Raw genomic sequence first — 119,841 nt, 5'->3', positions numbered from 1 at the left:
AACAAGTTATAAGGAGGGGTGACTCAATCAGAAACATTAACTCTGGTTTCTCTCCACAGGTGCTCCCAGACTTGCTGAGCTTTTCCAGCAATTTCTATTTTTGCATCTGCAGTTCTTTCAGTTTTTAGTAAGTATTTAACTCACTGCCACTTCTCTTCTAGGCATGCCCACCTTGAAGAAGTTCTATTCCTCTCTCCGACAGAATTTCCATTCTAATCTATTTTCTTGTCCACCAACATTAATGTCCCTGTTGCTGCTGGTGTTTGACCAGGTATTTGCGAAAACTTGTTTCCACAGCCATATCACATTCCTCAGTGAGTGCCTCCGGCCCACACTGACCCCATGTGGTTTCCAATTCAAGTTTCATCCTTCATCCTTTGAATCCACCCAGGACCATGTGTATCTTCATGATGTTTAACATTTCACAGACATCTGCTCTTGCTGCATCCTGAGATCCACCCTCAGTAGTATGCGTTGTCATATTCACATTCTTGACCTCCCTCTTCAAAGCACTGTATCATGCTAGCTCAGGGCTGCACCATTCCTCACTTCCACTTTATCCTCCAGCTCACTCAACGCACTAACAGGAAACTTTTCCTTTTGGGCATTGAAGCACACAAGATGCAACAACTAAGGGATACACATAGTTCCCTGGAATCCCTGTCTCCTCTGATTCCAACCACTCTCTTTCTCTCTCTCTCTCTCTCTCTCTCTCTCTCTGTCCCCACCTTAATGAATTTTGGGCACGACATTGGGAACTTTCTTCTATTGCCTTCAGTCCATGCCCACTTCTCTGGACAAGAGTCCTCTCCCCATCGCACAGACCCTTTCACCCAGCTCCAACACTCTTCCTCCACCTGGACCCGCCCTGCACCCCCCTTTTACTTACACTGGATCTGTTCATTCAGAACGGTCAATGTGACATTGGTCGCCTCCATTTCTCTGCCCTTATTACCCAATCCAACCTATCATCCTGGGAACTGACTGCATTCCATGATCGCAGATCCAACCATGACTTGGTAATTAAGTGAGATCTGAGGAAGGGTCACTCAACCCAAAATGTTAACTCTGATTTCTCTCCAGAGATGGTGCCAGACCTGTTGAGCTTTTCCAGCAGTTTCTATTTTTGTTAGTGAACAAGATGAGTTATTCTGACAATCATTTCATGGTCATCATTTGTCTTTTAATTCCAGATTTTTATTGAATTCAAATCTACCAGCTACTATGGCAGGATTTGAACCCAGGTCCCCAGAACTTTAGCTGGGGCTTTAATCCCACTGAGCCATTGGGAACATAATGTAGGATGAGACTTCAGTGCAGTACTAAGGGAGCAGTGCTTCACTGTCAGGTCAGATGTGCCATTTTCTTGATATTCAACTGAGGTAGTATCTGCTTGTTTAAGGGTACATAGAAGATTTCACTGACAACAGTTAAAACAAAGAGTTGTTATGGCCAATATTGATCTTTTAACAAAAGTATGACATCTGATCATTTATGAAGTGAATTAAAATTATTTTATATCCAATAAAATCAAAATTGTGATAAATCAAAACTTGACTTGTTCATTATGTCAGAATTATCTGATCTGGACTTCATTATTCTACATAACAATATGGACATCCTCTGCAATAGCTTAGTTATATAGACATAGATTTGGTACAAACTGGAAACAGACCTTTCAGTCCAATTCATCCATGCCAACCAGATATCCTAAATTAATCTAGTCCCATTTGCCAGCATTTGGCCCATATCCTCTTATTCATATGGCATGCCTTCCTATTCATACACCGATACAGATGCCTTTTAAATGTTGTTATTGTACCAGCTCTCCTCCACTTACTCTGGCAGCTTGTTTCATATATGCACCACCCTCTGCATGAAAAAGTTGCCCCTTAGGTTGTCTTTAAATCTTTCTCCTCTCACACTGAACCCATGCCCTCTAGCTCTGCACTACCCCACCCCAGGGAAAAGACGTTGGCAATTCACCCTCTCCATGCCACTCCTGATTTTTATAAACCTCTATAAGGTCACCCCTCAGCTTCCGATGCTCCAAGGAAAATAACCCCAGCCTATTCAGCCTCTCCCTATAGGTAAAACCCTCCAACCCTGGCAACATGCTTGTAAATCCCTTTCAAATTGTTTTTCTCCATTCGTGGGACATAGTTGTCACTGACTAGACCAGCATTTATTGCCCATTCCTAGTTGCCTTTGGGAAGATGATTCAAATGAGTACTTAAAGCATAATAAAAATAAAAGCAGTTAGACCACCTGGCATGACTTGGGATTTTGACATGATAAAGATACACCTGGACCTTTCTGTCAATTTAATGTAATCATAACCATAAGTATCTGCCAATATGCCATACTCCATCACTCTCCCTGTATATGTCCTCTCCTACCAGCAATCAGATATAGCAGAGGTCATAACACTGCTTCACTAACATGGAGTAGCCCTGAAGGTTCTTAACATTGATCCCATGCTGATGAAGTCTCAACATAGGCAAGAAAAGTCACACCTGATTATGACTGACAGCTTTCTCTCATATTTATGTTGTAAAAAGGATGGAAGCTAGTAACAGTAAGAATGCACTCTAGGTTGGGGACTACATTACACAATGGTTTTTCAATGAGAGGCATCTAAGTCTTTGTTTAGTTGAAGTGTGCTATCTAATAATCCTGTGACATGACTGAATCTTCCATTTTTAAAAAAATTGTTTTAATTATACAGCTGTGAGCTCTTACCTCCGATGAAGTGACTACTCCAAAAATCAAAATGGTCCTGGTGCATGTACACCTGGGGCTGATGACTGAAGCCAGCCACAATAGACCTCAGGATCAGCTGCACTTATGCAGTTGAGTCATCACCTCATCACCTCATGCGTTTTGAACTGGAGATGCCGGTGTTGGACTAGGGTGTACACAGTTAAAAATCACACAATACCAGGTTATAGTCCAACAGGTTTAATTGGAAGCACACTAGCTTTCGGAGCGTCGCTCCGAAAGCTAGTGTGCTTCCAATTAAACCTGTTGGACTATACCTGATGTTGTGTGATTTTTAACTGTGCATTTTGAAAGTATGGCTGACACATTCAATATGCTGCTGCAGTTCTAAAGAAGCAGCCATTAACTCAGCTAACTATAGAAATGCAGTAGAGACAGTGGTGTGAATAAGGATGCTTCATAAACATGTAGTAGTGGCCTCAGGCCCCAAATTAGAAATCTGGTGCCAAGTTAAACTGAATAGCGCAGTTGCTACTATCGCTTACAAATGGCATCAGCTTTGTATTTGTGTATTGCACATTCCTTGCACCACCTACAGGCTTTTATACAATTTGCAGACTGCCTTTTAATGCTGGAACAGGAGACAAACAACTCCAGACTCAACTAAAACCAGTATCCAGTCTTGACCTCTCTCAAAACCTTATTTCTAAAAAGAATCCTGTATTTCAGCTGCAAAGTAAAGTAACCACCAGTGCATAAGAATCATATTCTGAACCGTTCAATTGTGTCTGTGTTCCCACAAAACCAGATTCTGTCAGACCAGCTAACTGCAAGAATTTTCACTGGACTCAGATTCACATGCCTATTAATGAATTAATGTCTTTGTTTGAAGTTATTTAATGTCTTTGTTTGAAGTTATTCATAGCTGTAACATCCGTTCTTTGATCCTTGTACACTTGTGTTGGCAAAACGTATCACCCCTGGTTTTGAACGTTTGAATAAATCATCCCTTGTGAGTTGAAAACACAACCAGATATAAATTTAGAAGATAAAGTATATAAAATAAGAGAAGTCTCCTCCACACTGATGAGACAAAACACAGGTTGGGTGACCACTTTGCAGAACATTTACGTCTGTCTGCAAAAATGACCTCCAGCTTCCAGTTACATACAATCCCACACTGCACTAACAGATACCATGTTGCCATGCCAACATTTCTGTCACAGGCCTGCAGCAGTTTTCAAGTTCTGCTCAGAGAACCAAATCTCATTTTCCACTTCTGGGCCCTGTAACATGAACCCCACACTGAGACCTGGTATGACAGATTGCTTTCAGCAGTCACCCATTCTCACGTACCATGAGGCCCACTGTCATATGTGTTACATTCACCCCAGCTCACCCAACTGCTCCCTCTGAGCCTGCTATCCTTAACCTCTTACCTCTTCCATATCTCTCTGGACTCCATCGCTACCTATCCACTCATTCCTTCCTGTCCCCCATACTTCAGCTTCAGCATAAACACCAGTTTTTCTGAGGTATGCCTACAGTACTGAAAAGGAGTCACGACTCAAAATGTTAACTCTGTTTTCTTCCCACAGATGCTGCCAGATGTGTTAAGTTTCTCCAGCAATTTTTTTTGTAAAATAAAAATCATTTTTGTATGCTCATAAAATAACTCGATTCAGTTCTCCCTCTTGGTCATGACAGGATCCATCTACACTCCTGCAGAGTGCCGACCCCAAATAGTTTCTTAACAGATTGCTACGTCGTCTCTTTACTGAGAACTCAGTACTTGCATATTAAAATCTTGCTTTGCTGGTTTGTAAGGCTATGGCAATAGGAGGTGAAGTACAGAATAAACTGGAAGCTGAATTAAGCTCTGCTGCTCCTTTCACGGTAGTTCTAGGTGCAGCCTATGAGTTGACATTACCTGTTAAGATATTACAACTGCAGAAAAAAGATGTAAAACAAATAAAACACTGTAAATAGATGTTTCCACTAGATTTCAGTGCAATTCCTCACACAAATTAATCAATCCAACAAATTGGATCAAAGAATACCAAGCACAAATTTTATTCTGTATCAATTGATTTTCCACGAAAATTCATGCTCATTTAAAAAGAAAATTGCCCTCCAAGTTAGACCCACATGTAAAACTGAGTATGCAATAACCTCATATTTATTCACATTAATCTTCATTTGCCATGCATTTGCCTATTCACTCAGCTTGTCCAAATCACAGTGAAGCATCCCTGCATCCACATCACAGTTTACCCAGCTACTTAGCTTTTGTCATCTACATAATCTGAAGATATTACATTTAGCTCCCTCAACTAAATCACTCATATATATTGTAAAGACCCAGGGTTCAATCACTAAAACTTGGGATACTCCTCTAGTCACTGGCTGCCACTATAAAAATACCTAGGCAAAAGTGAGGACTGCAGATGCTGGAAACCAGAGTTTAGATCAGAGTGGTGCTGGAAAAGCACAGCAGGTCAGGCAGCATCCAAGGAGCAGAAAAATTGACGTTTCGGGCAAAAGCCCTTCATCAGGAATAGAGGCAGGGAGTCTCCAGGGTGAGAAATAAATGGGGGGAGGGGGGAAGGTAGGAAAGGGTACAATAGGTGAATGGGGGTGAGGATGGAGGTGATAGGTCAGAGGGGAGGGTGGAGCGGATAGATGGGAAGGGAGATTGGCAGGTAGGACAGATCACAAGGACAGCGCTGAGCTGGAAGGTTGTAACTGGGGGTAAGGTGGTGGGAGGGGAAATGAGGAAACTGGTGAAGTCCACATTGATGCCCTGGGGTTGAAGTGTTCTGAGGCGGAAGATGAGGCGTTCTTCCTCCAGGTGTCGGGTGATGAGGGGCCCAAGACCTCCATGTCCTTGGCAGAATGGGAGGGGGAGTTGAAATGTTGGGCCACAGGGCGGTATGGTTGATTGGTGCAGGTGTCCCAGAGATGTTCTCTAAAGTGCTCTGCAAGGAGGCATCCAGTCTCCCCAATGTAGAGGAGACCGCATCGGGAGCAACGGATACAATAAATGATATTGGTGGTTGTGCAGGTGAAACTTTGATGGATGTGGAAGGCTCCTTTGGGGCCTTGGATGGTAGTGAGAGAGGAGGTGTGGATGCAGGTTTTGCAATTCCTGCGGTGGCATGGGAGGGTGCCAGGAGGGGAGGGTGGGTTGTTGGTGGGGGGGGGGGGTGGTGGTGGTGTGGTGTGGACCTGACCAGATAGTCACAGAGGGAATGGTCTTTGCAGATAGCGGAAATGGGTGGGGAGGGAAATATATCTCTGGTGATGGGATCCTTTTGGAGGTGGCGGAAATGTTGGCGGATGATGCAGTTAATGCGAAGGCTGGTAGGGTGGAAAGTGAGGACCGGGGGGTTCTGTCCTTGTTACGGTTGGAGTGGGGTTTGAGGGCAGTGGTGCGGGATGTGGATGAGATGTGCTGGAGGGCATCTTCAACCACGTGAGAAGGGAAATTGTGATCTCTAAAGAAGGAGGCCATTTGGTGTGTTCTGTGGTGAAACTGGTCCTCCTGGGAGCAGATACGGCAGAGGTGGAGGAATTGGGAATACCTGTTCATTCCTACTGTTTATTTCCTGTCTGCCAAGCAGTTCCTTATCCATATCAGTACACTAACCCTCGATTCCCATATGCTAAACTCTAATGTGGGATCTTTTTGAAACCCTTCTGGAAGTCCAAGCAAATCACAGACGATGGCTCCCCTCATCACATCCTTGAAACATTCATGTAGACTTTTCAATGATTTCCCTTTTGTAAATTTATTCTGACTCTATCCAATGTTGTCACTGTTTTCCAAGCGCTTTGCTGTTTAATTTTAAATAATGGATCCTATTCAACTGTCTGTGATGATAAGATAATGTCAGCCAAAGAATTGAGCTCCAAGATATAATTGCCGGCATCAAAATACTGGAATTCCCTTCCTAACAGCTAGAGACCTGGGTTCAATTCCCGCCTCAGGTGACTGACTGTGTGGAGTTTGCACATTCTCCACGTGTCTGTGTGGGTTTCCTCCGGGTGCTCTGGTTTCCTCCCACAGTCCAAAGATGTGCAGGTCAGGTGAACTGGCCATGCTAAATTGCCCGTAGTGTTAGGTAAGGGGTAAATGTAGGGGTATGGGTGGGTTGTGGTTTGGTGTGGACATGTTGGGCCAAAGGGCCTGTTTCCACACTGTAATGTAATCTGAACTTAATACCTCCTTCTGTGGTTTTGTTTTTTTTCCCCTCTTCCCTTGGAGCATCTTGTTATATTTCATTGTGTTAAAGTTACAACACAAATTGTCTTCATTTTTCTCAGGCTACTTATTGTGCTCAAAAATAGTCTGTATGTATTTCACCTTTATGCCCTAAATGTATTTATCCTATAGTGATTTGAATTTAATTCGAATTTTCATTAAATTTTCTATTTAGTGCCAGTATAGGCTAGCTTGTGTCAGTGTTTTAAAAAAACTTAATGAGTGCTGTGTTTATGTATTTTCTCATCGGCTATTTAAGACAGGGTACATTTCATCTGAATAAAAAATGATCATTCTTAAAATGTTAAAGGTTAACTGTATTTGAAAAGTCAGCTGAGTACAAAGATTAGTTTTAGTGAGAATAACCAGGACAAGAGAATTTAAAAGTTTTATTTATTTTACTGTATTCTGTGTTTAAATACGGTAAGGCACAGAACATAGGCAGAAGATAGTCATGTGATTCATTAAGCTTTCATTCAACATGATCATTGCTGATCCTCTATTTCAGCACAATACACTCGCTCCCTTCTCCATATCCCTTGAGCTCTTTAGCCTCTAGAAATAGAGTCATACAGCAGATAGGAGGCTCTTCAGCCCATTGAGATGCATTGACAATTTACACTAATCCTACTTTTCAGCCCTTGGCACATTGCTTTGAATGCATAATGAGAGCTTATGGAAAGAGGGAATAGATAGATAAGGATTCCTTAGTTTAATGTAACCTACAAGCTTTATTCTCTGTACATACTGTAAATAATTCCTTGTTTATTCTTAATCCCCCTTTCTGTTTGTAATAGCCTGATGCCAGTGGAATAAAGAATGCCTGCTTCATGGTCTCTGGGCTGTCCATGTGTTCAAATCTCATGTTACATTTCTGGTGTACATGGCAAAATTCCACTGCAAGGACATCAAGTTACGGCAGGTGAAGTAGAAAGGCATTTGGTCAAGATGGAGTGAATGGTGCAGGAGTATAAACTGGCAATGTCCATGATGGAGGGCAAAGTCACTGCAAGATCATTGAAGGCTCAGGTTTGGATGTAGAGAATTGGATCTTTTAGCCAAACCCAAGTAAATACTGTCTGTGTGTGTTCCCTTGACAAAATACAGGAAGGAAGCAGTAGTCCAGGATAATATTCTACTTGTTAATGAGTAGGAAGCTGTATGGATTTGGGGGAAGACTAGAAACATCCAATGATTTCACAGTTGAAGACTGGATTGAGAACATACAGCTGGTGTTACTGTTCTATCGTCTCAAATTGAGACTGCAGGCACCATTTGTGGCCAGAAAGCCTGTTGGAAAATAATGGGAAGAGATGTTAATGTTCAGAGATGTCTGTAGCAGATTTTTGAAGTTCTAACAAATGTTTCTGGGGACAGCAGAGTCCTTAAAAGACCCTTCACTGTTCATTTCTGATGCGAATAAGGTTCACTGGATGCAAAATGTTGACTCCACTTTCTCTCCACAAATGCTGTCAGACCTGTTGAGTGTCTCCAACAACGTCTGTTTAAATTTCAGATTTCCAGCATGCATATTTCTTGTTTTAATTTTACAGGGCATTGAAGATCTACCCAGCAGAAACAGTGAAAGAGGGATAGAATTGAGGAGGCTTAACAATGACAAATCGTAGTGATCTTTCTTTCAAGCATGAGATCACATCATCCAGGGCATAGGGCAAGATTGGACTTTTATGACCAGGAAAGAGGCTACCATCAGGGAGGTGCCTTTCGTAGAGATATTTATGTGATGCTGGTGACCTGGAGTGGAGTGGCTGAGGCCTGGAGCAGAGGGGATTGGAGGCATGAAGGCACTGGGTGGTGCAGAGTGGGCTGGAGACTCAGAGGGAAGTGGACTTGGGGCATGGAGTGGAGCAGGGACAATTGTTGGGTGATTTGGTGGTAGGAGAAAAAGTTTTCTGGATAGGGAAAAAAACACAGTAACTTCAAATAAAATGCTAAATTGCAGGCAGTCTTAGATTTTACATAGGATTAACTCTTAAAATTTCAAAGTTTTGTTCCCCCATTTTACCAATTCAAAGACCACAACTTTGTCCCTACTTTAAGTTGCACTGCAAAACTTGTCCCATTTTAAAATTATTTATTCTTCTGGACAGTTTTTGTTTTCACATGATTCCTGTGAATAGTTGGCATGGAGCTACGTGTCCACAGTGTCAGATTTGTGCATCTCCTCTTCACCATTGGCAGAACAAAAAAAGCAATGCTGCTATTGGATGGTTCGTCCACATTCAGTCTTTCAGTCAGGCTGGCTTCAGTCGTGGATGTTGCCTTACTCCCTACCTCTTCAAAGGTGCTCTTGATTTACTCTTTCCACTTCCTGGTAAAACAAACTCACTGAGCAACTGAAGTGATACTCTTAGGGATTGGAGCAGAAATTTCTGATGATTTGAGACTAAGGAATCAAGACAGACTCACAGAGAATCATGGGGCAAAATTTGATATGGAATGTAATTCCAGTTTACACATTTATTAATAGAAACATAGAAAATAGGTGCAGGAGTAGTCCATTTGGCCCTGCAGGTCTAAACCATCATTCAAAACAATCATGACTGATCATGCAATTCCTGAATCCCACTCCTACATTCTCTCCATACTCCTTGATCTCTTTAACCACAAGGGCCACATCCAGCTCCCATCAACTGAATTGGACACAAAAGTGTTCTGTGGGAGAGAATTCCACAGATTCACAACTCTCCGAGTGAAGAAATTCTTCCTCATCTCAATCCTAAATGGTTTACTCCTTATTCTTAGACTGTGACCCCCAGTTCTGGGTTTCCGCAAAATCAGTAATATTTTTTCCACATCTAGCCTGCCTAGTCCCATCAGGATTTTACATGTTTCTGTGAGATTACCACCACCCCTCCATTCTTTTAAATTTCAGTGAGTACAAGTCCAGTTGACCCAATGTTTCATCATATTTCAGTCCTGCCATCCTAGGAATCAGCCTGGTAAACCTTCGCTGGACTCCTTCAATAGCAAGAATGTCCTTCCTCAGACATGGAAACCAAAACTGCACACCATACTCAAGGTTTGGCCTCACCAATGCCCTGTATGACTGCAGCAAGACATCGTTACTTTGATACTCAAATCTTTTTAATATGAAGGCCAGCATGCCATTAGCTTTCCTCACCACCTGCTGCATCTACATGCCAACCTTCAGAAACTGTTCCACCATGACACCCAGGTCTTGTTGCACCTCACCATTTCTTAAACTGCTACCATTTAGATAATAATCTGCCTTCCTGTTTTTGTGATTGAAGTGGATAACCTCACATTTATCCACATTATATTGCATTTGCCAAGTATTTGCCCACTTAGCAAGTCTGTCCAAGTAACCCTGCAGTCTCTTAGCATCCTCCTCACAGCACACACTGCCATCCAGCATGCCATCATTTGTAAGTTTGAAGATGTTGTGTTCAATTACTTCATCCAAATCGTCAATATTTATTGTGAACAGCTGGGGTCCCAGCAGTGAACCCTACAGCATCCCACTTGTCACTGCCTCCTACTCTGCAAAAGACTCGTTTATTCCAACTCTACTTCCTGTCTGCCAATCAGTTCTCTGACCATGTCAGTACATTATCTCCCATACCATGAGCTTTAATTCATATGACATTATGGGATAATTCATTAAATATTGTTTTATCCAGAGCTACACCTCTGAAGAACGCAACTTTGATGTTAAGCAAGGAGTTACTCTGCTAAATGTAATTGATTTAGAGAGCAAAATGATAAAGTAAAAACTGAAAATACTGCAAGTACTGAGCATATCAAATTAACGTCAATGGAGAGAAACATCGAGTTAAGCTTTCAGGTTGATGACCTTTATGATGAAGTTTGCTGATGACACAAAGGTAAAGTGTTTGGTAAACGAGGTGAATTACAGAAGTATAGGCAAATATCAAGTCCCAGTGATCTGTGTGAGAGCATATTGGGAGGATAATGGAGCTATGTAGATATGCTGAATCGTGTGGGTGAACGAAGAGATTGAAGTGATTCAAAATAACTCTACGCAAGCCACTCAGAAGGCAATGTATGTTATTAATGTATACATTGTACAACTTAGCGCATCCAATTATAGAAATAGCATTAAAGGCATGGATAGGAGGCATAAAGTGCAAATTGTGAATTTAGGTTAGATTACTTACAGGACTGAATTTGAGGTAAATGTTGCCGAAGAGGGGAATTCTCCAGAGGTAGGTTAAAGCACTGGGATTTCTTTGAAAAGAAAACGTAATGCTGTGCATAAGGGAGCTTAGTGCAGTGAGATAAAATATGGTAATGTCTACAAAAAAAGGAAATGAACAATTGCAAGTACGTTATAAATTTCGATTGAATTTAAATTTTCTCAAATTAGGAATAGATTTAAATCTGGAACAATCTGCGTTTCTCTGTCTTCGGAGATTTAGAGACGGTCCCTCTTTATTGCACATGAACGATGGCTGATGCCGGAAGGGGTGGGTGAGCAGAAGCAGGGGAGGTAAAGCAGACTAGGGCCGGCTGTGAGTGAATAGGAACCCGGAGAAGAGAAGCAGACGGGAGCTGGACTCTCGGTGAGATATCTCCCTGGATTAAATGATTCTCTCCCCGAGTTACAACCTGGTACTGGATCTTTAGTGTCCTGTTGTGTTAGAGGTGATTTGCGGCTGCCTCATTCTCTGAGCTGTGAAGGATTTCTAGTTGAAGGCCATTCTGAACTTCCCCACTGCTGCTCCTCCTCTGCTTTATTCTCAAAGGTCTGTTTGTCCTCGATGGGGATGAAGGAGTAAAAATTGATCGAAGATCCCCGGGCCCTTCCAGACCGCTTCTGTCATTGTCCCATGCGCATCGCACCCATTTTACTGAGATATTTCCTGAGAGGTGAATGACCTTGGGCTCCTACCAGAGCTCTGCAGAAGGCCAGGTTAAAACCGAATTGAGATGTCCCTACAGCCATTTGGTAAATTTGTATTCAAAGAATTAAGTTACATTTATGTAACAATTTTCGGGAAAAAGAAAAGTTATGTTTAACATGTATACATTTTATATTGTTTAATGGAACGCGAGTAATGTTGACAACGTCGCAGAGTTGCCCTTTAGAAAGTAATGGTAGATACGTTAATTTGTTGCAGTCCCCGTGGTGTAGACACTACACAGGGCGTTGGTTGGACTCTCGGGTGTTGCATTCATCCATACAAGTGAGAGTTATGCTCCTGATTTGTGCCTTGTAGTTGAAACACAGGTTTTAAGGACAGGGTGAGCTAATCCTTAACTCCTTTTGTAGCTATACTTTCATCTGACTGTTCCAGTTCAGTTTCTGATCAATTTTAACCTCTAGGATGTTGGCAGTGCAAGATTCTGCAAAGAGACTACCATTGAATAGTATGGGGAGATGGTTAAATTCTCTCTTGTTAGATGGTCATTGGCGATTATGAGGTATGAGTGTTAGCTACCACATTTTAGCTTGAGGCTGAATGTTATCCAGCATAAGGACACCTAGTTCTGAGGAGTCACAAATGATGCTTAAAATATGCTGGAGGAAAGGTCATTGATGACAAAACTGTTGATGGTTTGGCCTGTGACACAGATACAAGAACTGCAGTAATGTTTTGTGGCTGCGGTGATGGCTGTCCAAAATCCACAGCCACCTTCCTCTGTTGCCACCACATGCCTTAAGTTCTTACTGCTGTCTGTACATCTCTAGGTTGTGACCCCTTGAGGCTGCTTACAGCATGGTGTGGCATCAGTAAGTGGGGAGTTTCATTGATTCTCAATTACATAAATTTTGCAAAGGCCTATTTGCTGTGTGAAAAATATCATGATGTCAAGGATTGTCACATTTGTCTCAACTCTAGAATTCAGCTGTTTTGACGATAATTCGACCAGGGATGTAATGAGGTCAGGAGCCAGGTTGGTTTGGTAGAACCCAAACCTTGAGCATTAGCGAGCATGTTATTGCTAAGTAAGTATTCCTTCATAAAACTGTTGATCATCGGTTTGTTGATGATCAACAGTAGACTTATGCAGCAGTAAAAAGCCAGATTCAGTTTTTTTTACCGGGGTGTATTAGTCAATTTTCCACATTGCTAGGTAGATGCTCATGTTGTGGCAGCAGTAGAACAGATTGGTTAGGAGTGCAGCTAGTGCTGAAACGTAAATTATACTATTACTTCGTGTATGTTGCCAGGGTCCACATTTTTACAGTATTCAGTATTTGTAAACATTTCTTGGCATCAAATGGAGTGAATCAAATTGGCTGACACTGGCATAAGAATATGAAAAATTGGAGCAGGAGTAGACCAGTTGAGCTATAGGCCTACTCTGCCACTTGTAATGGTCATGGCTATTCTTGAGTTTCAACTCCAGTTTGCCACCCATTTCCAATATCCCTTGATTCTCTGAGAGATTAAAAGTTTGTCTATCACAGTCTTTAATATAGAGAATGATGGAGCGTTCATAACCCTCTGGGATAGAGAATTCCCAAGTTTCTCAACCCTTGGAGTGAAGTAATGTTTCCTTATCTCTGTCAGATTCCTTATCTTAAGTCTGCTTCCATGTTCTTTATACCTCGTCTGTTGTAAACAACTTCTTAGTGTCTACCTGATCAAGCCCTTCTATTTAAACTAAATCCCAAATCATTCACCTAAATGCCAGAGAATCTAGGTCCATGTTAGCCAGTTTTTCATCATAGGAACACCCTTTAATTACAGGGACCAATGCAATGAACCTTTGTTCTATTCTTTCAGTGTAAATATATCCTTCCTTAGTGAGTTTTGAGAAGATTTGTAGCTCAGGTTAAGGTTCTGGATATAGGTTAGCTCGCTGAGCTGGAAGGTTCGTTTTCAGACATTTTGTCACCATACTAGGTAGCATCTTCAATGAGCCTCTGAATGAAGCACTGGTGGTGTAGCCCACTTTCTATTTATATGTTTGAGTTTCCTCAGGTTGGTAATGTCATTTCCTGTGTTAACATCATTTCTAGTGGTGATGTCATTTTCTGTTCTTTTTCTCAGGGGTGGTAAATGGGATCCAAGTCAATCTCCTTGTTGATAAAAGTTCTGGTTGCTTCTCGGAATTCTCGTGCGTGTCTCTATTTGGCTTGTCCTAGGATGGATGTGTTGTCCCGGTCAAAGTGGTATCCTTCCTCATTCGTATGTAAGGGTACGAGTGAGAGTGTGGTTGAAAATGGGTTGCTGGTTAAAGCACAGCAGGTCAGGCAGCATCCAAGGAATAGGAAATTCGACGTTTCGGGCATAAGCCCTACCAGTGAGAGTGGTCTCGTTATGATTGTCCACCATGTTTCAGGATGCAGATGTAGTCAGACTTCAGAACCTTCACCTAGTTTATTGCCTGTGTGATTGTGAAGCCATATCACATGCTGCTTCTGCTATGTGACTTGCATGTAGTCCTCTGTCGCTTTACCAGGCTGACAGTTCATTGTTTGAAATGCTTAATATTACTTGTGGCATGCTATATGGTATTTATCCTTGAACAAGAGCTCCACTTCCCCCAAAAATGTGTTGGTCTTCATTGCTCCATTTTTTGTATTTTTTTTGACAGGATTCTGAAAATAAAATTATCAAATGAAGAAAGTGCATTAAATATCCTGATGCTCATGATTTGTTCTCTAATTGCAGAAAGACTCGTTACTGAATTTTTCTTTCTGGAGAGAAACTTGTAATTTTTTTTAATGGAACAGTTAATTAGGTTTGATTTAGCTAGGCATGAAATGTAAAAGCTGTGTATTAATTATTTCTAAAGAAAGAAAAACTGAATTGCTAAAGTAGAATTGCTAAAGTAAGTATGAATGTTTTGCAGGAGTGCATGCAAGTTCATGACATACTTAAGAAATAGGAACAGGAGTCGGCCATTCGGCCCATCGAGCATACTCTGCCATTCAATAAAATGGATTCGGTCCAGTTACCTGTCTGCTCACTATAACCCTTAATTCCTTTACTGTTCAAAAATCTATCTGTCTTTGCCTTAAAACATTCAACGAGGCAGTCTCAGCTGCTTCACTGAGCAGAGAATTCCACAGATTCACAACCCTTTGGGTGAACAAGTTCCTCCTCAACTCAGTCCTAAATCAGCTCCTCTTTATCTTGAGGCTATGCCCCCTAGTTTTAATTCCACCCACCAGTGGAAATAACCTCCCTGCTTTTATCTTATCTGTTCCCTTTGTAACTTTATATAAGATTCTAAAAGATTTCCCCCCTCATTCTTCTGAATTTCAATGAGTATAGTCCCAACCTATTCAATCTCTCCTCATTAGCTAACTCACTCAATTCCAGAATCAACCTAGTGAACGGCCCCTGCAGCGCAAGTACATCCAGTACTTCAGCCTGTAACCCAATCTAATATATACACAACATACTGTAGACTTGTGACTATAAACATTAGTGAAATATTTCAGTGCAAAATCTAGTGCAGAATTCCCTGAAATGAGTTTACACAGCACCTATAAAGCCATTAGTCCATTTACAAATGTTGCTGCATCTGAATTTGAGTGATGCACTTATCTACTAGAAATGGATAGTAAAACCAACAAAATAATGCTTATGCTGCTCTCATATCTTTTGATGGGTGTCTCTGGTTTATGTACAATTTCACCAACTTAGACAAACAAATAGTCATCGAAATTGCAAACTGCATCAAGTATTTAGCTATGTCCTGTTTATACAAGAAATGTAACCAGTTTAGACCTTATCTGCATCATGCCTTTGCAAATGTCACTGTGTACTTTGCAAGTATTAAATATTCATCAAAAATCCTTTCTGCTATACAATAGCAGTCTTTGTGGAAAGAAATGGTATGTATGAGATGGGTCAACTGAACAATTTCCCTGAAACACAACAGCTTATACAAGTTTTACACAAAGAATATGAGAAGAGATTATAATGATTTTCAACAAGCTAACAAATGTTAAAATGTTTTGTTTTTCTCCATTAACACTCTGTTGGAATACTAAACATTGTGTCAGAAAAGGATTTCTATTTCTTAAAGATAGGAGCCACACATGAGCCTTTAATAAGCTGCAGGTAATAAATTGCATACCCAGATTACGGTCAAGTCTTTGGAAAGATACCTGAACCTATTCGTACATTACCTGTACAACAAGGACATGCCTACTGTACCTACAACTGAAGGTTTAATGCACAGTTTGCAAGCGTGACAACTATTCTTTTCTCTAAGTTGTTGAGGTTAAATCAGAGTCGACTTGCCAGCATGCTCATATTCTGTGACAGAATGAAAAATACAATTGGCACCGTTTTCTCCTGTAGACTCCATTTTTGTAATTGTTCAAAATTTGTCATTCCTTTCATTGTCCTGATGAGTATAACATGAAAAGCTTTGGCAATGTCTTTCTTTTCAGCAATGAAAATATTGGTCATGAGAGGTGATTAGTTTTTACAACTCTTTTCCTCAAAATGCAGTGGAAGTGGAGTCCTTAACATTTTGAAGGCAGAAGAAGATTATTGACAATCTTGCACCTTTTGCTTATTAGGGACAGGCAGTAACATGGGATAATTGGATCGGGTATGATCTTATTACATGGAGAATCAGGCTTGAGGGGCTGTTTCTCCAACTTCTCTTCCTAATGTTTATTTTCATGTAAAATGATTGATAGCAGTTGATGGATCTTTCAGTTTTGTGATTTGCTGTAGTATTTAAATTGCTTTTGATTTCTGTTTACATTTATCAGTTGGAGTACAGTAGGCTGTCATCAAGTAGTGCAGAATCCAGTGCCGGTCAGACTAAATTATGTGCAACTTCAAAATACAGAAATGAAAACTTGGTCAGTGGATCTTGTTTCTGTTATCTTGCAGTGCAGGAAATATTATTACTCAATACAAAAGCAAATGTGGATGTTATTAATGTAGCTTGCAACACAAAGTACAGTGGTTAACTTCATAAGTAGTAAAATTACACAGTTTAATATTGTGCAATATGGGTGAAAAAGAATCCACTAAAACCTTAATTGTACTCTGAGTGCATTACCAAAAACCTTTAAGATCGATTACTATTGTGTGCAGTGGTTAATTTTAGTTTTGATTCTACTGAAATTTTATTTAATTTGTTTTTGCATTTTCTAACAGGTTAGTTAAAATCTCTCATTTCTAAGCTCAGAATGAGTCTGAGCCTGTGACCGTGACTGGTCTTACATGATGATAAAGAACATGATTTGCTTGAGCTGTATGATTGTATAGAACAGATTAATTATTTCAAATTATGAAATTGTTTACGCAGGGATACATGGTTAAAAGATGGCAAACAAGTGTGCAGCATCAGATCCATGGCAAGATTGTATGGAAGTTGCAGTTACTATTGCCCGAAAAGCTGGGGCTGTAAGTAAATTATGGAATTTAAATTCTGAACATTTTCTAAGATCAGTAACACTTGTCCATAAATCCTAAATTGTCCAGAGAAATAAAATACTAGTTTTAAACATTCAACTGGATAAATAGTGTAATAAAATAGCTTTTAAGCTTATGCTTTTGTTTTGTCCATAATATTAGTACAGAATGAAAACATCATCTTCATAAATTGTATCAAACATCCAATTGAGGCCTTTAGTCAAAGTAAACATTCCTTGACTGTCTTGTTCTATGAGTGTAGATTTGTGCTTCCAAGGAACTGTTCTATCATAGAGAAGTTAGATTTTATTTCTTCCCTTGCCGGAAAAGGTAGGTTTAATTTTGGTCTTTCAATGTAATAATCTGGGAGTTTACAGTCTGCTGTGGGGCCAGAGGGCAAACTGATGATGAAGGGGAATGCTGTCACCTTCAGTCTAGCTGCGAGGCAGCTGAGTCCTTTTTAGTAGTCTTTTCACATTCAAGGTATGTGGTGGAGAGACTGAATGGGAGTCTTCTTGTCAGGAAAATATTTTAAGGCTTTTATGTCATTTTTTTCCAGCTCAGGTATTGTCCTTTTTACCTTGAGTTTTGGACGTAGCTATATATGATTTTGAAGTTTGGGACCACGTGAATGGTGTCAATGTTTGCAGATGACACTAAGATGAGTGGCAGAGGAAAGTGTGCAGAGGAACACAAATATTTTAAGTGAGTGGGCAAAGGGCTGACAGATGGAATACATTGTTAATAAATGTGAAGTCATGAACTATGGTAGGAGTAACAGTAAAAAGGATTATTAGTTGAATGGTCAAACATTGCAGCATGCTGCTGTGCAGAGGGACCTGAGAGTCCTGGGTGTCCTTGAGTGTGAATCACAGATGGTTGGTCATAGAGTCACAGAGAAGTACAACACGGAAACAGACCCTTTGGTCCAACTTGTCCATCTCAACCAGATATCCCAACCCAAACTAGTTCCACCTGCCAGCAATTGGACCATATCCCTCTAAACCCTTTCTGTTCATATACCCATCCAGATGATTTTTAAATGTTGCAATTGTACCAGCCTCTACGAATTCCTCTGGCAGCTCATTCCATACATGTACCACCTTCTGCATGAAAACGTTGCCCCTTAGGTCTCTTTTATATCTTTCCCCTCTCACCCTAAACCTATGTCCTCTAGTTCTATTTTGAGTACAGGGAGAGGCTGAATGCTCTGGGGCTATTTTCCCCGGAGCGTTGGAGGCTGAACGGTAACCTTATAGAGGTTTATAAAATTAAGAAGTGTATGGATAGGATGAATAGACAAGGTCTTTTTCCCAGAGTGAAGAGTCCAAAAATGGGAGGTTGGGGGATTAGGTTTAAGGTAAGAGGGGAAACATTTAAAAGGAACCTAAGGTGCATTTTTTTTTCATTCAGGGGATGGTGCGTGTATGGAGTGAGCTGCTGGAGAAAGTGGTGGAGACTGGTACAATTACAGCATTTAAAAGGCATCTGGATGGGTAAATGAATAGGAAGGGTTTAGAGGCAAATGGGAAAAATGCTGGCAAATGGGACTAGATTAGTTTAAAATATCTGCTTGGCCTGGACAAGTTGGACCGAAGTGTGATTTTAAAGGATCAACCATTACACTGACAATATGGTGTTACTGCTTTACACTAGAAATCCAGTCCAATTTTCTTTTAGCACCCATTACATGCAATATTTGAGCAAAAATAATTTTAACATATGTAAAGGAGGTTGACAACTGCACAACTCTAAGGGAGAGCAGCCTCTTTCCATATTGAACTGCCAAAACTTTACATGGTGTGATTCATATATTTGGAAACTGTGAAAATTGGCTATGTATTTTAATAGGTCTGCTGTTAATGTATAAATGTGCAGGAGTACCCACACACGTAATGTTGAAGAACTATGCAAAGAAGGCACCACCATTTTTATCATTTGGTTGGTGCACTGTGTCAGTTATGATGTTTTTGATGCAGCAGTGCACACACATTTTGTTTAGCTTTTGTTTTGTTGCGATTTCTTACCAACAACAAGGAAGCATGAACATATGCTTTTTGAATTTTTAACAAAATGGTAGTTTGTAATTTGAGCATGTGTTCACTCAAATGACTTTGCTAAATTGCACAAGGTTTAGTTGAGCACTTTTCTTTAATTAATCCAAATGTTTAACTTGCCAAGCTTTTAGAAAGTGCCAAGTTGACACAAAAGTATTAAAATGAGGGGGAGAAAAGAACTTACAGGTTAGAAGAAAAAGAGAAAGTATTTTATTCTCAAGAGTTAATGGTAGTTGTTTTTTTTTCCCTGGGATGGGAAATTTCAAGACTAGGAAACACAAATTTAAGGTGAGAAGAGAGATTTAAAAAAAACATATGGGGCAAATTTTTTACACAGTGGGTGGATTGTTTGTGGAATGAACTTCTAAAGGAAGTGGTGGATGCACATACAAAAATTACAACGTATAAAAGACATTTGGATAAGTACATCAGTAGGAAAGATTTGGAAGGATATGGACATGGATGCAGGCAGGTGGGCCTTGTTCAGTTTGGGATGATGGTTAGCATGGACTGGTTGGACTGAAGGGTTTTGTTTCCATGCTGTATGTCTCTATTGCTATAAGTTGAAATGCAAATTCTGTTCCTATAGGAAACTGCAATGTTGAATAACAAGAATGAAAATGAGAGAATTTCATAGGATTCAATTCACTGCTTTTCATTAAATCACTTTTTTTAGGTTATTTGTGATGCTTTGAGAAAAGAACAGACTGTTCAGATTAAAAGTTCTCCTGCAGACTTGGTGACTGAAACCGATCAAAATGTTGAAAAAATGATTATCGGCACGCTAAAGGAAAAGTTTCCTTCTCACAGGTAAAAAATATTGTAATAATCTGAGTACGAGGTGAAATACTAATCATAACTGCACTCAATTAATGTAATACAAAAATATGCTCATTTCTACATTTCTAAATGAAATTTTGTGCATATGCAGTAGTTTGAGATGAGATGCCTTATTACCAATATTAATGGATATTTTCTGTGCCCTGAAGAAACTTTTTCAGTTTCATGGAGATGTTTTGAAAAGACTATAGCAAATTTCTTTTCTTAATAAAAATTGCTGACATAAACTCACATTATTGTTTTTTAGTGAAAATTGCATGTCCTAGTTTGATTATGAAGCATTGAATACTCTTGAGAACTTGCTTTCAAGACCTTAATATGATAATGTGAAGAAAGTACTTGTTGGTGATACGTGAAAATTCTGCACAATTGAAATAAACTATGGCATGTTTAAAAGTTTAATATCTTGCTGTAACTTTATTTCAGTTTTATTGGTGAAGAGTCTGTTGCAGATGGAGCAGCAAGTGTGTTAACAGATAATCCAACATGGATAATTGATCCCATTGATGGTACCACTAATTTTGTCCACAGGTATGACATTTGGCTGGTAAGTCTTTGTGCTTTAGGGCAAATGTGCAGTTTAGAACTGTGTAGATTTGGTAACTGAAATTGATTTTCCACAATATGCTTGAAGAATGTTGTCTGAACATGGTTCTTTATTTCTAAGTATCATCGATGAACCTTTAAAACACTTTACTTGGAAACTTTAAGATGATTGAGAAACTAGCAAGAGTAGATATTGATCATTGAACTGAAGTAATTCTGTTTTTTTTCAGGTTTCCCTTTGTAGCGGTATCTATTGGCTTTTCTGTGAACAAACAGGTTACACATTTTTCTTGTATTCATTTAAATTTTTTCTGTTCTGAATATATTCTGTAGCATTAAATCATTCAATATTGGGAAGCAATTGGGATAATACTAAATAGTGAGAAAGTTTTAATGTATGTAATGTGGCACATGTTTCACACATCTTGAGATTAACTGTATCTTGTCTACATTGGCATCATGTCCAACAGCAACTTGAATTTAAAATTCTCTTTTTCTGTATTCAAAATCTCCTTGGCTTGGAATCATAATATCTTTAGAACATAGAACAGTATAGCACAGTACAGGCCCTTTAGCCCTCGATATTGTGCCGGCCTTCTGTCCTACTTTAAGATCAGACTAACCTACATACTCTTCTTTGTACTAACTTCCATGTGCCTATCCAAGAGTCGCTTAAGTGTCTCTATCTTTAAGATTGTGATTTTTTTTTGAATTCTCTATCCAAAAGTGTTATGGATGTCGCATTACTGAGTATATTTAATATTGAGTTTTGATGTCACAAGGTATTGAAAGATTTGGGGCTATCAGTGGGGAAGTGAAATAGTGATAATATCAGCATTGGGCCATATTGAATGATGGAGGATGCTTGAGAAGTTGAATGGTCTACATGCCCTCTTTTCATCTGTTTATGTCCTCTCCTCATGTTCTGCATCCCTCCATGAACTCTGCATTCCTCTAACTCAAGCCTGTTGTGCATTCCCATTCATCTTACCCTGCCATTGATAGCTATGTCTACAATCATCCAAACTCTAAGGTCTGGAGTTCCCTCAATGAACTGTTATATCATTTTATGTTGCTCCTTGGTAAAACACTTGGCTATTGGCTGTAATGAGCTTTGTTTTGATTGGTATCAGATCTTAGCTAATTAATTTAATGCGAAGCAGCTTTGTGTTTGTTACTGTGTTAAAATAACTTTATAAATCTAAGTTATTATTGAATTGTGTCTCCACATGGTAATTTTAACAAATTAAGCAAATAAATTTCCTAATGTACTGAGTATCTCATTTCCTATTGATTGATTGCATGTAGAGTGAAATTGGCATTGTATATAGCTGTATGGAAGACAAGATGTACACAGCTCAAAGAGGGCAAGGTGCATTCTGCAATGGGCAACAATTGAAAGTGTCTGGACAAGAAGGTGAGTTGGTTAGTATCTTTGGATTGCTTCTGGTTGTGGGGATGGTCAATTACCATGGCATCTCTGGTAAGTAATTATGAAGAGTTAAGTTTGAGACTCCCTCATGTTGAGGCTTCAAAAATGAAATTGGGTCATCAAAGATACAGGTACCCAAATGTGATATTGAGATAGGTCGAAGAAAAGAGGAAATAGGGTGGAGTTATGAACAGTGCTCACAATTATGTCAAAATGGCAGATTTTAATTTCAACCTTCATGATTGCTGATTAGATTACATTAGATTCCCTATAGCATGGAAACAGGCCTTTCGGCCCAACAAGACCACACCGACCGAAGAGCAACCCACCCAGACCCATTCACCCCGACTAATGCACCTAACACTGTGGACAATGTAGCATGGCCAATTCACCTAACCTGCACATCTTTGAATTGTGGAAGGAAACCAGAGCACCCGGAGGAAACCCACACAGGCACTTGTGTGGAGTTTGCACAGTCACCCAAGGTGGGAATTCAACCCGGATCCCTGGCGCTGTGAGGCAGCAGTGCTAACCATTGAGCCACAATGCTGACCACAAATTACAATAATAATAATCTTTTAATTTAAATAAAATGCTTATTAAAATTGTTGTGTTGGTTTTGAAGTGGCATCCTGAATTTGCTTGTTTTTTGCTCGGCGACATTAAATTTAACAGAAACATACCCAGTCTTTGTCATCAAAAAAGATGTTTCTCCCATTTTTGGGGATTCAAAAGAATGTTTTAATTTAAAAATTGTTGGCCATCGCCTAGACAACATAGAGAGTTTGTAACTACCTCTCTGAGCAGTTGTAAATTGTCACAGGCAGAAATTTGGTGGAATATGTTTTTTTCTTTTTTCGGTAGTGCAGGATCTGGAGTATTTTGCAGAGTGGGAATTTATGTACTGTAGTTGTATGTCAGTCAATAATCTGTCATAGATTTACATGCGCCTTTTTTTAATTTCAGGTTTCTTTTGTGGGCAGGTGTGTTGATTTACATTCATCTGTGCAGATGCAAATATTCTCTCCAGTGACTCTATGACTAAATAATGACACTGTTAAGACTTGACCTTATGGTTAGAGTTCAGTTTCAATTTCTAATCATTTTAAGTTAGCATACCTTGCATCCCAAATGGAAACTTATTTCAGATGGACTGCTGCTCCTTTATGTAGCACATATTCTCAGGACGTCCAGGAGAATTTCTCAGCCAATGAATCACTTTCTTGAAATATATTTCATTTGGAAATTCTACATCTGACAAGCCAACTGTGTTAACACTATCATCTCAGGGACTGCAGAGGCAGAAAGCAAGCAGAAATATTGCTTTGATTAAGCCAAAGAGTTGAGCAATAGATTTGGCTGTATCTGGGGGATATGATTTAAACTGGTCCCTATTATGTCGGTTAACACTGCCTCCAAATTGCATACAGTAAACTCCCACAAATGAGGCATATCAGTATGAGATTTTATTTATTTATAGCTCTCACGTCATTTTATAGTATAAATTTTCTTTTCACCCTTTAATGATCTTCATCCAAAAACTGACAAACTAATCACCTCGTTTTTATTTAGAGTATTAGTAGATTTTGTTGTTTGTTGAGATCCACATTTTATTGAATTTACTTGTGGGATGTGGATATGAGATTTATTGCCCTTGAGCAGATGGTGGTGAGCGGCCATCTTGAATCTCTGCAGTCCATATGCTATAGGTAGAGTCACAATGTTATTAGGGAAGAAATTCCTAAATTTTCACCAAACAACAATGAAGGAAGAATATTTCCAAGTCAGAATAATGGCTTGGAGGAGAACTTGCAGGTGGTGGTGTTCCTATATATCTGCTGTCTTTGTCCTTCTAGACCGAAGTGATAACTGGTTTGGAAGGTACTGTTGAAGAATCTTTAGTGATTTTCTATAGTGTATCTTGCTGATGGTGCACACTTGTGCGACTGACGTCGATGGTGGAGGGAGTAGATGTTTCTGGATGTAGTCCACAAGTCGGCTGCTTTGTCCTAGAGGGTGTCAACCACTGAAAAAATAAACCAAAGATGCACCGATCATAATAATCCACAAAGGAATTAGGAGGTGTGAATACGCCTTGTGCTCTTTTCTTATAAGTCAGGTTAATGCTGATGCAACATCTATAAGTTGCTGAGTAGCTGCCTGTATACATGCCCAGGAGTAGATATTCATCATGCCACACTTTTAGTTGAATAATTGATTTTTTTTTGCCTTTTAAATTTGTAGACATCAGCAAAGCTCTTATAGTAACTGAGCTTGGGTCAAATCGCACACCCGAAGTCTTGAAGACAGTTCTTTCAAACATGGAAAAACTAATCTCAATTCCAAGCCATGGGTAGGTGTCCTAACTTCTTATGTCATTTGTGAAAGTTAACTTCTATGTTTGTGAACTGTGGTTTATTCAGCTAATGCTTTACCTAGAACAGATGAAACATTTACAGCTTTCTTTGCTAGAAACTCCTAGAATGAATTAAGGTTACACTTCTGAGACTAGTTTTAGTCCAGTCTAGACTTGTGGGGTGAATGTCCATTATTTGTGGAACGTTGAGGTCCTTTTGGAAATGTGTTTTTGTTGTCTCAAAATCGACATTGAGGTATGCATTAAAAGTAAGAGGGTGGAGACTATTGGTACAGGAGGAAACATCGGACAGGTGTCTCCAAACTTGAATTTTAAAAACCTTATGATGTTCAAAAGCCAGTCATTTTGACTTCGGGAAAAATGAAGTTGGGAAGAGGGTGAAGTCATTGTTATGATTAGATTAGATTAGATTACTTACAGTGTGGAAGCAGTCCCTTCGGCCCAACAAGTCCACACCAACCCGCCGAAGCACACCCACCCAGACCCATTCCCCTACATTTTACCCCTGCACCTAACACTACAGGTAATTTAGTATGGCCAATTCACCGTTATGAATCAAATATGTGAGAGAATGCAGTTTTGAGCTGGTAGATAAGTACAAGAGGATCTACCATGGAAAATAAATGTATTTCTGATATCAATATTGACAATACATGTGGGGAGGAAGGTGTTTTTAGAACTTGAGAGACCCATATGGAGAATTGTAGAATCCCTACAGTATGGAAGCAGTCTATTCAGCCCGCAAAGATCCTTTGAAGAGCGTTCACCTCCCCTACATGACCCCTGCAGTTTCCATGACTAAACCATTCGAGCCTGCATATCCCTGCATGTTATAGGCAATTTAGCATGGCCAATCCACCTAACCTGCACATCTTTAGACTGTTGGGAAAAAACTGGAGTACCTGGAGGAAACCAACACAGACTATGGAATAACATGCAAACTCCACGCAGTCAGTCTCCTGAGGTTAGAATTGAATCTGGGTCCCTGGTGCTGTGAGGCAGCAGTGCTAACCACTGGGCCACAGTGCTGCCCCAGTGACTAGGTGGAGCCAGGAGAAAAGGGAAGAGAGTTTTGATAGTCGAGGTAAATTTAAGATGTGAGCTGACTTTTTTGTAAGTACTATCCAGAAAAGTGCCAGATGTGTTTGATGAGTGAATCTCTATGCAGAGGAGCAGTGTTTAAAGCTAGAACACACTCTGCCTTTTCGAGGCAGATTTAACGATATAGTTCATGTGAGAGTTTAAGTTGAGTTCAGTTGTTATTGAGGTCAAAGGTGTCCAGGGTTTTTTCAATAATCATTCATTAGGATTTTGGTATAATTATCTGGGCCAGCATTTATTGTCACTCTTGAATGCTTGATGCTGCAGTCCATTTGCTGTAAATAGTCAAGGAGGGTGGGAGGTCCAGTGACATTAAAGGAATGGCAATATATTTCCAAGTGAGGATGTTGAGTGGCTTGGAGGGGAACATGTAAGTGGGGTGTTGTCATGTATCTGCTGTTCTGTCCTCCCAAATGGATGTGGTGGTTTTGGAAGGTGATGTCTAAGGAGCCTTGGTGAATTTCTACAGTGCAGCTTCTGGATGGTACACACTCCTGCTGCTGGGCATCAGTGGTGATGATTGAATGTTTGCAGTTGTGGTACCAGTCAAGCACTGCTCTGTCATGGATGGTGTCAAAAGTCTTGGGTATTTCTGGAGTTACACTCTTTCCAGCAGGAGCAGAGTATTCCATCGCACTCCTGACTTGTATCCTGTAGACAGATGGCTTTGGGAATTAAAGAGCTGAGTTATTCACTGTGGGATTAGTAGCCTCTGACCCGCTTTTGTAGTCATTTTAGTTATATGGATAATTCAGTTTCGGGTCAATGGTAATGCCCAGAATGTTATTAAGTGGAGATTCAGTGATGATAACGTCATTGAATGTAAAGGGACACTGGTTAGGTTCTGCTCTTTTGGAGATGGTCAGTGCCTGGCACTTGTTTGCCACAACTGTTACTTGCCACTTGTCCACCCAAATCTAGACGTTGTCCAGATCTTGATGCATTTGGCCACAGTCTGCTTCAGTATCTAAGGAGTCACGAATGGTGCATTGTACTATCATCCGTGAACATGCAATTTTCACCTTACAAAAGCTGAAGATGTTTGGAACAGGACATGACGCTGAGAGTTCCTGCAGAGATGTGCTGGAGTTGAGATGACTGACCTCCAACAATCACAACTATCTTTCTTTGTGTCAGTTATTGCTCCAACTTGTGGAGAGGTTTGACCTGATTCCCATCGATTCCAGTTTTGTTCGGGCAGCACGCTTGGTCAAATGTGGCCTGAATATCAAAGGCAGTCACTCTCTCCTTTCTGGAATTCAGCACTTCTGTCCATGTTTGAAATGAGGCTGTAATGAGGTCAGGAGTCCAGTGGCCCTGCAGAGCCAAACTGGAGCACAAGTCTATTCTGGATTCTTGTCAGACTCCATCTTACAGTATCCAGTTCCACCAACATTTCTGGGTGTCACATGGAGTGAATTTGCATTGGCTGAAGAATTTCAAAAATAACTGACCTAAGCATGGATTTGCCAAAGGAAGGAAGTGGCAAGTTTTGTTTGAGCTTGCAAGACATCAATAAATCGTACTTGAAGAATGGATTGAAGATGTTTTGTTGCTGCTTCTAGTATGGATGACATTAGAATAGTATGTATGGAGTGGGTCGTGAGAGGAAGTGGTGGAAGCTGGTACAATTACAACACTTTTTTTTTAAAAGGCTTCTGGATAAGTATGTGATTAAGAAAGATTTAGAGGGATATGGCCAAATGCTGGCTAATTGGACTAGATCAGTTTAGTGTATCTGGTCAATTATGGAAGGGTTGGACTGAAGGACCTGTTTCCCTGCTGTGTAAGTCTGACTCATCTATGCACAGGCAGTAAGTTGGTGAAAACAGAAGTTTGATTCTAAGTTGAGCCCCACTGTCTTTACGTCAAATACCTTTCACACTAGTTTTTCCCACCAAACAAGATAACACATTTCATTGATAAGGGTGAAATTCGATCACTTTCACAGCTTTACAAGCCATCAAAAGAAACTTATTTGGATTTAACAAGTCATGACCTCATCCTTAACCCTATCATATAATTTGTCACTGTCACTATCCAAAGGAGAAAGTGAGGACTGCAGATGCTGGAGGTCAGAGCTGAAAAATGTGTTGCTGGATTCTCCTGCTCCTTTGATGCTGCCCAACTTGCTGCGCTTTTCCAGCAACACGTTTTTCAGCACTGTCACTATCCAGGCTATTTATTAAGCAGTGGAGCTGCAATTCTTTATTTTTGTGAATTAACACTAACCACGTTTTATAACCTCTCATATGGGTGTGTTTAACATATAATAAGAATTACCTGAAAGAGTATTAATTGTTATGGAATCATGCTTTGTTTTGGTTCTTCCTAAACTGTAAACTTTGGGTTGGTTGTTACTCGATGTCTCTCATCCTTTGAAGGGTATTCTTTATCAAACTGTCTCTGTACAAAGATATGCAGCTGTGTGTTTGTGATAGGACTCTTTGTGTATTAATTGTCAGGCTTTTTTTGAGTATCTTAATCTTGTTCCTTTTGAATTTAACCTATTCACAAAAATTGCCCTGATTTATGATCTCCCTTTTTAGTACTAAACAGCTATTGCTTCATCTAAAAGAAACCTTCTACGTTATCTTCATGTCAACTAAACATCCACGGATGGCCATTTTGTGTCCACCTTCAGCCATGGGCTGCCCAAACACATCCTCAGCAGTTAGCTTTCCACCATTCATGAATTATCTGCAAACTTTGCTATTGTATGCTCATTTTGCTCATTCAAGTTATTAACATATTGTAACTATTTGTGGCCCCAGCACTGATACCTGTGGCCCTTCACTAGTTACAGGTTGTCATCCTGAAAGTGCCCTGTTATGACTTTGCTCCTCCATATTTTTGTAATCTCTTCCAGTCCCATAACTCTGAGGCACCTGCACCAATATAACTCTGGCTTCTTGAGCATCTTGGATTTAAATCATTACACAATTGGTGCCCGTGCAAGGCCCCATGCTCTGGAATTTCCTCTCTGCCCACTTTTCTGTCCTCTGTTAAGACACACTCCTTAAAATCACAACCTTTGACCAAGCTTTAACCATCTAATCTAATATTCTCATATGCTTAATGTTGTAAAGCTCTTGTAAAGTGCATTTGAATGCCTTCTACTGTTAGATGTGCTGTAAAACTATTTCAAACCTTGCTGGTAATGAATGCCATTTATTCAGAGAGCTCTCATATTAGATGACTTCATCATTTTATACACTTTCTGAATGTGTTTTAGAGTTCGAGCTCTGGGAACTGCAGCTGTAAACATGTGCATGGTGGCAACTGGTGGTGCAGACGCCTACTATGAGATGGGTATTCACTGCTGGGACATGGCAGCAGCCACACTAATCGTTTCTGAGGCTGGTGGTGTTGTGCTGGATATATCAGGTAGTTTTGGGACAGTGGTTCACAATTATGCACATAATTTCAACTTGTAAGTTTGGATTTTGCCAAGATATGAATGGATTCAAATTATTTTTTGAGAAAGGAAAAAAATACTTTCAGATTTAGCGTATTTGAACCAAAGTGTCTTGTGAGGTAATACTCAAGAGTAGGTAAGAGTCAACCACATTTTTTTTATGGCTCTGGAGTCATACATAGGCCAGACCAGGTAAGGGTAGTAGATTTCCTTACCTGAAAGTAAATTAGTGAACCCATTACTCTTAATAGATTTCAATTCCAGATTAATTTATCAAATTTGAATTCCTCCCGTGTTGACATGAGATTTGAACTCTCATCCCTGACCATTAGTCTGGATCTCTGGGTTGCTAGTCCAGTACTTTATTTATCCATACCTTTGCCAACTACAGCCTTGTCTATTCCAATGTCTGCTAGAAGGCTTCCAATCCACTGTAAGCTTCACTTAATCAGAAACCTTGCTGCTCTGGTATCATAATGTTTTGCTCAACATCGCTCACATCCTCCTAGAGTTATAACAGTTCCAGGGCTTCCAGTGCCTCAAATTTAAAATTCTCATCCTTGTGCTGAGCTCCTCCCTGAGAAAGTCACTGGTCATTGCTAAAATCTGATGGTGACTCAACAACTATTTTTCTGATGATGTGCATAAGGATAGCTTTCTTTATAATAGTGCTATATAATTGGAAATTGTCTTCCTCATTTAATGCGTTCAACATGGTATAAAATAGCAAGTACGTTAACAATTTTTGGAACAAGATCCATTATCTATTGCAATATATGCATTGTCGATAGAACTACATTTATAGATAATTTTAATTCTATTCACAATTTTTTTATGTCTTTAAAGATTACTTTGAGTCATATTTAAAGATGAACTACATCTATGAAACACAATGTTATATCCTTCTTCATTTCATGACATTTATTTTATTTTAGGAGGACCATTTGATCTGATGTCACGCAGAGTGATTGTTGCAAGTAGCAGAGCTATTGCAGAGAGAATAGCAAAAGAAGTACAGATAATCCCCTTTCAGAGAGATGATCAGACGGAATGAGAATATATTACTCTATAGAATGTTTTTAATATTTTTACTCTGACTTTAAATAGATTTTCACTTTCATTTGCAAACGTTATAGGAATATCTCTGAACTCGTCAAGTGAAATTGATAAACTGCTCAAGTCAATTTCAGTTGCTGATGTACCTGGTGCTGCAACACAATATTTGTCAATATTTTACAGTAAAAGATTTTCCAGTTTCTGTGGAAGCTGATCAGAAACTGATGGATTTAAATGCAACTAGAATTTGAATTATTGCTACCAGTAGTCTACATGAACATTTCCTTGCTTGCTATCTGTTGAAGTACGTGAACACATTCCTTGATTGTTTTGATAATGAATGTTAAAGAGAGCATAAATTGAATGCAACCAATATATTATTTTGGGGTAGAGTTTCTGCTTTGGACACAGTGCAGAATTGCACTAATTCAAATAAAGTGCAGGTAATAATCCAGCTAATTGACATAAGTATTGCCTAAAATTGCATCTATTTTAATAATTATTTTCTTTAGTTTTTACTCAAACTTATTTGTATATTGACAAGTCCAAATTTTATCATGAAGCAACAAAATTGGACTGTTGTGATTGTAATATTTTTAAATAAATTTTTTTAGAAGGTATTTGTTGTATTTGAATTCTAACCTTATGCAGTTTGATTGTTTATCACAATAAACAAGCACTTTAATCGGTGTCCAGTCAAGATGTGAATAAGCTGAGTTTTTAGGATAATGGAAATGAGTTCCCAAAAGTGTAAAGGATAATTTGTTTGTGCAAGGGAATGTTGCCTCCTTATATAACGTATGAACATTGATAGAGAGGTAAAGGAGCTAGGATTCATCTGGCCTTTTTTTCACACCCCTGTGATACAGGTACTTGCAATACAGTGATTTTTTGGGTGTTATGTTAATTTTGGGTGAATTGGGTGGGGAAAACCTGACGTGTGCACACAAATGGAAACTCTACCCCTCTATATAATAACAAATGATTTGACATTTGCATCTATTCCATTTAAGTACATGGCAACGTCTAGGTATTTTGAAACTCGTGACAAATGCTTTAAGCTGAATTCTTAATTTCATCCACACCTCTTTGCAAGTTGGAGAGTTTTGTTGTCACTATCTGTGTGAAGTTTGCTTGTTCTCTCCATGTCTATGTGGATTTCGTCTGGGTGCTCCAGTTTCCTCCCACAGTCCAGAAATGTGCAGGTTAGGTGGATTTCTGTGGGAAGTGCAGGGTTGTGGATAGACTGAGGAGTCTGGGTGAGATGCTCTTTGAAGAGTCAGTGTGGACTTGCTGGACTATTTCCACACTGTAGGGATTCTATAGAAATAAAAATTAGCCCCATTCCTTTAAGTTTAGAATCTGACTTCTAAACTGAACTTTTGTCTTTCGTCAATTTAACTTGTACTGAGTACTCTGCCTGAACCAGCATGCTTGTTTTACCAGTGCTACCCAGTTTACTCTTGTACACCCAGGCTATATAGAATTGAATGCAGTGGTTTGTATGCTTTTCAAATTGCATGCATAAATTCAGCCTTCAACTAACCACTCTTGCCTCTGCAGAACTGAGGGGTCTAGGGAAATCTGAGTATTCTGGTATGTGAAGCAAAAATGTTATTATGCAGATACAGCACGTGATTAGGTAGCATTGTGTTCCCAGTTATTACAAGAGGAATGGATTATAACAATAAAGATGTTTTGATTCTGTTGTGCTGGGCAATCATGAGACTTCAGCTGGAATACAGAATACATATTTTGGATTTTTGTTTAAGACAGGACATAAATGCATTAGAAAAAATTCACTCAAATGATGACAACATCCTTGCAATCCCAGGTTATCTTAAGAAGAAAGGTCAGATAGACTCGACCTGTATAAGAGTTTGGAAGAATGGCAAGTAATCTTATTGTAACATAGATGATCCTGAGGGAACTTGGGTTAGATGTCTGAATGGGTGTTTTCTCTACAGAATCATAGAATCCCTAGAGTGTGGAAGTAGGCCCTTCAGGTCCATGCTGATCGTCTGAAGTGCATCCTACCAAAACCCCCATGTCTGTACCCTTCATTTCCTGTTGCCAATCCACCTAGCCTGCACTTCTTTGGAATGTAGGAGGAAACCAGAACATTCAGAGGTAACCCACACTGACACTGGGAGAATGTCAAACTCCCCACAGCCAGTCAGCTGAAGCTGGAATCAAACCCAGGCAGCAGTGCTAACCACTGAGCTCGTAAAAACAATCCAACAATAAATATCAATAATGACACAGAGTATCCTCTTTCATATTGGAAGTAGTATGATATACAAAACAATCTAACCTGGAGCTAATGGGTCAATTTACCTCCTAACTGATGCTGTGGTATTGGCTGGATCTTTGTGTTAGTTTGGGGTCATTAAGCTTTTGAGACATGTTTCTTTCAAGATTCTCAAAGAAAGAAAATCTGCTTGTGGTAGCCATAAGTAAAATTTGAGTGCTAGCAATAGCACAATTGCTGCAGTGCCCATCAGGGGTGGGAACCACATTAAAAGACATGTGTTTCAAAACGTCTGCATCAAGTTTCATTGAAGATGTTGAATTTAAGTACTTGGGAATTCATTTGGATGGAGAAGAAATGGCTGAAGCCCAAGATCTCTCCACTTCCCTTCATTCCTTTCCATCAATATCCCAGAAACAACTGCCAAACTTCACCTGCCTGTTCTGGGAGGTGGGTGGAGAGACGGGGGAAAAATAGCCCTGAAATGCAAAATCCAACTTTGTGAGCAGGAGTGGCAGGTGAGAGAGAAAAAGAGAGATCAGAGATGAGGAATGCCTAGAATAAAAATGTTGAGGTAAAACAAAGCATCATTACATTTTTTTCCACAATTTCTTTGAGTTACAAAACAACCTTAAGTGAGGAAGAAGGCTGATAATCAGGAATCATGCATTCAGGCAAAGTCTTTTTGCCATGGGAGAGAGCATTTTGGATGTCCAGTGCCATGAGTATGGGCTGGAATAACTGGAGATTGGAGGTCATGTGATGAAACCTCCAGGAATGTATCCAAGCGGTTATAAACAATAGGATGGAATAATGATGTGGCCCTTTTTTTCATGTTCCTATCCTACCAATATTCAGATAAAATTCAGCATTAATTATCATTTGGAGAAGTGAATATTCCTAGTGCACCTTCCATGAGAAAAATCATTTTACATAAATAATAACAGGACAGACAGTACTAATCCTAGAGATGTTAATTTTACAGAAAACTATCCAGGTCTTTAATAATATAAAAATATACTGATATCAAACCAGAGGGCACAGCAAAAGGAATACCCCATGTTCTCCTGAGTTATGCTAACCACTACCTCACGTGTAGAAATATAACAACTGGCATATATTAAACAGCTTTAATGTGTTAATGCATGTTGTGTTTCACAGGAATATTACCTGGCGAAATTTGACATTGAATCAGAAAGATCTAGAAGGACAGTTGACAAAAAGCTGGTCAAAAAGATTTTTTTTTGTTTAGAAGGTCTTAAAGTAGTCCAAGGTTTTAGGAAGGGAATTCCAAAGCTTGGGCCTGAAGGTGAAATGAATATTGAATGAAGTAAATTGCAATGCACAAAAATCAGGAATTGTTGGAATGCAGAGTCCTTGATGTGTCGTAGGACTGGAGGAAGGTTTTAGGGACTTAAGGTTTTCAAAACATTTGACCACAAAGATGAGAAATTTTTGTTTAAGATGTTACTGAATTAGGAGCCAAAGTGGGTTTTCCACATTCTGCACAGAACTACGTACAATTGGGCTGTTAACGGAAACTCATGTTAAGGATGAGGATGTAAATGTAGATTATTGTTACACTATTATGTACAACTTCCATAAAATATTAAATTATAATACTGTTGCACTGTAACTGTTAAAGGTTTGCCTGAATGTGTAAATTTGTAAACTTAAAATATGGAGTGGGATGTGGGATTGCTGGTTACACTGTAGATTATAGTAGTGACATCAACACTGCACTCAGCTTCTCCGTAATGTTTAATTTATATTGTGTTTGGGGTGGGGGGGTATGGGGTCTGGCAGGAAATTGTTTGCTTTTATCCAGGTAGGACACTTTCCTATAATTGGGGTTTTGTTCACAACTCGTCAATTATCAGATTACTTAGCGTGGAAAAAGGCCCTTCGGCCCAACAAGTCCACATTGACCTGTTCCCCTACATTTACCCCTTCACCTAACACTACAGGTAATTTAGCATAGCCAATTCACCTAACCTGCACATTTTTGGATTGTGGGAGGAAACCGGAGCACCCGGAGGAAACCCACGCAGACACGGGAAGAATGTGCAAACTCCACACAGCCAGTTGCCTGAGGATGGAATTGAACCCGGGTCTCTGGTGCTGTGAGGCAGCAGTGCTAACCACTATGTCACTGCGCCGCCCACAAAATTTGAAAAATTCTCAAACATTTTGGCTCTGACCATTTAAAAAGATGAAATACTGTACCGTAAATGAGTCAAAATTCCATTTTAACACTTTCGTTAGTAGTCCCAATAGAAGGTATGTTCCTGGTATTTATAAACGAGTAACTAAGCACAGAGGCTTTTGTTCAGCCTCACTTTAGATTAGTGTAGGAGTCATTCCTTAATGTGAGCCAAATGAATGAGATGGGATGTTGGCTAATGAAATTAATCATATCACAATTATTATTAAAATGTTCGGTACTAGGGCTCGATTATTATAGGTCCTTTCACCTCTTTGTTTATTGGTCTGGATTGGTAATACAGCAAGGGATACCCTTTTTGGTATCATGGGCTTCAAATAAACTTCAGTTATTAAATCTTGCGCTAGATCAACAGACCTCGATCTTTAAATAAGTCTAATCACCAGCCCCACTGACAATTTAAAAATAAAAAAATTAAATCATTACAATTTGGAGGCTGCTATCAACATTGTGAATTGACAACAGCTCTACACTGTAGTAATTAACAGGAATAAAAAATTCAAGATTTTATTTTTAAGATTGAAGTTACAATCAATCAATCACAAAACTTAAAATCTATACTACAACATAAAATGATTCCAACATACAATAATATCAGAAAGTGCTGAAGAAACTCAGCAAAAGAAAAAAAAAACAGAATTAATACTTTAACTCCAATATGACTTTTTCAGAACCCAGTGTTTTCTGTTTTTACTTAAGATCTCCAGCAATCAAAGTGCTTTTAATATGAAAACATGTAAACTGTAGCTAATTAGAATAATGAATCTTTTAAGTCACAGAGAAAGGGATAATGTGCAAAGTCATTTGGGCTGCAAGCTTCAACATTTCTCACGTAGCATGTGGCCACATTCCAACTATAAAATTTATAAATAAAAGAATATAATTTTGACTGGCCTCAATGCTAAACTTATCACAGAATTCCTAAAGTGTGAAAACAAGTTCTTCAGCCCAACCAGTCCACACCGACCCTCCAAAGAGTAACCCACCCAGGTCCATTCCCACTACTCTATATTTACCCCTGACTAATGAACCTAATATTATGGGCAATTTAGCACCCTTAAATATTATGGGCAATTTAGCACAGCCAATTCACCTAATCTGCACAACTTCAGACTGTGGGAGGAAACTAGCGCACCCGGAGGAAACCCATGCAGACACGGGATAATGGAAAAAAAAGAGCAAAAACTTAATTATTGCTGGGCTCTGCCGTACATGACTCCCAGGTGAAGAATCTACAGAGTTGCCATGTCCTCTCCAATAGAAGCACGTGCTTGGTGAAATTTTGCAACGACATCAATTTCTGTCCTTACTACAAAAATTGTTCTCATAACTTTTTCTGTAATGCAGACAAATAGTTCTTTGCTCTTTTAAAATTATATCTTAACATTACATAAATTTTCCCAGCGTTTCTTAAAAATATTGAAGGCTACTTTGATGTGTTACATTTTGAGCTTCTTTCTTTCAGGTAGAGCTATTATATTTTTGTTGAAAAGGCATCCCAGGAGCCAATCACTGGCCTGATGCTGTAATATATTCGCACAGCACACCCCAAGCTCTGTGCCTGTACCTGATGTGTAGGTCATTGCCACACATCAAGTTCAGCTACATGCTAAGTTTCAATCTTTCCCCTCACGCACACAGCCCCAAAGTGATTTGACCCAAACCTCTTTCCCAAGAAAAAGCAGTTGGATTTTCATCTAAAGATTGGCGAGAGTGGTATGCACCATCTGCAGTGGATCTGAGAGGCAGAAATAGTATTCACATCTAAAACAAAAACTTGGAAAATGCATTCAAAATGCTGAAACCCAGAAGACCAATGACCAGATACTGGGAATCTTTTTCAGCTACCAAGGACAAACAGTTTCCTTCTGTGTCACAAATTTTTCCATGTTTCAAATAAATATTTGATTCTGAGCAATGCTACATGCAATTAACTAGTGATTAAAAAAAGAACAAGTGATATCTAAAACTAAAGTATTGTGTCCCGATACAACATCTTGCTGGTGAAGCATTTTCATGGTAGGCTGCTGGCTCAGGAACTGGCCAAATGGCCTTCTCCTGTGCTGTAAATGTTCTATAAGTTCATGTTTAGAGTCTTGTGTTTACTTGGATGCAGGTACAACTCATTGGACATCTGACCGATGGAAGCAAATCATCCTGTGTTCTTATCAAAAACTTTTTGTGGATTGTCCAGCTTTAATTCATTCAATATTTTCTGTTTTTAAAAAAAAAACATTATTTTCACATTATGAAATTGTATGTATCATTTCCTAGTCGATACAACAAGCAAGTCGACTGAAAGATTTATCATTGAATACTTTCCTCTGATACCTAAGGACTAAAGTATTTTGTCCTGGAAATCACATCCAGGATCCAATAAATTCATTCCTCCCTGGTGAAAGATTCACTTAAAATACAACCAAATTCAATGAATTCACAAAATGATGTCTAACTAGTATGGTTTATTTCATTTTTTATTTGGTGTTAGGTTTTGCAGTTTCACTTTTCTAAAACATTAGAAGTCAGTGATTCAAAGGATATAGTGCTACTGGATGATTGTTTAAATTGGTAAATTTAAATCTGAAAGAGAAGAATAGAATTAAATAGGAACAATTGTTCACCCTCTCCGAACCGAGGTATAAATTAAAATTAATAGTCGGAGCCCTATAGCCACAGTTGTTGTCAATCAGCTGGTGGGGGTCATGTTGTGCATGATATGGTTATATCAGTTTCACTTTTAAGAATATCTCAATACCGCGGTTTCGCTGCTATGGTACAACCCCTTTGACAGGGGAAGATCATCAAATCAAGCATTTAACAAAGCAAGGCACTTAAATAAGTGATCCTCAAAGATTCAATCTACTTTATGATGAGGGCAAATTCAAACGTGCTGCTTGTTAAGAGACTTTGGATCTGAAAACTTGCACCCAGAGCTCTTGTGCTGCAGTGGTAATGTCTCTATCTCTGAAGAAGACCTAGGTTCCATCCTACCTGCTCCAGAGGTGTGTAATAACATCTCTGAACAGGCTGATTAGAAAACATTTCTATTGACAGCCTGACACTGGAATTTCTCAGATCAGGAAGTTTGGAAACTCAAAGATCAATGTCAATGAGTGCATTGTCAGTAACCACGAGAAGGCAGCATAATAAAACATCCTCCTAGAAAGTAACGTTCAGTGCAAAGTCATCAGGCCTACTTACAAGCTCTGTTGTGATCCAGCAGCCCTCTTTAAATGAACACTGATTTCAATACAAGTGTTCTCAACTTTCCAATGTCCAGATTAAAACAATAGAATTTGTTTTTATCAATTTGGCCAGCATTTTGTACAGTTAATGTACAAGGAAGTGTGCAGGACAGGAAATGTAGTTGGTGATGCCATCCACCCTTCATCCAACATACTCTGATCACCCAGGCCTCTGGGAGAACGTTCTGTTAATGGCCTTTCCACAAGCATCCAGCATTGGCAAGTCTTGAATTCGCATTAGAATCCCTACAGTGAGAACAGGCCCTTCGCCCCAACAAGTCCACATCAGCCCTCCGAAGAGTAACCCAGCCAGACACATTCCCCAACACTATATTTACCCCTGACTAATGCACCTAACTTACACATCCCTGAACACTATGGGCAACTTAGCATGGTCAATTCACCTGACCTGCACATCTTCGGATTGTGGGTGAAAGCCGGAGCACCCGGTGGAAACCCACGCAGACCCAGGAAGAATGTACATACTCCACACACACACACAGCCGCCCGTGGCTGGATTAGAACCTGGGTCCCTGGTGCTGTGAGGCAGCAGTGCTAACCACTGAGCCAATGTGCCACCCTCATCTAGTAAGTTTCTCTCTCAATCTGCATCCTGGACATAAGAGAATCTGAGATTCTTAAAATTAGTACATTGTTGGACCAATTTTCCAAATGCAGTTAAAAAGACATTGAAAAGTTCTCTTTAAACTTCTGTGCTTATCAAAAGCAGGGAAGTTGATGCTGGGGAGTGGATCGTTAGCTGTTCATGCATCAAGCACTTCAACTCCGATATTTGACAGATGCTCAATTAAGCTCTTTCTGCACTTTATCAATAATATGCTGTGGGCCGAAAGCTGACAAACTGCATTTTGGGTGAAGAGAATGAATTGGTTAAAACCTGTTTAAAGACAAATTACATAAAGAGTTTTGTTCAAGACACCCCAAAGTTTAAAGAACTAAGACTACCAAGTTTCATATTAATGCTCTTGTACTGCAGAACAAAATAATTTATGCAATTCTGAAACTAAACTGGAAGAATCAAAGGAGTAACTAATCACAGAGTTTGAGTTGTGCCCAGAAAAACAAAAATTGCAAAACTGATAGAGATGGAAAACAGAGGGCAGTGAAGCAAGGAGACAGGAAAAAAAAAACAAAGGGATTTCCAAGCAAAGGAATTCTAGAAAATGGAAAGTGAAAGTGAAAGGGAGTTTAAATTGAAACAGCAGGAATTACTAAGGAGGCTGAAGGCAACTTTGGTGAGAAAATCACACCCAATTCCAACTTAAGATCTGGAGCATTCGTAAGATCAAAAGATACATGGCTCAAGCAGCTCACAGTGGGCAAGGTCATTAAAACTGAGGACACCGACCCAAACGTTTAAGAGGCAATTCTCAAGAAATTCAAAACCTCAGCACTGATTTGCATGCAGAGAAACAGAGGCTGACAACTCCAACAAATTTGGTTTAACACACAAACACAAAATCAGTGAAACTAGGACCTGGTAGATGTCACAGACTAGAGAAAGATAAGCTTGAGGTAATTACCATGACAACACAGGGAAGACTAGTGGAAAGTCAGGCAGCAAAAACAGAGTGGTCCTCAACTGTCAAAAGCAGATATCAGGATGGGAGACATGAAAAATCACATCAAGTGCTCCCACACCAAGATACCTGCGCACACAGCAGAAAATTGTTGGTTCTGGTATTCCACAAAAATACAGGCTGCAAAAACAGCATCATTAACATTGGCAGAATGATCAACCAGCAAAGTGGTCATGATTCCATGTCCAAAAGGAACAGCAACTTTAAACTGCAAGAGAGAGAAACAGCATTCTCAATACCCCAGGATCCTGCTAGTGGGGAAAATAAATGATTTTCTATCTGGAAGCAAATTAAATTCCAACATACCGATAAAAGGGCTCATGACAAATCATATAGAGTTGCCACTGGTTAGAGTTTATTTAGAGAGTGAACTTGTGATGGGTAAAAAGTGTAAAGACAAGGGATTGACCTGAGCTTGCCAATGCCAGGGAAGGATGTCACGTAGCAAAACATACCCTGACAACAAGAAAGGTCAGCTGAGAGAGAATAGAAAGGTTGAAGAAACTTTGGAGCAAGTGGTGGCAAGATAAGGCAGTAAAAGAGGTTTGGAAACCCCACAAAGGGCAGTAAAACCAATGAGGTTTGGAGAGCCTCAGGAAGGGTCACCTGAAATTAAACCTGGCTGAGGATAAACCAGTAGACATAAAAGCAAGCAAGAAAGGGTGGCAAAAAAAAACTGACAGGATAGAGATATGTTTAATAGATACCTTTGCACCAAAATTAAAGAATGACCAATGTACTTCTCAGACAGGTCAAGACAAAGGGAAGGTGAAGCCTCCTTTAGGAGGTAGGGTTGCAGGGGAGTATGGTAGAAGCTGAATATTCTCCTGATGATTGTAGTGTTGCAGGGAAAGTGGAACAAGTTAGAGAAAAACCCATTCTCATAGCAAAACATGTCCTAAAGCAGAAACTGCTGGTAGAAGTCACTAGGTGTTTATCAGTGAGTTAAACACAGAATTAACCTGTGGGAGATCAGAGGCACAGAACCAAGTTTCAAGCCTCAACAAGTGCAATGAGGTTGGTTTTAAAGTTAAATGAAAGTGAGGAGCAATTTTAGACACCCTACAGAAGATAAATCTCAGTTTACAACTGATCTCCTAATGATCAAACTGGTAAAGATTCCTAAATCCAGTAATGGGTAGCAAATATTTAAAGCTTGGCAAGATGTCACAATTGGGGGAATAAAAGCCACCCTGTGAACCGTGGTTAGAATGGAGAGAGTAAATGCAGAAGGTGTGTTGTTGCAGCTTTTGTATTGGTATTTCATATTGGAATGAATATTCACTGTAAACAAAATAGAGAAATAAGGTTTGTGTTCTTCTTGTGTTGTGGAGGGATGACAAATGTCATACTATCTAACTTTAACTTCTCATTTAAATCATGAGCTCTTTCATGGTTTAAAATGGTTTCTCAAAAGGAAAAAGCACAAACCTAAAATATCTGCAAGCCAAATTTCCGAAGATCCATTTAAGAAATAAAGCTGGCTACAAGGAATGATCATTTTTATTCGAAGACATGAGACCAGGCAACTGAATTATGGTCAAGAAATTTATATCTCTTGTTTAATTCACACATGGATGTTGATTTCACGTATTCTGAGAAAAAGACTCACCAACTAGTTTGTCAGCTTGGAAAGACAATGGAGTTAGGCTCCAGAATATACATTGAACTACACTCCAACAGTCACTTTCATGCAGAACAGAGAGAAGAAAAAATGAACTTGCGACAATAAGACCTGAACTTTCTCTCTCCTTGCCTATTCCTCTCATTATCTCAGAAAACAAATTGAGGAAACACCCATTTACCGAAAATTCAAAGACCTATAGATTCTACTCTGACTGAAGATTTAAAATACATTAGAGTAAAAAAAAATCAAGAAGATGTAGACTGTAGGGAAATAGATGGTAACATCTTGCAAAATGTCCATATTACAGAGGAAGTAGTGCTGGATGTCTTGAAACGGTTAAAAGGTGGATAAACCCCCAGGACCTGACCAGGTGTACCCGAGAACTCTGTGGGAAGCTAGAGAAGTGATTGATGAGCCTCTTGCTGAGATATTTGTATCATCGATAGTCACAGGTGAGGTGCCGGAAGACTGGAGGTTGGCAAACGTGGTGCCACTGATTAAGAAGGGCGGTAAAGACAACCCAGGGAACTACAGATCAGTGAGCCTGACCTCAGTGGTGGGCAAGTTGTTGGACGGAATCCTGAGGGACAGGATGTATATATATTTGGAAAGGCAAGGACTGATTAGGGATAGTCAACATGGCTTTGTGTGTGGGAAATCATGTCTCATAAACTTGATTGAGTTTTTTGAAGAGGTAACAAAGAAGATTGATGAGGGCAGTGCAGTAGATGTGATCTATAGGGACTTCAGTAAGGCGTTCGAATAGGTTCCCCAAGGAAGACTGATTAGTAAGGTTAGATCTCATGGAATACAAAACTAGCTCAAAGGTAGAAGACAGAGGGTGGTGGTGGAGGGTTGTTTTTTAGACTGGAAGCCTGCGACCAGTGGAGTGCCACAAGGATCAGTGCTGGGTCCTCTACTTTTTGTCATTTACATAAATGATTTGGATGCAAGCATAAGAGGTACAGTTAGTAAGTTTGCAGGTGACACCAAATTTGGAGGTATAGTGGACAGCGAAGAGGGTTACCTCAGATTACAACAGGATCTGGACCAGATGGGCCAATGGGCTGAGAAGTGGCAGATGGAGTTTAATTCAGATAAATGCGAGGTGCTGCATTTTGGGAAAGCAAATCTTAGCAGGACTTGTACATTTAATAGTAAGATCCTAGGGAGTGTTGCTGAACAAAGAGACCTTGGAGTGTAGGTTCATAGCTCCTTGAAAGTGGAGTCGCAGGTAGATAGGATAGTGAAGGAGGCGTTTGGTATGCTTTCCTTTATTGGTCAGAGTATTGAATACAGGAGTTGGGAGGTCATGTTGTGGCCGTACAGGACTTTGGTTAGGCCACTGTTGGAATATTGCATGCAATTCTGATTTCCTTCATATCGGAAAGATGTTGTGAAACTTGAAAGGGTTCAGAAAAGATTTATAAGAATGTTGCCAGGGTTGGAGGATTTGATCTATAGGGAGAGGCTGAACAGGCTGGGGCTGTTTTCCCTGGAGCATCGGAGGCTGAGGGGTGACCTTATAGAGGTTTACAAAATTATGAGGGGCATAGATAGGATAAATAGACAAAGTATTTTTTCTGGGGTCGGGGAGTCCAGAACCAGATGGCATAGGTTTAGGGTGAGAGGGGAAAGATATAAAAGAGACCTAAGGGACAACTTTTTCACGCAGAGTGTGGCACATGAATGGAATGAGCTGCCAGAGGATGTGGTGGAGGCTGGTACAATTGCAACATTTAAGAGGCATTTGGTTGGGTTTATGAGTAGGAAGGGTTTGGAGGGATATGGGCCGGGTGCTGGCAGGTGGGACTAGATTGGGTTGGGATATCTGGTCGGCATGGACAGGTTGGACTGAAGGGTCTGTTTCCATGCTGTACATCTCTATGACTAGGTTATAGTCCAACAGGTTTACTTGGAAGTACTAACTTTCAGAGTGCTACTCCTTCATCAGGTGTATTTGGGAGCACAGCACTCTGAAAACTCGTGCTTCCAAATAAACCTATTGGATTATAAAGTGGTGCTGCGTGATTTTGTAAAACTTTATACACCCCAGTCCAACACCGGCATCTCCAAATCATGACTACATTAAAGTACAAGATGCTTGACATCAAACCAAAAAGAAACTTTACGAAGGACTGCTTAATTATGTGACCTTTATTTTTGCAGTCTGTATCAAGCAGTCTCCCCTTTTAACATATCACTTGTTTGATGTGGTGTTTTATTATTTTTTTCTGGAATTGACTGGCAAGTAATAAAATTCTTCACTCGTTCAATCAAGGAAACTTTCATAATTGACTACTTCATTTGCTAGCAAACCACTGAAGAGTGATAACTGCATTCCAAAAGGATTTTGAAACATTTGCTGTGCCTGATTCTGAAGAGGGTTTCTTCCCTCTCCTCACCTGGTTATAAAAAAAAGTAACACAAAAGGTGAGCCAGCAAAAAATACAGATGAGCAAGAACATAGAGATGCAGCCATGTTCAAAACTGATAATCATCACTAGTACGGAACTGTCAGCTCAATTTTAATGATGTAATAAATTAATAACACTTTGATAGCCAAATGAATTCCATTGTACCCATAAGTTAATTTCATTCTTTGAGAACTTACAACTCTTAGTCTTTGCGTAAATTGTTTGTCTTCTTCATTCACATGTTGGATCGGGATTGCTACACCCCAGCGCTGTAGTTCAATTAACATTTCCTCCTTATTGTATAGTAGGACTGGGTCCAAAGAATTTTTATTAATGAGTTCCACCAAAAACTCGACAAAATGCATTCTGAAATTAAAAAAAGATGAGATAGTAGTGTCAAAATGTTTTAGACCTTTTATTTGACTTTATTTTAATTCCCCCCACTTAAAGGGTAATTTTAAACTTATTTTTTATATTAATAATGTATTGTGTTAAAATTTCTCTCTTGAAGACTGCAATGAAAAACTTAGTCAGTTATTTGCCAGTTAGATATCAGCTTAAGGGGGTAAATTCTGTTTACTTGAAATAAAATATACTTAACTGTAACTCCCAAATGTTTGCAAGAATAGTTTGAACTTTAAAAACTTGGTATGTTGAAACAATGACTGCAACAGCAGCAATATAAAAACATTCATGCTATACAAGGTCAGGCATTGTGTCTGGGCCTGAGCAAAATTATTCAGGAGGAAACCAAATAATCAGTTGAGACGATGGTTTAAGTTTTTTTAAAAATTGGGAATAGAATTGCAGATAAATTAATGATGTTTATAAAGTATTTCTGAATAAAAGGATATAATGGATGAAAGACATCGCATCATTTGTTTACTTATTGGATTGATAAGCTGAGAGAGATTAGATGAGCAGGGGAGAGATCATGGAAGGCTTTGAAAGCAAGGGTTGAAATAATGCTTAACTGGGAGACAATACATGTCAGTAAACACAGATGATAGATGAATAGGAATTGGTTTGAACAGGGACATTGGCAGGTCGAATGTGAGAGATCTGTCAGAAAAACACTGGAATAATCTAGAGGTAACAGACATCTATGAGGATTTTCACAGCAGATAAATTCATACAGTCATACAGCATGGAAACAGACCCTTCGATCGAACCAGTCCATGCCGACCATAACACTAAACTAAACTAACTTGCCTGTGCTTCACCCACATACTTTCAAACATTTCTTATTCATGTATTTATCCAAACGTCTTTAAATGTTGTAACCATATCAACATCCACCACTTCCTCTGGAAGTTCATTCTACACACAAATGACTGTGTGAAGTAGTTGCCCCTCATGTCCTTTTTAAACCTCTTTCCTCCATCTTAAAAATATGGCCCCTACCAAATCCCCTACTCTCAGGCAAAGACATTTGCTATTCACCTTCTCTATATCCCTCACGATGTTATAAATCTCTATAAGGTCACCCCTCAGTGAGTAAGTTATTCCTTTGGATGTGTTGCTTGATAGCAAAGACCACTTTCGTTACTTTGATGATGATTGACAGTTGACTGAAGGATGATAATTGGCAGTGTTAGATTGTTCCTGCTATCAGTAGAAAGGACATACCTGGGCAATCTTCCACAATTCCGTTTCATAAATCCATAATGACACTGATTAATCATACTATGATTCTCTGAGTGTTCGTTACCATATTCTTTTATTTTTCCTACTTTTGACATGGAAGGGATGATAAAGTGAGTCAAGAAGCGTACATTGATAAAATTTGATAAGTGGAAGGTACCATTAAATACAAACGTAATAAAATGGAGTAAGAAGTTCCCAGACTTCAGAAAGATTAAGAACATTGTGCCTACCCAGTATTAGTTTAGCCTGAGCAGCGAGCCTTATTCTTAGTGCTGGAAAGAAATAGCTTAAGTTTGTTGACAAAGTGGCACCCTCAAGATTGTGTACAATGGGAAGTTGGGAGGGATGGGAACAGACTTGAACTTCACATTGTCCGTGGACAGGAAAAGTCAAGTGTTATCAGTAAAAAGGTGAAAGCTGACTTTGTGTTTGAGAGTGATCTCACTGAAGCACTGCTTCTAACTGTAAAACTGGAGGGGACCAAGGGTAAAATTCTGGGCACTCAGGTGGAGAATTAAGAAAAAAAAACATTGCTGCTTTGGGGTGATCTTAGGAATGGCAAGAAAATTAACTGTCCTTATCAAAATTCAACATTAAGCTGCAGGGTAAGGCACAGAGATGAACCTTAATTTTCAATGACACTCAAACCTGGGCAAATATAAATAAAGAGAAATCAGCTCAGTGGCAGTCTCTTACCTCTGAATGGGTTTCAAGTCTACTCTGGAGATAAACACATATTAGCTATCTTTGAGAAGATTTGTAGCTCAGCTTGATGATATGTACGTAAGTTAGCTCGCTGAGCTGGAAGGTTTGTTTTCAGATATTTCGTCACCATGACTAGGTAACAATCAGTGAGAGTCTCCGCTGAGGTGCTGGTGGTATGTCCCACCTCTCTATTTATAGTTCTTCATTTCATAAGATGGTGATGTCATTTCAGTTTTTTTTTCCAAGGGGAGGTAGATGGGGTCTAGATTAATGTGTTTATCGATGGAGTTCCAGTTAGAATGCCAGGCCTCTAGGAATTCTCGTGTATGTCTTTTTTTTAAACCTGCCCTAGGATGTATGGGTTGTCCCAGTCAAAGTGATGTCCTTCTTTGTCTGGATATATGGAAACTAGTGATAGTGGGTTATGTCTTTTGGTGGCTTGTTGGTGTTCATGTATCCTGATGGGAAACAGTGAGATCTGCAGATGCTGGAGATCAAGAGTTGAGTGTGTGTTGCTGGAAAAGCACAGCAGCTCAGGCAGCATCCGAGGAGCAGGAAAAATCGATGTTCTGCGCAAAAGCCCTTCATCAGGAAGAGAGGCAGGAAGCCTCCAGGGTGGAGAGATAAATGTGGGGGGGGGGGGGCACAGCTGGGGAGAGGGTAGAAAAGAATACAATAGATGAGTGGGGCTGGGGATGGAGGTGATAGGTCGGGGGAGGATGGAGCGGATAGATGGGAAGATGGCAGGTAGGATAGGTTATGAGGACAGTGCTAAGCTGGAAGGTTGGAACTGAGGTAAGGTGGGGGGAGGGGAAATGTGAGAACTGGTGAAGTCCACATTGATGCCCTGGGGTTGAAGTGTTCCGAGATGGAAGATGAGGCGTTCTTCCTCCAGGTGTCGGGTGATGAGGGAGTGGCAGTGGAGGAGGCCCAGGACCTGCATGTCCTCGAAAGAGTGGGAGGGGGAGTTGAAATGTTGGTGATGGGGTTGAATGGTGCGGGTGTGCCAGAGATTTTCCCTGAAGCACTCTGCAAGGAGGCGTCCAATCTCCCCAATGTAGAGGAGATCGCATTGGGAGCAGCGGATACAATGAATGACATTGGTGGATGTGCAGGTGAAATGTTGATGAAGGTGGAAGGCTTCTTTGGGGCCTTGGATGGTGGTGAGGGGGGTGTGGGCGCAGGTTTTACAATTCTGGTGGTGGCAGGGGAAGGTGCCAGGACGGGAGGGTGGGTTGTTGGGGACCTGACTAGTTAGTCACGGAGGGAACGGGCTTTGTGGAAAGCAGAAAGGGATGGGGAGGGAAATATATCCCTGGTGGTGGGGTCTGTTTGGAGGTGGCGGAAATGTCAGCGGATGATATGATTAATGCGAAGATTGGGAGGGTGGAAAGTGAGGAGCAGGGGTGGGGAGTGGTGCCGGTGTAACTACGGAAGATGGACTGTTCTACATAGCCGACAAAGAGACAGGCATAGCTGGGCCCCATGGCTACCCCTTTGGTCTGGAGGAAGTGGGAGGATTCGAAGGAGAAATTTTTAAGGGGGAGGACCAGTTCAGCCAAACAAATGAGTGTGTCAGTGGAAGAGTACTGTTGGGGACGTCAGGAGAGGAAGAAATGGAGGGCGTGGAGGCCCTGGTCATGGCGATTCGAGGTGTAGAGGGATTGGATGTCCATGGTGAAGGTGAGGCGTTGGGGGCCGAGAAAATGGAAGTCTTGGAGGAGGTGGAAGGCATGGGTGGTGTCTCAAATGTATGTGGGGAGTTCCTGGACGGGGGAATAAGACAGTATCGAGGTAGGTGGAGAGGAGTTCGGTGGGGCAGGAGCATGTTGAGACAATGGGTCAGCCAGGGTGGTCAGGCTTGTAGATCTTGGGAAGGAGGTAGAATTGGGCGGTGCGGGGTTCCCAGACTACGAGGTTAGAAGCTGTAGGTGGGAGATCTCCTGAGGTGATGAGGTTCTGTATGGTCTGGGAGATGATGGTTTGGTGATGGGGGGTGGGGTCATGGTCGAGGGGGCAGTAGGAGGAGGTCTTCGAGTTGGCGTCTGGCTTCAGCGGTGTAGAGGTCAGTGCGCCAAACTACCACTGCAGCCCCTTAATCTGCTGGCTTGATGGTGAGGTTGGGATTGGAGCAAAAGGAGTGGAGGGCAGCACATTGTGAGGGTGAGAGGTTGGAGTGGGGGAGGGGAGTAGACAGGTTGAGGCAGTTAATGTCTCAATGACAGTTGGAAATGAAGAGGTCGAGGGTGGGTAATAGGCCAGTGCAGGGTGTCCAGGTGGATGGAGGATGTTGGAGGCGAGTGAAAGGGTCCTCAGAAGGTGGGCGGGAATCCTGATTGTTAAAGTAAGCTTGGAGGTGGAGGAAGAAGTGTTCGATGTCACGATGCGTATTAAACTCATTGATGCGTGGAAAGAGGGAGACAGAGGTAAGGCCTTTGCTGAGGACCGTCCATTCGTCCTCAGTGAGGGGAAGGGCTTGGGTGGGGGGGGAAGATGGTGAAAACTCAGCAGGGCTGGGAGTTGGGATCTGGTGTAGGTGCGGTCCTGGGAGTGGGGGTGGAGCCTGTAACTGAAGTGGGTGTGATGGGGGGTAATGGGGGTGGAGTCATGAACAGGGGGTGGTGTTCCCCTAAGGGTTCTAGGGGGCAGGGATGGTGACAGTGGGATCTGTGGAGGGGCGTGTCATCAGAATGCAGGTGAGTGGCGATGGGGGCAGAAGTGGTGGTGGTGGTGGTGGTGGTGGGGGGGGGGCAAAGTCGCTGAATGCGTGACTTCAGCGATGACATGGGGGGCAAAAGTGATGTCACATGTGGTGCATGAGGAATCGTGAGGGGCGGAAATGGCTGTGGAAGTAGCCATGATGGGGGCAGAACTGATGTCATCGATCACCGTGGAGATGGTAGCAGTACCAACCACATGGCTAATGGCATCTGAGCAGTTGCAGAGGCCGGGGGAGTCTTCTGGAATGTTTGAGGAGCATTGGTTATGGAGGTGGGTGTGTAAAAGTTTGTTGTACTTATAGTTTTTGATGTTTGAGATGGTGTTGAAATACTGTTTGTTGAGAGTATGAATCCTTCTTAGAATATAGTACAAAGTGGGTCCTTTGCAGTTCTGAGAGAGTGTGACTCTCAGCTAAGGCAGGGCTGACTGTAGAGAGGTTAGGTGCCGGCACATTGCGGCGAGTGTGGAGCGGAGGATCTGAAAGGAGAAGAGTTTCTAGTAGTTTTAAATCTGTAGTCTGTATTGGTTGTCCTGTTCGGTTCCGAACTGTGCTGGGTGGAATGTCGTCCGGAGTCTATGTGGGATATAACAGTCATGCAACCCTGGTTTGCAGGTAGAATAATGATGTTTTTGTCTTTTTTTTTTAAGTCTTTCTAAGGCTTTATTTTCTTTTGCATTGAGTGTATTTCCTTCCTTTTCTCGGTCTAATATTGATGCAGTTTTTTGTCTTATGGTCTGCTATGATTCCTCTGAGAGACCATTATTTTTTAATGTAGATTCAAATGCTCAGTGGAAGTCCTTTTTACTCGTGTCTTTGTAATTGTAGTTTAACTCTCTGACTAGGACTGCTTTTTCTGTATTAGTAAGTGGACATTTTGAAAGGTTTTTATCCAAACATCAGTGTTATTTGAAATGTACTTTTGTGTGAGTTTATCTAACTTACCTTGAAGAGTGAGTTTTCTTTTTGTTTTTTGGCGCAAAATAAAAGGCATATCAGAAATGACTTCCAGACTACTCAGACCCCTTGGCATCATGGCAGCCCACAAACTTATCAACACACTTAAACAGCGACTAATGAACCCAAAGGATCCATTAGATACTACGAGCAAACTAATGTCATTTACAAAATACCATGCAAGAACAATAATAAAAGCAGGAAATTTGGCACCAGGACACAACGACCCACCAAAAGACATTTCCCACAATCACTAGTTTCCATACATCTAGACAAAAGACACCACACACATCCTAGGAGAGGTGAAACAAATACACTCAGGAGAATTCTTCGAGGCCTGGCATTCTAATTGGAACTCCATCAATATATACCCATCAATTTAGACACCATCTACCTTCCCTGAAAAAAGAACCAGGAATGACATTACCCACCTTAAGGAACCAAGACCTATAAATGGAGAGGCAGGACATACCATCAGCGCTTCACAGGAGAGACTCACTGATGATGTTACCTAGTCATGGTGACAAACGTCTGAAAACAAACTTTCCAGCTCAGCGAGCTAACTTACATTTATAAACACTTATTCTTAAGATGTCATCTCAATTCAACACTGAAGGAGAGCTGCACTGACAAAAAAAAAATTATTTGGATGTGAAATTAAACTGAGTTCTCATCCATCTTGTCAGATGGAAACAACAGATCTCAGGAACTACAGCTTCAGGATTCACAAAACAATTCTTACCCTTCTGCCAACATCAGAAAACCTGATTACTCTAATTGCTATGGATCTTTGTTAGCACTGTTAGAAACAAATTTAATAAAATTTAGATGAGACCACTAAAACTGGAAACAAGACAATTTATTCTACGATCTTGCAAGAAAGGGCATCAAATGCAGAAGCAAATGAGCAATGAACATTCAAACTAGTACGCAGTTATACTTTTGAGCTGCATGAGGTCAACTCTTCTGATTCCTACATTACCCAATCAACTTTATTCTCTGACTAACTTGCGTTCCACTCTTATTATTTTCCCCCATTCTCCAAGTTGGCGACCCTTCCCTCTAAGTGCTGACATCAGGAAGATTTTGCTAAACTTGGATCTTGATGTTCCTTTCACTTTATCTGTTTGTTTGGAACATCTTTCTTTGTTCACAGGTACATTCCATTCCTGAATATACATTTTAACAATGTGTGTTTTCTTGCCTAGTTTATGTGTTTCAGCTGTCTCAGCTATTTTGCTGAGACTAAATTATTTAAACTATCATGATGAAAGAAATTATTTACTAGAATAATTATGCACTAAAGTTAGTCCCCAATTATACATTTCCCTAGTGCTTGCTGATTTAATCATTGTCTGCTGCTGTCCTTTACACTCGATTTATCAGCACTATACTTAAGCTTATTATCACTACCTTTTTGCGAAAACAACACACTTCCCCATTTCTTACAGCACCATGTATTGTCAGTTTTCTCCACAGCAGGGCTCAATAATACAGCAACTTTGATACATATTAAACATTTTACATAGAAATAAAAAGGTTTATCACCTTTGGGACTAACTTGGTGATGTCCAAATATTAGAATCACCAGGAATGAAGTCAGGATGACCTAACCTTTCAAGTTTTAACTAAGTTGTATAACTACAGTTGCCTCAACGACATGCCATCCTTAACATTCTCAAACTCAGGACAACGATAATCAAGATTGTTAGTTCACTTACTTGCAGAAGCCCAAGTAGCCTTTCACTGATGGGTGTCCACACTGTTCATCTTTCAAACCTTGTGATGTATCTCTTTGCTCTGTAACTTTACATTTACCTAAAGCAGCACAATTTACATGATAGTGAAGAGAACTTTGCAATCCACTACTGAAGATTACCTTTTCCAATATTTAAAGTTTATTTATTAAACTGGATAAAATTCTATTTAACATTCTCATCAGATGCAGCTTAAAATCAAAAAGGGTATTTAATTTCACACAACATTAATTTGGTATTACAACTGGTTCACATAAATCCGCAAAATTATTGAGTCATTGCTTATATGTAAATTAAAATGATTACAGTGATCTTTAGGGCAACAACAATCAGCAAAGAGTCATTTGGCAGTATAGAATTGGCGTGAAAGACAAAAACAAAACTCCAAACAATGTGTCTTCTTTCAGCAACACTCATCTGTATATTTGTATTCAAGCAAATGTCAAGGGGAATGAGAATGACACTTTATGAGAAGTTGCAACTTCACAAAAAAGGTAACAGCCATATTCTGGTTCATTCCTGTACCAGTCAGGGTTGACCTGCCCGATTTAAATTTAAACAATGCTGGCAGTTAACTCTTAGTCATCAATAACTGGGGCATTATTCATGGAATACTTCTACCAATCAGAGTCCATTTGCCAACCAAACAGCATCTCTACTCAAACAGTATATAATATGTCCTTCCACTTTACATTGGTGTTCTCACTTTATGCCCTGATAGAAGTGGATTGCAAGACAAAAAAACTTCAAGAAAATGTGCCTTTTTTCAGGAATATCTATACAGCAGGGTCAATCTGCTCATTTATTGAGGTGTAATTTCACAATATTTAAGAAATGAATTTTCCTTTCTCTACAGTCCTGCAGTTTGTAAAAATCCTGCCTGAGGCATTACTGAAGTTGGAAACAGTGATACAAATTAATCAGTTCACTTCTGTCAACTGTACAGTTAAGTAATGTATGGATACATGTCAAGATGATCTATGCTAAAACTACATGTAAACAGAACTGTAACTGAGCTACTCAATGCCAAAGAACAACTAAGATTAAGAAAGCACAAATATTCGCACAAACTATATTTTATGCAATCTATTACCCCCATTATTGAACAATAATAATTATTACCTTCCATCTGTTTTAGACTGTTATCTGTTACAATGCCAGTCAAGGAAATACTCGCACTCTGTACAAAAAAAATACATAAATGAAGTGCTGAAACATAAAGCCAATTGATTTTACATTCCATACATAAGATTCTGCAGAGCGTTTTGATGGTAAACGGTCATTTGTTCATTGTCAAAGTTTGTCGGAAACTGGCTGCAATGTCAAGGTTTAATATAAGATTAACACTTTAATCTTGAAGTTGCAATCTGTTGTTCATTGTTTCACCACAGGCTACTTGTGAAACTACCACATCCAGATTCAGCAATCGTTGCATTTAACTGAAATGGTGAGAAGGTTGCTTGCACCCTTTTAAAACGGTCTTGGAAACCCCATTAAAATGTTACATATTAGCCCATAAAAATACAGTGCATTATTGACTCCATTGTAATAAAGGACTCTACTTTCAAAGCCTAATTTTAAAGGTTTCTTTCGTGCTAATTCAGTTTTTACTTCATCCCAATCTTTATTTTGATCCATGTAAATGGTTTCTTTTAAATGACTTAATTTTAATTTCTTGGTTGCTGTCTGATGAATTCTATTGAAGGTTGTATTGCATCACTGCAGCTCTATAATATGGATCCCCAATAGATTATATAACAATTCACTGGCTGCACAGTGAGGTAATGTTCTTGCTGCAGAAAATGCTACTTCTCTCAACAAAGCTTTTTTTCCACCAAGGTCAGTGACGAGTAACCTTGCTCACCAGCGTGACTCAAGTACAATATAATTGTGGATGAGCAGCCTTCACCATAAAAAAAGTGTTGACAAACTCAAACATTGCCCTGTGAAATAACTTCTTCCCTAAAACAAATCTTCTGACTAAGTGTTGCTGTGACGTACTGACATATCATGGCTTTGTGATCAAGCTCGCCTGCAAGAGGTACAAAAGAAAATTCCTGAACCAGCAAAATAGACACCATTCTTGAGCTAATTTCAGTTTAGGGTTTTCCTGGAGTTCGCTACCATAAACAAGAGTGGGGGAGTTCTGAACTGCTGTGAGGCTTAGAAACCAATGAACAGGTTGCATTAGAACCCTTCCATCTGCACTGATACGCCTTCTTCTTGAATTATTTGAGATGCTTTTAATAAAGTATTCTGGGAAGAGCAGAAATCAAGATATTAGGCATGACTCACATTCAATAGCTGCTGCAGCCGTTCCACACTCCAATCTCTGAGGTGATAGAAACAGTCCCGGGGATGATGCGCATGTAAACCCTTAGTGTGGCAGTCACTCATGAATCCACAAGCCTGTTATAATCAATACATTTGACATAATGTTTGCATAATTATATGAAGCAACCTGTTATTATTATCTAGCCTGGGTTATCAGTGAATTACAGAGGAATAAAGCACATACTCACGATGAAACTACAAGAAACCCTTTGAGCCTATTCTCGCATTCAATGACTGATCTATAATTATGTCTTGTTTAAGTAGATAAGATTCTTAGGGGGCTTGACAGGGTAGATGTGGAAAGTTTGTTTCCCTTTGTAGGAGAGTCTACGATGATAGGACATAATCTCAGAGTAAGGGATCATCCATTTTAGACAAAGATGAATTAGTTACTTTTCTCAGAAGGGAGTCAATCCCCGGAACTCATGATCATAGATTGCTATAGACGCGGAGTCATTAAGTATGTTGAAGGATAGACAGACAGATTTTTAAACCGTAAAGAAATCAACGATTATGGGGATAAGGAAGGGAAATGGAATTGAACAGATTTAGGACCCATGGGCAGGATGACCCACAGGGCAGTGGGAACCAGAGTGTAGAATTCAATCTGTTTTCTTTGATTCTCTGCTGCTATTGTGCTTCATCATTAGAGATTTTTGGACTTTAAGCATAATGCATCTCAATGGACAGACTGTTGCCATCTTGAACAATGTGTGGGAGGTTTATTCTCGTCATCACTGTCACTGCTGCCATATTTCAGTGGCAGTTCGGTTCTATAGATATTCAGACAAAATCATGCAAAATAAATGATAGAGAGGAAAGACGGTTTTCAGATAGCTGAAAAATGGTTTTATCACCAAGTCCTATTTTCACAACTCTCAAAAGTATATCAGGTAAGTTAAACACTACTCTGGCTACACAGGTCTATGGGAAGAGAAAATTAGCCCAACTCCAGTAATGTTACATGCTAACCAGCTTATCCGGAGGAGGAAAACAGTGTACTCCATAAAGTAATAGGAAGATAGGGATAATTAACTGCATAACATCAAATCTATCAAACCTGAAAAGGAAAGTACTTTTGAGATCATGTCATATGACTCAGCCAAGATACAGGTAACAGAAGTTGCAGGAAAGGGGTTTATACATAGAGACAGGAACATCTATCATTTATAGTCCTTTCTTGATATGAGCCCCAGAGAAAACTAGCAATATTAGAGAAGCTTTGTTCCTGTGAGAATAATTTATTTAAACATAGAGAGTTGAATTTTCTTTAAAAAGGACAACTGAGTATTCATCAAGAAACCTCAAGGAAAATGAAAGTCAAAAGGAGTCAGGGGAACAACCTTGCATTGGGTGCAGTTATTCCTGGCATAATGTAAGATAGTCATAGTTGTCAAAGATTAATCAATCCCTTGTACCCAGCATGTGGCTGAAATTCCTCAAATAAACACTCTGCACCCAATTACTTTTAGCTGTTGCACCAATGACCTTGCTTGCATCAATATGAGGAGCAGTATAGCTGTTAGCTGACAATTTCATGTTATTTCATTTGCAATTGCTATGATAACAAATCAGTCAGTGCTAACCTAAAAGCAGGAGTTATAGGGTCATAGATTCAACCTGGCAAAAAGCAGGTTTCATAAAAACTGTAAAAATGCATGGTACTAACTATCTCAAACATCTTAAAGTTCAATGATCTCTCTTGAATCCTTAAATCACTGTCAAGCTCCCCACCATCAACACAGCAAAACAATGGAAGGGTACCAGATCATCTCCAATGAAGGATGCGCAAGATGACTTTCAGGAAAAAAAAGAAAAAATGAAGAAACATATTATCGTGGGGAAACATGAGTTGTGCAGTTTGAAATGTTCTTGAATAAACATACACTTTACATATGAATGTACAATTCAATATCACACCTTCCACTATTCTCATAAAACGATTTTGGTCCTGAAAAAACTTGCCTTATAATAGGGACGCAAATCTAAAGCTCAATGAAAACATGTCATTTGTGAATGAAAGAGCATTCATGAATCTGGGAACAACTTACCGATCCTAATTTAAAGGGTTGCTTACAGCCACCACAGAACTGATAATGGCATTCTGTGCATCTAAAATGAATACAACCTCCTCTTGACAGATCAAATCGAACTCTGCAATTAGGGCACTCTAGAGTGGTCACAGAACATACAATTAAAGAAAATAATGACTCACAAAACAGGCCAACATATTTGGAAATACCATCATATCAATTAGATATTATGTAATGAACTCAAGAACACAGGTATCACCCATCACACAAAGGGAAAATTCTTGCCGTTTGTTATTTATATTACAGAAAGAAACACACGCATTGATATCAAGATAAATGGGGAACAAAGAGTCACTATAATGGGCAACATTCACAACTAATTTATTCCGGCTAGGAAACTCAAAACTATTCACCTCAAAAATAATTTTATTACTTTGGCGTTTCATCAGTAATTTTAGCCCTTAACTCAGCAATGGTACGAGAACATTTCTGACTTCATTGCCAATGTTCCTATAAAAATTTAGGCCACATATGAACAAGACTGAAATGATGCAATTACCAAAATAAATGCACTTAAATGTCTCAAATCATTTTATGCTCTAAACAGAAATAAATTGTTATAAATTAAATTATAAAAAGTGCACACTATCTTTTCCCTTTTCTGTCACAGTTTAACTAATCTTTTTTCTAGTATACTCTATTCCAACATAATCCCTAATTTAAAAACAAAAGTACATTAGTCTTGCATCTTGCAATTCCTGCTCTAAGCTTTCAATTGTTACAGATATTGGCCAACTTAATAAAATCACAACTTATTTGAGTGAAAAGTATTTCTAAAACTGAATCTTCTAAGATAATTGAACAGCAGACATTGAGCCACCATTAGATGACAGGTGCATCCCTAACATACATTTCCTTATGTCAAAACAATAAAATTCTGCAGGAAGTGCAATTTTGGGTCAGTAGTCAATTGACTTAAGGTAATTGAGCATGATAACTGCCTGGAACATGCTTACAAAGTTAATTTATAATCTTAGTTGCTGTCAAATGTAATTGATTACCTATTCCATTTTTGGTGAGGTAGACATCCAGTTTGCTTGCCTGATATTCAGGGTTATTCTGCTGTTTCCATAACTTAAACTTTTCACAGCTGATTCCCTCATGCTGTTGCTCCCACTGGGGAAACAAACGAAGTATCAGTATTAGTACCATTGGGGTAGAGGGATGAGAAACTGCATATAAGGAGGATGAGAAGTAAGAATATTAATGAACATGGAAACAAAAAGCAGAAAAAAGACAGTTTGGCAGTGCATAAAGGGATAAATCTCAATGCAAGGAGTTTTGTGAAGAAGGCAGGTGAGCTGACAAACAGTAAAGTAGTATGATATCATGCAGTATAAAACTTAAAGGAGGGCATGAAAGGCAACTCAACATTGCTAATTTGGAAATCACGAGTTGAAAGGTCCATGGGGGCAGAAACTTTCATCTCGTTTAATAAAGAATTTTTTAATGCATTTAAAGTGCTGAAACATTCAAAGCTACTGACCAAATATTGGAAATGTGATTTAGACTGGCTTGGGGATTCTGAAAAAGTCATACCAGATTCAAAATCTCCACTGATGCTGCCAGATCTGTGGAGTTAATCAAGCCCTTTGTTTCTATTTTATATCCCCAGCATTCACACTTTTTACTTCAATTGGCAGCTTGAATAGCTTTCTCTACATCACAAATATCAGTTATCGGTCACAATTCTGTGAAACTGTGACAACGACTGGAAGGCATATGAACGAAATACAAAGCTGTACACAGAACAATGGATTACTTACTGGAATTTTGCATTGGAAGCATGTGCTTTTCTTACAAGAAGGACAATCCATTCTCAGTCGATCTACTTCATGTAACAGTCCGAAGGAACACTGAAAGAAACAATATAACATTTGATTATTGCTTGCAAAAAGATACATTTTATTGTCTTGTGCTGATCTGAGCAAGTCATGAGAATATCAGCTTAAAGGGAAAACTAACATTTATACTGTATGAGAATGCTGTTTGGTGGCAAGTAGACTCATTTGTAGAAACATTGCGATGGAGAATACACTGGTTAATAATGATTTTTCAAGCTTTGTTTAAATTTTAAACTAGACAGGTTGATTCTGACTAGTCAATGGATTGCACCAAGAAGTGAACCAGTGATTTGTTGATTTGAATCGGGGCACTGCATGGGCATGCATGCTCGCTAAAAGCAAGGTACTGACCATAGTCAACCAGCCAGCACTCGCAAATACCGCAAGCATTCAACAGTATTGCATGCAAGGAGTTTTGTGAAGAAGGCAGGTGAGCTGACAAAAAGTAGTATGATATCATAAATAAAAAAATTAAAAGGAGGACATGAAAAGCAGCTCAACATTACCAATTGGGCAATCAGCTAGTTGAAAGGTCCGTAGGAGCAGAAACTTTCATCTCATTCAATAAAGTACTTTTTTAAATGCATTTAAAGTGCTGAATCATTCAAAGCTACTGACCAAGTATCGGAAAATGTGACTTAGGTTGGCTTGGGGATTCTGAAGAAGTCATACCAGATTCAAAATGTTAACTCTATTCTGATTAGATTAGATTACTTACAGTGTGGAAACAGGCCCCTCGGCCCAACAAGTCCACACCGAGCTGCAGAAGCGTAACCCACCCAGACCCAGACCCATTCTCTTACCATGGATAATACTTACTGGGTAATTGGGAGTGTGCACAAATTTAGACAACTAATTTAGGATTGCCAGTCAGATCCTCAGTGTGGCACATTTGTGTGTAAAGGAAGCTACATACATTCATACACAGGACCCTGTTCTTTGCAGATACATGTACATACACTATACTTGTTTCAACTCCACAACAAACGTTACAATCATTGCTGGTTCATTTTTCTATGCAATTTCTTGACCAGAGTCAATTTGCCTTTTTTTGTTTAAAAGCCTTGCAGTTAACTATTAAACATCATTAGCTGGCACATTCTCCAGGGCAATGCCTCGAACAATCAAAGTTCACTTGCTAAATAATCAGCATGTTCCGGTCATACAGTATAAATGTTGCTTTCCCCCTTAAATTGACATTCTTGTGAATTTTTCTCATTTATGCAAGAAGAAATGTTTGACAAAATGTGTTTTTCTTCAGCAATAAGAAACTGGACTGGGACAACTGCAAGACATTCTTACATGTGCACACCATCTAAAGTTTGGCATTTCCATCAAAGTTCGGTCTCGAAGCTTTCTTTGGAACAACTCATGAAGCCCTTCGTCAAGATAATAGCGAATCTACACATAAAATATATGCAGATATATTGGTTCATCCAATTTAATGTATTTCATTTAAAAGTCAATGGAGACATAGATTGTGACTTAATTATTAAAAGAACTAAACTACCCAAACATTTGCACTCATATTTATCAGAAGTTACACATGAACAAATATATTTATTAATTCCAGTACTATAACTTTGACTTTAAGTATTTTACTGTCCTGTATTGTTTCCCAGAATGCTTCCATTAAGATAATTACCCACATTATTTCCTGAACTAAGCTTCTGATACTGTGCACTGTGCTTCAGTTCTGTGCACTGAATTTTTCTCAGCAGATTCTAAAAGTCTAACCTGAATATCCAAGAAGTTGAAGTATTCTGTGACATCCTCTTGGAGGTTGGGACTTTTCAGATCTGGTGCACTGCATTTTGGGCAAACCATATTAACTATACTTTTCTCCTTTATAACTGATGAAAAATATTGCCTAAAACAGTCTTTACAGAATGAACAGTTACAGTATGTCATTGTCACAACCTGCAAAAATAAAAAAAAATTCTAATCAATTTGTCACAAACAGTAAACTAGAATAATGTTTCTAGTTTAACACAAGTCATTTGAATAAACTTTAATCTACAAACAGACAAGACTCATTATACAGATCACAAAAATAAATCCACATTTAAGGGTTGCATAATGAGCCGATAAGACATATTAGATTAAGTAAGATTAGCAGTGGTGACAGTTTGACATTATACAAACATAACTGACTGTAAGTGATTATTGGTCAGGCAGGAGGCTGGAAGAACACAGCAAGCCAAGCAGCATCAGGAGGTGCAGAAGTCAATGTTTCGCGTGTAACCCTTCTTCAGGTCTGGGAGTGGGTGTGGGGGGAAGCTGCAGATAGAGGGGAAGGCAGAGGCAGGGGCAGTGTGGTGAAGTGGGGATAGGTGAAGGCAGGTAGAGGGTACGACTTGGTTGGTCAGTGGGAGGAGTGAATCTGAGTTGGTGGCAGAAAGGGGAAGGGCGGGGGGGAAAAAAGTGAGGTTATTTGAAATTGGAGAACTCAATGTTGAGTCCTCTGGACTGTAAGCTGCCTAGGTTGAAGATGAAGTGTTGTCCTTCCTACTTGTACTGTGGTTTTTTTGGCAATGGAGGAGACCAAGGATGGTTATGTCGGAAAAGGAGTGGTTGGACGAATTGAAATAGGCAGTTACGGGAAGGTCCGGTCGGCACCTGCGGATGCAGCTGAAATGCTTGGCAAACCGTTTCCTACGTTTATGTTTGGTCTCCCCGATGTACAGAAGGCCACATCGGGAGCATCTGATGCAGTAAAGGCAGGTTGGAAAAGAGGTACGTGAACTTCTGTCTCGCCTAGAAGGACTGTTTGGGCCCTGGATGGAGGTAAGGGGGTGGTGTACTGGAAGGGGTTTTTTGTCGCTAAGCAATTATTGGCCAGAAGTTAACACGGGATTTAAAGTGTGCTTGAAAGCTGCTACAGCTCTCATTGAATTTTCTTATTTCAATTGCTCTAAGTGCATACTTTTCAAATACTTGGAAGACAACAAAATATTTTTAAATAATAACATAATACAATCCTTGCATCACAGTGAGAAAGAAAGTTTACAAACAGATTAATTAGGATTCTATATATGAATAAGCACTGTTCTCCCAGAAAGGTTTTGAAGAAAATTTACTGAAATTCCCGAAGTACTTTATTAAACACTTAAATCATCTGATTGTTTTTTTAAATTGTTAAGCAGGGCAACTGCTTTCATAGCAATTATTACCCATATCAAACAATTACTGACTGGGTACAGAATGTTAGATGAAGAATCTAGTTTGCTGTATGGTGCTTCAACAATTTACTTCATGGCCTTAAAACATCACCCTCATGCACTAGTCTATATTCCACATAAACGTTCCTAATGGCCTTGCTGAATAGAATAGCTGGGACTGGTCGTGTGCTATATGACCTTGGTATGTTTTTGGCAATCCAATGTTTTCATACTAAACGTACAATTTGTCAAATAAATACATGATAATTCTACTTTGGCACTCGGTATCAAGGCAGCTGGTGAGCCATGTGGAACTTGCGTGGTTGGCAGCATTACAGCATTGTCAAGGTGCGGAGTGGTTGGCTGTGAGCCTGGGCAGGACTCTGGTGATGGGCAGTGAGATAGCAGTGCAGAGAAGATCGAGCCCAGCAGGAGTGAGAGAATGTGTCCTTGTGGGGAAAGCCCAGCGTGAAGCGTCTGCAGGCCCACGGCTGAAGGAGGATTGTAATGCCTACCATTTAACTTTATCTCTTTATTTTTCTACTTAGTACCTAAGATTTTGTACCTAGGTACCTTTGTACCCAAGATGGCACTAGGAATGGCAACATTGTACATGATTCGCTGTATCGCTGTATCCTTGTAATTGAGTACATAGTCATGGAGATGTACAGCATGGAAACAGACCTTTCGGTCCAATACATCCATGCTGATCAGATATCCTAACCTAATCTAGTCCCATTTACCAGCACTTAGCCCGCATCCCTCTAAACCCTTCCTACTCATACACCCATCCAGGTGCCTTTTAAATGCTGTGATTGCATCAGCCTCCACCACATCCTCTGGCACCACATCCTCTGGCAGTACCACCCTCTGCGTGAAACAGCTGCCCCTTTAGGTCCCTTTTATATCTTCCCCCTCTTACCCTAAACCTATGCCCTCCAGTTCTGGACTCTCCCACCCCAAGGAAAGACCTTGTCTATTTACCCTATCCATGACCGCATGATTTTGTAAACCTCTGTAAGGTCACCCTCAGCCTGCAGCACTCCAGGGAAAACACCCCCAGCTGATTCCGCCTCTTCCAAGAGCTCAAATCCTCCAAACCTGGCAACATCCTTGTAAATCTTTTCTGAACCCTTTCCAGTTTCACAACATCCTTCTGATAGGAAGGAGACCAGAATTGCACAGAATATTCCAAATGTGGCCGAACTCCATGTGACAATAATTTCTAATACTAATAATCTGAAACCTTCAGTAATTATGTCACCACTACCAAGAAAGCACAACTAAACCATAAGAAGAAAATTCGAATCTGTGCCTGACAAAACAATTAATTTTCCAAGCCATTATTTCAATATTAATGCATTGTTAACAACTCAATCAGTTATAGCAGAGCATGTGCTCGACCATCTTATCACTTGAATATTAAAAGTGGTATTTACTGACACTAGGGGACTTTTGTAAATCAATCATTTTAATAAGAATGTTTGATCAAAGCACATTGCAACATGGGAAGCTTCACAACACCATGACACAGAATCATATTAGGGCTCGTGTCCTGTAATGTGGCAATTTAAAAGGGGAAAGTGGATCAAAATAAATTGAATTGCCAAAAGGATCATAAGAAAAAGTTTTTAAATGGAGTAGTTTTCTAATGGGGACAGCTGGCAGCTTGAAGAGAACTTCAGCCGGAAGGTTGATGAACTGGCGATATGTGTTTTTCCTGGTCAGTGCACAGGAATTAAATCAACTGCTTAATGTGTGAAAGAACACATGGGAATGATTTTTTTTGCTGTGTCTTTCTTACATAAATACAACACACAAAGTCAAAAATGTGAAGTACTTCAGATTTGAAAATAGTAAATCTGAGCTGCCTGGGTTATATATTCTGTAAAAGAAGTGAGTGGATTTACAGCTCTCTACCTCACATTACAGCCAAAATTCTATATATTAAACCATACCTTGCTAAAAGTTACATGCTCTCCACAAATAGGACACTCATGAGAAAGATACCGCAAAGCTGATTCGAAGTTTAAACCAGACTGCACTGCTTCCATCACATCCTCAGCAGTGAAATTATTGTCCTGAATGCTCATTAAACTCTGGAAAATTTCTGATTTTTCCTTTGGCAAATCAACAGGAATCGATGATGACTCCACCTGTGAATTGACAAAACAAAATCTTGCTGTTCTGTAAAATTGTATTTGCCAAAGAAATAGTTTTATCTCACAATAATATACCTTTCCATTCTACACGCTGTCTGTTGTCAAATTAAGTGGAAAGACATTAAAATACCACAAACTAAGGGAGAAACCATAGTTCTAGCTCACTAGCACCAATACAACAGTATGTAAACAGAAATTGCTGAAAATGTTCAGTAGGCCAGGCCACATCTACAAAGAGAAATAGTTAACTAGTTATGATGCTGCTTCAGGTCTCTGATCTTTTAAAATACACTTTTTAGCAAAACACTGGATGCTGGAAATCTGAAACAAGATTGGCAGCATCTATGATGAGAGAAACATAATTAATGTTTGGAACTTTTATTCCAATCTGAAGCATTAATTCTGTTTCGCTCCACAGATGTTGCTTGACCTGCTGAGAATTTTCAGATTCTGTTATTTTTATTTCAGATTTACAGCATTAGCTGTATCCATCTTTTCTGCTGATATTTAGAGTAACCTACTCAAGTTTGGTAAATACTCACCGTAACCATAGGGCAAATTTCAGTTCCAATGACATCTTTACCCAACATACCATCTTTCTCATCGTACAACTTCACTTGTATGGGAAATTTTTTATTATTAATGGTGATCAAGCGATGTTCTTGTTTGACAACTCTTTCCGCAACTACATAGAAAACAAGCACGTTTAGCATATTTTTGGGCCAGCAGACATAACATAATTTTTCACAACAGTACAATTAAGGAAGCTACTTTGCACCTATATTTTTGTTTAATGAATTGTGTATTAAGTATTATGCATGTTTTTCTGAGACTGGAAGCGAAGACAATTGAACCTTTTGCCCTACAGGTCACATTGTTTACAAAGGCTATTAGAATAATTTCCATATTTCAAGACAGATTTCCATTTTGTAATTAGATGTCATTCCAATTTGCATTTCAATACTAACTTACATGATTATAAAATTTCAGACAAAAATTGCAGCATCTTCCAAGAAAATATCCAAAATACCTTACCAATAATTTTAATGATCATCTTACAAAGTCAACCACATATTTCATTTAAAGCAGTAACCATACCATCAGGATCCTTTTAATATAACACTACAATAAAGCATTTGAGAAGGTTTTCTTTTTCTATTGCTTAAACAGAATATAATGCTGACTGTACTTTGATAACCACTTTTGAGGAGTTATTGAACTGAGTAAAATAAATTTTCATAAATACTGAAAATACCCAAGATGGATTGTGTTCTTTGTTTGATAGATGTTAAATTCAATCTTTCAAGTCGAGAGAATTATGGTGCTCTCTTATATATGTGGGTCCTTGAAAAAATATATCTGTAGCATCACTTGGATTTCCAGAAGGGATTTGACAAGGTGCCACTTAAAACGTCATTGCTCTAAGTAGGAACTCATGGCATAGGCTATAGCAAATTTACATGGATAGAAGATTAGCTGACTAGTAGAAAACATTTTTTTCTTCTGATTGGCAGTGATGTCCTGCAAGTGTGTGTCACTCAACTTTTACAATTTATTTCAATGATCTTGATAAGGGGAATGAAGGTATGGCAGCTAAATTTGCAGATGTCACAAAAATAGATAGGAAAGTTTGGAACGGGACACAAGGGAGATGCAGACAAATATAGATGTAAGGCTGTAAGTAAGGATGTGCGTACTTTGGAGACAATTCAAGGATTTACTCAACTGATTCTGGAATGCATTCCTTGTCTTATTGGAAAGATTGGACAGTCTGGTCTTGTTTAAACTGGAGTTGAGAAGAGTACAAGGTGACTGGATTGAAGTACAGATAATCCTGAATGGTTTCAAAAAGGTAGACATGGATAGGATGTTGGGGTGAGTTCAGGACTAGGAGGCTGTATTTTAAAATTCAGGCCACCTTTTTAGAACAGGGATGAGAATAATGTTTTTCACTTGGAGGCCATGCAACTTTGGAAATCCGGCTTAAAAGGCAATGGAGATGATGTCAATGAATATCTTGAAGGTGGAGGTAGACATATTATTATTAGGTAGCGCATCAAAGGTTATCAACAACTGACAGGAATATGGAATTCAGAACAAAGACAGCTCAGTCACGACCTTATCAAATGGCAGAGCAGGTTTGAGGGCCTAAATGGCTACATTTGCTCCTAATTGTACGTTTGTATAGGACACAAACATAAGCTCTGTGCACAAAAAAACATGTTTTGAGTAAAATTCTGCATTATTGTTAAGAAACATTTTGAAAAGCTACATCTTACTTTTGGCATCACAAAATGTAATAACAGCAGATCCTGGAATTCTAGTCGGATACTGAAAGTTGACTATTTCTCCACCACCGTTGACAGCACGCTGAAAAATTATGGTAAGCTTATCTTTCATCCTGTGCGCTGGAAACTCAGCAGGGATGTTAAGTACATGCACTCTCCGTTCATCCTTGTGAGAGCTTGAATTTTGAGCATCGTGTAAACTCAAAGGTTTTGCATTTTCAGATTCAATTCGATCAGAAGAAAGGGTATCATCAGCTACACCTTCAAGAAACAAAGCAGGTTATTCTCAAATCTGCATGATACAGTGTTACTAGATTTGATAATGGTAAATTCATGAAGAAAATTTGCACTCCTCTATCTAAAGAGAGAATCTCCAAAGATTAACACAAAGTTAGTCCCCGTCTGACTGAAGTGCACATTATAGGAGGCAGCATTACACATGTTTTGGGTTGCAGGAGATGCAGTCTCACCCCAAGCTGATACGATACAATGTTTTAGAATTCCACACAATCATTTAACCAACTGAACACTTTCATAGATTTTTCATTTACAAAATTATGAAATCACTATATTATAAGGTTGTTATACGATTTTGTAATGACAATAACAAAACAAACTAGTACTCCACTCCACAAATCACTGGAGGAGAGAGGGGAAAGAACACCTACAAAAACCACAATTCAATAAATAACTAAGAGAAAAAAAAATTAAACTAAGTGAAACCAACGTAAATTAAGTTATATTCAGTTAAGTTACTGTACTCAGCTCCCCACCACTGGGAGCATTAGTAAGCAAACCCGTATTTGTTTGGAATTCTTCCCCCCCAGGGCCTCCCAACCGCCAGACATAGTCCTCACGACTACACAAAGGCCCTGATCAATATAGCTGACAAGTCGGCACCTACATCATTCAGAAAGAGCCGCCATGTTCTATAAAATGGTACCATTTTCTGCACCATACTCATAAGTCCGGAGGGATGCGCTCCATAACTACTTTACACCAGCCTGAAAGTCCCAGGGGATTGTCCCACACCCAGCTCATTAGAATGTTCTTCCTCGCACAGAATTAAAGAATATTAAATAGTTTCTTCCCATGCACATCCAAAGCAGGGAAATTTAGCAAAGAGGAGGGACACCGGATCCAACTTACCTCAGATCCCAAGATCCCTTCCAAAACACTCGCTATATCTACGAAGCTTGCGGCATGATCACAAGCAATGAGTAAGTGTGCCAACATCTGTTTTACATTTGGGGCACAGTGGGGGTGCTCCTGTCTTAAATTTCGCAAGCTTCTCCGGTGCCAAATGAGCCCTGTGGAGTACCTTCAATCGTACAGCCTGTGTTCTGTTACAAATTAAAATCTTCCTTACGTTCTCTGAAATATCCTCCCACACCTCTGACGAGATTTCCACCCCCAATTGCCAAGTCCAGATTCCACATAGCCACTCAATATCCTTCAAAACATTCCTTCCTAACAAGTGACAGAGGGTGCTGACCAAGAGAGCACCCTCATCTCCATATCTGACTTATAATGGGGACTAACCATCACCAAAGTCTTCTTCCATACAAAGTCCCTAACCTGAAAGTAGCGAAAGAAGTCCCTCCTGGATGGCTCATATTTCTGACTCAGCTGCTAGAAAGACATCATGACTTCCCCGCCAAGTTAGTCTCCCAAACAGGAGACTCCTCTAGACTCCCAGAGCTTAAAGCCAGAATCCATCGACCCTGGACGGAATCCTAACATTCCCACTATGGGAGTGAAAGGGAAAGTTTTTTTTTGTAAGTTGCCCTCACCATGCCGCATCATTTTCCAAACTTTAACTGGGCAATTGGATTTCTGCAATGGTCCATAACAGTCCTCATCTTGTCCATAAGTAGCAAATTGATGAGGGGGTGTTTTGCCTGGGAGGCCTCAAAGTCCAACCAAATTGATCACGGATCCTGGCAGGCCCAGTCAGCCACATAGGATAGAAAAGAATTCAATTGATATTTCTTAAAGTCCAGGAAATCCAAACATCCCATCTCCTGCGGAAGCTGCAATTTGTTCAGCTTAATAAGAGGCCATCAATGACACCAGATGAAAGATCCAAGCTAACTGTAAAGTCTCCGTAGTGCTTGCCTAGGCTGCATCAAAGGGAGCATTCACATAGAATATAATAAACGAGGAAGAACGTTCATTTTGACCAGAGCTATTCACACAAACATGCAGTCATGCAGCAGGAGCAGTTATGTCACCAGTTTCACACTGCAATCTACAGATACGAGGCTTAACTGTCAATGACAGGCAGTTCCTAAATAGTTAAATGCACTCAGTAATCTATTCTTAAATAAAACACCCTGAGAACTACTTCAAATATTAAGAGAAACTGGACTGAACCTGAACTGTCAAAAATGATTGGGTTAGGATAGTGTCAGGGACGGAAATGCAAACAATTTATAACAGGAGCTGAAAATGTGTTGCTGGTTAAAGCACAGCAGGTCAGGCAGCATCCAAGGAACAGGAAATTCGACGTTTCGGGCCAGAGCCCCTTCATCAGGAATGAGGAGAGGGTGCCAGGCAGGCTAAGATAAAAGGTAGGGAGGGGGGATTTGGGGGAGGGGCGATGGAGATGTGATAGGTGGAAAGAGGTCAGAGGTCAAGGTGAGGGTGATAGGCCGGAGTGGGGTGGGGGTGGAGAGGTCAGGAAGAGGATTGCAGGTTAGGAGGGCGGTGCTGAGTTCAAGGGAATCGACTGAGACAAGGTGGAGGGAGGGGAAATGAGGAAACTGGAAAAATCTGAGTTCATCCCTTGTGGTTGGAGGGTTCCCAGGCGGAAGATGAGGCGCTCTTCCTCCAACCGTCATGTTGTTATGTTCTGGCGATGGAGGAGTCCAAGGACCTGCATGTCTTCGGTGGAGTGGGAGGGAGAGTTAAAGTGTTGAGCCACGGGGTGGTTGCGTTGGTTGGTTCGGGCGTCCCAGAGGTGTTCCCTGAAGCATTCAGCAAGTAGACGGCCCGTCTCCACCGGGTGCAGCGGATGCAATAGATGATGTGTGTGGAGGTGCAGGTGAATTTGTGGCGGATATGGAAGGATCCCTTGGGGCCTTGGAGAGAGGTAAGGGAGGAGGTGTGGGCGCAAGTTTTGCATTTCCTGCGGTTGCAGGGGAAGGTGCCGGGAGTGGAGGTTGGGTTGGTGGGGGGTGTGGACCTGACGAGGGAGTCACGAAGGCAGTGGTCTTTGCGGAACGCTGATAGGAGAGGGGAGGGAAATATATCCCTGGTGGTGGGGTCCGCCAACTCCAAACAGACCCCACCACCAGGGATATATTTCCCTCCCCTCCCCTATCAGCGTTCTGCAAAGACCACTCCCTTCGTGACTCCCTCGTCAGGTCCACACCCCCCACCAACCCAACCTCCACTCCCGGCACCTTCCCCTGCAACCGCAGGAAATGCAAAACTTGTGCCCACACCTCCTCCCTTACCTCTCTCCAAGGCCCCAAGGGATCCTTCCATATCCGCCACAAATTCACCTGCACCTCCACACACATCATCTATTGCATCCGCTGCACCCGATGTGGCCTCCTCTAGATTGGGGAGACGGGCCGCCTACTTGCTGAACGCTTCAGGGAACACCTCTGGGACGCCCGAACCAACCAACCCAACCACCCTGTGGCTCAACACTTTAACTCTCCCTCCCACTCCACCGAAGACATGCAGGTCCTTGGACTCCTCCATCGCCAGAACATAACACAACGGTTGGAGGAAGAGCGCCTTATCTTCCGCCTGGGAACCCTCCAACCACAAGGGATGAACTCAGATTTTTCCAGTTTCCTCATTTCCCCTCCCCCCACCTTGTCTCAGTCGATTCCCTTGAACTCAGCACCGCCCTCCTAACCTGCAATCCTCTTCCTGACCTCTCCGCCCCCACCCCACTCCGGCCTATCACCCTCACCTTGACCTCCTTCCACCTATCACATCTCCATCGCCCCTCCCCCAAATCCCCCCTCCCTACCTTTTATCTTAGCCTGCCTGGCACCCTCTCCTCATTCCTGATGAAGGGCTCTGGCCCGAAATGTCGAATTTCCTGTTCCTTGGATGCTGCCTAACCTGCTGTGCTTTAACCAGCAACACATTTTCAGCTCTGATCTCCAGCATCTGCAGACCTCACTTTTTACTCGAAGAATTTATAACAGGCCCCAAACCCATTTATCTCTGGTTTTAATGGAGGTGGAATAATTGAGTTATGACTAAACAGCTTCAGGAAGCAGACCAGTTAGTCAATTGTAATGAAACTCGCTACCTTCTTTAACATTCTGTCTATTTTTAACCATTGTCCAGGCCTCAGGAAAACCCAGCAGCCTATCAGAGGTAAGAAGGGATGAATCCATGAGATTAGTGAGTTCACAGGACTGTTAGTAGGCCAAAAACAATAGAAGTATTTCCTGAAGCCACAACAAGCTAACCAGTCAAACATACTCACCCCAACACATCATTTAACATTTTCTATCCTTTTCCTTGCATTTCGAATTCCTCCACATTCCCTCTCTCCCTCCATTCCACTATCCAATATGGATTATAAGTCAAGCTATACATCACTCCTCCTGCAACTTAAACCACTGATTAATATTGGCTCTCTGACCCAATCATCAATTATCTCTCTTACTCCTCAAAGCTTTGACCTTATGAAGCAGGCTTCCAACTAAAAGGTCAGTCCAACCTAAATACCCAGTCGACCAGGCATCCTGTAGACACCAAGACAGAAGAAAAAAAAATAGAAGTATTTCTGTAATTAAATTCTGCAGAACTAATCAGGAAATCACCTTCTTCTCAATTTCACAACAGCTTGAGGCTAAACTCTAAGTCATTAATTCTACAACAATATCTTGCACAGCACTTTATTTTTTTCGATGAAAACAAGGTAGTTATTCAATTTATGTACTTCAAATTTCAGGTGGATTGTTGTAATGTACAAATGCTACCTTGTTTGTTTTTCAAAGATGTCGCCAAGTCAAAAGCATTTAGTACTTTGTCCAAATGCAAGTCTTCAAAAAGGTCTGCAGTTTGTTCTACAGAATCCATTTTCTTCTTCAATGGTTGATCTATTAAACAAAAGGAACCAATAACAAAACATATCAAGCAACTGATTCAAAACATACAAAGAGTAACTACACACATACTGACAATTTCATATTCAAAATTAAAGATCTCTTCAGGCAGCCTGGTAACAGAAACGATAGGATGGTACATTTCTGTGCTTATTTATCTGTAATATTTCTTCCATTCACAATAATGTATGGAATATTACTGATCAGCAAGCAAAAAACACTGAAAACCCTAGCCATTTGGCTGCTGCACTGTACTGAGGAGTAAGGTGCAAGTTACATACCAGATTCAAAATTTGGTTTTAATTGTCAACAAACCGATTCAGTGAAGATGCTTCCACATTGGAATGAAAGAATAATACAACAAATAAGGACATTGTTAACCTCATGTCCTTTCTCACACCTCTATTCAGCAAAATCAGGCCTAGAGCATGACAGACTTCCCGTATTCTGTGGTCTTGCAAGTCGCATGGAAATGCAGTGGAAGATGACATCATCAATATGTTGAAAAAGGAAGATACCTTACTGCCCCACTCCCCAGGGAAACCATGATCCTGTAGATTATTAGAACAAGAAAAATACCTGACAAATAACAGGAAGATTGAGCAATCCTGAAATAAAAACAAAAAGCTTGAGGAACAGGTCAGACAGCATTTGGAGGAAACAGTCTGGCAATTCTTCTCATAATAGATGAGCAAGACAGACAAAATGAAACGGAGTAAGTGTCGGTAGTGTGATGCAACAGATCAGTAGGAAGTCTGAAACAAGTTAAATAAGTTTCAATGTCCAATCAGTTTAAAGAATAAAGACAAACCAAAAGTGAAAGTATAACAGATATGGCAATGTTAAGGAAATGAAAGAAGTGGAAAACAGCCTGATGATTACATTTGACATTAAAACACAAAATGCTAGCAAAGAACAACAAGTTGATTGGCTCTGAAAAGTGAAGATGTTAACAGTGTTAGGTTCTGAAAAGGAGTCACCACAACCAAAACAATTCTTCCTCCCCGAATACTAAAAGCTGCAATATAGCTTGCTGTAAAAATAAATGATGCGTACAGCCACGTTTGTTTCCTTGCTATGCTACTTTACAGAACAGAAATGCATTTGTGATGATGTACACACACACATATTTTTATGAATAAAGTATATTTTGAAATTTTAAAAACTGAAACCTCTCCGCCTCGGGGTAGCATTCTGGCTCAGTGGTTAGCACTTCTATCACACAGCACCATGGAACCAGGATCAATTCCAATCACGGGTGATTGTGTGGAGTTTGCACATTCTCCCCACGTCTGTGTGGGTTTCCTCTGGGTGCACTGGTTTCCCCCACAGTCCAATGATGTGCAGGTTAGATGGACTGACCATGCTAAATTGCCCATAGTATCCAGGGATGTGTGGCTGAGTATATTGGCCATGGGAAATGCAGGGTTACAAGGTTGGGGCGGGGTAGGGAGGATCTGGGTGGGATGCTGTTCTGAGGGTAGCTGTGGCAAATGTAGGGATTCTATGATTCTAATTTATCTTCCACTAATTAGTGCTACAGAATATTCAGTATTTGATCTGCTCATAACCAAAGTGTTCAAATAGCTGGTAAACTTCAGTTTCAGGTCAATGGTAAACCCCACGATGTTAATAGTGGTTTGTGATGGAATTGCCATTGAACATCAAGGGGTGGTGGCTGGATTCTCAATTGTTAGAGATGCCCATTGTCTGGTATTTGTCTGGCATCAATGTTATTATTGCAAGCCTGAATGCTGTCCAGTTCTTACAACTGTAAATGGACTGCAAGAGTATGTGAGGTGTCATGAATGGTGCTGAACACAGCAATCATCAGCAACATCCCCACTTCTGACCTTATGATGGATGGAAGGCTGAAGATGGTTGGGCATAGGACACTACCCCAAGGAACTCCTGTCGTGATGTACTGTGGCTGACAGACTGGCCAACAACCAGAACCATCTTCCTTTGTGCTTGGTATGACTCCAAACCGTGGAGAATTCAGCCCCTGCTTCCCAGTGACTACACCACGCTTCATCAAATGCTATTTGATGTCAAGGACAGTTATCCTGAATTCCCCTCAGGAGTTCAGATCTTTTTGGTTATGTTTGGACCAATTAGGTGATGATTAGATTGGACCAGGCACAAACCAAATTGGGCACCTGTAGGCTATCTGGTACAGGACCCTGATCTCATTGTGTGAACACACTTGAGTTAAACAACAGAACCAACATGAATATACACGGTCAGTCATCAGGCTTGAGAGAGAATGCAGCTTGATGCTTAAGCATCATTTTTAGTTGCTGTACCCAAGGAGCATTAGACCTGAATTAGATGCAGTGCAAAAAGGATTCAGTGGATTGATTCCCGTGTTATGAAAGTAGCTCCTTTGTGGACAGTTTGAGTAGAATGGGCCAATACTCTGGGTAGAATGAAAAGTGACCTTGTCAAAACATTTAGGATTCTGATGGCTTGACAAGAGTGAACGCTGACTGTTGATTATCCTGCCCAGAGAGCCTACAACCAGCAGTCATTCTGGACTGAGAAGAAAAGACACATATACAGTGTTGAGAATCTTTGGATTTCTTTCTCAGGCCATAGATACTCAATGAAGGTCTCAGGCTTGGATACAATCAGGTTTTTTTGAATCTGAAGGAATCAAGTTACTTGGGAACTGCATGAGGAAAGTTAATTCAGAATGAAGATCAGCCTATGTCTTGCTGGCTGGCAGCAAAAGCTCAAGGGACTGTTTGGCCTATACCCACTTCTGCTTCTTCAATTTATTTACGCATAGCAACATAATTCACTGATGTGGGAAGACAGAATATGTTCATGATGTTCACATTGTTGCACACAATAAAACTTCTAAGTTGCATTGTAAATTAAGTGTAATTGACAATAGCAATTGCTGGATTATATAATGTTACTACATACCAGATTTTCTCTCAACAGTTTCATGCAAAGGTCTGGAAGATGATGAACTAGAATGAAATAAGAAACATTCAGTGAAATAGCTTCAAATCCATCACAAATGACACCAACAATTTTAATAACTTGCAAACTAGAAGTGAATATAAGACTGAGCAGAAAAAGATTCTCTGCATTTAATCCAGAAAACCAAATTTGACGAAGTGGCCTGAATCACTTGCAGATTTAACTTTATTGATTTAATTGTCAGGTCCTTTGTTGAACATTGATTTCAGCATCCTTTTTCGTCCAAGTGCTGATATTAATCTTTTGAAAATCATCAAATTACATTTTGTTTCATGGAAATGACAGTCATGAGAAATAGCTGAAAATGTGTTGCTGGAAAAGCGCAGCAGGTCAGGCAGCATTCAAGGAGCAGGAGAATCGACGTTTCGGGCATGAGTCCTTCTTCAGGAAAGAGATGCTGCCTGACCTGCTGCGCTTTTCCAGCAACACATTTTCAGCTCTGATCTCCAGCATCTGCAGTCATGAGAAATAGCATCAACACTTACACTGTGACATCCTAAATTATTGGAAAGGATTTGAAGATATATCTAAATTTTTGCATTGCAAAATAAAGCCACAATATAAAAAAGAACTTTCTGCAGAGTCAAAAACAATATAACACGGTAGCTGGAAGTCTGAAATAAAAAAGAAAATGGTGAAAAAAGCTGGTTACACAGCAGCTGTGGAAGGAGAAACAGCACCAACATTTCAGACTGATGGCCTTTCAATTGATCGAAAATGTTGGTCTTGATATTAACAGGCCTAGGTTATGAAGGTTAGGGGAGATGGGCAGGCCTTGTTCAGAATGGGAAACCTGACATTCCTGGTGTCCCAGTGTATTGTGGAATTTTAACTCATTGCATTTTTTTTGGTCACTCAAGTTTTTTTTAAAACCCCACTCAGTGATCAGCTTCATTGAAAGACTTGACTTTCTCCTGGGAAGCTGGATCAGGCCACAGAATCAGGTCGAGCAAATTTCCACCCATGGGGTTGAAGTGCATCAATCATGAGAGGACTCTGAGCATTAGCTTCAGGATAGGACAAATTTAGGTGGCCATGAGGAGGCACTTGAGCTCCTCTCCCCTAAGCAGTGCTATAGAGGAGTTTAAACACATCCCACTACCTCGGTTTCTCTCTGCACCAACACTGTTTGACGTGAGTATTTCCACGAGCTTGTGCTTTTATTTTTCTAACATACTCAATGTGAATCATATGATTCTGCGCAATACAATAAATTACAGGGGATATTCCAATGCACTTCTGTTTCTCCTCTAATGTAGCTTCAGTATATTGGGAAGAATCTTTAATCCCTTTAAACAATATTCAGACTTCATAACCACTTCTGGATGTTGACCCTGAATGGATAAGAGGTGGGTCATCAGGTGGAATTTTCTGGGAGGTGGCCAAATTGTTTCCTGGTACCGGAAATTCCCCAGGATGGCCTGTAACAATGACTGGCCAATAGCTCCAATGGAAAAGGTGGGTCCTGCTGAGGCAGCTAGGAAAGCTATAGGGTGGGGGAAAAGGGCACCTTTGGAAAATTACTGGAAATGTATATGCCAAAAAGAGGCACAGCTTTCATGATGATTTTACAAAATCTCTGTGTAACTGGTCACCTATAGCTTTTGGATACATCTGGTTCAATAATGGGGCTAGGTCAAATAGGGAACTACTAGTTCATCAGGAGGCTGTCTCCTGAATTGGGGGAGGTGGATCAACAACAGGAAAATTGACAGAACGCGTGCACTTTGGGCCCAAGGGGGTCTTTAGTTCATCTTAACTGGTCATACACTGCTGTCAGACAAGTATACGTTACGGTGCTGTCCCCATACACGACTTTCAAATTATTCTCCCAACCCCATTTCCAAAGCCGCCTCCGATTGGAAATGTCTTCCCACATAATTTGTTCCCTTTAACTCAAGATCTATTTACCTTGGAAAAGCATCAAAATAGCCAATAATCAAATTCTGCAACTTAAATTATATTTGGGATAGTCTATGCCGAACCTGAATTTGATTTAAAATATAGTAAGATAATGATTAGTTCTGATGATTACCTTGGTGAAATTCCTACAGGTGTCACAGGATAAGCACTGCCTTGATATTGGTAACCAAGAGCTGTAAAATTTGAATTGAAAAAATGAAATATATTTAACATGCAATACTCTTAACACTATGCACTGCCAAAAAGTTACAATATATACTTTTATATTTAGAAAGTAAGCACTCTCAGAAGATGAAGGTTTTAAGTGCCCTATGTGGTTTATCACAAAGCTATATGGAGTTGAGCTGGTAAATAATCCAACTGGAATTTCACTTTAGGTACAATTGAAATCCTGACATTAGGATCTTATTGAATTCCATGCGATTTTGGGGAAAAGAATATACATATTTGGGAGGTACTGGTATCTCAGTCCATCATTGAGGAACTTTGTAAACATTCGGCACTCAGATCACACACATATAGAATTGTGATTTGTAAAAACTAGTGTAACATTTCTGAAACCAACCTAATGATATGCTTGGGTTCATCATCCATTCAGGAGAGAAACCACAAGAGAAAGGATAATAAATCTCTCAAAGTGAAACGGCTCCAAGTTTCTGAATTGTTTTCCCAGTGCAGTCCTATTCATTCTGCTTATTTATTTGACAGTTTGAGCCCTCACCCTTCTTTCCCAAACCTAACAAACTCAAGTATTAAATGTACTATTTGTATCACATGAAGTCTGGCTTTAGCTTATACAAGTCCCATTTTACAACATAAACATCCATCTCTGTGTAATAATACAAAACAGTTAGAGATAGGATACTTTTGATGAGATGTTAAAATGAAGCCTAAATGCTTTTTCTGATAAACATCGTAAAGATCAGAATGCCATTTGAAGTGCAAGGGATTCTAGCAATGACCTGATCAGCTTTCTTTCCCTCGAACATAAGACTATGAGAAACAGAAGTAACTCATGTAGCCCCTCAAGCCTATTCAGCCTTTAATACGGTCCTGGCTGATGTGACCTTACTTTCCTGCCAAGGTCCCATCTCTCAATACCCTTATAAGCAGATAACTACTGATATCAGCCTTGAATATACTCAATGATTGATCAGCCACAAATATCTGCATTCAGTAATCAAAGTGGTTTGTGTAATGATTTGAAAATATTTATCTTCATCTTGCTCTAAAATGGCATTTCTTGGTTCAACTTTTTTTTGTTTTCTATTGTGGTGATAGATACAAAATATTTGTTAAAGATGCGTCATTTCTAAATTTCTGATTCTAATTTCGGAAGCTCCAGAACCCACATTTAATTTTGCAACTCTCTTACAAATTGAGTGAAGTTCCTTTTTTCATAACTCATTCTAGATTGCTACAATATTCTAACCTCATCCTTTCTCCATTTTCTTGATCATCCTTTGCATAAAAACCTCAAAATCTCCCAATCCTCGTTTGCTCCTCCTCCTGAAAATCCTGTAAGCCTCCTCTTTTAATCTAATATAAACCTTAACCCCTTTAGTCAGTTAAGAATGGACTCTATTCCCAAAAGGTTTTGAATTTCCCAATGGAAGGTAGATTAGTTGAGAAGTCTGAAATATTTCTTTAAATACTTTCTATTGCTAACCTCAGATCATAACTTTCAACCAAATTTTCAATTTACCTTAGTCAATTTGTCCCTCTCATCTATGTAACAGGCTTTAAAAAAAAAGTAAATTAGTGTTTCCCCCTTAAGCACATCTTAAACTCCTATCTTATTTTCCATTTTGTGATCACTTTTTCCCACTTAAACCTTACTATGAAATTAATTAACCCTGATTCATTCACAGAATATTTAAAATGACTTATTCATCAGCTGGATCCTAATTATTGCTTAAATTCCTCAAAGACATCTTCTAAGTTATCTTTTGCAGATTTGATTTGTGCAACTTTAGAAGAAGATTGAAGTGTTTCACGATTATTGTATTGCCTTTGTAACAAACTCCTGCTACTTCTTGATTAATGCTCTAAGACATCAGACTCATTGGTCATTCATCTTACTGTTAATTGCTGGGGACCCACTATCAGCAAAATAGCAAACAAATTCATGTACTTAATTATAACTGAATCCCAAGGCTAACTTGTGAGAGAGAAGCAGTTTGACTTATCTGAGACATCTAAACAATTGATGGTGTTCAGCTGAAGAAAATAAAGTTATAATGAGACAGAAATGTTTTGCACATTTCAATAAATGTTATATATTTTTTCCTGAACAAATACGTCTGCAAGTGTTTCAGCATTAACATTATCTGGGAAGTGCCTTAGGAACAGTATAAAAGATCACTTAGAGTCATAGAGATGTACATTGTGAACCAACCTGCCCATGCTGACCAGATATCCCAACCCAATCTAGTCACACCTGCCAGCACCTGGCCCATATCCCTCCAAACCACTCCTATTCATACATCCATCCAAATGCCTCTTAAATGTCGCAATTGTACCAGCCTCCATCACTTCCTCTGGCAGCTCATTCCATGCATGTACCACCTCTGTGTGAAAAAGTTGCCCCTTAGGTCTCTTTTATATCTTTCCCCTCTCACCCTAAATCTATGCCCTTGTGTCCTTTAAACACGACTTTGATGAGCACTTGAAGTATCACAACATTAAAGGCTATGGGCCTAGTGTGGATAATTAAGATTAGTATAAGTAGCGCATTTTTGGCAGGAGAGACTTGATGTGCTGAAGGACCTATTCTGTACTGCATGATTCTATGAATATTACCTTTCATTTGCCTTCTTGAGATGCTAGGAACACATAGATGTGAAAGCTTTGTGCAAATCTCTATACCCTGTGGCTCTTTCAGTCGTGAGAATTCTGGTTTTCTTCCCCTCAGAGAGTTGAGGTCAGCACTGTGACCCTCGTTATAAAAATATTCATTAAGTGCTTTCCAGTGAAGGTTAGGACCCCAGTTGGTTGAGATTAAAAATTTGAGTTGACTGTTTTTTTTGTTATTTATCTGCTGTTTAAATTTGAATTGCAGTTCCCCTTGTCATGCCATACTGTTTTACAATTTGTGTAGTGATGCTCTTCATATTGGCTTGTTTACAAAATGTGGAGTGTTTCAAACCTCTAATGATATTCACCTATTAGAGAGAAGGAAATGGAGGGCCATATTGGCAGATTTAGAGGAGGAAAAAAGGAGGCTATATACTGGAGCTGAATGGTCTTTTCCATGCTATTGTTGAATAATGATTCAATTATCTTAACCTGCTGACTTACACCATATATTTGAATAGAAAGGCTGGAAACAGCCAGAATTCAAAGGTTGAGGAATGTTCTTGAAACTTGAATAATTATTCCCAATGGAAGGTACAGTGCTGCAATGAAAAAAAATGTACAGTTAGCAGATTTTATCTTTTTGAGATGACACAGACAGACATCAGTGTTGCAAAACCTTTAATTTTCAGTCAATGACAGAGCTAGGAAAGATGTATCGCTGTATATTACGACACCACAAATGAGCTGTACTTTTCAAATAAAGTCATGATTTGGAGGTGCCAGAGTTGGACTGGGATGTACAATGTTTAAAAAAAAATCACAAAACACCAGGTTATAGTCCAGCATGTTTATTTGGAAGCACTAGCTTTTGGAGCGTTGCTTCTTTATCAGGTGGCTGTGGAGTGTAAGATTGTAAGACAGAGATTCTATGTCTTACGATGAAGGAGCAGCACTCCAAAGAGCTAACGCTTCCAAATAAACCTATTGGACTATAATCTGGCGTTGAGAGATTTTAAACTTTCAAATAAAAGTTGTCATGTACAAAAACGACTAAGATAAAAAATTGCAATGTCACTGACACATTCAGATTTTAATGGTATGTATTGTTGCAACTTATGTAGTTAGTGCAGTCCAGTGTACAACTAATAGAACATGGAACATTACAGCGCAGTTATCTATCCTATTCCATTTTCATTTGTATCTTTATCCAATGACTGTTTAAATGATCTTAATGCTGGCTAGTCTACTACTGCTGCAGGCAGTGCGTTCTATGCCCCTACTGCATCGAGTAAAGAAACTACCACTGACATCTGTTCTATATCTATCACCACTCAATTTAAACTTTTGTCCCCTCATGCTAGCCATCACCATGCAAGGAAAAAAGGCTCTCATTGTCCACCCTATCTACCCCTCTGATAATCAATTAAGCCACCTCTCAAATTTCTTCTCTCTAATGAAAAGTCCCTCAGCCTTTCCTCATAAGAACTTCCCTCCATACCAGGCAACATCCTAGTAAATCTCCTCTGCACCCTTTTCAAAGCTTCCACATTCTTCCTATAATGCGATGACCAGAACTGTTCACAAAATTCCAAGTGCACCAGAGTTTTGTACAGCTACACCATGATCTCATGGCTCCAAAACTCAATCCCTCTACCAATAAACGCTAGCACATCGTATGCGTTCTTAACAACCCTGTCAACCTGGGTGGCAACTTTCAAGGATTTATGTACCCGGACACCAAGATCTCTCTGCTCATCTACACTACCAAGAATCTTACCATTAGCCCAGTAATCTTTATTCCTGTTGCTACTTCCAAAATGAATCACCTCATACTTTTCCGCATTAAACTCCATTTGCCACCTCTCAAACCAGCTCTACAGCTTATCTGTATCCCTCTGTAACCTGCAACATCCTTCTGCACTATCCCCAACTCCATAGTTCTTAGTATCATCTGCAAATTTACTAACCCATCCTTCTACGCTCTCATTCAGGTCTTTATAAAACAGATCCTTGCGGTTCACAAACTCTTATAACCTTTCCCAATACTTTACCCACAACCAAAGTAAAGCTGACTGGTTTTTAATTACCAGGGTAGTCTCTGCTCTTCTTCTTGAAGGGACATTTGCTATCCTCTGATCTTCTGACACCATTCCTGTAGACAATGACGACATAAAGATTAAAGCCAAAGGGTCTGCAATCTCCTCCTTAGCTTCCCTGAGAATCCTAAGATAAATCCCATCCAGCCCAGGAGAATTATTTATTTTCACACTTTCCAGAACTGCTAACACATCTTCCTTGTGAATCTCAATCCCATCTAGTATAGTAGCCTGTATCTTAGTATTCTCCTCAACATTATTTTTCATCAGTATTCACATGGAAAAAGACATTCATTTAGCGCTTCCCCTATCTCCTCAGACTCCATGCACAACTTCACACTAATATCCTTGAATGGCCCTAATCTTTCCCTAGTCATTTTTTTATTCCTGATATACCTATAGAAAGCTTTAGGGTTTTCCTTGATCCTATTTGCCAACGACTTCCCCTCCTGGCTCTTCTTAGCTCTCTCTTTAGGTCTTTCTTGATTAACTTGTAACTCTTAAGTGTCCTAACTGAGCCTTCATGTCTTACCCTAACATAAGCATTCTTTTTCCTCTTGACAAGAGATTCAACTTCTTTAGTAAACCACGGCTCCCACGCTTGACCACTTCCTCCCTGCCTGACAGGTACATACTTATCAAGGACACGCAGTATCGGTTCCTTGAATAAGCTCCACATTTCAATTGTGATCTAACATCTACAGTAATACTCAGTTTTGCCTGTGTTTTGGATTTAGAAATTTAAGGGACATGTCTACTAGTTAACTTAGTGTGGCATGTAAAGAGAATGCAAAGGACGTGGGTGTTCACACACAGCTAGAATGGTGGAGGGCAGAAACACTGGAAAGTAATGGGAGCTCAACACAAGTTATCTTAGCTGTTTCACCTGAGGGATGTGATGGGATGTGTGGAGTGGATGAGATGGTTAAGAGTACCAAAACAGCAGGGAGATTTATTTATTCAATATTTCATACTAAAAAATAATATACTCTAGATTTGAATGTGAAAGTTTGAATCAAAACAGTTTAGTGAACTAAACAAATGTATTATTATTTATTCCACAAATGAAGATGGTGATAACAGTTTATTATCCTTTCGAGGTTCTATCCAGTCTGACCTGAATGATTGAAAATGTCACCACACAAAACTTAGAATCAAGCAAGTAATAGTTATTATGTTGCTACAAAACATGATTCCTAAATAAGAACAGCATAAAGGAGCAAGATTGACATACTGGAAGCTTCTTTTTGACACCAAAATTCTAAGAGTATATTTCAAGGTAATGGTGATTATTCCTGGAATAATATTAAACCATCAGATGTAAAACCTACTTACAACTTAGGAAAGTAGTTCCCAATTAGACTTGGATATTCACTGATTATAAATAATTGACAATGCCAAATTCTTAGCCTGCATTCACACATGGATAACTTCACTTAGATATTGCATTTTTCATTCTGCAGAAAAAAAGTTAAAAAATCTCTGTAAAGTAGTGCTTCCAATTAAAACTGTTGGACTATAACCTGGTGTTGTATGATTTTTAAACTTTGTACACCCCAGTCCAACATCGGCATCTCTAAACCATAAAGTTACTAGTTCAACTGAAAGTATTTTGTGGGTCTCTGCTTGTTTTCAAAATTTTGCTGTCACTTGATAGAAGTATGCTCTGGCTGTATAAATGCATCCTGACTGTGTAGTAATGATAGGTCAAGTCACAGAGATGTCACAGCATATCTAACTTTGAATCATTCGTGGTATAGTGGCAATCAACAACAGAAACTCACCTTGGCCAAGGAGGCAGAACGAGAGAGGTGGGAGAGTGCTGTTCTAAAAAGAGACAATTCAAAGAAAAATAATAAAAACCTATTCTCCTAAAGTTCTATTTGCAAACATCACTTAAAATTCCCTTCTACTGCATATACGTTTTAAAACAAACAGTAAAATAAAAGCTTTGCAAATATTTTCCTCAATGAAATGAAATTGCAAATTAACTAAATTCAACAGAATGCACAGGAAGCTATTACCAGGCTTTATCAAATAAATAGAACTTGCTCAGCAAAGCTTTATTTCAAAATCGAATCACCTTTTCTTATGCAACATACCTATTTGAAAAACTTGTATCTGCATGCACTCGCCAAGAAGTGTTACTGGCTGTTGTTAAGAGTTTATAGTTAAAATAATTATGCCCACAAATAATGGAAACACTCAATCTAAACTCGCCATAATTGCACCTTTCCCATAGTACTGCTCATCCTGCAGACTGCTATTATAAATGTGGACAGAAGAATTTGTAATGGAAGCACAAAAATAAATGTATAACATTAAAATAGATCCTTTCTCCCCAATTATCCCTAACATTCTCTAACCTTGCTTCACTTGAAGATTATAATTGGGACTGGATGTTCAGACAGGGGCTGTCTCGCATAGAGTTTCTATCCCGGGCTGGGAGGTCTGAGTTCAAGTCCCACCTGCTCTTGAGTAAAAACATCTCTGAACAGGCTGATTAGAAAAATAGGTTAAAATTTCTTAAAAATAATTGGATTGGGACACTCACCTCAGAATCTAACTGGTGTCAGACTGCACTGCACTGTGAACAGTCATTGCAATGATTTTCCTTGAATTATTGAATTGATGGCCAGATTGGAAGCTCACCACTAGAACAGGAGGCCTCTGTTCCATGTCCCACCTACTCCAGAGGTGGGTAATAACACCTCTGAATACGCTGATTAGAAAATAATTGTTTCACCATCAGGGCAGTCCCTTGAAGCTGGAAGCCTCAAGCTCAGAAAGAGCAGTAATCTACAATTCAGTCTAAAAAAAAGAGAAGGACTCCCCTTTGAGTTGTCTCTGCAACTTTTAGAGGTTTTAAATTTACATTTTTAAAAAAATCACATCAGCCAATGGTGTACCACTGTAGAGGGGTCCACTGAATAGGAAGGTGTGTGCCTATGACAGTGATCAGGTAGATGAAAAATGCTTCAAACTCGGTCTAGAGCACTGTCACTCAATTCTGCTTCCAACCTGCTGCTTTAGTTCCTGATGTTTCACCGGCTGACTCCTTTGAGAATAGATTTTAATAAGTTACAAGTGCCTTTAATTGGTTACCCACTGCTTACCGACAAGTTACATTTTTGATCCCACAGAGGGACAGGTGGTGCACTGGTAACGTCTTTACCTCTGAGTCAGAAGGTCAAGTCCCACCTGCCCTGGACATGTGTCATGACGTGTCATGACAGGTTGATTTTAAAAAAGACATTTCTGACCCAGTGCTTGTCTCCACAACATGGGCCAGGGTGAAGTAGTGCCTGCACAACTGGCTGCATTATGTAACTTCATGTCCACTTGCCTCAAGCTATTGGTTTTCATCTTTATTAAATTTTATTAAACAGAACAAGTTACAAGCAACCAGTTAACAGCAGTTTACAAGAGACAGAAATTTACAGGGGAAAGGGGCAGCGAAGCCAGACCCCTCAACACCACCGTACAACCAGTTCGTAGGGAAAAGATGACGAACCTCAAATCCTTATCATAGCAAAATGGAAACAGTAGACGCAATCACATGCAAACAGTTCGATAAACCGAACAATAAACCAGTGAACATAACACAGACATCCCTGGCCAACTATTGGTTTTCATTCAATGTGTGCAATTGCACTGGAATCAATTAATCACTAATGTAAGCGCAACATAATTACTCAAGATCATAAAATGCCAACAGTGGGGAAACCGGCATTTCGGCACAACAAGTCCACACTGACTTCTGTTCCTGTTAGATATATTTCTTACATAGATATATAGAGAGAAACAATCTATAAAACTGAAATTCAAAAAAAGGTTGCCATAGGTTTGCTGGGCAGCACGGTGGCACAGTGGTTAGCACTGCTGCCTCACAGCGACAGAGACCCGGGTTCAATTCCCGCCTCAGGCGACTGACTGTGTGGAGTTTGCATGTTCTCCCCGCGTCTGCGTGGGTTTCCTCTGGGTGCTCCGGTTTCCTCCCACAGTCCAAAGATGTGCGGGTCAGGTGAATTGGCCATGCTAAATTATCCGTAGTGTTAGGTAAGGGGTAAATGTAGGGGTATGGGTGGGTTGCGCTTCGGTGGGTCAGTGTGGACTTGTTGGGCCGAAGGGCCTGTTTCCACACTAAGTAATCTAATCTAAAAGTAATCTAATCTAATAATGCAAAGTCCTAACTTTGCAATACATGTGCAAAGTGGATAGATGGCAGCCCAGTATTTTCCCATAGGGAAGGTGTTTGGGGAAGGAAATAAAAGGTTGAGAAAATTTATTTCTACAGTGGTCATATGGTCTTTATTCTGGAGGTGGAATGCCATTTCTCTCAGTCATTGCAACTGCATTAAATAGGGAGAAGAGTGAAGGCAAAAAAAATGAACAAAATTAGAAGGTGTCTTATTGCCATGCGAGTCTCAGTATTTTTTAGAAAGATGCAGAAGAAAATATTTCAATATAAAAACAGAATATGCACTGACAGTTTACCTTGAGAAAGAGGAACCTGCAGTGGATCAATTAAGCAATGCTGGAAAGATTTTCTCATGTCTTCAATAAGACCGACCAAATGGGACGCTGGCTGTAGAATACAGAACAACTCAATAAGAAAGTAGCAGCAAAGAACATCTTTAAAACCTAGGTCTACTACTTTTGTATTTTTACTTCCTAGCATTTTTTTTACTCTTTCCTTGTATTGTTAATTCTCTCATTTAATATCAACATCCTAAGGGTTCCATTGACCTCAATCTGAAATGGGCCAGCCATATCGAAATACTGTGGCCACAAGAACAGGACAGAAGCTGGGAAGTCTTCAGTAAGTAACTCATCTCCTGTCTCTTCAATGCCTATATACCATCCACAAACACAAGTCAGCAGTGTGGTGAAATAGTGACCACTTGCCTAGGTGAGTGTGGCTCACCACAACACAATAAAACCCGACACCATCCAGAGCAAAGAAGCCCACCTGAGCGGCTACCCATTCACAATCTTCAACCTTCATTTCCTTCACAGACAGACAATGGCAGCAGTGTATGCATCTACAAGGTGAATTACAGGAACTCACCAGGTTAAAGCAACAGCACCTTTCAAACCTAGGTCACCCACCATCAAGAAAGGCAACAGAAGTAGATGTAAAAGTGACAATTTATCATCACCAGCTAAGCCACATACCTTGGAATTACATCACCCATACCCTTATTGTCACTATGTTAAGATTCTCCCTCTCAACAAAATGCCCCCACACTCCAAGGCTGATAGTTGTTCGAGAAGGCAGTTCACCATCATCTTCACCAGGACAATCAACAATGCACAATCAAGTCTGGCCTAGCCAAGGAAGCCCATATTCCAAACAAATACACTAACACTACACCTACGGAATCTTTGTAATGAAATACTTACAAATTTATCATAAATTCGATCCACCATTGATCTTACATAACATTTTGACTTTTGTATTCTATATATTTGGAAAAACTAATAACTAAACAAAGGAAGGAACTACATGATTATTACTACAAACTTTGTAATTCAATTGTACAATACCTATTCTGTGGGGAAGAACACAGTAACAGCTTTTTCTTTTATTTAATTCTGAGGTATATATTTAGTTGACCTGCTTTCATTATTGCAACACAAAGACATAGCAAAGATGCATGTACAACTGAGAATTAATTCAAACCACTTCGGGTGGTGTTTTAAAAAAAACCTTACTCTACTCAATTCCTAAGCTTAGAAATATTACAATAAAATGAATTTCAAAAGTCATAAACCCAATACACTAATTAACACATACGCTGAACCTACCCTGGCACCACATTCTCAACACAATAATTATAACTTGTCACTTTTACATGGTTTGATCATTGAATATCTGATGTGTCCTTTACAAATGTCTTCAATTATTCCTTATTTTAAACAGCACTAAGAACTAGAAACTTGATAAGTTAAACATATTGCCAAGGTTCAGTAATTCGTCTCCAAATATAATTATCAACTAACCATCTTCCCATCAAAATTAGCATACAAATCGGCAAAGTATGGTTCAAACATTTTGTATCATCTTAACTTTATTTTTTGCTGCATGAACAAAGTTCATAACATGCACTCTTACATATCTCCAGTTGTGTAAGTAACTTGAAGACACCAGGCCAGTGTTATCTATATGGATTCCTGGGTTTTGATGCAGAATTGGCAGCTTCTTCACAAAACATTTTGGTGGAATCTGGGGATGTTCATTATGCAACCAGATGCTAATTGGAACATTATAAATTATGCCTGAATATAAACACATATACACATTATTAACAAAGTGTAATTTGAACAAATATACCCAATACAAACACCATGCTTAAAATGGGGGAAAGGGGGATTGTGCATTTATCACTTCAGCATTAAACACAACATTATTTTAAAATTTTCATGAATCTTTCTCCCTTGTTGCTTATTCAAAGTGATTCACTAATTTGGCCCATTTAGAGAAAAGAGTGTGGTGCTGGAAAAGCACAGTTGGTCAGGCAGCATCCAAGGTCCAGGAGAATCGATGTTTCAGGCATAAGCCCTTTATCAGGAATGAGGCTTATGGGTTGAGACTGAGAGATAAATGGGAGGGAGGTAGATGGAAAAGTGATAGGTGGATAAAGATGAGGAAGGAGGTGATAGCTCAGAGGTGTGTGTGTGTGTGTGTGTGTGTGTGTGTGTGTGTGTGTGTGTGTGTGTGTGTGTGTGTGTGTGTGTGGTGGGGGGGGGGGGGGCGGATGCGCAGAGATAATGAAGCTGTTGAAATCCACATTTATCCCGTTTGGTTACAGGGTCCCAAGGTGGAATATGAGGTGTTCCTTCTACAGGTGTCAGATGGTATTGGTTTGATGGTAGAAGAGGCCCATGAACTGTATGTCCTTTACTGAGTGGGAGGGGGAGTTGAAGTGTCAACCTGGGAACAGATGCGCTAAAGGTGGGAAGAAAAACTTTCCCAGATGACCAATTCCACCTCAAAGTCCCAGATGGGCTCCTTCTTCCACAGTCACAACTTCCCTTCCCATGTGGTTGACGATGCCCTCCAGTGCATCTCCTTCACTTAACCCACCACCACCCTTGAACCCCACCTCTCCCATTGCAACAAGGACAGAACCCCTTCTGGTTCTCACCTTCCACCCCACCAACCTCCACATACAATACATTATCCTCTGCCACTTCCGCCACCTCCAAATGGAACCCACTGCCAGCGATATATTTCCTTCCCCACCCCGTATCAGCGTTTCAAAAAGACCATTCCCTCCACAACTCCCTCGTCAGGTCCACACCCCCCACCAGCCCACACCCCATTCCTGGAACATTTCCCTGCCACCGCAGCAAGTGCAAAACCTGTGCCCACACCACTCCCCTCACCTCCGTCCAAGGCCCCAAGGGATCCTTCCACATCCATTAGAAATTCACCTGCACCTCTACCAATGTCACCTACTGTATCCATTGCACCTAGTGTGGTCTCCTCTACATCGGGGAGACAGGAAGCTTTCTTGCAGATCATTTCAGAGAACATCTCTGGGACACCCACCACCATCAACTCCACCGCCCCATGACTGAACACTTCAACTCCACCTCCCACTCCAACAAGGACATGCAGGTCCTGGGCCCCTTCCATCGCCAAACTGTTACCATCCGACACCTGGAGAAGAAATGCCTCATTCCAACTTGGGACCCTGCATCCACATAGGATAAATGTGGATTTCGACAGCTTCCTCACTTCCCCTCGCCACATATTATCCCAGTCCCAAGCCTCCAACTCGGCCCCGCCTTCCGGTCCCATCTATCACTACTCTCGCTAACCTACCACCTTTTCCCTCACCTTTATCGCTTTCCCAGCTACCTCACCCCACAACCCCACCCCATCCTCCCATTTATCTCTCAGCCACTATCCACAAGCCTCATCCCGATGAAGGATTTATGCCCGAAATATTGATTCTCCTGCTCCGTGGATGCTGCCGAGGTGAGCTACTGGGATGGATTGAGGATTGGCTGTCTGACAGAAGGCAGAGAGTTGGGATATGGCAGCCGGTGACAAGCGGTGTCCCGCAGGGTTCAATGTTGGGGCCACAGTTGTTCGCATTAGATATTAATGATCTGAATGAAGGGACTGGGGGCATTCTAGCAAAGTTTGCAGATGATACGAAGTTAGGTGGACAGGCAGGTAGTACTGAGAAAGTGGGGAGGCTACAGAAGGATCTAGACAGTTTGGGAGAGTGGTCCAGGAAATGGCTGATGGAATTCAACGTGAGCAAATGCGAGGTCTTGCACTTTGGAAAAAGTAATAAAAGCATAGACTACTTTCTAAATGGTGAGAAAATTTGTAAAGCTAAAGTACAAAGGGATCTGGGAGTGCTAGTCGAGGATTCTCTAAAGGTAAACGTTCAGTTGAGTCCGTGATTAAGAAAGCGAATGCAATGTTGTCACTTATCTCAAGAGGGTTGGAATATAAAAGCACTGTTGTGCTACTGAGACTTTATAAAGCTCTGGTTAGGCCCCATTTGGGGTACTGCGTCCAGTTTTGATCCCCACATCTCAGGAAGGACATACTGGCACTGGAACATGTCCAGCAGAGATTCACACGGATCATCCCTGGAATGGTTGGTCTAACATATGCGGAACGGCTGAGGATCCTGGTATTGTATTCATAGTAGTTTAGAAGATTAAGGGGAGACTTAATAGAGAAGTACAAGATAATACATGGCTTGGAAAGGGTGGATGCTACGAAATTGTTTCCGTTAGGCGAGGAGACTAGGACCCGTGGACACAGCCTTAAAATTGGAGAGGGTCAATTCAGAACAGAAATGCAGAGCCATTTCTTCAGCCAGAGTGGTGGGCCTGTGGAATTCATTGCCGCAGAGTGTAGTGGAGGCCGGGACGCTAAATGTCTTCAAAGCAGAGATTGATAGATTCTTGTTGTCTCGAGGAATTAAGGGCTACGGGGAGAATGCAGGTAAGTGGAGTTGAATGCCCATCAGCCATGATTGAATGGCGGAGTGGACTCGATGGGCCGAATGGCCTTACTTCCACTCCTATGTTTTATGGTTTTAATTTCTAGTCCCAGTCCACAACTGCAACTACCAAGTAAATGAGCAAACTCTTCCATGAAAGAGGAGCAGTCAATAGTGGAACAAAAACAGAAACTGCTGGGGAAACTCAGCAGATCTGGCAGCATTTATAGTGAGAAAACAGAGTTAATGTTTCAGAACTAGTGACTTTTCTTCAGAACTGCTAGTAGCTCGGAAAAGGTTGGGAGATAGGCTGAAGGGGGTAGGGAGAGGGTTAAAGGTGATCATAGCCTAGAGAAGGACAGTTATGCCAAAAAAGGGATGGATAATGGTGACCATAAGCTGGTGCAGAAAACAACCCAAGTCAGATTGGGGCTTGAGTACGAGTATGGGTAAAAGAAATGGAAGGAGGTGATCAGGCCTTCAAATTATTGAACTCAGTATTGAGTCCCAAAGGCTGCAGGGTGCCCAAGCAGGAAACGAGATGTTGATCCTCGAGCTTGTGCTGAGTCTTGCTGGAGCACTGAAGCAAGCCTGAGAGAAGACAAGTCAAGACCAGAGGCCGAGCAGGAGTTGAGCGCGTGAACAATATTCTGCAGCAGCAGCAGCAGCGTGAGCATGGGTAGGCTGAAATCTTGGAGCAGGAGAATCCAGAGTCCTACAGTGGCACATGGGAAATCCCACATTCTGGAGGGCCACATGGGGAATCTCGCTTCCCGGAGGGTCATGTGGGCAATCCCTTATCCTGGAGCGGCATGAGGTGAAGCAAATCCTAGTACAGTGCAAGTTTCTTTGTTGCTGCGGAGTGCCAGTGAGGAGCAGACTGGTGGCTGGAGCGATGTGGGACAGGTGTTGGACTTGGGCCTGGCACTTTGTGCTGAGTTGCTGCTGTCTGGAATTTTTTTTTAAAATCAGAGTGTAATGCAAAACCTTTTCACAATATTACAACTAAATTATTCTTAAGACACTAAGTAATGCTACTGCTTTTCTTAAATCCTTTTTGGTATAACAACACTTTTTTCTACTTTATAAGATTCGTACCTAGGTATTTGTAAAATCTTTTCACTGTACTCCTGTACTAAAGTACAATTCTCAATAAAGGATATTCTATTCTAGACAGAGATGTTGGCCAGGGAATATGGTGGCATGTTGAAGAGGTAGGCAACTGGAAACTACTTTACATGGCATTCATGGACCTAACTAAAGCGTTTGACACAGTTAACAGCCAGACTCTGACGGACAGTGTCACGATGCGGCTGCCCTGCTAAGTTAATCAGGATGCTAGGCTGCTGTATGACGACATATTTGCACTCGTACTTAGCAACTCTAGACTGGAGTCTGAGCTTTTCACTGTGCAAACGGGTACCATGCAGGGCTGCATCTTCACACTCACCCTGTTCACCATCTTCACCCTCTTCCATCTCACAAGCCAAAACCTGCCCAAGGAAATTCAAATAATTTACCATATGGACAGCAGCTGTACATAGATTCAATGTCAAGGGTAAGGTCTCCACCACTTCCATCTTGGAGTTTCAATATACTGATGACAACACCAGCACAGTTCACTCTGCAGAGGATCTGCAGTGCCAAGGTATATAAACTCCTAGGCCTGAGCCTTAACATTAAAAAAGACTCTAATATTCCCTCAATCTCACCCAACCGTCCTTCTACCCCTCTTACAATAAGAGTCAGCAATCATCCCCTTGAAAATGTGCATCACTTTTCATACCTTGGCAGCCTTGTCTCCTCAAAGGCCAACACTGATGTAACACCTTTCGACCTGGACAGTGAAGCCTATACCTGACTCAAGAGAAGGTTATTTGAAGATCACGACCTACAGGGTCAGACTAAACTCCTGGTCTACAAAGCCACTGTCCTTCCAACATTACTAAATGGAACTGAAACATGGACTACCTAGAGTAGGCATCTTAAAGCACTGGAACACTACCACCACCAGAGATCCCTATGAAAAGACCTACAGACCACCCGGGAAGCCAAGCAACCTAACACCAGCATCTTGGAAGAGGCCAACATAACCAGCATCATCACCACCATAATTCAACAGCAACTTTAATGGACCAGCCATGCCACCCAAATGCTCAACTCACGCCTCCCAAAACAGATTATGCTAAAGGCTAACGTGCCGTTCGTGGCCAAAAGAAATGGTTCAAAGACAATTTCAATAAATTCCATATCAACATCAACAACTGTGAGGACATAGCTACAAACTGAAATCACCGGAGAAATATCATCCAGCAGGGAGCTGTACACTACAAAAATGATCTCTGCTGTGCTGCTGAACAGAGCGATTCTGGCGCAAGGAGAGATAGAATATCAGGAAGGCCCCACACCACCTCCAACCATCATTACCACCCACCAATGCCCACACTGCAATAGAATCTGTGGATCCCGGTTTGGCCTCTAACGACTTGAAGACCACAATTAGATGCCCCTATGGAGGACAATCACACTTGACCCAAGTGATTGTCAATCAATAGGCAACTGCAAGTCCAGGGTTATTTTCACAGACAGAATGGAGGTGTTCCCCAAAGCAATTGTCCAGATTGCATTTCATTTCCCTAATGTAGAGGAGCCCACATTGTGAGGAACAAATTAAGTAAACTCAATACAATGTAGTCAATATTGTGTTTGATCCTCACATTAAATACACCAATACAAGAAAAATATAGGAATCAACTTCGAGATCACCCTGTACAGTGCTAAAAAATGTGTCACCAAATACACAGCTGAAGACTGGTGTTTATAAATTATTTCATGCTGAGTTTCTTCTTCAGCGTTTTCCAAATCTTTTGAAGCAGATACAGACAGATTCTCGATTAGCAATGGGATGAAAGATTAGTGGGCATATGCAGGAATTAAGTTAAAAAGTCAGGTCAGCCATGATCTTATTGAATGGCAGTACAGGCTTGAAGGGCCAAGTGACCTATCCTGGTTCCTTGATTGTATTTTTGTATGATCTGGAGAAATTCTTCACCATCATAATTACCCCCAAATATAATGGTGCCAAAGGGAGACTTCTGAGAAAGTATTGAGAAGGTTCTAGTTGGAATAATTTACTTGTCTTTAAGAACCAATGGGCTAAACAATCAATTCATTATTCTTATATTAGTTAACTACTCTAACATAATTGAATTTGAAGGATTTTCCAACCATCAGCACTGCTCAGTGGGAAGGTCACAATTTAACCCACAAGTTTTTCCACATATATTATTATGCCTCATAAGAAGCCACAGTCCAGTGCAGCTGAGATAAACCTATCCAGACTTTCAGCAGTTTCTTAGAAAACGTTTCAGAAGATGGAAAAAAGCATCTCCATCAAGAGCATTGAACTCTTCATCCAAACTGCCAATTTAATATAGATCTAAAACATTAATGTGACTACTTAGCCTATGCTCTTACCTCTGCATAGCACAGGAATAGTGCCATTCAAATTAACAAGTTTACTTTTAGCTCCATTTTCACAATCTGAAAGAAAAAGGCATAAACAAGATCATAAAATGGATTAAAGAAATGTTTTTATCTAAAATGATTTGGTTCAGCTACTTTCTTGCAAGAGCGCCTGGATGTTAACATTAACTGTACGCAATATGGAATCAGGAGTCAAATAAGGATATTGCCAGGGCTGGAGGATCTGAGCTACAGGGAGAGGCTGAACAGGCTGGGGCTGTTTTCCCTGGAGCGTCGGAGGCTGAGAGGCGACCTTATAGAGGTTTACAAAATCATGATGGGCATGGATAGGATATGATTTTGCCGAGCATAGCTAAGTTCGGTACCCATAGGGAGGGCCTCAACCGGGACCTTGGGTCAATGTCACATTACAGGTGATCACCATTACACACACACACACTTAAGACACTCTGCACTCACTACACACAAACACACTTCCTCACACTCACAACCCCCACCCCAGAAAGACAGACAGACAGATAGACAGACAGACACAAGGACCCACATGCACACATATTTTGTGGGGTGAATTTGTACTTGCAGAGTTATATTGTACTTTGCTCAAAAACTGCATACATTCATGGAGAACTCAGAGTTCAAAAACTGCAGGAATTTATGTAAAAGTCTGTTATCTCACTTTTTAGATTAGAATCAATCTAAACGTCAGGTCATAGACAGAGAACACAGGGGGGTAACACCTTATCACCATTGTTAGCAGCTAACCCGAGAAGGCAACTTTAAAAACAAAGGTTTGTGATTTACACATAGTTTCACTTCTTTCAACAGATGAAAGGCTTAACAGACAATCAATTTTTCAATGTATAATTTCAGTTACATCACACTGCAAATTTTTGCTATAAATTCTGTGTTACGACTGAGCCCTCCACAATCACCTGATGAAGGAGCGTCGCACCAAAAGTTAGTGTGCTTCCAATTAAACCTGTTGGACTATAACCTGATGTTGTGTGATTTTTAACCATGGAAAGAAGAAATAGACGAAGTCTTTTCCCTGGGGTCAGGGAGTCCAGAACCAGACAGCATAGGTTTAAGGTGAGAGGGGAAAGATATAAAAGAGACCTAAGGGGCAACTTTTTCTCGCAGAGGGTGGTATGTGTATGGAATGAGCTGCCAGAGGAGGTAGTGGAGGCTGGTACAATTGCAATATTTAAAAGGCATTTGGATGGGTATATGAATAGGAAGGGTTTGGAGGGATATGGGTGGGGTGCTGGCAGGTGGGACTAGATTGGGTTGGGATATCTGGTCGGCGTGTTCGGGTTGGACCAAGGGTCTGTTTCCATGCTGTACATCTCGATGACTCTATTTACAAAAACTCCAATCTAAAGTCACCCACTTTCAGGCGCACTGGAGGTGGGGGAAAAGGCAGCCAGTCAGAATATTCCCAGGATACAGATTGGCAATTTCAATCTGTTAATGAGAATGGCAACAGCCAATTTAACCTGCCCTACTGTTTAAATATTTTTAGTCAAACTGTTAAGACATGTCATGACATGTGTCTGCATCAGGTGCGACATGACCCTGGGTCTTCTGGCCTAGAGGTAGGGCATTACCACTGCGCCACAACAACCCATGTGTTTTGCTGTTTAAGCTCAGTCTAATTAGTCTGCCTGACCTTAGATGTGCACTAGCTGAAGGGAGATGAAAACAGTGTTGGGAAGAAGGCAAGTGCCTTTACAGTACTGCGTGTGGGTAAAGAATAAACATACTTTGTCCAGACCCCCAAGTTTCCCTCCATTGCCCATTACAGAGACCACCCCCCACCCCGGATAGTTAAGTTGTCGCAATTCATTATTATCCCTTTCTCTAGGTCAGCAATTGGTCGCCCAGCTGTTCTGACATATTCACTGACTTCAGGACAGGGGATATGCCAGGGATAACAGAAGCATGCTAATCCAGACTTCCTGCTTTCCCATCCAAAGTCTGTCCACATCCCATATTCAACTTGTCCTTTTTAATATCAGGGTTGAATACTTTAATATCAAAAGATTATGTCCAATGCCGTGAGAGGACACATTCTCTTAATCCATGTCAACAAGAATACATCATGGACAGAAATTTATCATTAAGTGTTAAGTGGTGACCATCACAGAGTAGTCAGAGTGTGATAGTAGCATTTTCTGGCTCAATAATTTCAATGACTATAACAGCACTGAAACTATATCTACACCACCACGGCAACCCCTTCCCACACACTCTTCATCTCCATCAATGGCTAATCATTCAGCGACTACCTCTTCTCTCTGAGACACAGTTTCCTCCACTCAGTTATCAAAATATCATACTGTGACCCGTCTTTTAAGATTTTTAATTATTTCTGAATTTGCTAACACCCAGCAGCATGCACACTAGCAGTGATTTTTCTCATCAGTATAATTAAATAAAGACTGACAAATACAAAATAATGAATAAAAAAGTGAAAAAGGCATAGCAGGTAAGAGACATAACATTAATCAGAGTCAAAATTTTATTTCTGTTTTTCAAATTTGGCTTAGTATAGTGCACACACTTAGTGTGTGTAGTCAGCAATCATTGGAGCATCAGCAAACATATGATTCATTTGTTGCCTGCAAGTCTTATCTCAATGGAAAGTGAAAGCTACCACGGACATAGAGACCTGATAATGGTCCAAGTCACTTTATAAATAAATACATTCTTTCTTGAAATAAAATGGGTAAACAACAAATTTGCGAGTAGCAACATCCCACAAGATGCAATGCAGTAACAAGTGCCACTCAATCTAAAGCTATTGGTTTTTCTTACCATTTAGTTAGGCCACATCTAGTGCAAGAGGCCCCGCCTCTGAACCCAAAGATCCAGATTGAAGTCCCACCTGCCCAGTGATGTGTAATAACATGTCTGCACAGATTGATTCAAAATATAGTGTTTTGTTCTTAAACTTACCAAGATTTACATTCTAAGCAAAATATCCTGTACTTTTAGAGGAAATATTTTACAAGAACTCTCTTTTGGAAGTAATGTGTAGTTATGCATTTTAACAATTAACAAATAAAGGTAACTTATTTATCTCCCTGAAAACGTTAAAGAAGACTTACGATAATAGTCAAAACCTACAGAGAGGTTTCTGTAGGTTGCCTGGACATTTTTAAGTTCATTCATAACCACTACTGGGAAAAAGTATGAACACTGCAAAAGAAAAGCAACAGAATTACAGTGGTGCCTCGGAATCTGAATTTAATTTGTTCCAGGAGGCTGTTCGGATTCCGAAACTATTTTGCCCATAAGAAATAATGGAAAGTGAATTAATCCATTTCTGGACCCAAAAAAAGCATTTTCAAGACAGTTTTAACTGCAAATACACGTGGTTAAGGTAAAATAAGATGAGTAAATGACCTAAATATCAAGTAATAATAATAAAACAAGAAATAAATGTACTAACATGAAAATAACTTCATTTATCTTAGTGAGGAGTGCTAATGGTACATGTGGAAGCTGGAGAGGAGGAAGGAGGGAGAGGGTTTACTGCTTGGAAGGTGAGTTACCTTCCCTAATAACATCAGATAACTAACTGTGCTTTTGGTGTTTGCTCTCTTTGTCTCTTCATTGTCGTAACACTAACACCACTTGTAGAGGCTGGGGCTCATTGGACTGGCTTTCTTTAGAGAACCACCTTTCCAAAATTGTCTGGTGTTGGCGACTTTTCTGAATTTTTCTGAAGTGGTCAATCACATTGTCATTGAACATGTTTATACTCCTGTTAACCACTGCCTTGTTAGGATACCACCTTTCAACAATGACCTGTGTTTTAGACCACAGGAAGCACAGTTCCTTAATTTCAGCACTGGAAATGTTCCCACTCGCTCCCTCTTCCTCCTCTGAAGAAATTTCCTCTGCCACTTCTTGCTGTGTCTTGTAGAGGTGCTGAAGTTCTTCTGTGGTGATTTCATTCTTATGATCCTCCACTAACTCCTCCACATCCTCTTCACTCACCTCCAAGCCCATGGACTTGCCCAGAGACACAATAACAGGCACAACAGGTGGTTCTTCAAAGCCTTCAAAGTCTTTCCCTGCAACACATTCAGGCCAGAGTTTCTTCCAAGCAAAGTTCACTGCCCTCAGAGACACTTCCTTCCATGCTTTGTCTATGATTCTTAAGCAATGGAGGATATTATAATGATATTTGCAAAACTCTGAGGGTCAGTTCGGTCTCGTTTGTCACCTCAAAGCATCTCTGGAACATCGCCTTGGTGTACAGTTTTTTGAAATTTGAGATAACTTGCTGGTCCATGGGCTGGATGAGAGGAGTGGTATTGGGGGGCAAGAACTTCACCTTGACGAAGCTATATTCGCTCACTAAATCTTCTTCCAAGCCTGGAGGATGAGCAGGAGTGTTGTCCATCACAAGAAGAGCCTTCAGAGGTAGCTTCTTTTCCTCAATATAAGCCTTCACAGAAGGGGCAAACTCCTCATGAATCCACTCAGTAAAGAACTGCCTGGTAACCCATGCTTTCATGTTTGCCCTCCACATAACGTTGTTCTTTTTGAATACACGTGGATTTTCTGAGTGGTACACAAGCAAAGGCTTTATCTTGCAGTCTCCACTAGCATTATCATACAACAAGAGAGTAAGCCTGTCTTTCATTGGCTTATGGCCTGGTAAAGACTTCTCTTCCTTAGTTATATAGGTCCTCCTTGGCATCTTTTTCCAGAAGAGGCCTGTCTCATCACAATTGCACACCTGTTGTGCCACACACCCCTCAGTGTTCACAAACTCACTAAATTTCATCACAAAATTTGCCGCTGCATCCACATTCGAACTAGTAGTCTCTCCATGCATACAACATTGTGGATCCCAGTTCTTTCCTTAAAGTTTTCAAACCACCCCCTACTAGCCTTAAACTCATTACTATCAGCACTACTTCCAGGCACATCCTTTTTAAGGTCAGCCTGGCTTTCTCACAAATTATGCCCTCAGAGATGGGATCACCAACCAACTGATTTTCATTTATCCACACTAAGAGGAGTTTTTCCACCTCCTCTATAAACTTGGATCTCTTCAAGGTCAGAGTCGTAACACCTTTTGCCACATCAGCTGCTTTTATCATTTCTTTATTTTTCAGAATCATACACAGTCAATTTCGGCATCTCAAACATGGCAGCGAGATCAGACATACGCGTACGGCTCTCATGCTAAGCGATAAGTTCTTTCTTCAACTCAATTGTCGTTCTCACAGACTTCCTCTTACTCTTATTTGCTTCACTGCTCTTCTTGGGTGCCATGGTGAATGCACAAGGGTGATAATTTTAAAAAACAGCACAAATCAAGGTGATGGATGCATGAGAGATGCTTTCACGACTACCTCTGGGGACGAACTGAACAAACAATGTGCGATCTGAATGGTACGTGGTGCTCGGATTCTGAAAATGTGTTGGGATTTTAGGGCAACATTTTCTCAAAATAATTGATCAGATTCCAATTTGTTTGAACAATAGGGTTTTCGGATTCCAGGGTCACTACTGTACTTGCAACATTTTACGCCATAACTGTGTCAAATAATTTCCTGTTACTACTTAGTTAGCATTGTTAATACTGGAACATCTACAAAAACTAATGTTGTAAAAAAATTTGAAGTGTCTCTTTGATTTTTTTACATGGGGATGCCACAGGCAAGGAGGCTGTTCTTTGCCTTTCAGAACCTAATTGAGATAGGATTAAACCCTGTGAGATAATCTTCCTCCACTAGCATCTTTTGAATAACTGGATTGGTCTAACCTGTATCCCAAATACCAATCCATCCCCAACATGAAACAGGCCTTTATACCAAATAGCATTTTGAAACTTGGATCACTTTTAGACTGTTTTAAACTTTGTGCTTCACTCTCAACAGATGCTATGAGAACTACTGACTTTCTCCAGCATTCTCTCATTGTTTGTTTCACTCCAGTGAAAATAATCTGAAATGATCCAATCTACTTTCAGATATCAGTCCTGCAATCCCAGGAATCTATCTGGTAAACCTGAAGCACAGTCATTGTTAGAAAGTAGAAACACAAGGCAGCCAATAGGTACACAACTAAGCTGAAAAAAATAAAAAAGGAAGGAAGGAAGGGAGGCTAAGGGAACAGTCCCTGTGGAAAGCTGACAAGGGCAGGGAGGGGAAGATGCGCCTGGTGGTGGCATCTTACTGCAGATGGCAGAAATGGCACCTAACGATCCTCTGGACATGGGTGCTGTTGAGACGGTAGGTAAGGACAAGTGGGACTCTATCGCTGCTACGGGAGGAAAGAGAAGGGGTGAGGGCAGAAGTGTGAAAGATGGGTAGAAGCCAGCTAAGGGTCCTGTCAACAACAGTGCTGGGAAATCCTTGGTTGAGGAAGAAGGCGGACATTTCGGAGGCCCCCTTTGTCGAAGTTGGCATCATCAGGACTGATGCAACAGAGAGGAAGGAACTGGGAGAATAGCATAGAGTGTTTACAGGATGCAGGATGTGACAGTGTATAGTGAAAGTAACGGAGAGTCGGTAGGTTTATAGTGCACATGGGTGACCAACCTATTGCTAGAAATGGAAACTGAGATGTTGAGAAAGGGAGGGGAGGGAGTAATCACAGGCGAACCACGTGAAAAGTGAGGGCTGGGTGGAAATCGGAAGCAAAAATCGATAAACCTTTCCAATTCAGGATGAGAGAAGCAAGCAGCACTGATGTGATGTAACTGAATATCGGAGAAAGAGTTGTGGGTGAGGGCCGGAATGGACTCGAACAAGGAATATTCCACACACCTCAAAGATAGGCAGAACTGGGTCTTAAGTGGGTACTCATGACCAAAAGAAAATGTGGGGGGTTAAAAGAGAAGTTGTTCAGGGTGAGGATGAGCTTGGCCAGGTGAGGAGAGTGGTAATGGGTGGGGATGGTTTAGCCCTTTGTTCCAAGAAGAACTGTGGAGGCCTGAGACCATTCTGGTGGGGGATGGATATGTAAAAGGATAGTAAAGAGGAGACAGCTGGAGCCCACAAACTGGCAATTCAGAAACTGGTGGAAAGCATCAAGGAATCGAGGATGGAAGTGAGCAAGGGCTGGACTGGGGAGAAAAAACTAAGTCAAAGTGGAAAGAGCTAAGATGTGTGGGGCAGAAGCAGCCAGAAACAATAGCTCTACCTGGGCAGTACTGGTTGTGAATATCAGGAAGGAGGCAGAAGTGAGCTGTGCAGGGATTGGGGGACTATGAACTTGGAGGCAGTGGGGGGATTTCAACAGATGAAGTGAGGCTAGTAATGTTCTGACATTCAATCGCGGAGTGATGGTCCAGAAGGAAATAGGAGGTATCTGAGAGCAGATGCTCAGCCTCAGCAACGTAGAGGTCAGTCCGCTAGACTACAACAGAACCACACTTATCAGCAAGCTTAATGACAAAGTCGGGGTAGGATCTGAGAGCACAAAGTTGGTTGTGACAACGTAAACAGTGAGATACTGTAGCTCTGATGCCCAGGTAACAAACAGCATTACACAGTAATTCCTGACCCCAGGGCAATGTAAACAAGCGGTGCACCGTAACGCTGACCCCAGTGCAATGTAAACAAGCCGTGCACACTAACTCTGACCCTAGTACAATGTAAGTCTCTGTGCGGAGTTACTCCTATCCCTGCTCAGCGTAAACAGCGGCACATGGAAACACAGACAGCCAACACAAATGCTGGAAAAATCTCACTGTGGAGAGAAACTGGAGTTAACATTTCCGCTCGGATGACCGTGCTCATACTGCGCCACTTGCCGGCTCTCCGCCACCAGCCGCAGCGCCGGTTCTCTGTGCCCGGGGACGGTACTGGGCACTCTGCTGTGGCGGCGGGCCCGACTCGGCTCACCTCGATCAGGCTGCGGTTTAATAGATTTGCCGATACACTCATGGTTCCCCAGCCACAGACAACCCTGTCGCCTTTCTGAACGAGTACAGTCACCTGCATGGAACGTGATGACGCAGCACACCGTAGAACACGTGACCGTCATTGCCATCTTGTCGTGAAATGGATACAGCGCGGTCACGTGAGCGCTCTGACAGCTCCCTCTAACCGGAAGAGTTCTCCCTCCGCTGGGTCTGTTCTCCCCACAGCAGAATAGGTTCAGGCTGTATTTACTGAAAGCCCATTGTCAGAATGAAAGACTTGCGGGCAGGCTAACGGATGACTTAGATTTAACGTTAAAAATCACATAACACCAGGGCGTAGTCCAACAAGTTTATTTGGAAGTACAAGCTTTCTCGTACAATGTACCAAGTTAAAAATCACACAACACCAGGTTATAGTCCAACAGGTTTAATTGGAAGCACACTAACTTTTGGTGCGACGCTCCTTCATCAGGTGATTGTGGAGGGCTCAATCGTAACACAATTTATAGCAAAAATTTGCAGTGTGCTGTAACTGAAATCATACATTGAAAAATTGATTGTCTGTTAAGCCTTTCATCTGTTAGAATACAGTGATAGTTTCACTTCTTTCATGTGTAAATCAGTAAACCCTTCTTTTTAAAGTTGCATTCTCGTGTTAGCTGCTAACAATGGTGATAGCTAGACAATATGTTGAAGGCGTTAGCCCCTTGTGTTCTCTGTCTATGACCTGATGTTTAGATTGATTCTAATCTAATAAGTGAGATAACAGTGTTTTACATAAATTCCTGCAGTTTTTGAGCACAGTGTTCCACATGAATTTATGCAGTTTTGAGCAAAATGCAAAGTAACTCTGCGAGTATAAATTCATCACACAAAATATATGTGTGCATGTGCGTCTTTGTCTGTCTGTGTGTGTCTGTCTGTCTGGGGTGTGGGTTGTGAGTGTGAGAAAGTGTGTGTGTGTGTGTGTGTAGTGGGTGCAGAGTGTCTTAAGTCTGCGAGGGGGTGCATGTGTGAGCGTGGGAGTGTGTGTGTCTATAAGGGTGTGTGGGTGTCTGCGTGCACCTGTGTCCATGTGTATGTGAGAGTGTGTGTGTGTAGTACAATGGTGATCACCTATAATGTGACATGAACCCAAGGTCCCGGTTGAGGCCCTCCCAATGGGTACCGAACTTAGCTATCAGCATCTGCTCGGCCACTTTCCTCTGCTGCCTGTCCCGAAGTCCACCTTGGAGGATGGTCACCTGAAGGTCCGAGGCTGAATGTCCTGGACCACTGAAGTGTTCTCCAACTGGGAGTGAACCCTCCTGTCTTGATTGTTGTGTGGTGCCCATTCATCCGTTGTCGTAGTCTTTGCTCGGTTTCCCCAATGTACCGTCATTCAATGTAGTACACGGACTTCAGCAGTTGAAGAATGTAGCTCACTACCATCTTCTCAAGGGCAACTCAGGACAGGCAGTGCTCCGAAAGCTTGTACTTTCAAATAAACCTGTTGGACTACGATCTGGTGTTGTGTGATTTTTAACTTTCTCCACCCCAGTCCAACACCAGCACCTCCACATCATAGATTTAAGGCAAAATTAGGCAAAAGAATCAGAGCCGAACCAAAGAGAAACCGTTTTTAAGTTTGTTGCCATTCTGCTTCAGAATATGGGAAAATAGTCTCTGATTGAACTGGGATAAAAGACTTGAGACTGGAAAGAGGGAGGGTGGGACAAATTTGTGCCTCTTTCAAAAAGGTGACACAGTGTGGTTGGATTGAAAGATGTTTTGTATCATTCTGTGGTTCTGTCACCACAAATAAATATGTGTGACAGGAGCCATGTGCAAGATGTAACACAAGACGTACAGACACAAGAAGAACACTGTAAATAAAAAGGTAAAAGATTTAATGGGGGTGCACAATCAGAGGGACCTGGGTATATTATCGTAGATGACAGGCAGGCAGAGACTGTCAATAAAACATATAGTAGCTTAGGGTTTTTTGAGATATAGAGCACAAATGCAAGGACTTTTTATTATAACCTCACTTGTGGGATGTGAACGTAATTGGCTAGGCCAGCCTTTATTGCCTGTCTTTAGGTGCCCTTGAGAAGCTGGTGATGAACTCACAGATGGTGATGTTCCCATGTATCTGTTACCCATTTCCTTGTAGATGAGAGTGATTGGGGGTTTGCTGTCTGAGGATCTTTGGTGAATTTCTGACTGTATCTTGTAGATTGTACATACTGAGTGTGGTGGTGGAGTGATTGATTATGGATTGGTGCCAAACAAGCTAGGTGCTTTATCCCTGACAGTGTCGAGTTGCTTGAGTTGGAACTGCAGCCATCCAGGTAAGTGGGAAGTATTCCATCGAACATCTGACTTGTGCCTTGTCGATGCTGGACAGGTTTCGGGGAGTCACGAATTGATTTACTTGCTGCAGCATTCCTAGCCTCTGACCTGCTCTTGGAGTCAGAACTTGTACAAGACACTTCTAAACCTTAACTGATGCATTGCGGACAATTCTGAGAAACACATTATAGGAAAAATATGAACGCATTGGAAGTCTGGGGGAAGCACTTTCCAAGAATGGTTCCACGGACCAGGAACTTTTCAGTTATGAAGATAGTTTTAAGAAACTGGGACTATTCTCTTTGGACAGAAGGTGACAAAGGAGTTATGATAGAGGTTTTCAAAATGGGTGGACTAGATATAGTGGATGGGGAGAAACTACTGCTTCTTAGAAGGATCAAGAACTAGAGGGCTCAGTTTTTAAGTGATTTGCAACAGAAATAAGTGTGAAACAAGAGAGGTGTGGAATGCACAGCCTAGAAGTGTGGTGGAGGCAGGTCCAATTAATTCATTCTAAAGTTTATTGAATGATTATTTGGATCAAAACAATATACAAAGATATGGGGAAACAGCAGAAGATTAGCACTCGATTATTTGAAGAGCTGGTTGCAGACAAGATGAGCCAAATAATTTCCTTCTGCACCTCAATACTTGTCTGATTCTGTGAAAACTATATGATAAATGTTTAATAAAAACCAAATACTATACTGCAGATACTGGACACATGAAATAAAAACAGGATTTTACTGAGAAACCTGTAGATCTGGCACTATCTGTGGAGAAAGAAATAATAATGTCTAATATAACTTCTGAGAAGTGCCACTTCTGTATCTCATTCTTTTCTGTAAAGCACCTCCTTCAAACACATTTCTTTCATCAAGTCATTCCCTCCTAAAAACTCAAAAAGCAAAATTAAAATACTACAGGTGCTGAATATCTGAAGTAAGAACAGAGGCAGCTGAAATACTCAGGAGGTTAGGCACCATCTGTGAATTGATCAATATTGATCATGTTTTACATTACACAACGTTTGGCAGAACGGATTCTGAGGTCAACAAATAAATGCCACCTCTGGTTCTTGGTCAACAGATTCTGTATATTTCATCCAAATATTGCTTCTACTTCATACTGGTTTTGTGATGAAATCTTTATATCCAAAACTGTTATGTAAATACCACTCCATTTCTTGTCATTATATTGCCATGGGTTTCCCATTTCAATCGTATCCTTGTTGCATGCAAGATTTCAATTAGTTGAACAATGGCTCATTTTTAGATCTTCAAACCAATGTAATTTAGCCACTCCCAAGACCCATAATTCAGAATGAAATAATACATTGCAGAGTCCTTGACTTTAAGCCAATGGGGGTTAAACAGAAACACTGTTTCTATGCAGTAACTTTTATGCATGTCCATAGATTGGAGAAAGTATTTTGCTCTTTATAGAAACCATTGATCTCATTAGGAACTGCAGAAAATTAATGAACTATTTGAGCCTGTTCTGTCTTTTAGAGTCATAGAGTTATACAGTATGAAAACAGACCCTCTGGTCCAATTTGCCCATGCCAATGAGATATCCTAAATAATCTAGTCCTATTTGCCAGCTTTGGCCCATATTCCTCTCAACTCTTCCTATTCATGTGTCCATCCAGATGCCTTTTAAATGTTGCAATTGTACTCCACAACTTCCCCAGGCAGCTCATTTAATACACACACTTCTGCATACAAAGTTGCCCCTTAGGTCCCTTTTAAATCTTTCTTCTCTCATCCTAAACCTATGCTGTCTAGTTTTGGACTCCGCCAACCTGGGGACCTTATCTATTCACCTTATCCATGTTCCTCATGATTTTATGAACCTCAATAAGGTCACCTCTCAGCCTCCTATGCTCCAGTGAAAATAGCCTATTCAGCTCTCCCTATAGCTCAAACTTTCGAACTCTGGCAACATCCTTGTTAATCCTTTCTGAACGCTTCCAAGTTTCACAACATCCTTCCGAAGCGAGGAGACCAAATTTGCACACAGTATTCCAAAAGTGACTTAAACAATGTCCTGTACAGCTGCAACATGACCTCCCAAAATCCTATACTCAATGCACTGACCAATAAAAGCAAGCACACCAAATGCTACCATAACTATCCTGTCAGCCTGTGACTCTACTTCCAAGAAACTATGAACGTGCACTCAAAGGTCTCTTTGTGCAGCAGCACTTCCCTGCACCTCACCATTAAGTGTATAAGTCTTGCGCTGATTTGTCTTTCCAAAATATATCATTGGATAAACATGGATGGAAATGGAGTAGTATAGGTTGTAGACAGGCTTCAGATTGGTTCCACGGATTGGTCAGCACAACATCAAGGGCAAAAGGGACAATACTGCGCTGTAATGTGCTATATTCTGTGTTCTAAAATGCAGCACCTCGCATTTATCTAAATGAAACTCTATCTGCCACTCCTCGGCCTATGGGCCCATCTGATCAAGATCCCGTTGTACTCTGAGGTAACCCTCGTGGCTGCCCACTACACCAATTTTGGTGTCATTTGCAAAATTATTAACCATACCTGCTATGTTTACATCTAAATCATTTATTCAACTCAGTGGATCCTTGTAGCACACCACAGGCCACAGTCTTAAAAGCAACCCTCTACCACCACCTTCAAGCAGTTCTGTAACCAAATGGCTAGTTTTTTCCTGTATTCCTCAAGATTGAACCTTGCTAACCAGTCTACCATGTGGAACTTAGTCGAATGCCTTATTGAAGTCTATATAGATCACGTGCATCACTCTATCCTCATCAATCCTCTTCATTACTTCTTCAAAAAACTTAATTAATTAGTGAGACACGATTTACCACACACGAAGCTGTGTTGACTATCCCTAGTCAGGCCTTGCTTTTCCAAATACATATAAATCCTGTCCTTCAGGATCCCTTAAACAACTTACCCACAACTCATTTCAGGCTCACCAGTCTACAGTTCCTTCTGTTTTCCTTACCACCTTTTTAAATAAATACATATAAATGTTGTCCCTCAGGATCCCCTCCAACAACTTGTCCACCACTGATGTCAGAGCTGAAAATGTGTTGCTGGAAAAGTGCAGCAGGTCAGGCAGCACCCAAAGAGCAGGAGAATTGACGTTTCGGGCATGAACCCTTCTTCAGGAATGAGGAAAGTGTGTCCAGCAGGCTAAGATAAAAGGTAGGGAGGAGGGACTTGGGGGAGGGGCATTGGAAATGCGATAGGTGAAAGGAGGTCAAGGTGAGGGTGATAGGCCGGAGTGGGGGTGGTGGCGGAGAGGTCATGAAGAAGATTGCAGGTTAGGAAGGTGGTGCTGAGTTCAAGGGTTGAGACTGAGACAAGGTGGGGGGAGGGGAAATGAGGAAACTGGAGAAATCTGAGTTCATCCCTTGTGGTTGGAGGGTTCCTAGGCAGAAGATGAGGCGCTCTTCCTCCAGCCATCGTGTTGCTATGGTCTGGCGATGGAGGAGTCCAAGGACCTGCATGTCCTTGGTGGAGTGGGAGGGGGAGTTGAAGTGTTGAGCCACGGGGTGGTTGGGTTGGTTGGTCCAGGTGTCCCAGAGGTGTTCCCTGAAACGTTCCGCAAGTAGGAGGCCTGTCTCCCCAATATAGAGGAGGCCACATTGGGTGCAGCGGATGCAGTAAATGATGTGTGTGGAGGTGGAGGTGAATTTGTGGCGGATATGGAAGGATCCCTTGGGGCCTTGGAGGGAAGTAGAGGGGGAGGTGTGGGCTCAAGTTTTGCATTTCTTGCGGTTGCAGGGGAAGGTGCAGGGGAAGCAGGGGAAGATTCTCCTTAACCTGATTTGCCAAAGCTATCTCATGTCCCCTTTGTGCACTCCTGATTTCCCGCTTAAGAGTACTGCTACTGCCTTTATACCCATCTCAGGATTCACTCAATCCCTGCTGAGTATACCTGACATACGCTTCCTTCTTTATCTAGACCGAAATCTCATTCTTTTAATTCAATTGATTGATAATCTGCACTATTGTCTTCATGTTCTGTGATTTGAACCATATCTCTCAACTCCCCTATCTAAAAGAAATCTTGAAATCTCCAAAAATTCCAGTATCCACAACATTGACCAGAGACTGGTGTTAGGAGTCCTTTGTTTCCTGATATTTATTCATGATTTGGGCTTTGCTGTTTAGGGCAAAACTTCAAAACTTCCGGATAACATACACATTACACTCTTCATAGATGACAATGCTTTAACTGGAAAAACATAAAAAGCTTGGTAGCAAGTGCAGACAATTGGCAGATTTGGCTTGATGCATACAAATGTAAAGTCATTCATTGGAAGAACCTGGATAATATAAAGTAAATGTGTCATTTGTAAAGGAGCAGGAGTGGATGAACCTGGGCATATATATGTGTACCAATCATTGAAGATGTCAAGATGTTTGAAAGTGCTTTTAATTAACTGTAGGGGATCCTAGGCTCTATAAACAGGGGCATGGAGTACAAGAGCAAAGAAGAGAATAGGGTCCCTCACAGATCAGCAAGGCGGCCTTTGTGTGGAGCCGCAGGTTATGGAGGAGATACTAAATGAGTATTTTGCATCAGTGTTTACTGTGGAGATGGACATGGAAGATATAGAATGTAGGGAAATAGATGGTAACAATTTGAAAAATGTCTATATTACAGAGGAGGAAGTGCTGGATGCTGGATGCTGGATGCATAATGGTCGATAAATCCCCAGGACCTGATCAGGTGCACCCTAGAACTCTGTGGGGAGCTAGGGACATGATTGCTGGGCCTCTTGCTAAGATGTTTGTATCATCGATAGTCACAGGTGAGGTGCCAGAAGACTGAAGATTGGTTTACGCAGTGCCACTGTTTAAGAAGGGCGGTAAGGAAAAGCCAGGGAACTATAGACCAGTGAGCCTGATGTCGATAGTGGGAAAGTTATTGGAGGGAATCCTGAGGGACAGGATGTACATGTATTTGGAAAGGCCAGGACTGATTAGGGATAATCAGCATGGCTTTGTGCATGGGAAATCATGTCTCACAAACTTGATTGAGTTTTCTGAAGATGTAACAAAGAGGATTGATGAGGGCAGAGCGGTAGACGTGATATACATGGAGTTGAAAATGTATTGCTGGTTAAAGCACAGCAGGTTAGGCAGCATCCAAGGAATAGGAAATTTGACGTTTCGGGCATAAGCCCTTCATCAGGAATCCTGATGAAGGGCTTATGCCCGAAACGTCGAATTTCCTATTCCTTGGATGCTGCCTAACCTGCTGTGCTTTAACCAGCAACACATTTTCAACTGTGATCTCCAGCATCTGCAGACCTCATTTTTTACCCGTGATATATATGGACTTCAGTAAGGCATTCAACAAGGATCACCATGGGAAACTGATTAGCAAGGTTAGGTTTCATGGAATACAGGGAGAACTAGCCATTTGGACACAGAACTAGCTCAAAGGTAGAAAACAGATAGTGGTGGTGGACGGTTTTTCAGACTGGAGGCCTGTGACCAGTGGAGTACCAAAATGTTCGGTGCTGGGTTCACTACTCTTTGTCATTTACATAAATGATTTGGATGTGAGCATAAGAGGTACAGTTAGTAAGTTTGCAGATGACACTGAAATTGGAGGTGTGGTGGGCCAATGGGCTGAGAAGTGGCAGATGGAGTTTAATTCAGATAAATGTGAGGTGCTGCATTTTGGAAAAGCAAATCTTAGCAGGACTTATACACTTAATGGTAAGGTCCGAGGGATTGTTGCTGAACAAAGAGACCTTGGAGTGCAGGTTCATAGCTCCTTCAAAGTTGAGTCGTGGGTAGATAGTGAAGAAGGCATTTGGTATGTTTTCCTTTATTGGTCAGAGTATTGAGTACAGAAGTTGGGAAATCATGTTGCGGCTGTACAGGACATTGGTTAGGCCACTGTTGGAATATTGCATGCAGTTCTGGTCTCCTTCCTATCGGAAAGATGTTGTGAAACTTGAAAGGGTTCAGAAAAGATTGACAAGGATGTTGCCAGGGTTGGAGGATTTGAGCCATAGGGAGAGGCTTAACAGGCTGGGGCTGTTTTCCCTGGAGCATCGGAGGCTGAGGGGTGACCTTACAGAGGTTTACAATATTATGTGGGGCATGGATAGGATAAATAGACAAAGTCTTTTCCCTGGGATCAGGGAGTCCAGAACTAGAGGGCATAGGTTTAGTGTGAGAGGGGAAAGATATAAAAGAGACCTAAGGGGCAACATTTTCACACAGAGGGTGGTACGTGTATGGAATGAGCTGCCAGAGGATGTGGTGGAGGCTGGTACAATTGCAATATTTAAGAGGCATTTGGAGGGGTATATGAACAGGAAGGGTTTGGAGGGATATGGGCTGGGTGCTGGCAGGTGGGGGACTAGATTTGTTTGGGATATCTGGTCGGCTTGGACGGGTTGGACCGAAGGGTCTGTTCCCATGCTGTACACCTTTATGACTCTATGACTCTATAGCTAATCCATTCTGAATATGTGATAACCAATCAGTAAACACAATGCAAATGTAATGCTTGGGCACAGGTAGGAAGTTATTGAACCCCAGCCAGATTACAGGGTTAGAAGTCTGAAGCCACTTTTTAAGTGCCACCTGACCATGCCTGCAGCACCTACAAGCCAGCTTTATTTGTGTTGCAGAGTCTGAGAGGAATCCAACCCATTGACCAGACCTCCAGCTTCAGTCAACTACTGTCCTCCCCTGCGGTCGGCATCAATGTGCCTGACTCAGGGTAGGAAAATGGTGCCCCTCTCCCTCCCGACCTCCTGGAAAGCCCCATTATCAATCACAGGAGAGTTCATAAGAGGGTTGGGTGCCCATTGAGCTGAGACCCATTGTACACATTTGTCTGCTGCAGAAAGTAACATATGGCACCATACAAAGTCAGGTCAAGAGTTCTTGACATTAGATCAGTCATACCAGCAAAGAAGCAGGTGATAAAATTAGTCAGAGAGCAGGGCAGCTGGGTAGTGGTGCATAGTGAAGCTAATATGCAGAGAGAAGACAGTGAGGAGACCATGAGCCTGGTGTCAACCACTGGTGGTAAAGGAGATTTGAGCAGAGAATAACGTGAATCTTATAGAAGTTTACAAAACTATGAGGGGCATGGATAGGGTAAATAGGCAACATCTTTTCCCTGGGATCGGGGAGTCGAGAAAGAGAGGGCTAGGTTTAGGGTGAGAGGGGAAAGATATAAAAGAGACCTAAGGAGCAACGTTTTCACGCAGAGGGTGGTACGTGTACGGAATGAGCTGCCAGAGGAAGTGGTGGAGGCTGGTACAATTGCAACATTTAAGAGGCATTTGGATGGGTATATGAATAGGAAGGGTTTGGAGGGATATGGCTCAGGTGCTGACAGGTGGGACTAAATTGGGTTAGCTTATCTAGTCGGCATGGACTGGTTGGACCGAAGGGTCTGTTTCCGTGCTGTATATCTCTATGATTATTAAATTATTTGGATGTGAGCATAAGAGGTATAGTTAGTAAGTTTGCAGATGACACCAAAATTGGAATGGACAGTGAAGAAGGTTACCTCAGATTACAACAGGATCTTGATCAGATGAGCCAATGGGCTGAGGAGTGGCAGATGGAGTTTAATTTAGATAAATGTAAGGTACTGCATTTTGGGAAAGCAAATCTTAGCAGGTTTTATTCACTTAATGGTAAGGTCCTAGGACGTGTTGCTGAACAAAGAGACCTTGGAGTACAGGTTCATAGCTCCTTCAAAGTAGAATCACAGGTAGGTAGGATAGTAAAGAAGGTGTTTGGTATACTTTCCTTTATTGATCAGAGTATTGAGTACAGGTGTTGGGAGGTTATGTTGCAGCTGTACAGGACATTGGTTAGGCCACTTTTACAATATTGTGCACAACTCTGGTCTCCTTCCTATCGGAAGGATATTGTGAAACTTGAAATGGTTTACAAAAGATTTACAATTATGTTGCCAGGGTTGGTGGATTTGAGCTATAGAGAAAGGTTGAATTGGCTGGGGCTGTTTCCCCTGGAGCTTTGGAGGCTGAGGGGTGACCGTATAGAGTTTTATAAAATCATGAGGGGCATGGATAGGATCCCTGGGGTGGGGGAGTCCAGAACTAGACAGCATAGGTTTAGGGTGAGAGGGGAAAGATTTAAAAGGGACCTAAGGGACAACTTTTTCATGCAGAGGTTAGTACATGTAAGGAATGAGCTGCCAGAGGAAGTGGTGGAGTGTCATACAATTGCAACATTTGAAAGGTATCTGAGTGGGTATATGAACAGGACGGGCTTGGAGGGATATGGGGCGGGTGTTGGCAGGTGGGACTAGATTGGGTTGGGATATCTGCTCGGCATGGATGAGTTGGACCGAAGGGTCTGTTTCTGTGCTGTACATCTCTATGACTCTATGACTTGATGATTGAACTTGTATACAACTCTAGGTCGCCCTCAATTGGAATATTCTGCATAGTCCTGGGCACCCATACTTTTGACTACATATTATGGCATGAGAGAAAATCCAGAAAACATTCACTAGAATGGTTCCAGGGACTTCAGTTATGTGAATAGATTAGAGAAATTGGGACTATTCTCCTTGAAGAAGAGAAGCTTAAGAGGAGATTCATTTAGTGATATTCAACATCATCAAAATTTGGAAGTGGCCTGGTGGCTCAGTGCTTAGCACTGCTGCCTCAAAATGCTATGGACCCAGGTCTAATTCCTGCCTCAGGCGACTGTCTGGACAGAGTTTGCATTTTCTCCCCATGTCTGCAGAGGTTTCCTCTCACAATCCAAAGATGTGCAGATCAGGTGAACTGGCCATGCTAGTTTGCCCGTAACATTAAGTGCATTAGGCAGAGGTTAAATATAGGCTTGGGGAATGGGTGTGGGTGGGTTATTGTTCAGAGTGCTGGTGTGGACTTGTTGGGTCAAAGGACCTGTTTCTATACTGTAGGGAATCTAATCAGGAGACTTCATAGGAGGAAATTGTTCCCATTGATAGAAGAATTGAGAACCAGTGGCTCAGGTTTAAGATATGGAGGTGGCTTGAAAGCATTTGTAGTGTGAGTGTAGGACTTTGCACAAGTATACTTCCTTACGTCATATCATTGTTGGATCATGACTAAACATTTCCAAGGTTGTTACCTTTCATAATAAAACATTGCTTGAATGTTTGTCAGACTGTTCTAACTTTCTTTATGACCACTTGGTGTCAGCAAAGAACCAGAAAAATATGTTTCCAATTGCCATTATTGCTTGTGGATAACCATTTCCTCTTGCAGGTTTTGTCCAGAAGTCTTTAGTATCATCCACATATCCATTTGTCCCTGCAGTTTGAAATCTTTCTTCACTGCTGTTTTAGGTTTTGCTCTCTGATGAACGGTTTGGAGATACACCTCTTGCTGGATCTTTGTCTGAATATTGGAACAACTCCACAACTTTGACTTAAGTTAAACTTCCGGAGTGGAGATTTGGAGACTGAAAAGGAGCTTGGAAGAAGTTTAAGTGAGGTACTTAAAGTAATACTGCATAGGTAGATACAAGGAAGTTCTTGAAAATGAGGAGGGATGTGAAAAGATGAAAGATTATAAGCAGGCAATTCCAGAGACTTGGCAGTGGTGACTAAAGCTTTTATTATCAATAGTTGAGAGTGGAACAAATGTACAGAAGGTCAGAATGAAAGGTAGAAACTGGAACACAGGAAGTCAAAGACGTTACACAGAAGGTTTTTAAGCCAATATGAAATGGATTTTGAAGTCGAATCACTGGATAATAGGGGAGAAATTAAGTAAAGATCATAAATGAGCAGACTGGATGCTGGATTGACTAAAACTGGGTTTCTGAATTAATATGATGGGTAGGATGAAGCTTGGCAGCTGCACACATTTCACAAGCAGATTCTGGAAGCCTTAGAGCATGGCTTTCCAAAGGGAATTGGGACACATGCCCAGTTCAAGTACCAGAGTTATATACTTTGAGACAGTAATGATTACCATGGAGCTCCAACTGAATAATCAGGGATGTGTTCCCTCTCTAATAGACCCCTGACCTCGCAACATCCCCCAACCCATGTTCTCGGTTCTTACTGAGGAGTTATAACAATTTTCAAACCTTGAAACGGGATCACACTGGAAAGAGGTTTGGGAAGAATTTCTTAGATACTTGAGGACGGGACACCATACCAGTGTAAATTGATGAATACTTGTTACTAAGACTTCATTAGAATCTTGTTCACTAAGGTCTTAGTTCAACATGAACTGACATCACTGATGCGGCAGTTTAGCTGTTAGCATATAACTGTTAATTGCCTTTACTACATCTCCCCTTAAATCTTTAATTTTACCTCATAAATTTACATTATTTACATTATTCTACTGCCATTCATGAGTCATAAAGGTTAATGCCTGACCAACTGGCCTGACAATGTTCTTGTCATCAACCACCCCCTGAAAAAAGGAACAGGAAGTGACTTCACCACAGGAAATAACATCACCAACCCAAAGAAACCCAGACATATGAATAGAAAGCAGGAATTTTCAGCAGTGCTTCACCTGAGGCCCAATGAAGATGTTACCTATTAGGGTGATGAAACATCTGGAAATGAACCTTCAAGCTCAGTGAGCAAACCGACTTCCAAAACCTCAACCTGATCTACAAACCTTCTCAAAACTTGTTGGAACAGGATACTAAGTTGGTTGATCAGTCATGATTGCATTGAATGGTGCAGCAGACTTAAAGGGCAAATGGCCTACTCCTGGTCCTATCTTCAATGTACCTCTTTCGTGCCAAAGGGTAAATGAATCATGTGGGGCTGCTTTGTTTGTCTTGGTCACTTCTACATAAAGGCATTCTGTTGTTGGATAATGGAGCAGACTTGTTTCTCCTGTGAACCCTAAGCTGAGACCCTAGTCCTAATGAATGTGCACAAGGTAAGACTGTGGATGACTTAATTGGCTCAATGAGTCCTTTGGTTTCAATGCTGGTAGATTCTGTACTTTATGATGATGATTGTAGTCCATGCTGTGGTTGGCACAATAATGATCTTCTTTCTCCTGCAACTATTGTATCCCTGCCATCTTGAACATGATTGAAGTGTGTGGAAGAGCTGGAGCTCTGTGTGTAATCTTTTGCCCAATAAGCATTCCAATGGAGCAAGACCATACTGTAATACTTACTCAGAGCTAAGGACTTACTCAGAGCTAAGGAAATGTCATCATTCTTAGTCAATAAGGATTTGACAATGCAAACCTCTCTTTCAAACTTCCCCATTGAGTATGGATACCTGGACAAAAATAATGATGTTAAGTAGGCCACAGTTATCACTGAGATGTTTGAAACAGTCAATAATTCCCACGTATAACTAATCCAGAAATACTGGAAGTGGCAAAAACTTCTCTGAGCTTTACATTAACCTGCTCTGAAAGTGGTGTTTTTCAATTGAACTCAATCCAGTGAAAGTAACAATCCATTAATGTCTTATCCTTGATTATCATAGAATCCTTACATTGTAGAAATAGGCTATTTGGCTCATCAAATCTGCATCAATTCTCTGAAGAGCATCCTACGCAGAATCATTACCCTACTCCCATAATCCTGAATTTACCATGACTCACATCCTTCGATACAACAGGACAATTTAGCAGGGCCAATCCACCTAACCTGCACATATTTGAACAGTGGGAGGAAACCTGAACACCTGGCAAAATTCCACGCAGACATGGGGAGAACATGCAAACTCCATACAGGCAATCGCTCAAGGCTGGAATCAAACCCAAGTTCCTGGCACCCTGAGGCAGCAGTGCTAACCACTGTGCCACCGTGTATTATTAGAGGATCCATCCCAAGATACTCCCAAAATCAAGATGGGAATTAATGGTTCCTTATACAATTATGCAGCAGGTCAGGCAGCATCCAAGAAACAGGAAATTCGATGTTTCGGGCATAAGCCCTTCATCAGGAAAGCCCTTCCTGATGAAGGGCTTATGCCCGAAACGTCGAATTTCCTGCCTTGGATGCTGCCTGACCTGCTGCGCTTTTCCAGCAACACATTTTCAGCTCTGATCTCCAGCATCTGCAGACCTCACTTTCTCCCCTTATACAATTATATCTAATATATGGAAATGTCTTCAAAAACTTTGGAGAGTTTTTGCCACTAAATTACGGTGGCACGGTGGCACAGTGGTTAGCACTGCTGCCTCACAGCGCCAGGGACCTGGGTTCGATTCCCGCCTCAGGCAACTGACTGTGTGGAGTTTGCACGTTCTCCCTGCGTCTGCGTGGGTTTCCTCCGGGTGCTCCGGTTTCCTCCCACAGTCCAAAGATGTGCGGGTCAGGGTGAATTGGCCATGCTAAATTGCCCCTAGTGTTAGGTAAGGGGTATGGGTGGGTTGCGCTTCGGCGGGTCGGTGTGGACTTGTTGGGCCGAAGGGCCTGTTTCCACACTGTAAGTAATCTAATCTAATCTTAAATTATGGGCCCTGGACCAGCACTTGGTTATGCTCAGGAGTCCCTGGTGTAATTAGTGAAGCAAAACTAGTCTTTAAGTTCTGGGAATAACAACTCTTGTCATTGACCAAAATTCATCTGGCAGGCAGAGGTAGCAAAGCATTTCAAAGTACTGTTGCAGAGTACAATTGCTGTTCATTCTAAGACACAGAACCCCCATATCTGTGCACACTTCAAATCTGCTTTTGGGCTACTTGAATTTCTCTAGTTTCTAGATTGCTGACAGGAGCTTGGTGGTCAAACAGGCATAAACTCCAGATCCTCAAGAAAATGTAGATCGTTTTGTGAAGGTTTCTTAATTGAAATGTAAGGCAATGCATCTTTATTAAGTTGCTGTTTATGTTGGACATACTTTGTAAAGCTTCATATGTCCCAAGTGAAACATTTGTATTCTGGGTGGCATTTTCACCAATTCTTTAGTAATGAGCAGAATAAAAGGTTGAATTCCAGGAGGTAGTAAGAATTTATTTTGCATGTTTTGGTTATGACCGAGGGCTGTTTTGAATTACTGTGTACTCCCACTCTGTATCTGTCAGTGCATTGGATACAGAGTTGACTGTACCAGGAATTATGCAGCTGAATTAGGAAAACTACAACCCCTATATCAATGGATGATGCATCATAAGACACAGGAACAGGATTCGGTCATTGAGTCCCTTTGAACCTGTTCCATCATTCAATGAGGTCATGGCTAATTTGTGGCCTAACTCCATGTACCTGCCCTTGGCCAATATGCTTTATACCTTTGCTGAACAAAATTTTAACTAACTCAGATTTAAAGTTAACAAGTGATCCACCATCCACTGCTCCATGTATCTACTACACTTTATGTGTAAAAGTGCTTCTTAACATCTCTCCTGAACAGTCTGGATCTAATTCTCAGACCATGTCCCTTAGTTCTGCAATCCTCAACCAGCAGAAATAGTTTATCTTTATCAATCGTGTCTTTCTCTGTTAATGTCTTGAAGATTTTGATCAAATCACTTTTAACCTTCCAAATTCTAGAGAAAACAGGCCTAATTTGTATTATCTCTCTTCATTTTAACTCCTGTAGTCTAGATATCATTTTTGTAGACCTATGTTGTACTCTCTCCAAGGCCAGTATCTCCTTCCTATGGTATTGTGCCCAGATCTGCTCTCAGTATTCCAATTGGAATCTAACCGGGGTTTTGTGTAACTGCAACATAACTTCTACATGCTTGAATTCCAGACCTATAGATATAAAGGCCAGCATTCCATTAGCTTTCTTGATTATTTTCTGCACCTTTTTTGTGTCATTTTAAAAATCTATATATTTGGACCCCCAAGTCTCCTTGGACACCCACTGTATTTAATTTCATACCATTTAGAAAGTACCTAGACCTATCCTTTATCTGTTCAAAATTGAACACTCCACACTACATACCTGAACTCCTTCTGCTACAGTTTTGCCAGTTTGCTTACTTTATCGATATCCCTTTGTAATTTTAAGCAATCATCTGTCAATAAAGTGTGACACTGGAAAAAGCACAGCAGGTCAGGCAGCAACTGAGGAGCAAGAGAGTCGACATTTCAAGCAGGACTCTTCATCAGGACTGGGGAGGGGGAAGGGGTTGTGAAATAAATGGGGGGGGCTGGGGGCCAGGTAGGTAGGACAGCGATAGAGGGCGAAGATAGGAGGTGATTGTGTTAGGTCAGTTGGAAGTGTGGAACATATAGGTGGGAAGGAAGATGGACAGGTAAGGCAGGTCAATAGGGCAGAGCTCAGATCTGGGATTGTGTGAGTGGAGGGAAGGTTTGAAAACCGGTGAATTCAATTTTGAGGCCGTGTGATTATGGTTATGGGTCCCAAGGTGGAAGATGAGATGTTCCTCCTCCAGTTTGCAGGTGGCCTTATTTGGCAGTGGAGGAGGTCCAGAATATATATGTCATCAGGAGAATGGGAAGGGGAGTTGAAGTAGATGGCTACAGGGAGGTAGGGATGGTTGGTCCATATGAACAAGAGATATTCCCTTAACTGTTTTGCGAGTTTACTGTCTGATTTAGAGGAAACCACATCTAGAGCAATGGATGCAGTAAATGATGTTCAAGGATATGCAAATAAATCTCTGCTGGATTTGGAATGATCTTTTGGGATCTTGGACCGAGGTGAGGGGGGGAAGTGTGGGCACATATTTTGCATCTCTTTTGGCAGCAGAGGAAGATGCCGGGTGTGGAGAGAGGGTTGTTGGGGAGTATGGACCTAATGAGGGAGTTGCAGAGGGAACAGTTCCTACAGAATACAGATAGGGGTGGGGAAGGAAATATATTTTTGGTGGTGGGGTCTGACTGTAGGTGGTGAAAATGATAGAGAATGATAAACTGAATTTGGAGATTACTGGAGTTGAATGTGAGGACCAGGGATATTCCATCCTTGTTGTGGTGGGGTGAGTGGTGTTCTAGGGTGGAGGTGCGGAAAATGAAGGAAATGTGATTGAGGGTGTTGTTGATAATGGGGGGGGGGGGGGGGGGAAATTACGGTCCTGGAAGAAGGAGGACATCTCGGATGTCCTCGAGTGGAATCACTTACCCTGTGAACAGGAAGGAGGTGGAGAAATTGGAAGTAAGGGTTTTTGCAGTGGGAGGCAGGGAGGGGGGGAATGTAGGATGATGGGGGTTGGGTTGGAACGAGGTGTAGTTTGACGTAAATGTCAGTGTTATGTCGGTTGTCAGAGACAGAGAAGGAGAGATCCAGGAAGGAGAAGGAGATGTCAGAGATGGTCCAGGTGAATTTGAGGTCAGCTGAAAGGTATTGGTGTAGTTCAAGCTCTTCGTGGGAGCATTAGGCAGTGCTGATACATTCACTGATGTAGCAGAAGAAATGATGGGGGATGGTGCCAGTTTAGCTGTGGAAGAGGGACTGTGGAAGAGACGGCATAGCAGGGATCTATACGGGTACCCATAGCCACCCCACGGTTTGTAGGAGGTTGGAGGATTGAAAGAAGCTGTTTAGGGTGAGGACCAGTCGATTGAATTAGAGTGTCAGTAGGTGGGAAAGGAAGAAATGGAGGGTTTTTAGGCCTTCCCAGTGGGGGATACAAGTGTAGAGGAACTGGATGTTCGTGGTGAAGTTGAGGTGTTGGGGGCAGGGGAATTGGAAATCATGGAGGAGGTGGAGGCTGTGGGTAGTGTCTTGAATATATATGGGGAGTTGCTGGACCAAGGGGGTGTGTTGTGATGAGTTCAGTGGGGCAGAAGCAGGTGGAGGCAATTGGTCGACAAGGGCAGTCAGGTTTGTGGATTTTGGGTAAGTAATAGAACGTGGTGGTATAAGATTGGGGAACTGTGAGGTTGGAGGCTGAGGATGGGAGATCACCTGCAACTATGGTGGGTAGGTCTGGTTCACAGTGGGCCAGTCTTTCTGTTGAAGAGAGTATATACTTGATTCTGTCAAATTCTCTCTGTTGTTATTCATCTCAATTCTGGGCCTGTTCCTGATTAATTAAGTTGTCATGGTAGTTCATCCATGTGTACTACTCTGGCAACTGATTGACCATGCTTGTGAAATGTTGAAGATCTGTAATAATAAGGGGTGATAGGAAATCCTTGGCTCTATTTTTCTGGGGTCATCCTTGAATCCAGATGCAATATGGCCTAAAAAAATCTATTTCAGGTTTAGAGAACTCATATTTTTGGTTAAGTTCAAGTTCAATGTTGCTCTGACTCTGACATTGTGCTCAAAACACAAGATCTGTGAATGAGAAAAGGGAAGTGAAATGCCTTTCTTGGGTGGGGTCACAAAATCCAATCCAAAATACCAACATTATGGCCAATTGGCATGGATTTTCTCCAGCCATCAACTGAACAACTTCACAATCCAGAGGGCATTTGACTGAGGGTGAAGGGCCAATTGACTGATATGCTTCAATTCCTGTCCAGGTGATGGATTACCCATACTAAACCTTGCAAATGCTAATCATGATACATTGAAAAATCTCAGGCACTAATGCTATTCTAAATGGAGTGATGTTGTTCAAAGGATGTGATAAATATTGTCAGTTATTTGGACTGCTTGTCAAATGGTAGCTGCAAGAAACCATTGTTTGCATGCAGCTTGGTAAAACAGATCTCTTGGCTAGATTCATGAGGTTTTCATCCACAGATGTCATGGGGTGGAGATCCCTTTCCACAGCTTTATTCAATTATATAAAGTCAACACAGATATGTAGAGAGCATTAGATTTGGGTACTGGAACCATGCTGAGCTCCAAAAAGAGAGTTTTGTTAGTAGCGATGTTACCCCCTGGTGTAGCATGGATTCAATTTCTTGGCTCAATATTTTAAAGCGTGGGTGTGGAAACATTCCTGAAGTGAAAAAACGTACCAGTTTGGGCTTCTGAACTTAAAAGTATACAGGAAGTCATTTGCAACTTTCCCAGGGCCATGAATAGTTTAAAATGTTCTAGAGCTATAACATCCCCCATGGCTCTGTGTACTTCCCATCAGTTATCATCAGGCTCCAGTAAACAGCAATTGCTCCAATCATTGATGTGTATGTTCAGGTACTTGCTGCTGAGCCTTTGGCTTTTTCACTTCACACTTTTATTGGATTTGA

General features: G+C 40.8%; 2 protein-coding genes across 11 annotated transcripts; one reads left to right on the top strand and one right to left on the bottom strand.

Annotated features, from left to right (window-relative positions):
• Positions 1-11,013: 11,013 nt before the first annotated feature.
• Positions 11,014-34,035, top strand: impa1 (inositol monophosphatase 1). 6 transcript variants are annotated; one of them, XM_060823624.1, is made up of 10 exons: positions 11,442-11,553; positions 16,683-16,775; positions 17,228-17,325; positions 20,068-20,201; positions 20,658-20,762; positions 21,008-21,053; positions 22,086-22,194; positions 24,454-24,562; positions 28,923-29,074; positions 30,041-34,035. In XM_060823624.1, exons 3-10 carry the CDS (start codon positions 17,245-17,247, stop codon positions 30,157-30,159), a joined length of 855 nt encoding a protein of 284 aa, XP_060679607.1. In that variant the 5' UTR covers positions 11,442-11,553; positions 16,683-16,775; positions 17,228-17,244; the 3' UTR covers positions 30,160-34,035. The 6 variants fall into 6 exon arrangements, with proteins under 6 accessions (XP_060679611.1, XP_060679607.1, XP_060679603.1 ...); XM_060823628.1 differs by lacking the exons at positions 11,442-11,553; positions 16,683-16,775 and adding an exon at positions 11,014-11,033; XM_060823620.1 differs by lacking the exon at positions 16,683-16,775.
• A 1,162-nt stretch (positions 34,036-35,197) lies between these two features.
• si:dkey-181m9.8 (E3 ubiquitin-protein ligase RNF31) lies at positions 35,198-100,512 on the bottom strand. Of its 5 annotated transcripts, none has more exons than XM_060824383.1 (23): positions 100,425-100,512; positions 95,661-95,751; positions 92,542-92,607; positions 86,205-86,368; positions 84,584-84,674; positions 81,871-81,913; positions 78,492-78,589; positions 75,304-75,364; positions 73,209-73,255; positions 70,152-70,271; positions 65,185-65,454; positions 63,448-63,590; positions 62,702-62,899; positions 59,320-59,502; positions 58,885-58,983; positions 57,505-57,594; positions 56,740-56,854; positions 55,697-55,815; positions 53,607-53,720; positions 52,434-52,491; positions 51,276-51,372; positions 43,724-43,892; positions 35,198-36,851 (listed from the first exon to the last, which is right to left on the bottom strand). In XM_060824383.1, exons 1-23 carry the CDS (start codon positions 100,464-100,466, stop codon positions 36,789-36,791), a joined length of 2,541 nt encoding a protein of 846 aa, XP_060680366.1. In that variant the 5' UTR covers positions 100,467-100,512; the 3' UTR covers positions 35,198-36,788. The 5 variants fall into 5 exon arrangements, with proteins under 5 accessions (XP_060680366.1, XP_060680367.1, XP_060680368.1 ...); XM_060824384.1 differs by lacking the exon at positions 100,425-100,512 and adding an exon at positions 100,271-100,317; XM_060824385.1 differs by lacking the exon at positions 43,724-43,892.
• Between the last annotated feature and the right edge of the window lie 19,329 nt (positions 100,513-119,841).

The sequence above is a fragment of the Hemiscyllium ocellatum genome, chromosome 4, assembly GCF_020745735.1.
Source record: "Hemiscyllium ocellatum isolate sHemOce1 chromosome 4, sHemOce1.pat.X.cur, whole genome shotgun sequence".
Classification (NCBI taxonomy): domain Eukaryota; kingdom Metazoa; phylum Chordata; class Chondrichthyes; order Orectolobiformes; family Hemiscylliidae; genus Hemiscyllium; species Hemiscyllium ocellatum.
The sequence above is the reverse complement of the archived record's forward strand: the minus strand, read 5'-3'. Positions and strand labels throughout refer to the sequence as shown.

What these genes read in the sequence shown, in the direction of transcription:
- impa1 (XM_060823628.1), top strand. Translation starts at nt 17,245, where the DNA reads ATGGCAAACAAGTGTGCAGCATCAGATCCATGGCAAGATTGTATGGAA. An exon ending in GAAAGTGTCTGGACAAGAAG is followed by an intron (nt 22,195 to 24,453) that starts GTGAGTTGGTTA and finishes TTAAATTTGTAG; the next exon opens with ACATCAGCAAAGCTCTTATA. An exon ending in TGTTGTGCTGGATATATCAG is followed by an intron (nt 29,075 to 30,040) that starts GTAGTTTTGGGA and finishes ATTTTATTTTAG; the next exon opens with GAGGACCATTTGATCTGATG.
- si:dkey-181m9.8 (XM_060824383.1), bottom strand. Translation starts at nt 100,466, where the DNA reads ATGAGTGTATCGGCAAATCTATTAAACCGCAGCCTGATCGAG. An exon ending in TAAACCGCAGCCTGATCGAG is followed by an intron (nt 95,752 to 100,424) that starts GTGAGCCGAGTC and finishes TTTCTTTTGCAG; the next exon opens with TGTTCATACTTTTTCCCAGT. An exon ending in CCTCACCAAAAATGGAATAG is followed by an intron (nt 55,816 to 56,739) that starts GTAATCAATTAC and finishes TGACCACTCTAG; the next exon opens with AGTGCCCTAATTGCAGAGTT.